Source organism: Oreochromis aureus, linkage group 9 (assembly GCF_013358895.1).
Source record: "Oreochromis aureus strain Israel breed Guangdong linkage group 9, ZZ_aureus, whole genome shotgun sequence".
NCBI lineage: Eukaryota > Metazoa > Chordata > Actinopteri > Cichliformes > Cichlidae > Oreochromis > Oreochromis aureus.
The window spans coordinates 364081-508259 of NC_052950.1; the positions used below are offsets into that span (position 1 = coordinate 364081).

Genomic DNA, 144179 nt, shown 5'->3' on the forward strand with positions numbered 1-144179 from the left:
GAAAAGATGTGCTGTTCAAGACCCTACAGGTTACTTGAACATAAAAGGCAAATTTTTCAGAGAGAACTGGCTGAAATGCTGAAATTGGGGTGATAGAAGACTCAACAGTGCATGGTTTAGCTCCATAGTTCTTGTGGTAAAGAAAGATGGGTCTATACCAGGGATGTCAAACTCCAGTCCTTGAGGGCCAGTGTCCTGAAACTTTTACGGTGTGTTCACACCGAACGCGATAGAGGCGGCCAGAGCGTCAGGGTTACATGTAAAGTCAATGGAAAGAGCGCGATGACACGCAATTACGCATCCGGCGAAAATTCAGAAGCAGATTTGCGTCGCGAAAACGCCAAAACTCGTGAAACGCGCGTCAGTGTAGCGCGTGTGGCGCGTTTGACTCGCGAAAAAAAACCATGCGCGTTAGTTTTTGTGTTGCATTTTGTGCATACGCGTGTTTTGCCTCTACCGCTCGAGTTGGAAAATCTGAACTCCGGCGTCAATTCGCGCCGCTACAACCAATCAGGAGGCTGGTGACGTGGCTCTGACCCTAGGTACTGACGCGTACTGTCCCGCTATTTTCCCACTGATGTACAAATACCTTTCCGCCAACAAGATAATGTGTTTATTCAGAGGACATCTGCAGGAGAAAGTGGAAGAGCCTCAGGGACACATATAATAAGGAGAAGAGGACAGAGAAGGAGAAGAGGAGTGGGTCTGCAGCAGGATCGGGAAGAGATGGAAGTTCTTCGCGGTCATGGGGTTTCTGGACCCCTTCCTCACCCCGCGCGGGAGACTAGCGGCAATATGGTGCGGACTGTGAAGAACTTCCCCCCCGAGGACCAGGGACAGCCCGGAGAGGCAGCAGGGGAGTGTCAGTCAGAAGGACAAGGTTTACAGTGAATTAATGTAGGCAGTTAATTTATGCGTGTTGTCATATAGGAATATATTTTGTTTATTAATAAAACAGTATACAGTGGTCCCGCTGTTCACCCGTCACATTTCGCTGATTTTTGTTATTGCACCGTACAGCTTTCAACAATGCGCATTGCATTCTGCAGCCTGATTGACAAATCTCCTCCGTGTCGTGTCTCCTGCGCTTGCCAAACTTATCATGTTTGGTTTTCATAACCATCACGTCCAATAGAAAAAACAGCACAAAAACACTCATAACTATGACCCTCATTCGGAGATACACACCTGCACCGCGAGGGGAAAAGGCGCACGAAAGTGGCGCGCAGACGGAGAAAAAGCACAGCATAATAAAACTTCCTCCCACATTTCCGGTTCACGCGCGTCAAAATATGCAATTTTGACGCGTGATGGATTTTTCTTGGACACGCGTTGAGGTGCGAATGTGCACGCGTCAAATTAGGGGCGTTTGGGGCGTTTTCGCTCACGTCTATCGCGTTCGGTGTGAACGCACCGTTACATGTCACCCTACTGCAACACACCTGAATAAAATTAGTAGATCATCAGCAAAACTCTATAGAGCTCTACTGCATGTTGAAATGGCAACCCCTAACCCTACCCAAGTAATTTAAATAAATGTAAGTAAATAAAGTAAAAGTATTTGGCAAAATGTACTCCTAAAAGTACTTTAACTGCACCATGTTCATTCACTCTTGAGCTGCTGCAACATGAATCAAATGGCTGAACTGGCACCTCAGCATGCAGTCAAGTTCTATAGAGCCTTGCTAATGACCTACTAATTTTATTCAGGTGTGTTGGAGCAAGGACACATTGAAAAGTTTCAGGACACCGGCCCTCAAGGACTGGAGTTTGACACCCATGGTCTACGTTTCGACTAACGCAAGGTCAATAAGGTGTCACAGTTTGATGCCTACCACATACCCCGGGTCGATCAGCTCCGGGACAGGTTGGGCATGGCTTAGATTCCATTGTCTGGAGAGTCCAAGGAAAAAACAGCCTTGTCCACGCTGTACGGCTTGTACCAATTTATGACTCTTCCGTTCGGCTTGTTCAGAACCCCCGTCAGCAGCACCTCACGGACCAGGCCACTGCTCCACGCACCTAACTTTCCCCTCCCTTTTACTCTGCAGATGCACGCCTCGAACAGAGGGCTGGGGGCCGTTTGGTCCTAGTAGGTAAGGGGGGGGGGGGTTGTCTGCCCAGTTCTATACATCAGCCGCAAACTGACAGAGCGGGAGAGTAAATACAACACATTGGATGAGGAGTGACTGGTGATCTGGTGGGCGGTGGACTCTCTTCATTGTTTCCTCCTGTGACGCTTATTCACCCTCTGCTCAGATCATGCCCCACTGCAGTAGCATAAAGTATGCCAATGCCTGGATCACCCAGTGGTATCTGGCTTTACAGCCCTTTAAATTCAAGGTGGTCCAGAGGCTGGGGGTGCAGATGGCTGTGGCTGATTTCCTCTCCCGCTTGTGGAGGGGACTAGGGGACTAACTAGGGAGCCCACAGCACATCCATGTTTATATCTGTTGTATTATAAATATGTGATGGGGAGGCAGAGATCTAGAGTGCAAATCTGATTGGGGTAAAGCTGGTTCTGTTTTGTAAAGAGATGTCTGCTGTAGTCATTTTCTGACAGTCTTTACTTGTATACCTAAAACCAAGGCAGTAAAAGTGAGACTACATCAAAACACACTATTCAAATATTCATGCAGGTGGGAGAGGCTTTTGAGGTTGTGTATTAGCTGCATAGCAGTGATAGGAAATGTCTTTGAAACACTTTAATAATGAACATAATCATTTAATGACCCAGCGATGGTATATGCAAAGAGAAGAGAATTGGTCCAAGCATTAAACCTTGAGGGACTCCACAATTATTAGCTCCCTTATGAAAATTACACATTTCTGAAGTATTTCCTAAGCACTGTTAAACAGAGTAAGGAGTTTTTCACATAACTTTTGCAAAAATCTTAGTTTTATTTTGGATGCTTACTTGAAGGAAGCCCAATTAGGATAACCACATGTTTTAAGAGCTTCCTTTACATGTGTGTGTTCCTTCTTTTTCCCTTCAGGCTTAGAGGGAACATTTTCTGCCCGGTGTTGTAGGGTCCTAATTACTCCAAGTTTGTGTTCCAGAGGGTGATGGGAGTCAAAGAGGAGGTACTGGTCCGTGTGTGTGGGCTTGCGGTAAACTTCGATGTTGAGGTTGCCATTCTCTTCAATGTGCACGGCGCAGTCCAGGAAAGGGAAACAGTTATGCCTTGTGTGGCTGAGTTTATGCTACTGACAATGGGTCTGAGTGGGACACCTTCTTTGTGGACCTTAGGAAGTCCGTAAATGCAGGGTGTGGCATCCCCTGGGTATAGGCGATGATATGTAAGGCGGTCAATGATTTTGTCCTTTTCAAGGTCTTGCAGGCAAGCTATAACTTTCTTTTTGTAGCTGCTTGTGTGGTCTCGTTTTAAGGCTTCATAGGTATTGTTGTCACTAGGGATGGGTACCGGTGTCCGGTGCCATGACGGCACCGGTTCTGACATAAACGGTAGTAACCAGACCGAAAAGCAGCGCACATTTCGGTGCTTTTGTTTCCCTGAGCCAATTCTAGCCAATCATTTTACGTTTCCGAGGATAGTAGGCGGGGCCAGGTATGTACGTTCTTTTAGAGCAGAGCTACAGATTAAAAATGCCCAAGGCGACGCGATCAAAAGTCTGGCTGTACTTCACAGCAAAAGATGCAAACTCAGCAGCCTGCAACAAGTGCTTTAAGCTGATACTGTGATACTGTCAAAGGAGGTAACACCTCGAATCTGATGAAATACCTGGCGATGCATAGCGTTTTTTTTTTAAAGCCGTGAAATGCGCCGTGTTTGATAGCTTGCTGCGAGACCTCACACCGAGCACATCTACTGCGGGTGTGGTGCCTGTTATCGGACCCGGAGTTAGCAACATCCCCCAAGAACCTGAAGAGGAGAGTCCTGGCCCCTAGCCCTGTCAGTGTAGCAGAAATGATGAGGATGATGATGGCAGCAGCAGCCGTTCTTCGCTGGGCGAGTAGCTTAATGTTGTTCGTGTGTAATTTACGTTGAATAGGCTAACAACGTTATTAAATTAATGCACGTAAGGCAAACTAGCAAACACCGTTGTAGTTACATGTGGCTGTCTTCTTATTTGATAGAGTGGTACCATATATCCCCTATAGCTGCAGAAAAGGCTCACATTGTTATCTTTTTACAAAAAAAACTAAACATGAGAGATTTTTGGACAAAGTTTGTGTTTTCCATTGTTTAAGCACTGGTTCCAACCAAAGGAGGTGTGTTGTATCAACAGAAAAGGCTAACTTGGTTATCATTTTGCAGAAAAAACGAGACTGCTAAAAATAAAAACATAAGAGGTTTTTGGACAAAGTTTGTGTTCTCCATTCTTTAAGCACCGGTTCGAGCACCGTTTAAGCACCGGCACCATTTCAAAAGTACCGGTTTGGGACCGGTATCGGATAAAACCTAAACGATGCCCATCCCTAATTGTGAGGTTAGACGGAGGGACTTTGGCACTGGAGAGGGTGGCTGAAACTTTCATCCTGATTTGCTCTGCTTCTGTTTGTGATAATTTATTGATCTGTACGGTGGTTTCTGTGGCTGTGATGAGGTCTACTATGGGCAACTGTTGCGGCAAAATGGCAAAATTGAGTCCTTTGGCTAATACTTTCTTTTCAATTTCATTGAGATTCCGGTCGGAAATGTTCTTCACCCATTTTTCCTGACTGTCCTCGGGTGTGTGTTCTTCTCTGTGTTGTGTAAGTTCTGACTGAGGAGTGAATGTTTTTGATAGCAAAATTTCGAAGTTCCTGCACTGTCTTTCTTTTCCTTTAGAGTGTTGGGCCCACTGAGCCTTGTCTACAAACTTGCCATGCGTATATGAAGTGGCTGTTTGGTCTCTCCAATGTAGAGGTCTGGGCATTCCTCGCTACACTGCACAGCATACATCAACATTGTCATCCCCTATGTACCTAGTGTATCAGAAAAACTCAGGAGAGTCTTCTCCAAGCACAACATCCCAGTTTACTTCAGACCCAGCAACACACTCAGACACAAACTGGTTCATCCCAAAGACAAAACTCCTAAACACAAACTTAACAATGTAGTGTACGCTGTACAGTGCAGCGAGGAATGCCCAGACCTCTACATCGGAGAGACCAAACAGCCACTTCATAAGCGCATGGCACAACATAGAAGAGCCACCTCCACAGGACAAGACTCAGCAGTTCATCTGCATCTAAAGGACAAAGGTCACTTTTTCGTAGATGCCAATGTTCACATTTTGGACAGAGAGGACAGATGGTTTGAAAGAGGAGTAAAAGAGGCCATCTATGTCCACTGTGAGCGACCATCTTTGAACAGAGGGCGTGGCTTACGACACCAACTGTCTGCCATCTATAATCCAGTTTTGAGATCCTTCCCAGACGCCTTAATGCCCACTCACACCCCAGGCCATCTGACCTCAGGAAATCACATGATAGGGTGGGGCTAGATTTCACAATGAGCTCACCCGAAACCCTGGCTGATTGTGACCCACACCCGCTTTCACACCTTGGCTCATGTGATTAGGTAGAGGATCATTAGGGGGTCCTTTTGTCCCTCTCGGTGGGGAAACTCCCACAGGGCTTAAATCTGGGACTCTCCACCATTTGACCTTAGAACTGAAGAAGCTTCTTGGATGAGAGGTGAAACGTCTTCAAGCAACTTAAAGAAGTCCAGACGGTTTTCTTTCCAAGCTCCGTAGACTACAATGACCTGGATGACTGAGAACCTTCACAGACATGTTCTTGGTATTGTTAATTAAGCCAGAGAATCAGGATGTTCTTGCATCTTTCAGTCGGTTGAGCAAGATTAAAAACTTCTTCATGTTCTCATAAGATAAGATAAGATAAGATAAGATAAGATAAGATAAGATAACCTTTATTAGTCCCACACGTGGGAAATTTGTTTTGTCACAGCAGGAAGTGGACAGTGCAAAAGTTATATAGCAAAATTAGAATACAATAAGAATAGAATAGAATAGAATAGAAATAAGAATACTGTACACAATTGTAAAGAATAGAATAAAATAAAATAAAATACTATATACAGTAGAATAAATAGAATAAAATATACAATAGGATAAAAATAGAATACAAATGCTATATACAACTGAGTAAAAAATACAACTTTTTCAGAAAAAGAGTATTGCACTTAGTGTTATTGCACATGTGTGGATGTGTGTGTTTGATCAGTTGAAGTCTTTGTTGTGGAGTCTGACAGCAGTGGGGAGGAAAGACCTGCGAAGTCTCTCCGTCCCACACCGTGGGTGCCGCAGCCACTGAAGGAGCTGCTCAGTGCTGTCACAGTCTCCTGCATGGGGTGGGAGATGTTGTCCATCAGGGATGACAGCTTAGCCACCATTCTCCTGTCACTCACCACCTCCACTGGGTCCAGAGGGCATCCTAGAACAGAGCTGGCCCTTTGGATCAGCCTGTTCAGTCTCTTCCTGTCCCTGGCAGAGATGCTGCCACCCCAGCAGACCACACCAGTCCAGTCCGGTTTGTTGTTCAGATGAACACCAAGGTACCTGTAGCTGTCCACAGTCTCAGTGTCCATACCTTGGATGTTCAGTGGTTGCAGTGGAGGATGTTTGTGCCTGCGGAAGTCTACCACCAGCTCCTTGGTTTTACTGGCATTGATCTGGAGGTAGTTCAGCTGGCACCAGTCCACAAAGTCCTGAGTCAGTCCTCTGTACTCCTTGTCGTCCCCATCAGTGATGAGGCCGACTATTGCAGAGTCATCAGAGAACTTCTGCAGGAAGCACTGGGTGGAGTTGTGGGAGAAGTCTGCAGTGTAGATGGTGAAGAGGAACGGAGCCAGAACCGTTCCCTGTGGGGCCCCCGTACTGCAGACGACCCTGTCCGACACACAGCCCTGAGTCCTCACATACTGTGGTCGCTCAGTGAGGTAGTCCAGTATCCAGGTAGTCAGGTGATGGTCCACTCCAGAGTTCTCCAGCTTGTCCTTCAGAACCGAGGGAAGAATAGTGTTGAAGGCACTGGAGAAATCGAAGAACATGATTCTCACAGTGCTCCCAGCGGTCTCCAGGTGCGCGAGGGAACGATGTAGGAGATGAATGACGGCATCATCCGCTCCAATGCCAGGCTGGTAGGCAAACTGAAGTGGGTCCAGTGATGAGCTCACCAGGTGCCAAAGCTGAGCCAGGACCAGCCGCTCCAGGGTCTTCATCAGGTGGGATGTTAGAGCCACCGGCCTGTAGCTGTTGAGGTCCTTGGGGCGTGAAGTCTTTGGCACTGGTACAACACAGGAGGTTTTCCAGAGCTGTGGGACTCTCCCCAGCCTCAGGCTCAGGTTGAAGAGGTGCTCCATCACCCCACACAGTTGGTCGCGCGAGGACCTGGCGACCCTCGAGCTGATGCCATCTGGACCCGCTGCCTTCTTGGCTTTAATCCTCCTCAGTTCCCTCCTAACCTGGGTGGTTGAGAGAGACCAGCTGGAGCCTTGTGTTGAGTGTGTATTGGATGCTGTTGTTGGGGGTGGGGAGGAGTGAGCAGGGTGAATAGAGGAGGTGTGAAGTGTCTGAGGTGTCAGAGGTGGAACAGCAGCAGTGGGGGTGGGTGAGTCTGCAGCCGATGTTGGAGACTGCCTCATGGCTGAATCAAATCTGTTGAAGAAATGATTCAGTTCATTTGCCCACCTCACATCCCTCCCAGGCAGAGAGTTCTGATGTTTGTGGCCTGAGATGGTTCTGAGGCCTCTCCAGACTTCACCAACGTTGTTTTACTGAAGCTGGTTCTCCATCTTCTGCCTGTAGCTGTCCTTCCCATTCCTTATCAGTCCCCTCAACTCTCTCTGCACCCCTTTCAACTCCTCTTTGTCTCTGGATTTGAAGGCCCTCCTCTTCTGCTTGAGGACGGCTTTAATTTCTGGGGTAATCCAAGGTTTGTTGTTGGAGAAACACCGTACAGTCCTGGTAGGTACGGTGTTATCCACACAGAAATTAATATAGTCCGTAATGCATGTAGTAAGGCTGTCGATGTCCTCTCCGTGGTCGTCACAGATCACCTCCCACACAGTCGACTCAAAACAATCCTTAAGAGCCTCCTCGCTCTCCTCCGACCATCTCTGTACTGTGCGGGTGGCTGGTGGCTCCCTGCGCACTAAGGGCTCATACACAGGGACAAGGTGCACCAGGTTGTGATCAGATCTGCCCAGGGGAGGGAGAGGTGATGATGTCATGGTCTCCGTGCCTGCCCGGCCGGCCCCACAAGGCTACATTTGCTGTTTCGGTTCTCTCGCTCTCTCTCTCGCTCTCTCTCTCTCTCTGCCTGGGCGGAGCTCACTGTGGGCTCCCGCCCTTGGCCCACACACCTGACAACAATCACCTGTCATCACCGGGAGCACTATTTGAGGCTGGAACACAGATCCTCTCGTCGCTGGATGATTGTACTACTGACGTTAGTGTTCTCACAGCTCCTGTGAACTTGTGCTTTGTGATTTGTGATTAGTATGTGACTTCCCCCCTCTTCTGCTTCAGACCTTCCCTCCCGGACCTGCGACCTCCCTGCCATGTGAACAGTGTTGGGAAGGTTACTTTTAAAATGTATTCCACTACAGAATACTGAATACATGCCCCAAAATGTATTCTGTAACGTATTCCGTTACATTACTCAATGAGAGTAACGTATTCTGAATACTTTGGAATACTTAATATATTATCATGCTGTTTACAACTACATGAATGTCCTATTGCTGTGATTTATTACTGTTACTGAAGGTCCGCGGCTCCGAAACGTAGTAAAGGGACCTCTGGCTAATACGTCGGGTTCGTGTCGGGCTGGTAGCCGAAAACTAGCTTTACTTTGTTGTCTGGGTCAACTTTGCTTGCGGGAGTTGAAAGGCTTCTCCAACGGAACTTATTTTTTCCGGAGGAAAACACGAACACAGTGTACAGTTGAGTCTTAATAGCTTACTTACAGCTGGGCTCGTCAGGCACTCTTCTTGGCTGCTGTGGTTATTATTATATTTACATGCTTCCAGCTCCCGTTTTTGCTCCGTGACAGCTCGGACTTTTCCTTTCTCTCCCTCCCTCGCTCACAGACACATAACGGGTATGGTAGTCCATTCTCCCTGCAGCACGGACTACACTGCCCATCAGGCTACATGCTTTAGAGCTATGCCTGTAGCATTCTGCCTTTAGCTTAGCACAACAACAACAACAAAAAGCGCTCTCTCACCCAGGAAACACGCAGAGAGAGCGCGTCACCCTGTAACCATGGCAACCGTAACGCTGCCGCCTGGAACAACAGAACGTAGCTGTCAAACAAACCCAAACAATCCTGACCCGCGACAATATGAAACAGGGAAGTACCGCCGTGTATTCCATTTATTTCAACAAAGTAACTGTATTCTGAATACCACCTTTTTAAACGGTAACTGTAACGGAATACAGTTACTCATATTTTGTATTCTGAATACGTAACGGCGGTACATGTATTCCGTTACTCCCCAACACTGCATGTGAACGTGTGTGAGTGTGGGCAAGAAGACGCGAGCGAGTGTGAGAGAGCTACCCTGTGATTCCCTGGAGTTTTGGATTCCCTTCACTGTATATATTGTGCACTGGTGCCGTAAATAAACTGTTTTTTGGAGACATCTAACCGCTCTGCGCTTGAGTCCCTACAACCAGATCGTGACAGAATCATCCAGCCAAGAAGATGGATTCAGTAGACCCGGCAGTCTCGACCCCCACCCTCGCCACTTTGGCCGCAATGCTGGAGCGCCATGAGCAAATGTTTGTTCACCTTCGAGCAGAGCTCGCAAACCTCACACAGGCCGTGGCCCAGTTAACACCACTACCGACCGCTCCACCTGTCGCCGCTCCTCCGCCGGAGGCGCCAGCTCCAGCAGTAAGTGCCACACCACCTGCTCCCTCACCTGTTCATTTTGACAGATTTCTTCCTACTCCAAGAGCTTTCACGGGAGAGATTGATAAATGTGCTGGTTTCCTTACTCATTGTGCCCTTCAGTTTCGCCAGCAACCACAAGCTTTTTCTACTGATGGTGCAAAAATTGCTTATATCGTCCAGTTACTCCAGGATCGTGCTCTGACCTGGGCTCAAGCTGTGCTTCAGGCGGAGCCGGACATCACCTTTTCTGACTTTCTTGTTAAGTTTAAAGGTGTGTTTGACAGGAAAGCCACAACTACCACCGCCGGCCAGCGCTTGCTTGCGCTCAAACAAGGTAAACGAAGCATGGCTGATTTTTCTATTGATTTCTCTACCTTGGCCGAACAGACGAAATGGGGGGAAGAGGCCCTTAAGAGTGCATTACTCACTAATGTTAACGAGGAAATAAGGAATGAACTGATACTTCGTGAACTGCCTTCCTCCCTAGATGCGCTTTTGGCTTTGTGTATTCGGGTGGACGACCAGGTGCGCGCACATCGGAGCGCACGTTCGGGGCATGCCCTGCTGGATTTTTGTGGGACCTCTACTGCAGCCCGTGGGCCGCGTGACGCCGACACCTGGGATGAGGAAGAACCCATGCAGCTTGGGCGCTCACGGCTGTCGCCCGCGGATCGCCAGCGCCGCCTTGCCTCCGGTGAATGCGTCTATTGCAGCCGTAAAGGCCACTCTGTCTCCTCCTGCCCTACACTGGCAAAAGGGCGTGCTCACCAGTGATTGTGAGGGTGCTGGTGGGCGATCTGTCGAGTGAAAGCCCTCTCCCCAGACTTCTCTTGCCAGCTAAACTAGGTGTTCGGACTGTTTCTCACTCTCTCTCCGTTCTCATTGACTCTGGGGCTGAGCAGAACTTTATTGACACCTCACTCGCCGCCAAACTAAACATTGCCTTGGAGCCTTTGTCACGCCCTCTCCGCGTTCACGCACTATCAGGCCAGCGCCTGCCCGACATCACTCATGTTTCTGAATTCCTTTCATTATCTCTCTCAGGCAATCACACAGAAAGGATTTGTTTTTTTTTCGTTTAAAGCTCCTCTCACTCCACTGGTTTTGGGTCACCCCTGGCTTGTTCTCCACAACCCACATATTGACTGGGAGAATGGTGCCATACTGGGTTGGAGTGTGAACTGCCACATGAACTGCCTCCGGGCTGCGGCTTCCCCCGTTCCGCTCCCGCCCACAGCCTCGCCGTCAGACGCCCCGGACCTCTCGATGGTTCCGCGGGTTTATCATGATCTGCGGGATGTTTTTAGTAAGGATCGTGCACGGTCCCTTCCCCCGCACCGCCCGATTGTGCCATCGATCTTCTTCCTGGAGCTCCGCTGCCGTCTAGCCGCCTGTACAGTCTCTCCCGGCCTGAGAGGGATGCTATGGAGCGCTACATCACAGAGTCGCTGGCGGCGGGGTTGATTCGCCCCTCCTCTTCCCCTGTCGCGGCTGGGTTTTTTTTCGTGGATAAGAAGGATGGTTCGCTGCGGCCGTGTATTGACTTTCGGGGCCTTAACCAGATCACTATTAAAAACAAGTACCCTTTGCCGTTGCTTTCCTCGGCCTTTGAACTGCTTCAGGGCATGACCATCTTTACCAAGCTGGATCTGCGCAACGCTTACCACCTGGTGCGCATCAGGGAGGGGGATGAGTGGAAGACCGCGTTCAATACGCATCGGGGCCACTTTGAGTATCTCGTGATGCCGTTTGGGCTGACCAACGCCCCCGCAGTGTTTCAGGCGATGGTTAATGATGTCCTTCGTGATTTTGTTAACCGTTGTGTGTTTGTGTACTTAGATGACATCCTGATCTTTTCTAAGACACTCGAGGAGCACCAAGTCCACGTACGGCAGGTCCTGCTACACCTTCTGGAGAACCGGCTCTTTGTGAAGGGGGAGAAGTGCGACTTCCACGTGACTTCAGTGAGTTTTCTGGGCCACATCATCGAGAAGGGGGACTTGCGGACTGATCCGGAGAAGGTGCGGGCTGTAGTGGAATGGCCTACTCCTCCTGATCGCCGCCAAGTGCAACGTTTTTTGGGATTCGCTAACTTTTACAGACGGTTCATTCGCGATTTCAGCAGGATCGCTCTCCCTCTTACTAAACTCACCTCTCCCAAAGTTCCCTTCCAGTGGGATTCTGCCGCTCAGCGAGCCTTCGCCCTGCTCAAGGAGAGATTCACCACTGCACCCATACTCCGGCAACCGGACCTTACACGGCAGTTCGTTGTGGAGGTGGACGCGTCGGACTCCGGGGTGGGGGCAGTTCTGTCTCAACAGACGGACGGTAAGCTGCACCCGTGTGCTTTTTATTCTCGCCGTCTCTCTCCAGCGGAGTGTAACTATGACATCGGGGACCGGGAGCTTCTGGCCGTCAAGCTGGCCCTGGAGGAGTGGAGACATTGGTTGGAGGGAGCAGCACAACCATTCATCGTCTGGACGGATCACAAGAATCTGGAGTACCTGCGCTCGGCTAGACGTCTCAATTCCCGGCAAGCCAGGTGGGCGCTGTTTTTCACTCGTTTTGACTTCACTATCACCTACAGGCCAGGATCACGAAACGTAAAGCCAGACGCCCTGTCCAGGCAATTCTCCATCACAGGGGAGGACTCGGACCCCGAGCCCATCCTCCCGGCCGCCTGCGTGATTGGAGCCATCTCCTGGGAGATCGAGAGGCTCATCCAAGAGGCGCAGGAGACCGAACAGGATCCTGGAACTGGCCCACCTGGTCGCCTCTTCGTTCCTTCAGCCGTCCGCTCTCAGGTTCTCCAGTGGGCTCACACCGCCCGTTTTTCATGCCATCCTGGGGTCCTCCGCACCTTATCGTTCCTCCGACGCTACTTCTGGTGGCCCGCTATGGCTAAGGACGCCAAGGAGTATGTGTCAGCCTGTTCGACCTGCGCCCGGAACAAGCTTTCGAACCGTCCTCCACCGGGTCTTCTGCAGCCTCTCCCTACACCAGCCCGACCATGGTCCCACGTTTCTTTGGACTTTGTCACGGGTCTGCCGCCCTCTGCAGGTAACACCACCATACTTACCATTATTGATCGTTTTTCCAAAGCTGCACACTTCGTCGCCCTCCCAAAGCTCCCCTCTGCCTTGGAGACGGCCCGGCTCCTCACCTCACATGTGTCCCGACTTCACGGGATCCCCGAGGACATCGTCTCGGATAGGGGGCCACAATTCACGTCCCGAGTTTGGAGGGAGTTCTGCTCCGCACTTGGGGCCAAGGTCAGTCTTTCTTCCGGTTTCCATCCGCAGAGTAACGGGCAATCGGAGCGGGCCAACCAGGAGCTGGAAGCTGCCCTCCGCTGTGTCGCTTCGCACAACCAATCAACCTGGAGTGAACAGCTTCCATGGATCGAATACGCCCACAACAGCCACACATCCTCCGCCACTGGCAAATCTGTCGTGCCTGGCGTGCGACTCGGGCTGCCCTACTCCGTACTAAGGAGCGGAACAAGGCCCTCGCTGACCGTCGCCGGACACCAGCCCCTGAGTACGCCATCGGACAACAGGTATGGCTGTCTACCCGTTTTGTGCCGCTACGGACTGAGTCGAAGAAGCTGTCCCCTCAGTTTATTGGCCCTTTTCCCATTGACGCCATTGTGAACCCTGTGTCTGTCCGCCTCAAACTGCCGCGCAACATGCGCATTCACAATGTCTTCCATGTGTCTCAGGTCTAGCCAGTGCTCTCCAGCCCGTTGTGCCCTCCCTCCGGGGCCCCGCCGCCCCCCCGGCTCTTGGATGGTCAGCTGGTTTACAACATCACCCGCATCATGGACTCCCGACGCCGGGGTAGGGGCTTTCAGTACCTGGTTGACTGGGAGGGCTACGGGATAGAGGAACGCTCCTGGGTGCCTCGAGCAGCTGTCCTGGATAAGGCAATGCTCCGGGACTTCCACCGCAGGCACCCAGGTAAGCCTGGTGGGTCGCCGGGGGGCTCCCGTTGAGGGGGGGGTACTGTCATGGTCTCCGTGCCTGCTCGGCCGGCCCCACAAGGCTACATTTGCTGTTTCGGTTCTCTCGCTCTCTCTCTCGCTCTCTCTCTCTCTCTGCCTGGGCGGAGCTCACTGTGGGCTCCCGCCCTTGGCCCACACACCTGACAACAATCACCTGTCATCACCAGGAGCACTATTTGAGGCTGGAACACAGATCCTCTCGTCGCTGGATGATTGTACTACTGACGTTAGTGTTCTCACAGCTCCTGTGAACTTGTGCTTTGTGATTTGTGATTAGTTTGTGACTTCCCCCCTCTTCTGCTTCAGACCTTCCCTCCCGGACCTGCGACCTCCCTGCCATGTGAACGTGTGTGAGTGTGGGCAAGAAGACGCGAGCGAGTGTGAGAGAGCTACCCTGTGATTCCCTGGAGTTTTGGATTCCCTTCACTGTATATATTGTGCACTGGTGCCGTAAATAAACTGTTTTTGGAGACATCTAACCGCTCTGCGCTTGAGTCCCTACAACCAGATCGTGACAGATGAACTGTATGCCTCTTCTGCATTGGCATACAGTAAGTCCAGTGTTTTATTGTCTCTGGTTGGGCAGGTCACATACTGGGTGAAGGTGGGAAGTGTGGAGTCCAGTGAGGCATGATTAGACTTAGACTTAGACTTAGAGCTTTTTATTGTCATTGTGCAGTTTCTTGCACAGTGAAATTGGGTAGCTGGACCACAAAGGTGCTAAAATAAGAAGAAGAGAAACCAATATACAATAAGGCTGAAAAAATAAAAATAAATAAATAAATGAATAACTAGAATAGAATAAAAAGCAGTGTATATGTATACATATGTGAGTGGAACTATATACATGGTGTATGTGTAGGAAACATTGAACAGACTGGGAGCAAAATAATTGCACATGAGCCAAAAATATTGCACAGAACATGGAAAGACTGAGATATTGCACATAGATGATCAACAGCAGTGTCAGGGTGGATGTGTTGGGGAAGTCTTTACACACTCTTAGTTTCCATTAATAGTTCTGACAGCCCACGAGAAGAAGCTGTTCTTTAGTCTGTTGGTTTTGCACCTGATGGATCTGAGCTTTTTTCCAGAGGGCAGGATGTTGAAGAGGTGGTGGTTAGGATGGAGGTGGTCCTTAATAATTGCCCTGGCTCTGGAGAGACATCTTGAGCTGGCAATTAAGTCCAGGGAGGGGAGTGGACAGCCGATCACCTTCTCTGCAGTTCTGATGATCCTCTGTAGTCTCTTCTTGTCAGCTGTTGTGCAACCAGGGTACCACACAGGGATGGCGTGCACCAGCACACTCTCGATAGTGGCACGGTAGAAGGACACTAGGAGTTCAGTCTGCAGCCTGTTCCATCTCAGAACCCTCAAGAAATGGAGGCGCTGCTGGGCTTTCTTTACTAGGGCCGATGTGTTTGTGGACCAGGATAGGTCCTCGGATATGTGGGTGCCGAGGAACTTAAGGAGGACACCCTCCACATAGTCACCTTTATGGAGAGGGGGTGAGGATCAGTCCTTGTTTTGCGGAAGTCCATGACCGCTTCCTTTGTTTTCTTGGTGTTTAGGGTGAGGTTATTGTAGTTACACCATTCTGACAGCCGCTGGACCTCATCCCTGTAGCCGGTGTCATCATCGTTGGTGATGAGCCCCATCAGAGTGGTGTCGTCTGCAAATTTGATGATGATGTTGCAGGGGTGCGTAGGGGTGCAGTCACTGGTGTAGATGGTGTATAATAGTGGACTCAGCACACATCCCTGTGGTGAGCCAGTGCTGAGCGACAGGGTGGATGATTGCTGGTTGCCAACCTTGACTGATTGTGAACGGTCTGAGAGGAAGTTTCTGATCCATGCACATGTGGAGGGGGGGGAAGTCCAAGTTTACCAGCTTGTCTATAAGAATGTCTGGGATGATAGTATTGAAGGCCGAGCTGTAATCAACAAAGAGCATCCTTACTGATGTCCCAGGATTCTCCAGGTGATGCAGAGCGGAGTGGAGAGCAGTGGAAATTGCATCCTCTGTGGACCTATTTGCCTTGTAGGCAAACTGGTGGGGGTCGAAGCTGGGTGGGAGGCAGTCCTTTATGTGTTTTAGGACCAGCTTCTCAAAGCACTTTGCAACCACTGGAGTCAGTGCGATGGGTCTGTAGTCACTGAGGCTACTGATGGTGGTGGACTTGGGGACTGGGACTATTGTTGATGATTTCAGGCAGTGAGGGACAGAGGCATGTGTCAGGGAGAGGTTGAATAGTCTGGTGAACACAGGAGCCAGCTGGTCGGCGCAGGCTTTGAGCACTCTACCAGGTATTCCGTCGGGGCCAGCAGCTTTCCTCTGATTCACTGCTCTGAACACATTGCGGACCTGATGTTGTTGGAGGCTAAATGTGTGGGGGCTGTGCTCAGAGGACGCTGTGGGCAGGGTGCTGTGCATGGTGGGGGTGACTGCAGTTTTCTCGAAGGGGGCAAAAAAGTGGTTAAGTTCCTCCGCTAATGAGATGTCCATATTATCTATATTTGTCCCATTGGCTTTGTAATTGGTGATGTGTTTCAGGCCCTCCCATACCTTCCTGGAGTTGTTATCAGAGAGGTGATCTGATAGCTTGTTTGAATAGTCCAGTTTTGCTGATCTGATGCCTTTTTTAAGGTCTGCTCTTGCTCTGCTGTACATGTCCTGGTCCCCAGATTTGTATGCAGAGTTGCGTGCCTTTAACAGTGCCTGAACCTTGCTTGTCATCCAGGGTTTACGGTTGGGGTAGACCCGGACCCGCTTTTCTGTGGTGACAGTGTCCATGCAGTGTTTGATGTAACCCAGCACTGCGGTTGTGTGAGTCTCTAGGTCCTCCTGTTCAAAGACACTCCACTCTGTGAGAGCAAAACAGTCCTGCAATTGAGCGAGAGCTTCCTCAGAAATGGTGTTAATGGTTCTGATGGTGTGCTTTGTCCTTTTCCTGAGTGGTGTGTATGCCGGGACAAGGAGTATGGAGAGGTGGTCGGACATGCTCAGGTGGGGGAGGGGAACAGATCTGTAGGCTTGCTTAATATTTGAGTAAACATGATCCAAGGTGTTATTTCCTCTCGTAGGGCATTTCACATGTTGTACAAATTTAGGCAGCACAGTTCTTAAGCATGCTCTGTTGAAATCCCCTGCAATGATGTGTACTCCCTCTGGGTATGTCCGTTGCTGTTCGGAGATAATGTCGTGCAGGTATGCAAGGGCTGAGCATCTAGTGGTATGTAGACTGCTGTTATTAGCACTGCAGGCATTTCTCTTTGCAAGTAGAAAGGTCTGCACATGACAGACATTGCCTCTATGTCCGGGGAGCAGACTGTGGTGATGATCTTAGTGTTTGTGCACCAGTTGTTATGTGTGTAAATGCACAAACCTCCTCCTCTGCTTTTCCCCGCTGTAGACTTTCTGTCGCTGCGGTGCATTGTGCGGCCCGCTAGCCGCACGTAGGCATCGGTAATTCCCTCTCATAGCCATGTCTCCGTGATGACCAGGACACAGCAGTCGCGGACGATTGGCTGTGCGGCGAGAAGTAGGTTCAGTTTGTCTATTTTGTTGACGACCGACCGTGCGTTGGTCAGAAAGATGCTCGGGAGCCGTGGTTTGAAAGGCTGCCTCTTTAGCCTGGCTAGCAGGCCCAACCGGCATCCCCGCTTTTGTTTGCATTCCTTCCGCCGCCTGCGTTTCTTGGAAGAGCCGATAACAATCCACGGAGCACCCGGTGTTCTCGCTATCTCCGGGGGGATGTTGTGCACCCTCTGATAATCACTGGTAATGGGGATCTGGCTGTTATATCTGATCTTGCATAATTCCAGATGGTTGTAGGAAAATTTGGCTTCACAATAAGGAAAACAAAAGAAGAAGAAAAGGAGGAGAAACGAAAAAGAAAGGCACCTAAGTGGAGAGCATAGAGCCGCTGCGTCTGTGCACGCCGCCATCTTGTTTTACATTTTACAGCAAGTAAAAGATTAAAGTCCCCTGATATTACGAGAAGGGCTCTCGGAGATTGTGTTTGCAGTCTGCTGACCACAGAGTGGAGAGAGTCACAGGCTGCATCCGCATTGGCCGAGGGGGGGGGGCATACGCTGTTATCACGATAACATGCAAGAATTCCCGGGGCAGATAGTACGGACGCATGCTAACGGCTAACAGCTCAATGTCTCTGCTGCAGAGTTGTTCTTTTACAGTGATGTGCCCGGGGTTACACCATCTGTCATTCACAAACACTGCCAGTCCCCCTCCTTTCCTCTTACCGCTGTCTCTCGTCCTGTCCGCTCACAGCAGCTGGAATCCCGGTAGTGTCACGCTCGTGTCCGGAGTTAGCGATGTTAGCCACGACTCCGTTAGCATCATGATGCTACATTGCCGGTACTCCCTCTGTGACCAGGTTAGCGACGTGAGCTCATCCATCTTATTGGGCAAAGATCTTACGTTTCCAATAATTACAGAAGGAAGAGGTGGTCGATAACGTCTCCTTCTCGGGCGACGGCGCTCCTTCCCAGCACGACACCCCCGTCTTTTCTTCCTCAGCTCGCTGGGAATGTCGAGTCTGTCCGCCGGCAGTACCGCTGCAGGACGCAGCGCTAACAGCTGATCCTTACTGTAAACAAAGGATCCCTGCTCTGGGTCCCCAGACACGGGTGAAAAAAGTAGAAAAAAACTGAGAAAAACGACCAGGACTAGCACAAAACGGTAGAACATGGTTGCAGAGTCTAATTACTAATACGTTAGTTATAAAAAATTACGAGAAGAAAAAGATAAGACAGAAAGAAACTCAGAATGAGCAGAGCTGCTGTAACAGGCTGCCGCACACGGGGAGCGCTGGACGAAAAAAACAAAAAAACCCAAAACCTCATAGTGCACAGGTTGGTAGAAAAAGCCTTGTCCAGGTCCCAGCTCACTGGAACAATCGGTAACCCTTCAGCCTTCAACCCACATAAATCACATAAAGTGACTCAGAGAGAAAATAAAGACAACAAAATCTAGCACTCAGCTGACTCTTGCTCCCCGATTAATGTTGTTACTGTGTGTGTGTCAGAGTTGTTGTCTGTATTTCTCTACATCTAAGTTTGAACAAATAGTAAGTTGTTTTTGTTTTTGGTTCTCTGTAAAGAAGAGAGAGACTCTTTCTCCTTGTTAATCCTCAGCAGTGGGATAGTGTTCCATTTTGTTGGAATGCTGTCTGCAGTTTTCCTAGTTCGGCCTGACAGATAAAGAGAAGTTTAGGACTGGCATCATTTTGTGGCTTTCTCCTTCACAATACAGAATAAAATGGATCACAATACACAACAGGCTCAGCAAAGACTCACTATACAGTGGCATTAAGCCTGACAGCTGCAGTCTTGAGAGCTAATTCTATGGATAATATTTGTATAATATAATGATAAGCTATTCTCATTAAATTATGTGAGACTAAGCACATAGACATACATTTAAAAAAAAAAATTGTACATGACACAACCAGCATATTGGCACAGATAACTAAAATGACGGACACCAGATAATGACACTTTAAGTAATTAATAAAAACAGTTACATAATTTATTTAAAAATTGTTTAGCATCTTAAATTGGATCTTTTAACATCCGTGGTGACATAACAGACATGCAATGTTCTGTCAGCTGATTTGTACTATGGTCACATGATCTTAGTGAACAGAACAACAGTGACTGTAATGTTAATTCTGGTGATAAAGAGTAAAGTAACACGACCAGGATTTAGCTGATTAAGGTGAAATAACAGAAGAAGCTGCCACCACAATATAGTATAATAATTTCCTATAATTATTACACAAAGAGGGGCTTAGGGCTTTGCTAAAGGGCACCTCAGCAGTGATGCAGAAGAGCTGAGCAGAGAGTATTGCCTGGTGTGAGATTGCAGCAGAGAAAGGAGACGGGTATGAATTTGAATACAAACACCAGTTAATATGTAACTGTGTTAAACAGGGGTTTGCTGCCAAAACAACGATCACCACATCGGCTCACTTACTGACATTTTTCCTGGAGTCTATGTTTCTCTCTAGTCATGGTTTGTCTTTGACAAGAAGCCTGGCCATCCTCTGTTCAGTTTGTGACTTTTACATTGCTCTCTCATCATTTAACCTGCACTCCTCCACAAGTTGTCTCTCGAACGCCCTTTCATGTCTTTTGTGTTTTGTTTTTTGATTGTCGTTCAGGTTTGTCCAGTATGTGATGGTTACATGTTAATGATCCTCATCAGGGTGCCAATGAACAGTGATGGTAATAAAACATTAGCTCTATTTCCACAGCTAGATGCTGGAGTCCCCCTGGAGCCCATCAAGGCCCACAACTTCTCCCACAGCACCCCCATCGGCCTTGACTGCTTGGGCAGGAGGAGACAAATCTCTTATTTCTGTAAGTACCGATTCTGGTTCTGCTGGGTTTAGATTCTGGTGTCTTATCATGGCAGCGTTTTTGACTGAGTGTTCGAACCTGTGCAGCTTTGGTCATCAGATCATGTCTCTGTCCACAAAATGTCTATTTATTTCATAATGGGGTGCCTGTCTGAGTGTTTCTGAACTCTGCCAACAGAGACTAATGAGGAATGACTAAGCTTACTTTCTAAATGTACCTGGTTTCTGTTCTTCAGCTTAATTTTAATTTCACAGGGACTTACTGTTATGTAAAGAGGCACTGATGCCAATAATTACAAACACACAAGGCCTCGTACATATTTTCATAATCTCTTTCTAATTATGTTTTTCATCTATCATCTTCCTGAACAGTTGTTTTCCTACAGTTGCCACCATAACTAGGACAATGCAAAATGTAGGAGTAAGAAAACAAAGTTCAGTTGACTTCCATCTGCAGTCTAGTGACTGATTACAACACGCCCACCACACACCGAAAATGATAGTTCTGCCTAAAATCAGCTGGTTTAAGTCAAATTTAAATTTTAGCATTTTTATAGAAAAACAAACCATCAAGACTGAGTTTAAAAACTTTACAAAAGGCAGAACCCAATGGTGATGAATAGTTACCAAAGTTGTATCCCTACCTCTCAGCCGACAGATTGCTATATGTTTGAAAGTGCATCAGCTCAGTCTCAGCATGTCAGGACCTAGAACCAGAACTCTGTGGAAAGTATTTGTCAGAAAAGGAAATACTGAATTTTCCTTAATGGCATTAGAAAGGGATAAAACAAATGAGAACATATTAGTCAAGACTGAAACTTTATTTCATTTTAAGAGTTCAATACATATGGAATCAGCAACAGTAAATTTCTTGAATATCAGCAGTTAAAATCCAACACACAGAAAAAAATGTAATCCCAGTCAGCTGAACTTAAAAACCCTACATGTTAAAGAGAATGTTTTAATCTTTGTACCCCAAACCTTTATCAAAACTGTTGTCAAAAACTGATGACTCAACAAATGTCTTCATCCACGCAGAACCTCAAACAAGCAACAATTTACACAGTACATAAGTAAAAACACTATAGAGGGCAAAGGATGATCCAAATGACGGGCAGGGATAGCTCAGAGGTAGAGTGGTGGCCCCATGTTTGGAAAGTCGGGGGTTCGAATCCACTGAATGGCTATCCTGAGGTACCCCTGAGCAAGGTACCGTCCCAAAACACTGCTCCCCGGGCGCCCAATGGCTGCCCACTGCTTCACTGAGTGAATGGGAGGAAATTCCCCACGGGGATCAATAAAGTACACATTATTATTATAAATGGGCATTACACAGTCAAACATGTGCACCCACTGTGTAACTCTGCTGAGGTAGAGCTGCTGTGCTGTATGGTCTTGTATGCTGTTCAGAGGTTCTGGTAGAGGATATGTGAGGACCTGTTCAGCTACCAGTGGATGTGACCCAGCCTCAGCCAGACTGTGCATTTAACTCAAGTAAGTGGATCACCTCTTTAATCACTCGCAGTTCCTACTGTTTCTCTCTAAGAAAACTAACCTCATAGATTGGACATTTAAAATGTATTGTTTAATACAGGAATTTATTTCTAGATGACAATAGTGGAGATAATGTCTGTCTCCTCAAATAATGAATAAATGAATCAATCAGTTCTATTAGTGGGTGTGGTCAGCTGTATGCCTGGCACTTCTGTCATGTATGTGTTTTCGATCTAGTTGTTGTTGTTGGGGGCTGGGTGGGTGGTGTGTGGTCTGGGTCCTTGTGGTGGTGGATGCTGTCCTTGGGCTGACTGGCTAGCTTCTTGGGCAGGGCTTCAGGTGTGGGGCCCTGGTGCCTGGGGTCTCCTGGTGGAGCCCCTGTCTATGGTGGTACTCCAGGCCATTGTCATTGTGGGCCGTGGGTCCATGTTTTTTCTTACGGTGCGTTCACACCGAACGCGATAGACGCGAGTGAAAACGCCCCAAACACCCCTAATTTGACGCGTGCACATTCGCACCTCAACGCGTGTCCAAGAAAAATCCATCACGCGTCAAAATTGCATATTTTGACGCGCGTGAACCGGAAATGTGGGAGGAATGTGGGAGGAAGTTTTATTATGCTGTGCTTTTTCTCCGTCTGCGCGCCACTTTCGTGCGCCTTTTCCCCTCGCGGTGCAGGTGTGTATCTCCGAATGAGGGTCATAGTTATGAGTGTTTTTGTGCTGTTTTTTCTATTGGACGTGATGGTTATGAAAACCAAACATGATAAGTTTGGCAAGCGCAGGAGACACGACACGGAGGAGATTTGTCAATCAGGCTGCAGAATGCAATGCGCATTGTTGAAAGCTGTACGGTGCAATAACAAAAATCAGCGAAATGTGACGGATGAACAGCGGGACCACTGTATACTGTTTTATTAATAAACAAAATATATTCCTATATGACAACACGCATAAATTAACTGCCTACATTAATTCACTGTAAACCTTGTCCTTCTGACTGACACTCCCCTGCTGCCTCTCCGGGCTGTCCCTGGTCCTCGGGGGGGAAGTTCTTCACGGTCCGCACCATATTGCCGCTAGTCTCCCGCGGGGTGAGGAAGGGGTCCAGAAACCCCATGACCGCGAAGAACTTCCATCTCTTCCCCGATCCTGCTGCAGACCCACTCCTCTTCTCCTTCTCTGTCCTCTTCTCCTTATTATATGTGTCCCTGAGGCTCTTCCACTTTCTCCTGCAGATGTCCTCTGAATAAACACATTATCTTGTTGGCGGAAAGGTATTTGTACATCAGTGGGAAAATAGCGGGACAGTACGCGTCAGTACCTAGGGTCAGAGCCACGTCACCAGCCTCCTGATTGGTTGTAGCGGCGCGAATTGACGCCGGAGTTCAGATTTTCCAACTCGAGCGGTAGAGGCGAAACACGCGTATGCACAAGATGCAACACAAAAACTAACGCGCATGGTTTTTTTTCGCGAGTCAAACGCGCCACACGCGCTACACTGACGCGCGTTTCACGAGTTTTGGCGTTTTCGCGACGCAAATCTGCTTCTGAATTTTCGCCGGACGCGCAATCGCGTGTCATCGCGCTCTTTCCATTGACTTTACATGTAAACCTGACGCTCTGGCCGCCTCTATCGCGTTCGGTGTGAACGCACCGTAACGGTGCAGCAGTTGACCATGGATGGCACTTCTCTGTGTGCTAGTATGCTTTTATTACATTTTCTCCTTTATATTACACATGGAGTGTAAAAAGAAACACTACTAATAGAAATTAATAATCAGGTAAAAGAAACACATGAAGAAGAGGCGTCTATAGAGCATTTATAGAGCTCATGTTTGGCCTGACATCACATTCTGCTGGACAGGACAGGCTGAAACAAACCAAATGTAAACTTCACTGTGCTCCTCAGAGATAGTGCCTCCCTCTGTCCTTACTGGGACTCTTATCAGCATTGGTCCTTCACTGCTGTCTGTCATTAACAGCTCACTGAGGTAAGGTTGGATTCCATCCTATTTTAAAAATGCTGAGGAACAAACCAAACTAAAGAAGCTTTATTGACAATTATCGATCTATTATGAAATATCCATTGGTTAGCAGATTGTTAGAAAAATAATAAAATCATCACTCAACAAATTACAGATTTTATATGCTTTTCAGTCTCGCTTTCAAAAGCAGTACTCATGTGAGGCTGCCATTGAAGGTCTATACTGATCTTTGATGCACAGCAGTGGTGAATCTAGAAAACTTTACATGTGGGAGGCAAAGGAAGGGCGAGAGGTCTAGGCAGGGGGGCACATGCTCTGCAGTGAAGTTTGCAAATCCCTGATATGTAAATATCCACAAAAACACTTTATTGTAGGTGTGTTCCACCAGGTTCAGTCTTGGGTCCACTCTTATTTTCTCTGTACATGCTGAGCCTTTCAGTCTGTAGACAGCCCACACTGCAGCTACATTTGGTTTGCTCTGTGGAAAAGCAGCTCCAACTGTGTTCTTTAAAGAGGCTTACAATTATTATTATTATTATTAATTTAACTGTTTATTTTATTGAATCTTATTGTCTTTATATTGTCTTTTATGACATTGTATATACTTATTTACTCTTTTTGTGTATACCACTTTGTTGCTGTTTGTCTGTGAAAAGATTCAACTCTAATTACCTTCTTACTTCTTTAATATGCATTTCATTATCTCCTAAAGAAAATTAGTGGGCTTTTAAAATCCATATATTTACTTATTCCAGATATATGAACAGTATGTCATGTTCCTCTCCAGCATTTATACTAATCTATATAACATGATGCCTTCCTTTTTTGTTTTTCTACAGAGAAGCATCCACACTTGCTCAGAGTATGTGTGAGCAATACTCTGAGCAATGTCAAAGTAATGTTTGACATTGCTGTGTAGTTTAATATCAGCCCTTTTCACTCCCATGTCATTGTCTTTTATCCCTGTCACTGATACATTTGAATTGTTTACACAGGCTGTTGGGTCAAAGCACTGAACTCTGAGATGGCAGGAAACTGGACCAGGTACCACATACAGGTGCCATCCAGTGATGTCTGATTTTACTTTGTCTTTGGTAGTTAGTTTGAAATGTGTCAACGTAGGGTTGGTAATCATTCATGTACATATGAGGATACAACAGAATCATTCAGGTCATTCTGAAATGACAGGTTTTTTATAAGTCAGAGTTCAGACTCTTACTCGACTCAAGGAATCTCACAAATGAATGTTTTATTTTATTTATCGCTGAATTTGAAGCTGCAGTTAATTCCATTAGCTGAATTAACTGCAGCTTCAATTAAAATAAATATTATCATCTAAAGTTTGGTTTGATCTTTCGAAAAATCTGTCCATGTTGTTTTTTTTCTAACGGTGCTCAAAAGGTCACAGTTTGAGTTTGATCTCTTTAAAGTGAACTTTTGGGTCAAATTGTTTAAAAAAAAATCCCAAAACAAATGATGTTCACATGCATGAACAGTTGCTGTGCCCTCACTGCAGGAGCTTGGGCTAGACTGTCACCCAGCCCACTCTCTCTTCCATTTAAACTGACAGTTTTCTGCCCAGTTGGACATCACTGGGGTTTTGGTGCAAATATGCTCTAAACAGGCGGATTATTTACATTTCTGCTCACTCGGGAAGTTTGTTCAGGGAACTTTAAATGCAGTATCAATCAGAGATGGGCAGTAACATGTTACAAGAAACGCGTTACTGTAATCCGATTACTTTTTTCAAGTAACGAGTAAAGTAAGGGATTACTATTGCAAAAACGGTAATTAGATTACTGTTACTTTCCCGTAAGCACGCTGCGTTACTGCATTACTAAAACCGTGATTTTTTTGCGAGAGTGTCTCATGACAGTGACGTAAGCGAGTGCGACGTTCGTGGCAACAGCTGTGTGCAGATCAACAATGGATAATATATCGAGTGCGGAGAGAGTATGAGCGTGCAGCGTTTAAAGCGTGGAAGTACTGACCTTACTTTGAGTCTGATTCCGTAAACAGTGACAAAAACATTAGTGTCCACTGTTCACTGCGTGGGAAGAAAACTTCTTTTTACAGCGAAAAAACCCCTAAGCTTCCGAGCAAGCACCGAGTGCGCTGCCAGGGAATGGAAAATTCACAGACAAACTTGTGGATTCTTCCACTGACCGCTGCGGCACCTGCACCAGGGCAAACCTCCGCCTGCTATACAGGTGAAAATAGAGCAACAGGACCGCTGAGTCTTTGATTTTATTTATTTTCTGCTGTGTTTCACTTGCATCTATTTGAAAGACTGAGTGTAAACACAAAAACATATTTTATTTTATGTGCTGGAATAGAATAGAATAGAATAGAATAGAATAGAATAGAATTCAACTTTATTGTCATTGCACATGTCACAGGTACAGGGCAACGAAATGCAGTTTGCATCCATCCAGAAAGTGCTTTAGTCGTGATATAGATATATTACAATATAAATTAGCAATAATAGAGATGTGTAAGTATATTACAGAAATGGGTCTATTATGGTATGTTATAATGTACACAGTGTGAAGTATGTTATGAATATGCTATAACTATAAGTATGTACAGGCTGTAGTGAGTACAAGCTATGTACAGACTATGAACAGGATATAAATATGAAATAAAAACTATACAGAAATCTGAGATATACAGTTATACAGAAATGTGAACTATGCAAGTTATAAACAGTTGTAGGATTAAAATTATCGTATGTACAGAATGATTATTTACACAGAACTGTACAGTAGTGGTAAAGTGCTAGTGGTTGTGGGTGTGTGTATGTTCAGTCCATGAGTTTAACGTGGGTCAGATGTCAGGAGGCAGAGTTCAGGAGTCTGACAGCTGTGGGGAAGAAGCTGTTCCGGTACCTGGTGGTCTTAGTCCGGAGGCTCCTGTAGCGCCTCCCAGAGGGCAGGAGGGTGAAGAGTCCATGTGATGGGTGACTGGGGTCTCTGATGATTTTCCCAGCCCTTTTCAGACACCGCTTCCTGTAGATGTCCTTTATGGCAGGAAGTGGTGCTCGGCGATGCGCTGGGCAGTTTTCACGACCCTCTGCAACGCCTTCCGGTCCGAGGCAGAACAGTTCCCGTACCAGACTGTTATACAGTTGGTCAGGATGCTCTCGATGGTGCAGCGATAGAAGTTCACCAGGATGTCTGAGGACAGGTGGTTCTTCCTCAGAGTCCTCAAGAAGAAGAGGCGCTGGTGAGCCTTCTTGACCAGCTTGGAGCAGTTGGTCGTCCAGGTGAGATCCTCGGAGATGTGGACTCCCAGGAACTTGAAGCTGCTCACACGCTCCACAGCCGTCCCCTTAATGTGGATGGGTGGATGTGGGTCAGCATTCCTCCTGTAGTCCACGATGAGCTCCTTAGTCTTCTTCTGCAGAAAATAGGTTTAAATGTTATACAGTTTTCTTCCAGTCAGAGAATGTTGCATATAATTTAATTTTTTCTTGATGCATAAAGTTAAAAGATTAAAACTAATAAATCAAGTTTTAAAAAGAGACTTTTCCATTTGATTACATTTTGTATGATGGATTATGCAGAAAAAGTAGAATTGGGCTGAAAGATCTATCGCTTTATCACCTATTCAGGATGTAAATCGTGTTTTTAAAAAGTAACTAAGTAACTAGGTAATTAATTACTTTTGAAAATAACTAATCAGTAAAGTAACGGGATTACTTTTTGGGGGAAGTAATCAGTAATTAGTTTCTGATTACTTTTTTCAAGTAACTTGACCAACACTGGTATCAATAGACACTACAGTTGCAAATGATAAGACACTGAGCCCTTTCAGTCTACTATGGAGACTAATGCTTTAGTATTGATATATGAAATACTTGGTAATTACTGCATATATCTAGTAGTTATTTCGTATGTTGCACTTCCTTTTAGGTGTAAGTAGAAAGCGTGTCTTTGCAGTTTTCAGTCCTTGCATACAGCAGGACCGAACAGTTCTGACCCGTTCAGTCAGGGTCCATATGTTTCACACCTCTGAAATAACCCTCTATATTAAACAGCATCATGTGTATACTATGCCTTATTTACAATAGTAGGAAACCCAGTTGGCTTAAAAAAATCATTCCTGAAAACCAACAGAATATAGAGTGTGTGCATGTGCATGTTTCTCCTTTATCGTATGTTTTAGAGAGCAGGGGAATATAAACTAAAGACTGAGGGAGGGAAACCTTAATGGATTCTGCACCATTAGTGAGCCATCCAGGCTATCTGTGGCAGGCAAATGACACGATCGAGCTGCAGAAACCCCCCTGCAGGACCCCTACTGATGTGAGCCTGGAAACAGAGTGAGCGATAGGGGGAGAGGGAGATGACTGTGTGATTTAATGTAAGGAAGCGAAGCAGCGTTCAAATTGATAAAGAGAGCAAGAGAAGCAGGAACAGAAAGAGAGGAGACAACCGCTGTATGACTGGGGAACAGAGAATCAAAGGGTGGAGTGGAGCGCTGCTACGGCTCTTCTATTCTGTGCATGGGAGGAGAAAGCGGGAAGTTGACAGCTGAAGCTTACCTCAGCAAATACCGCAGCAGATACCAGCCAAAAGGCTACCTCCTCCTCCTCCTCATCCTCCTCCTCCATTGTGCTGTCCGCTTGCTGGGAGAATAAACCATCTGCTCAGCTGCTTCTCTTCATTTTCTTCATTTTCTCTTAGTTCCACTCCCCTTTTACATTTCCCTCCACCCCTTGTTGTTGGGTTTCCACACAGGGATGCGGACTCAGCAGGGCTCGGAGGGGGGCGTGCCGCTGCCAGGGGGCAGTTGTGGTAGTAGCGGCAGTGGCAGCTCTGGGCTGTCACCGGGGTCTGAATCAGACGGCGGGAGCCCAACAGGCAGAGGGGTGGACGGCATGGTGGACGGAGGTCTTGGAGTGGGTGTATGCATGGGTGGAGGTGGAGGTGGAGGAGGAGGAGGCAGCTTGGGCGGCACTTTGAGGGGGGTCCTGTCTCGCTATTGGAGTTTGGAAAGTCTGCACTCCACCACAGGTAAGTGGTAGTGTGTTATTCCGGATTGGATGGGACTGGATACGCTTTGCGTGAGTGCATGTTGTTCCAGCTGTTCAGCTGACACCCACTGACAGTGACGGTGCAGTACTGATATATTTGGGTGGGCCGGCTGCCGGACGCTTTAGTCATGCAGAGAGAGCCAGAAAATGCCAGTAGCTCTGTCTCCTGCTGTGCCCTTTCTTATGGTCTGAAATGTGTGTCCTTGTCTGCCACACAAAGGATCTTAGCTCTGGAAAATGCTTGTTGCACTTAATGCTGCACTGAACTCTCTGGCCTCGGCTGGGATCACTGGAATTGTCTGTCTAAATCACCACTGGTGACATTTGTTTGAAAAGTCCCATATGATGAGACAGGAAGAATGGTTTAACTTTTATGCACACACATTTATCTTTGAGAAATATGAATATTTAACAAAACATAGTTGATTCAAACTGTCAAGGTTCTAATCTGATGTGAGAAATACAATTACAGCTTTAACCTTAGTATACACACTGTGTTTTACTGAAACAAAAGAGTCTCTGATAATAAACCAGGTGTTATCTGTTTTGGTATGTTCAGTATTCTTTGAGGCGACTAAAAATAGTTCAAGACATGTTTAGTAGCCTAAGCATGATTAAAAATATTGACAGTGTTATTAAAGCTTTAGCCCAAAAGTCAGACATGTTTGTTTTTGCATGCACCCGTGTTCCCTGTCATCAGCAGTGTGCGCTCATGCACTTTGTACTGTTGTTAAATGGGGAAAAAGTGTGAAGAGCTAAAAATGAGCTGCTTATGCTGTGGCATGTAGCCGGGCTCTCCCTCTTCAAAATGGCATCGCATTAGTTGTTGTGACTCCCAGATGTTGTCATTGCAGCTTTGTTTTTCCGGCTGTGTGCTTGTGCATGTGTGTATTTGTGTGTATGGCCCAGTTGTTGCTCATGTTGTTCTGGCCTAAATCTGTAAACACAGTGACATTATGGTACACGTCTTCATTATAAGAAAAAAGCCAGCGATGTTTGTGAACTCGCCCTAGACCACCTGGGAAACACCACCAGGTGTTTTAGGCTTTGCTCTAGCTTGGGCAGTGGAGCAGGTTATCTACAAATCAGAAGGTTTGTGGTTTGATCCCTGGCAGCTCCCAGTCTCTAATATCCTAAGATACAAACTGGAGTGGCTCTCTGATGCATCCGTTGGAGTATGAATGTGGGTGAATGTTAGAAGAGAAAAGCATAGAAAGAAAGTGCTTGTATGAATGAGGCAAGCTCTATAAAGGGTTAGGGTTTGAGTGCTCAGGTAGAGCAGAAAGGAGATAATCCGGGGTAATTTAGGAAGAATTTATTGTTACATTTGGGCTTGTTGGTTGACGACTGAATTATTTTTCTTGAAGTATCATGAAGAAATTCAAGAGCTACACAGTATAGAACAAAAGATTTCAAAGACTTTAAAAACCAAACCTGGAGGCACCTTTAACCCTCACGTTGAGTTCATTTGGTGTTAAACAATTTTAAAAAACAACCATCCCATTAAGACTCACCATAAAAAACTATAATATTAGATACATTATCACTACTTGTTGTGTTAGATCTTTGTATCAACTTATGTTCTTGTAAACTTTACAATTTTTGAGCTTCTGTATGTCTCATTAATCTGAGACTTTTGGATTATTTTGACTCTAAGAAGGATCAGTTGAAACACAGTAAACTGGTCATCAGAGAAAACTGTGGCTGAAAGTTTGCATGAATATTTGTTTTGAAACCATTTAAAGTTTTTATAGAGTCACATAAAGCAACACCAGCGTTACTTTTACACCTATTTTACACCAAAGAGCTGACCTGATTGGCTACCTCCTGGACTTTTTTTGGGGGGGAGGTAACAACGGTAAAAACAATAACAATAATAATATTTATATTTATAACAAGGTGCAATAATAATTAATGTGCAATAATAACGGTGTGCAATACACATAACACTTATTCTTCATTTTTTATTACTAAGTTAAGTTACTGTGTTGTGTTGTTTGTGTTGCGTTGTGTTGTATGTAGAGCCGACGTAGGAGAGTTTTCCAATTTCATTGTACTATTGTACTATGTTTGACTGTGCAATGACAATAAAGAGTTATCTTATCTTATCTTATCTTATTTGTGTAAAGAGTAAATTATCCCGAAACCATACTTGCTTCTGACACAGCTTGTGACTTAGGCTACGTTCACACTGCAGGCCAAAGCGCATCAAATCTGATTTTTTTGACCCTGTGCGACCCGTATCCGATCACGGTGTGACAGTGTGAACGGCACAAATCCGATATTTTCAAATCCGATCTGGGTCACTTTCGTATGTGGTACTGAATCCGATACATATCCGATGTTTTAGAAAGCGACTGCTGTGTTAACGGTCATGTCGCATTAAATCCGTCTTTTACGTCACTGACACAAGACAGACGCCAATTATCAGCGCCGGAGAAGCGCCCGGGCGGCATTGTGAACGCTTCCTGGCCATCCCGTGTAGATGATGTGAGTGAAGTTGGCCCCCCCACCGTCTTCAAATCCAACAAAAGTGGTATCAAACGTTTGTGCTGGTTTGTGCTGAAAAATTTTCGTTTGTGCTGCTATCATTTTAAAGATATTAATAAAAATTTCTAGAGGTCATCAGAGGTCAACCAGCCCCCCCACATTAATTAAATCAAACAAAATGGGTGTCAATCAACTGTGCTACGTTTGTGCTGGTTTGTGCTGCAAAAATTGTTGTTTGTGCTGCCTCTGTTTTAAAGATATTAATGAAAATGTAAAGGTCAAAAGGTCAACCAGCCCCCCCACATTACCCAAATCAAACAAAATTGATGTCAAACGTTTGTGCTACGTTTGTGCTGCAAAAATTTTCGTTTGTGCTGCTATCATTTTAAAGATATTAATAAAAATTTCTAGGGATGCAACGATACCAATTTTTTCAAACCGATCCGATACCGATACTTGGATCTGAGTACTTGCCGATACCGAGTACAAAATCCGATACTTCTACCACACACAAGTTAAACTTAACCAGTAGTAAAGAAACTACCCCAGACAACTCTTTAACACAAACGAAACGTTTACTGAACGTAAGGGCAGAGACAAATACTGTACAACACATCCCTTTTTTAAACTCAAATGATATTCCAATTCCTTAACCAAATGAAATACACTGTATAAATGAAATAATTCCCTTTGAAATTATATTAAACAACCCAACTTATGTTATCACCTTTTGGTAAGTGACTCACTAATATACACTCCAAAACACGTTATATAAATCCACTAAACATACAATATTCACACATGGGCCCCACACACACTCACATTCACACTTGTTGCAGGCCTGTTTGTTGCTCACGCCGGACGATGGAGAAAATCCTCTTCTCCCCAGTAAGAGCGCAAAGTCTGACTTACAGTTCCGTTGCTCGGTAGGTCGCCGTTCACCAGTCCCACACTAAATCCACTCCCCTGCGGACCCGATGCTGTCTCTGCTACAGCGCGTTAGCCAGTCACTGTCCAGCTCTCCGACAGTCCATAGCAGCTGCCTCCGTGGCGCAGCCAAGCAGTCCGGGCTAGCCTTTAGCCTCGGCGGTCATGGCTGGAAACACAGTTTTCCACGGACGGTGGTGCGACCGTTGAAACAAAAAGTCACTTCACCCACACTCTGTTGTGAAGCTCTCACACAGTTAGCTTTCTAGTCATACACTCTTTTGTGCAAGTTAACCTCAGTAAAACTAGCCGAGTCTCTCACTTTGGTTCAGCTAACCTCGTGCATCTCTCCATGCAAGGTCCCGTTTTATGCTACCTTCACGGGCCTCCAGAAAATTAGAACTCTGAAAATATTTTAACTCCTTCAGAGTTACATACCATAAAATAATACTTTTATGATTAACGTAACACTTTGATTGCTCTAATTACCTGTATTTACCTTGCGACATATTACAGGGCAAATTATATTCAGGGTAGAGTTACATCACATAACATCAACTGTGAACACCTTATGTTACCGTGGCGTTTAAGTCCATGGGAATTATGAGTATCGGTTCATGGTATCGGTTAACTTTTACGAGTACGAGTACGCACACATTTTACAGTATCGGCACCGATACCCGATACCAGTATCGGTATCGGTGCATCCCTAAAAATTTCTACAGGTCATCAAAGGTCAACCAGCCCCCCCACATTAATGGAATCAAACAAAATTGATGTCAAACGTTTGTGCTGGTTTGTGCTGCAAAAATTTTTGTTTGTGCTGCTATCATTTTAAAAATATTAATAAAATAACGTCTTGATGCGTGCTTAATCATCCAGGTAAGTAAATCCCAAAAGGTTGATTCTGTTCATCTGGACATTTTCAGTTGGAGAAACGTTTCGTCACTCATCCAGGTGACTTCTTCAGTCTCAGCTGACTGCAGGTTTCCCAGATCTTATAAACACATGTGAGTGAAGTTGGCCCCCCTACCTTCTTCAAATCGAACAAAATTGATGTCAAACATTTGTCCTGCAAATTATTTTGTTTGTGCAGATTATGTTTCCCTAATCTTATAAACAGTACTTGTACAGTGAGAGAGATGTTACATCTGTCTTCACTTGCATCCCAGTCATAGAAGCGTTGGAGGTAGTTCATAAGAGATTACAGGATCACCCCAACCTCAGCAACAGGACTGCTCTCAGCACTGATCAGTTGTGTTTGCTTTTGGAACTGTGTCTTAATTCCACCTATTCTGCACAAGGGTCAGTACTACAGGCAGAAACCTAGGTGTGCCATGGGTTCCCACAGGCCCCTGGTCAAAGTCACCAAACCAGTTCGTAAGCAGGTACAGGTGTGGCCAGAAGGGTCCTCAGAGGCACTGCAAGACTGCTTTTCCACCACAGGCTGCCACACACGACAACACCACAGACTTTCAGGAATATACAGAAACTGTCATTGCCTACATCCCAAAATGCATCGATGATGTCACAGAGACCAGGTGTCACAGGTTGCTTAGAGGATCCACTCGCAGGACTCCTGAGTAGCGTTTAAACAGAGACGGTTTATTTACAGATCTTCACCAAGTGTATGTACAGACAGTGCGGGGTTAGTGCTATATACAAGACGTGAGGGGCAGGGGTCCAGGGCTCCAGGGAAAACGGGGAAATCACGCACGCGCTCAGTTCAACCTCTCTCTTCTCCGCTAGCGACCAGTCACTCCTTCCACACTCCACATGGGGAAACACGGGGACGGGGACGGGGAATCTAGGAACAAAGAAACACTCGTTAAGTCTCTGAGACGGAGGCGCAGGAAACTTGAGCTAGACGTGTACTGACTAGAGCCTTCACAACAATCCAGCGTTGAACAGCTGATCTCCTCCTTCTAATATACCAGCTGGTCTGATGAGGCCCAGGTGTTCCCAATCCAGGAAGGCGTGGACCGAGGGCGTGAAGCCGCCATGAGTTCCGCAAAACAGGGAGAGAAGGAGAGGGGGGAGAGGGAAGAAGAGAAGAGAAGGAGGGCTAGGAGTGGAGAGATTCTGATCAGCACCTTGCCAATCCTGCAGGTCGTGACACCAGGACTATCACTGTCCGGGCCAATCAGAAACCATGGCTCACAGGTCAGGTTTAAATGCTCCTAAGGTTGAAAAATGCAAGCCTTCAGAGCCGGGAATTAGGTGAGCCTAAGAACAGCAAGGGCAAACCTGTCACGTGGCATCAGCTACAGCAAAGCTTCAGCGACAGCAGAGATACTTGGAGGCAGTGGCAAGGAATACAAACCATCACAGACTACAAGCCCACTCTGCAGACCGTGGTGACACAATCCCCAGACAGTGTGTGGAGATCCCTTGCCAAAATCAGTACACGCAAAGCTCCAGGTCCTGATAACATCCTTGGACGAGCACTGACGGACTATGCTGTGGAACTCACAAATGTTTTCACAGACATCTTTAACACATCACTAGGGTCAGGCCGCTGTTCCCACATGCCTCAAAGCCTCCACCATCATTACTGTGCCCAAGAAGTCATCTACCTCCTGCTTTAAGGACTACCGTCCTGTCAAACTCACCTTCATCATTATGAAGTGCTTTGAACAGTTAGTCATGCGTCAAATCAAATTATCGCTTTCCCCCAATCTGGATCCATTTGAGTTCGCATACCGGTCAAAACACTCAACCGATGATGGAATTTCAACTGCCCCTTACTCAACCCTCACACATCTGAACACTAGAGACTCATATGTCAGAGTGCTGTTCATAGACTTCAGTTCAGCATCATCATTCCCCAGCAACTCATTCACAAACTGGATCTGCTGGGGATCAGCACCTTGCTGTATAACTGGCTGCCAGATTTCTTGACAGGAAGACAGCAGATAGTACGCCGACAGCAACACCTCCAGCCCAAGAACACTGAATACGGGGCCCCCAAGGATGTGTGTTGAGCCCCTTCTCTTCACTCTGCTGACCCACGATGAGATCTACTACAGGGGTGAAGTTAACCATCTGGCAGAGTGGTACAGCAACAACAACCTGTCCCTGAATGTGGAGAAGACCAACAGTGACTCTACTTCCTCTGCAAACTGAGAAGCAAAAGAGATTCAACCCCCATTATGAGCACCTTCTACAGAGGCACAGTTGAGAGTATCCTCACCAGCTGCATCACTGTGTGGTATGACTCCTGCACTGGGTTCTGCAGGAAAAAATAACAACGGGTAGTGAGAGCAGCTGCACCTGCCTCATCTGGAAGGTCCTCTCCATTACAGGTGACTCCACTCATCCCTTCAGCAGCGTCTTCAGTTTGCTGCCATCAGGAAGGATACTGAAGAGCCTCCGGGCCAGAACACACAGATTGAGAGACAGCTTCATCCATCGGGCTGTCAGGATGCTGACCGTCTCTGAATCGAGAAGGGGGGCCTAAGGGTACATCTTTCGCCATCTTACAATGCTGTGATTGCAGCCATTCCCCACTTTCTGTGAATGGTACTCATGGCCATTCGAGAATCTGTGTCTTTGATTAGTAGTCGTTGATCAATGGTCATAAGAATTTGCATACTAACAATCATGGAACTAACCCCCCAGCCCATTGTTCATTCAGTGGTGCTAGTTTCCTTCACTATGCAAATGTACTGTTTATAAGATCTGGGAAACCTGCAGTCAGCTGAGACTGAAGAAGTCACTTGGATGAGTGACGAAACGTTTCTCCAACTGAAAATGTCCAGATGAACAGAATCAACCTTTTGGGATTTACTTACCTGGATGATTAAGCACGCATCAAGACGTTATTTTATTAAAATTTTTAAAATGATAGCAGCACAAACAAAAATTTTAGCAGCACAAACGTAGCACAAACGTTTGACATCAATTTTGTTTGATTTGGGTAATGTGGGGGGGCTGGTTGACCTTTTGACCTTTACATTTTCATTAATATCTTTAAAACAGAGGCAGCACAAACAACAATTTTTGCAGCACAAACCAGCACAAACGTAGCACAGTTGATTGACACCCATTTTGTTTGATTTAATTAATGTGGGGGGGCTGGTTGACCTCTGATGACCTCTAGAAATTTTTATTAATATCTTTAAAATGATAGCAGCACAAACGAAAATTTTAGCAGCACAAACCAGCACAAACGTTTGGTACCACTTTTGTTGGATTTGAAGAAGGTGGGGGGGCCAACTTCACTCACATGTGTAGATGTTAGTGAAACTGTTGGGAAGACAACGTGAACATTTTCTTTGTACTGTATAATCTGACACTATCCTTTGAAGCACCGCCTCTCTAAAACAGCAATAAGGATCATTATTAGGCCATATGTAAATAACACAATAACTTTATAACTTAAAGCAAAATTGGGAAACGTAAAGTCCGAAGTCTTTATATTAAGGGCCATCAGTCAAACAATACTGTTTGCTCTGGGTCTAAACAGAGCGCGTTGTGTGTGACATCTTCTTTTGCGCATGCGGGCCGCTTTGAGCGTTCACACTAGAGCGCGTTTGCTGTCACATTTTATTTGTAGTGTGAACAAGCAGACAAAAAAAATTGGATTTGATCAAAAAATTGGAATTGAGCATTAAGACCTGCAGTGTGAACGTAGCCTAAGAGCATAGGAGATGAAGGAACTGTCCCTTGAGACCTCCAGTCAGTCTCCAGAACCACAAACCTCTCTTGGTTCTTTCACCAACACTACCTTTGGGTTTTCCAGTATAAACCTGCATGTTCCAAGCATAACATGTCCTGGCATCACATGTTGCAAAACCTTTATGGCATATTTACACTGCTTGCTTGGCATATGCTGTTTGAAAGGGCAGTGTCCACTAAAGCAACCAGGCCGAACCAACCGAACTTCTCTGATCACTGCCATTTTGTCTTGCTGACCCCGACCCAGTCTTCTATCATAGCTGTCAAAGCAAATCACCTGTAACAACATGTACATTTTCTGGAGTGACACGATGGCCTGAAAAATAATCTGACTGGACTCTGCATCCCATAAACTGCTGGTAGAGTCATTTCTGGATCTGTACTCACCACTCAAATCAAACGACTCATGCATGCTTTGGTGCCTTTCTGACTTACCTCCTTCCAATTGTCTTTGTAAAGCTGTTTCCCCTTCAAGTTGGTCAAGTTTACCAAAATGGCTTTGAGTGAGGACTCAGTCCAGAACAGTTCAATGCAGGATGTGATGATCCAGGATACGGCATATTTTGTAGGTCCTGTGGTCATCCTGATGACAGTTTCAGCTGTAAGCCTAACGTGATTCTCAGGTTCCCATTCTTTGACTTGAATGTGAGATCAGCCTTAGCATGGCCATCTTCTTCATCGATGGATTCATCCTCATCAATCGGGTCAGATTATATTCCATGTCAACTTCAGCTTCTGATACTTCCTCATCTAATCCATCCTCATTGTCAGTTTTCTGCTCTCTCTCCTCTTCACAAGTGTGCTGATCAAATATGGAGTAAAGAGCCTCACTTAGTGTATACTGACCTGCCATGATGTTCCCACACAGTGTATGTGAGCAAGGCCTCCTAAAAGCATCATACAGCAAAGCTATGAGAAAAGTTCAATGCTGACACCATGTTGCAACTATGTGTGAGAGCTGCCAACACAGGAGGTGTTCCTGTGGAGGAGAGGCTCTACTGGGCACAGATTCCTGTAGCGGTTGCCAGAGAAACCAAAGTGTTTGTATGTGTAAATATGAGCGTGCACATGCATGCATGCGTGCTTGCGTTTGCCCGTATGACCATCTGAAAGATAGGGATGGACCTGAACTCTGTTATTTACACTAATTATTGTCTCATTGTCTTTCTCTTTTTTACTGTACATTGTATGAACATAAAACAGGTAAAGCTGTGCATAGACAGAAACAAGAAAGAAGGCAACTGGAAAAGATGAAAATAAAAGACAAAAACACAAAGAACAAAGCCAAAACATGTATATGTGTGTTGCATGTCATGCTGTGTGGCTATGAGGATAATAACGACAGGAATAACACTATCACCATTACTATTACTATTACTACTACTAACATTTAATTCAATTCAATTTTCAATTCAATTTTATTTATACAGCACCAAATCACAACAACAGTCGCCTCAAGCTGCTTTATATTGTAAGGTAGACCCTACAATAATACATACAGAGCAAAACCCGACCATCAATGACCGCCTGTGAGCAAGCACTTTGGCGACAGTGGGAAGGAAGAACTCTCTTTTAACAGGAAGTTGAGATGGTATCTGACAAGGATGCCTCCTGGGCTCCTCTGGATGAGGTGTTCCAGACATGTCCCACCAGGGTAGATCCAGGACATGCTGGAGCAATTATATCTGTCGGCTGGCCTGGGAACACCTTGGTGTTCCCCCGGACAAGCTGGAGGAGGTGGCTGCCCCCGTGACCCGGCCCCCGAACAAGCAGAATAGGATGGATGGATTTATATTAAATGTTGATGAATGTAAAACATGGGGGGGTAATTTATGGCCAGGTCAGTGGTGATTCTGTTTTGTTCTGTTCTACATCACTTAGAGCTGCTTTGGGTTGCCCCAGGACCCTAAGGAGGGACCTGTTTATTAGGGAAGGAGGACTCTGATCTAGTTGATTGTTGATGAATCTACATTGGTGACCTGGCTTACCTTCCACTTGGTCCTGGATGTGGTCTAGGTCTAACCCACACAGATACTGAGAAATCAGCAAGAGGAAAAAGAAAGAAGAAAAAAGGGAGAAAGGAAAGTTGAGTTGATTTGAGTTGATTTTGTCCTGTATTTACCTGGGTGAAATGTATAGTGTTTTTATCCAATGGATGACTGACCGTCCAAAACCCAGTCTGTGTAGGTTGAAGTGTCCAGTTAACTTTATCAAAAACCTTTTTTCTGCATCTAATGCTAGTATGATTATTATGGTATGGTGTTTAGCGGTAAGTTATGAAGTTGATTAATCTGTCAGCAGCATTTCTGGTTTAGATGAAACTGGTTTGATCTGGATGGATTCATGTTTTCTTTTTTAGTAGCTAGGGCTTTAGGGATTATTTTATGTCTGTGTTTATTAATAAGGGGGAGCGATATGTTGGATAGTTTTTAGTAGGAGAGTCTTAATATCTCTAGGTATTATTTGTGTCATTACTCTGTGGGATCATGGCAACAGGATTTGGCAGAAGTGTTTATAAAATTCTCCTGGAAATCCATTGTGATTTGTTATTTGGCATTTTAAAGTGCTTTATGGAGTTCATCCATAGTAATAGGTTCATTTAACATGTCTGCTTGCTTTTTGGAAAGTCTGGGTCAATCTAAGTTTTCACTGAAAGTTTTCTATTTTGAGTTGTGGTCATAAGAGTATAGCTGGCTATCAAAGTTTTTAAATATATTAATAATATTGAGAGGGTTTTGAAAAATTCAGTTCAGTAAGTATGACTGAGTGGATTGTTGTAAGGGACTTACTGAGGACAGAGAAAGTGATGCGTGAGAGAGATTGATAGAAAAATAAGTCTCTGGATGGTAACTGGACTGATATAATGCTTTTCTACTCTCCCAGAGTACTCAAAGAGCTCTATACAACATGCCACATTCACCCAGTCACACACATTCTCACAAGCACGTTCGCTATGTTTAGCGCTGTCTAACTACATTCACACTCTGATGGATGCATCGGAGAGCAACTTGGGATTAGTTTCTTGCCCAAGGATACTTGACATGCAGACTGAAGGAGCCAGGAGTTGAACCACCAACCTTCCGATCAGTAGGTGACCTGCTCTACCTCCTGAGCTACAGCCACCCCACTGAAGGGTTGTTTTTCCTCCAGCTGTCATTAAGACTATAATGAAGTATTGTTTTATTATATTTGTGGAACGCCAAATTCTTAAGCTACCAGGTTAGTGTGACTGGTCGAGTGTGGGATTGATAACTGTTTTGAAATCTCCGGCAATGATGATGTTTGTTGAATTCCACTCTAATGAAAATAGGTTGTAAGAGAAAGATGGGTCATTATTGTTGGGGCCATACATTGTGATTAGTGTGAATGCTTTATTTTCCTAACCTTCCACCTGGATCAATATGAGACATATTATGGACAGAGGTAATATGTTTATTCATAAGTATACATACTCCTAGCTGTTTACTACTGTATGAATTGAACTTATTTATTTAAAAGGGACAGTGCATATTAATGAACATATATCAATGTAAATATGCCAGATTTAGCCAAAAGGCTACGTATGGCTATGTTGAAGAATATATTTTGTACTTTCAGACTTTGGATTTGTGATTGTGTTAACTGAGTGTCTTGTAAGACACAGCATTTAGTTTGATTCGCTGGGTGATTATTTTGGCTCTTTTCACCTGGGTCCTGATGCCAGGTTGGTTCATCATTACTTGTTAAGTTTTATATTGTCATGTATTTTAAAAGGAGACGTGTGACTGAACAGATGTGTGTGAGAGCATAGATGTGATTGAGTGTGTGTCTGAGACATGACCAGACAGACATACAAACACATGTAAAGGACATGAAAACAAAAAAACAAAAGAATAAGGTGACTGCAGAGTTCATATGGGATGGGTTAATTATGATGGTTGGGTAGAAAAGTCACAGCGTAATGTTGGAGAGACAGTACAGCTGTCCTTCATTGTATCATTCATTCACTGTGATATTTGCACCTTCATTGTCCTGTCTGTGTTTTTTCATAATGGAGGATTTATTTCCAGATGAAACTGATCGTGAGTTCTCAGTTCTCAGTTCCTTCGATGAGTTGTTAATGTTTGTAATGTTCAGATTTAGCGATGATGGGTCGAGGTGTTTATCTGGACAGGATTCTAGATGATGAAAAGTGATCGGATTCACGGTGTCTGGTGGAAGTTTAAGTTGCGATCAGGGCCTCAGGATTGTCTGGGGAATTTTCTGGAATCCCACAGAAAGTCAGATTTTTGCTCATGCTTCTTGTTTCTATAGTTTCAGTATAGTTTCTTTTAGGGGTGGAGCCGAACCAGAATACGGTATTCGGAAAGGCACGAATGTCTGTTTTTTTTACGAATACTTATTTCGAACAAATACTTTAAAAAATATTTTTATTTGGGAACAAGAAAAACTTTATATAAAAAAGCTGAGTTTCCTTATGAGACCGCAGTGCATGACTGGATGAGTGAGTGAAGTGTGAAAGCAACAGAGAGGCTCGGCTGAGCGGAAAAGGACTGAACTGCATCACTATTTTTGTTGAATAGGTTTTTTTGTACCTTAACTAGTTTTATTTTGTTGTATTTATCCGCGCCACCTTACAGGCCGGTCCGTAAAAATAATGTCGGACATAAACCGGTCCGTGGCGCAAAAAAGGTTGGGGACCGCAGAATTAGACAATAGGCTGTTGACAGAGTAACGTTAAAGTTCGATTTAAAAGGATATTGTTTTATCCTTTTAAATCGAACTTTGTGTACTTGTTTCGAATTGTATGGACTTGTGGGAGTTATATGGTACATATAAGTTACTCTGTCTTTTGCAGACAGCAAGATGTAGACTATAGGCTAGTTAACCTTAGCATAGCTTCCTGTCACTCATTAACGTAGCTGAAACTCCCCACATGGATTTGGGCAACCAAATAGAAAAGAGTGAGTCTCTTGGTCCTCCACCAGCCAGAACAACTTGATCAAGTTCTGTGTGGAAGCATTTTACAGTCAGTGCTGCAGATAAACCCAAAGTGATATGTAATGTGTGCCAAAGTCAAATCAGCAGAGGGAGATATATCAAACATCTTAAAGCATCCTCTCCTGGTACTGTCTGCCAACCCCCCCACAAGCACCAATTCATCATCACAGCCTTGTTCTGCCCCTGCAAGTCAGTTTCACTGTCTGTTCAGCGTCCTCCAACAAGGACGGGTGGTGGGGTTAATATTATTCACAATGGTATTTTATTAGTTGGTTTAACCATGGATGAGTCGATGGCTGTTGTTATTTTCTTTTCAATGATGTTCCTTGTTACATGTTCATTGCTGGATTTATGCAAAGATATCAGCTAATACTGCATATCCATAATTATTATGATGGATATAATTAAAGAATACTTGCACTATAACATTGATTAGAAGTGTAATGCAAAAAACTGGATTTTTATGCCCATTTTGAATTTTACTCGAATACAAATACAAATACAAATACCGGCTGCTTTGCACATCTCTAGTTTCTTTCATTGTTTTGTTTTTATGATGCTTTTATGATGGTTTGGAGGGAGTTATTCGACTGTTCAAGTTTATCAGTGTACTTGAAATTCAAACCATTTATTTCCTATGACTGGTCACTTTTGACTGAGAGCATCAGGAGCGTGCAAATGCTGAATAAAACACAAGATTGTGTGCAAATTAATACCATTTATTTTCTCTGTTGAAATCATCTTTGTGGACAAAGTTATGAAATCTTAGGTCAGTTTGATGAAAGTACTTACATTTTTCAGAAATAACATTTTTTAAATGGTCAGATTTGACGGGAACACAACACGAGCTAGACTAAAGTATGACTGAAGTATGTTACTCCCACAGAGTGGCGTTCAGGTGGAGAGGAAATTGAGTCTTACTAATTTAGAAGACAATTTAGCCTGGAGAAATAGTTTGCTGCTTTATAGAAAAAAAAGAAAAAAAAAACTCTCTGTGAAGCCAGACAATTTCCTAATATTCTCACTGATTGAAGAAAATAAGAACAACCCCAGGTTTCTCTTCAGCACTGTAGCCAGGCTGACAAACAGTCAGAGCTCTACTGAGCCAACAATCCCTTTAGTGTTAGCTAGTAATGACTTCATGAACTTCTTCACAAATAACACTTTAAACATTAGAGAAAAAATTACTCAAAATCATCACGTTACATCACAGATGTAATATTATCTACAGCTACTTTTAGTACCATCGATGTTAAGTTAGACTCTTTTTCTCCAATTGATCTTTCTGAGTTAACTTCAATAATTACTTCCTCCAAACCATCAACGTGTCTTTTAGACCCCATTCCTACAAAACTGCTCAAAGAAGTCCTGCCATTAATTAATTCTTCGATCTTAAATATGATCAACCTATCTCTAATAATCGGCTATGTACCACAGGCCTTCAAGCTGGCTGTAGTTAAACCTTTACTTAAAAAGCATCTCTAGACCCAGCTGTCTTAGCTAATTATAGGCCAATCTCCAACCTTCCTTTCATATCAAACATCCTTGAAAGAGTAGTTGTCAAACAGCTAACAGATCATCTGCAGAGGAAAGGCTTATTTGAAGAGTTTCAGTCAGGTTTCAGAGCTCATCACAGCACAGAAACAGCTTTAGTGAAGGTTACAAATGATCTTCTTATGGCCTCTGACAGTGGACTCATCTCTGTGCTTGTCCTGCTAGACCTCAGTGCTGCGTTCGATACTGTTGACCATAATATCCTATTAGAGCGATTAGAACATGCTGTAGGTATTACAGGTACTGCACTGCAGTGGTTTGTATCATATCTATCTAATAGACTCCAATTTGTTCATGTAAATGGAGAGTCCTCTTCAGACACTAAGGTCAATTATGGTGTTCCACAGGGTTCAGTGCTAGGACCAATTCTGTTTACATTATACATGCTTCCCTTAGGCAGCATCATTAGAAGACATAGCATAAATTTTCACTGCTATGCAGATGACACCCAGCTCTATCTATCCATGAAGCCAGGTAAGAGTCATTTTTGACCTGGATATGTCCTTCAATGCACATGTTAAACAAACATATAAGACTTTCTTCTACTTAAGTAATATCTCTAAAATGAAAAATAGCCTTTCAAACAGTGATGCTAAAAAAATGGTACATGTATGTATTACTTCTAGGCTGGAATACTGTAAGTCATTATAATCAGAATGCCCGAAAAACTCCCTGAAAAGACTTCAGTTGATTGCTTTCGCAAATTGCTGCAGCAAGACACTAGAAAGAGAGAGCATATTTCAGGAGAAATTGGCTCCTCCTTCTTGGCTGCCTGTTAAATCCAGAATAGAATTGATTCTGGACAGCCTTCCAGTTTGGATTAAGGAGACAGACACCCTTACTACTTTTGAAATTAGGATTAAAACATTTCTTTGTGATAAAGTATATAGTTAGATCAGGTGACTCTGGATCCTCCCTCAGCTAAGCTTCATGTGGATTGGATGATGATTATACGCTACTGTGAATTCCTATTGCCAGTATTTGGCCCCATAAGTGTGACCTAATATTTGCACATAGATGTCTCCAGACTCATGCTGGACACATCTATCCATCTAAGTTTGGTGGGCTGCCACGACTACGTCTTTTGATGAAAACTCAAAAGCTCTAGGAGGAGTTCGTTCCTGAAATTGGTGAAAAATGCTGCCAAAATTACACATTAAATTCAAAATGACTGACTTCCTGTTGGATTTAGGATATGACTGACATAGACAATGTATCTTTGAGTTACAGCAATTTAGTCTTTAATGGCGAAATATTGAAAGTTGTCTCTAGGGTAATGCCCTTTGGCGAAAACTCACCGTTGAGGGCTTTGTATGTGAATAGAGGGATTTTGAAGTGATATTTCTCCCTGGGTACGTGAGAATTATAATCGCTCTTCCTAGTTTGTATTAATACTCTTGCTGTGGTGTTTCAGATCAACTGGATGCTTTTCATGGATCAACTTTTAGGACAAAATGTCAGTAAGGAAATACAATATCCCAGCTTAGAAGTAAAGCAAAGATCAGTTATTCAACATCAGTCAACTTTAACATGATTAACATGTGCAAATTAAAGCAGCAACTTCTAGAGATTTATTGGCATTGAATTCATGGTCAAAAATGACTCAGAGCTTCCTTGGAGGCCAAAGTAATGCTATCCACAGACCAAAGGATGATTTAGCTCATAGTAAGTGTTTATACTAGAGTTGCTAGAAAGGACTGAGGACAGAGCTCTATGCCCCCAGTTTCTTTATGGGCTTTGTATTGTTGAAAGGGCCATGCACAAAGTGCTGACACAAAATTAAACCTTTGTGACTCTTTAAATCCCAAATTAGAATTTATACTGCAGTTTTGAGATTTTTTTCCACTTGTGTCAAGGGTCCTCCAAACCAGAGACACAAAGCCCTGACCTAAACCTTACTTTTCATACCTGGTTGGAATATATTCTGATGCCTAACTCTAAACCACTTTTACCAATCTGACCTGTTTTCTTCTTGTACGTACCCTGTGCTTTACTACCCCAATGAAAATAAAATCTCTTAAAATGCCAGAACAGAGGTTGTGTGCAAACAAGTCTTTGTCCGATCTTTGCACTCATTCTCTTCTTTTGTGTCCCTGTGAATTAAAGTAATGCCAGGTGGCAACAGTATGGCACACTGTAGCATCCAAGCACACACTGGCAACTGTTCTCATCCATGAGCAAGTGAGGGGAAGGGGAAAGGATGTCTAAAAGCATCCATCACAAAAATGGGAGGCATGGTGCTTTCTGGGAAATAGGTCAACATTAAAACAGCCATTTAGCCTGAGGTCTTTTTGTGCACTACTTATTCTGAAGTTACTTATCTTAGAGAATGATGAGGGGACAGTGGACACAAAGAGATAAATGCATCAGTCTTCTTAGTTTTGTTCATTTGTTACCTATTCTGTTATTACTTCAGATGGTCGGGGCGACCAAACTCACATTTACATTACAGTAGAATGTGATATAGATAATGTAAACAGCATATATTCAGTAGCTATTTTAACCGAGTCTTACTTTTCTCCATGAGATCTGGTTGAGCCCATTTAGTTGCTGATTAAATGAATCAGTCTCTCCAAAAGTACGTGTCTGCTATGGCTAATTACCATTAATGTAGTTATAGCTATAGTATAGCTTTAGCATAGCTATATAAACTTAAGTTGTCTGCTATTTAATATGTTATTTTTAACTGGTACAGTCAAAGACACGAAAGTGTTTTTTATGACATGCCATATTCAGTTGCTTGCTTTTCATTTTACACGTTTAATCATGTAATAGGTGTAGGATTTACAAGGTGTTCTGTGACTCTGCTCATTAAAAAAAATAACAGATTTTCACTTTCAAAATCTTCTCTTTGGGTAGGTCTGTATGTCTGCACAGCTGGTATTTTTAGTTTTTAGTTCTGCCCAATTGTAAATAGATACACTTTATGTGTTTTCCTCCATTGTGTCCAACTGTTGGACACAAACTGAAAACTATTCTTCTTTTGAGTCACAAACAATTAAGGTGGGCTCTATGAACATCTTTTATTGTGTTTTAGTCTATCGCCCTCCTGGCCCTGCTACTGAGTTCTTAAAGGATTTTGTGGACTTCTTATCTTCTATTATCAAGCTGGAGAAAGTTTTAATTTTGGGATTTTAACATTCATATTGATGATGCCTCATCTAACTCTGCAGCTGAACTTTTATCTATATCTGAGTCTTTTAACTTTGTCCAACATGTTTCTGGTCCAACCCATTCAAAAGGCCATATCTTGGACCTTGTCTTTTCCTTGGGCCTCAACATTGGCAGTGTGTTTGCTGAGGATGTACATCTGAGTGATCATAACTGTATCTTTGTTGGACTCAGTTTTAGCTCTAAACAAACGCCTGTGAAGTTAAAAACTCATAGACGCATAATAACTGAGACTACTGCTGAGAGGTTCTCCATTATATTTGACAGTTCTTTACTTTTTACTGGAAATAATGTAAATACTCTCTTTCAGTCCTTTTAATAGGGAATGCACATCCATCTTGGATCAAGTGGCACCTATTAAAACTTAAGGAGAATATGCCGCAAAACGGAACGACTATGGAAGAAAACCAAACTTGAAGTACACAGGCTCCATCTTCAAAATCTCATGCTCTCCTTAAATAACACGGTGAAAACTGTTAGATCTGAAGATTTTTCTAGACTCATAATCAAAAACAAGAGAAATCCCAAGTTTCTTTTTGACAAAGTCAGTGCTATTTGCTGTGTCCCAAAACGTCGGCTGCATCCTTCGGAGGACCCGGCCTTCACGGGTTCACGTGGGCGCGGCCCTTCAAGACCGAGAAGGCCGGAAGTGCGAGGCTTGTGAAATGGGACGGTCTAGCCTTCACATTTGCGTCACCAGCTGTTCCCGCCCTTACCACTTCTCCCCGCCCTTACCGCTTTCTCCCCCTCGGTGAAATAATGGATATCATTGAACCTACCCGATGGATTAATAATCTAATAATCTAATAACTTTGATCTCAGGCAAACCGATTTACTCCGGAACAAATAAAACACCGAAAAAGGAAAACAATTACATTTTTAAGTTATCCGAGTGACTTATATATCATGTTTAACCTGAGTAGTGAAAAAGCGGGGGTCTGAAAACGATGAAGCCGGGAGTCCGCTGCTCTCGCCGGCTGTGTGACCATTGAATCCCCCGGTTTGCTATCGAGCTGGTGGGTAACAGACGTCTCAGAAAACCTTGGCACACTTTTGCAAATATGTGATGTCTTGATAAACCAAGCTGATATTTGAAGTTTACACAGCTACTTTCTCGCCTGAAAATATGTTAAACGTTTATTTTGTGACCCAGAAAGATTAATAAGACTAATTTTAAAACTTAGTAGCGGCCGCCATTGTTGGCAGCTGAAATTTGGCTGGACCGCGCTATGAATTCTGGGATATGGTGGGCCACGAAGGACACACCCAACCCATCCTTCAAATTCGGGGAAATGAAGGACGCATTTGTCGGCCGCATTTGAAGGAGTCGACAAATTGGGACAGCCTTCGTCGCCTGGCTGTGACGTAATCGGCCTTCAAATGCGGCCTCCGGAGGATGCAGCCGACGTTTTGGGACACAGCTATTGTCTCCCCAGATGTGGTACCTTTATATGGACACTCTAAAGTAGATAGTAATAAACTCCTCCGATTTTTTGTTGACAAGATTAAAGAAATCAATGCTAAAATTTCCCCAAAGCTTTCTTGTTCTCCGAGTCAGGCACTCCCTTTGCACTCCTGGTCGACTTTTACAGCTGTAACATATGATGAAATAGCAGCCCTGGTGGACAAAATGAAGCCATCCTCAAGCCCCTCAGATTTTATCCTTTTCATCAATGCTTTTGACATCATTGGTCCTTGGGTTGTGAACCTTTTTAATGTTTCTCTTCAGACTGGGGTGTTCCCCAGCTTTTTTAAACATGCCATTGTGGAACCAAGGCTCAAAAAACCCAACCTGGACCCAACACTACTTCAAAATTTAAGACCTATCTCCAAACTCCCATTTATGTCAAAACTCCTTGAGAAGGCAGTAGCTGTCCACCTCACGGCATACTTGGAGAAATATAACATCTATGACCGTTTCCAATCTGGGTTCCGTAAAGTGCATTCCACTGAGACAGCACTACTGAAAGTTACCAATGATATTATGATGTCAGCAGACTCCGGAGAATACACAGTCCTAGTCTTGTTAGACCTTACCTCAGCCTTTGATACAGTCAACCATACCATCCTGATAAACAGACTGAGAGACCTGGTTGGGATGTCTGGCTCTGTTCTAGACTGGTTTTCATCTTATATATCTGAAAGGAGTTTTAGTGTCTGCAAACCAGATCATGTTGGAATCTACAGAGTTGTTGTGTGGAGTTCCTCAGGGCTCTGTGCTGGGACCTATTCTGTTTTTAATATACATCCTTCCTTTAAGCCAGATAATACAGCAGTTTCCTGAAGTATCTTATCATCTTTTTGCTGACGATATTCAGCTATATTATTCTTTTAAGCCTGCTGAAGCTCATAAGCTCTCCAATCTGATTGACTGTTTAACCAACATTAAACAATGGTTGAACAATAATTGCTTACAGCTAAACCCGGCCAAAACAGAAACTTTAATTATTGCATGAGACAGTGCAATACCTGATATTAAACAGCGACTGGGTGACTTCGGTTCTTCACAGAAACATAACCTTAGAAACCTGGGTGTTATTTTTGATGAAGCTTTTTCTTTGGAGGGACATTTAAATCAGATACTAAGAACCTGCTTTTTTCACTTGAGGAACATTTCTAAACTTAGATCCATCGTGTCAACAAGTGAGCTCGAGATGATAATACATGCTTTTATCGCTACAAGACTCGACTACTGTAACAGCCTGTTTACTTGTCTAAACATGAAAGGGCTAGCTCGTCTACAGGTTGTTCAAAACTCTGCAGCAAGGCTACTGACCCGCTCGAACAAGGGAGCTCATATGACCCCTGTTTTAAAGTCGCTGCACTGGCTACCAATCAGATTCAGGTTCCATTTTAAAATTCTAGTTTTAACTTTTAGAGCATTACAGGGACAGGCCCCCCCCATATTGCCGATTTGATTCATACATATACCTCCACTCGTAACCTGAGGTCATCAAGCCAAAACCTTTTAGTGGTCCCCCACACTCGTTTTAAAACCCGAGGGGACCAATCTTTCCAAGCTGTTGCACCCAGACTGTGGAATGCACTTCCCCCATTTCTACGGTGTTTGGACTCAGTGGAGACCTTCAAAAAGCAGCTAAAGACATTTTTATTTCAAAAAGACCGGGGTTTTTATCATGTATTTATGACTGTATTGTGTTTTTACCTTGTAAAGCATTTTGTGACACATGTCTGTGAAAGGTGCTATATAAATAAACTTTACTTACTTACTTACTTACACAACCCCATAAAACTTACAAAAAAGTGAGAAGGATGCTCCTGGTCACACTCCTGAACTAATGTGTCACTGACATAAGCTGACTGCTGTCTGTTTTGTGTGGTAGTGTGTGTTCTTGGGTCAAAAACACAAATGTTTATATTCATGTGATCAGAGCAGGACTTTTGCAGAGTGATAAAAAAATAGCCAAGCTTTAAAAAGGATGTATTCAATGAATTCATTTTTACTTTTTCACTTTTATGAAGGTTAAAACACTAAAATTCAAACCACTGTATTTGATTTGAGAGAAGTGAGCCAATGAGTCAGTAAGCCTGACTTTCCAAGCATCTCTGGCAGGAGGGTCCCCTATCCCCCACAAGACATGCAATATCTGCTCTGGTTTCCAGGCCGGCTGAGGCTCTGCTGGTCCCTGCACCAGTTCCAGCTCCTCGGGTGGAGACAGCAGTTGCCCAGCCTTTGCCGGTGCCTGTTCCAGCTCCCATGGTCAGAGCAGCTGTGACCCAGACTTCTTATACACTCCTCCTCGCATGGGAGTGGCTGGTGTCCGGTCTGCTCTGCCACCCATGCTGGTCCCTGAGGTGAGGCCCACCAAGACACAGTCGACCTCCGCACCTATACCTACTCCTCGGCACCAGAGGATTTCTGTGCACGTTTACGCTGCCATCGACCGCCTGCCAAGCCGCCTGAGGGTTGTTGTTGTCCACGTCCAGTGCGGCCTGCTCGTCCATGTCCAGCACACTGTTGCTGGCCACTTTCCAGGCTGTCAGCTGAGGAACTTATCCATTGGGTGGCTGTAGCTCAGGTGGCAGAGCAGGTCAGCCACTAATCAGAAGGTCGGTGGTTTGATCCCAGGCTGCCTCCTGGCTGCATGCCAAATATCCTTGGGCAAGATACTAACCCCATGTTTGCCTACTGGTGGTGGTCAGAGGGCCCGGTGGCGCCAGTGTCCGGCAGCCTCGCCTCTGTCAGTGCGCCCCAGGACAGCTGTGGCTACAATGTAGCTTGCCATCGCCAGTGTGTGAATGTGTGTGTGAATGGGTGAATGACTGAATGTAGTGTAAAGCGCTTTGGGGTCCTTAGGGACTGAGTAAAGCGCTATACAAATACAGGCCATTTACCATTTACCATCATGGGTGGCCACCTGAACAGTGTAATCGCTTACTCTTTCCACATGGCCAACCTCCGGACCTCTTTAGTTATGGACTCTTGTGCTGCCAACATTCGGGTCGGTCCCCTGAACTGTGTTCTTGGGACTCTGTTTTGTTTCCTGTTTTTCTTTGTTCAGTGTGTTTAGTTTTACTCTTCCCCTGTGATGTCGTTATGTTCATTTGTGTCAGCTGTTTCCCTGTGTGTTTCTACTTCCCCTGATCACCTCCTGTGTGTATTTAATCTGTTTGTTTTCATACATTCCTTGTTAGGTCATCTGTTGTTTCTTGCCATGTTTCCAGGTTTCATGTCCAGGTTTGTTTAGGTTCATGTCAGGGTTCTTCATGTTGTTTTTTAGTTCTCCCAGTTTAGGTTAATATTTAGTTTTGCATCAGTTTGCCTTGCCTGTTGTTTGCACCTTTTTTAAATCAGCCTTATTAAACGGCTAGCCTTTTGTTAATATCAAGTTTTGTTCTACGTTCTTTTGTGTATGCATTTGGGTCTACTATTCACAATTCACACAGTCCGAGTACAGTCTGATACCAACTGTATACAGTCATACAGTCGGTACCTATCAGCTGCCTCTGAAGTCCCACAGGCTACCCAGGCCCGATAGGACTCCTGGTGGCTCCCTTTACCTCTGGTGTCCACCATTTGGTTCGGGGGTTACCATCACGACAGGCACCAACCACCTTGCAGCCGCAGCTCAATGCAGTGGCTTTGACAAGGAGGTGCTGAACATGGTCTATTCAGACTCAATGTCCCCATTCTGAATGCTGTTGAAGCTCTGCTGGAGGTGGGCATTGAAGAACTCGCGGACCGGTGCATTCTCAGTGTACCCTCACTGTACGTTTAGGTGCACCAGGTCTGTACAGTATCCTCTCCCACCACCTGATCCAACTCACCACCATGTGGTGATCAGTTGACAGCTCAACCCCTCTCTTCAATCATGTGTCCAGAACATATGGTCCCAGATCTGATGACTGAGGCCTAGAGTGTCCTTATGGACACCTTCATATTCAAACATGGTGTTCCTTATAGACAAGTTGTGGTTTGCCCAGAAGTCCAGTAACAGAACAACGCTTGGGTTCAGATCTGGGAAGCCGTTCCTCCAAGTCACGCCCCTCCAAGTCTCACTGTCGTTGCCCAGGTGAGCGTTGAAGTCTCCCAGTAGGACAACAGAGTCCCCAGGTGGAGCACCCTCAAGCACCCCACCCAGTGACTCCAAGAAGGCCGGGTACTCTGAACAGTCACCCACTTATACCTCCAGGATAAGTGGGTGAAGATAGGGACTTCACCAAACTAGAAGAGGATGTTCTAGCAAAATGCTAAACTAGCCAAATCTCCACAACAGCTGCCCATTGTGGACCGTAGTAGATCACAACTGCAGCCTCTCTCCAGTGTAGAAATACTTCCTTCCAACCTCACCATTTAGGAAAGGAGGCTATCACATCCTTGAATGAAGACCAAAGCATGACCATACTACCAGCTGTCAAAGGTGGTACACCATTCTTCTCAACTCAACCTATTATCACGCCTCAGTGGGCCTACTCAGAAGTTTATCTACCTGAATGTTAGATGTGCTGGTACTTGTATAGTGTTTTTCTAATCTGAGCACTCAAAACACTTTATTATTAGCCTCATTCACCCATTCACGTGCACCTTCATATAAGTGCCTGTGTTTTCAATGCCTAAGTGCTTTTGACGTAACATTCACGTACTTGCACTCCAATTAATGCAGTGGGGGCAACTCAGGATTGAGTATCTTGCCCAAGGATACTCTGACATGTAGAGTAGAGGAGCTAGGAATCGACCACCTTCTCTACCTCCTGAGCCACACCCACCCAATGAAGGGATCATAGGCTCTGTAATGAACCAGTAAACTGTGTCTGGGTCCCATCATATGGTTCTAAACTGCAGCATATTGCAGTTTTTTATTTAATAAAAAATAGCTAATGTCACAGGTCCATCAGTAATGTGTGTCTGATTTATTTCTCCATATATTTTTTTTAGTACTGTTGTTTGATGTAAAGGTTGCATGACACCACCTGGTCTAGTTGTTGGACAACTAACACTCAAGTGGCTTTTAGTGGTCTTCTGCTATGTGGATTTCGCTTTTGGTTGCAATCTGCACAGTCATACAGACAGATTCCACCTCACAGACACACCACCATCAACTATCAATATACTGTCACTCACCTCTCCATGTCTTCAACTCAGCTAGAAAATTATCCGATTGGACAGTGTGATCTTCAGTAGAGAAAAAGAGTCCTAGTGTTCCCTTCACTAGACCCAATGATTTTTGCATGATATTCAGATTTAGAGCATCCTTATACTGGCACATGTGTTCTGTTAAATATTCTTATGAACAACAGGACCAGTCTTTGTATAAAGACCTTCCAGGCAGCAACCTTTAGTTTTAAGTTGAGGCAGTTCTGGGGTGAACCAGAGTTCAGTCTTCTGTATACTTTTGCTCCTTTTTTGGGGTGAAGCCTTCTGTGTAGTAAAACACCATTTCATCAGGAAAAGATATATGGTCTCTTGGGAGACTGTGAACTACGTGGGAAAAGGCAATTATGTCAATGCGCTTAATGTTGCAACATGAACAAAAAGAGTTTGACTTAAAAAGATTAAACTGACATTAAAAAATACCAGTTTATGGTCAGATATTGTTAAGAGATTTTTTAGGATTTTGGGATTTTTATTATGTTATGCTTAAAAGTACACAAGATATATAGAGGTCACTCACTCTACATCCACAGTACTGAATTCAAACTCTATTTATACAATTGTAGTGAGCAAAACCAGCATCTCCATGCGCGTCACCGCTCCTCATTAGCTTGGTAGTGTCCACATATTTAATTCAGTTTCTCATTAGTTGTTAGTATAGGTTTGCTCTTCATCCCAACAAAGTCTCATCTAAGATGACAGGTTTACAAGCAGGTCAAGTGTCTCTATGCACCTGATTAGTGTAGTTATTTCCTTATTTTCTTCATCTCATATATCATTGTACTGAGTTTGAGCAAACCTTAAGCTTGACTCAGACTACTTTTAACAATCTTCCACCTCACATCATCACTGACTGAGGTGCCTCTTCCTATTAATAGTATGTCATTATTAATGTTATCATTGTATTGTTTTTCCTTTTTTATAACAGCAATAGTATATTACAATACACTACTTCACTACTTTACTACTAATATACAATAGTATATTAGTTTATATTTTATTATGTATCCATCACGGGTCTGTGTGAATCTGCAGCTTCACACCTTCCCAAGCTGGAGACATTTTCCTTGGCTGAACAATGACACAGCCGTAATATACCTTATGCATCTCTCTTTTTATTTGATATATCTTTTTTGTGAATTATCTGGTTTCATGCATTCTATTCATTCTAGGCACGGTCATCATGCCAACTATGTTTCATTGTTAATACCAGTTTACAGGTTGTTAACCTTCCTATTATCTCCTATTATCATGCTTATCACTAGATAAGCTCTGCTTTAATTTAAGTTAACCTTAATTTAACCTTTTGTTTATTCCACTTCATTCCTCTTTCCATGCTTTAAAATATTACAACTCTTGTGTACGCTTTGTTTTCTTTTTAGCTTCCTTTTCAGTATTTATTTCTGCTTGGAGGGTTTCTTATAATTTAGTTAATGCATTTTCCTTCCCACGTGGGACATTTAGGTTTTCTTTGGATTTCTCCATCTATATGCACTAATTTGTCCGGCACCTGGACATTTTTTTTTCTAACCACTGCTCGTCAGCAGTGAGTTACCCATTTTAATCCTCTTAATTTTAATGATTTACAACTACACAACTGCGGCACCTTCTCTGGCACGAGAATCGAGAGAGGTAGTTGACAGGGCCTTCTACTTTCAAGCTATTCTTGAAAGCGGTGTCAACACGACCTGTTTCTCTGTTTTCACCAGTACTTGGATAGCCAACAGCAAACAAAACAGTGGAATAGTTCAGCCTCCTTATTGTGCTGTAAAATCAACTTATTCCACCAACAAAAATAAAACAACGACAATACCTTTTCAACGCGTACTACGTTTTATGGACCAGGTTTATCTAAAAATGCTTCCAGCCCTTTTTCAGGCGAGCCTTTACTTTCAGGAATGCTACCAGCCCCTCTGGGCGAGCCTAGACGTTTTACGCGAGGTGTCTGAGTGTTAATATTCACCTGGGTGCTGATTCACTGCCGGTCTCTCAGGTTTACCTCATCGACCCCCACCGCCGTGGACCACTTATAAGAACGCCGGCCAGAACCCGAATGTTACGTCTCTGGACTTTATATCCTCTACCTGGAGAGGAGCTGTCGACAGACTTCAGCGTGGGCTTCTCACGACGTCAGGACTCGATGAGGTTTTCCTGTGGGGTCACACAAAAATGCTGTGTCCCATCCGGCTCGAAGGACCAAGAAATGTCAGGAGTTTTCCTGTATTGCAACTCAGGTCGGAATAAAACGCTCAGACAGGTTTAACGTGTACACGGTCGAGACTCAGGGAGACTCGCCCTGTGCAATAAAAAGCAAGAGTCTTTATTCAGAGAGCACATACAGGAAGAGAGAAAATAGAACTGCAGGCTTCCTGTGTAACTTCCCCATTTAGGAGTCTGCACAGAGTTGCAGAGTTTAAGCTGAATACTGAAAAGAGCAAACACATTTAGATAATGAAACGTACTTTTAAGCATAACATAATAAAAATCCCAAAATCCTAAAAAATCTCTTAACAGATATGGAACACGAAATCCCTCCTAGGAGTTTTAGTGAGACTGTCTGTATGTAAAGTCAACCAGCAAAATAACATTTAAAACCAGAAGAAACTCATTGGAGGAACTCAGAAAATGAATTTGAAAGGTCATTATTTAGCTTGGGCAGGCAATACATTGTACCATATATAGCAAAAGTTGGCCCATTGATTTGTAAAACGATGGACTCAAGTAACGCATACAGAAGAATAGTTTTATATGATTCTTTCCATTTCTTGTTGTAAACTACCACATGACTGCGACCATGTCCAAATGCGTGGGGCTGATCGGTGTAAAAACCAGGGGTCGGCAACCTGTGGCTCCAGAGCCGCATGCTTATACTGCGGCTCTGCGTGGTTTGGGAAAATAAATTAATAAAAAATAAAATAAATAAATAAAAGTATTTAGCTAAAGTGTGTTTTATTTGTGTTTAGTTCTTTTTTAACTTGTAGTTCTAAATTGGAAGATTATTGTGATATTGAAATATAAAAATAAAATTATATTTTATTATTTTTCGTCGCTCAAAATAAGCGTCACACTCGCGGAAGCCGGTGTACCTGCCAAACGCCGTGCATTTATCGAGACTTTCAACCCCAGATAGGCCAATTATGGATCTTCGGATCCACATTATGTTAGCAGCTGTTCTCCACCGTGAACTATGTTAAAGACAAACACCGTTCACGCCTCACAGACGACAGCTTACAGTCCTGCGTAAAGATGAAACTGACTTCGTACAGCCCCGGTCTGCAGACGCTGTGCGCAGAGGTTCAGGAGCAGAAGTCCCATTGTAAACATATCACTGCAGACCCGACGATGTTTGCATGAACATGCTTTTCAGCATCTCTTTATTGACCACTTTTCACACACGGTTGCTGTACGCATACAGCCGGCTGTAGCTTTTCAGCTCACAGCCCGACAACACAACAGTAGAGAGAGCACAGACTTTAAGGCAGCGAGGCGCAATTGCGGGTGCCACCAGGTGTGTCCGACTCCCATGCAGCGGCACTGCAGACCACGCCCCGCCACACACATTAACCAGGTAAAATAAATATTTATGCAGAATTTTGCAAATATTTATTTTTCATTTTTTTAGTAGCATAGTGATTTTTTTCCAATTATTTTTTAAAATTCAGGTCAAGGCTCCGCTACGTTCCAAAAGCCCAAAGGCGACATAAGGGTGGCGGCTCACAACAGTTTTTCTTTGCTACATGGATCATTTAAGTTCAGCTTTTAAATTCATTTAAGAGACCTTCAACTGAGTGTCTTTCCTTTTTGTCATATTTCTTTAAGAGTTCAAAATGTGTTAATTACATAAATAAAATGTAATTTTCTCTGTAGCACTTCATAAGCAACACACTTTAGTTGTTCACACAAAGCATAAAGGTAAAAAACAATATATACAGTGTTATCTTAATTTTAGATGTCAAAAAATATTTGTGGCTCCCAGTGTTTTCTTTTGCATGGAAACCGGGTTCAAGTGGCTCTTTGGGTGTTAAAGGTTGCAGACCCCTGGTGTAAACTAACCAAGGAGGAACAGTTTGATTTAGCTACGCCATGTCAATGGGTTGCTGTCAAGTCTCAGTCAAACAAAGAAAATCAAACTTAATGACTGGCCAGGAGATCACACAGTAGAAACCCTTATTGGTGAGAGGATTGACATTAAATAACCTGAAGGAGAGTTTCTTTATCCCAATTGTGGCATCAGCCGACCAGGTAGGGTCAGCCGAGACACTTGTTAACATTCTAACCAGATCTATGTGGGGATCAAAGGAAAATAGACCAGAATTATTGTATTGGATTATGATCATGATAGGTGAAGTTCCATCGAGATCCTCAGTGAGTGTATTTCTGACTGGGATGACATAAAATATCCAAGTGATTATGCAGTGCTGATGATGGTTCAGAAGAATGAAGCTGAAGAAGCTTGGCTGTTGTGTACTGGGTGGAAGATGGCAACCAGTGCCAGCAAACTCCACGGGAATGCTCTGCCAGTTTGCATCATTAGATTGTAGAAGTTTCCAGTTGCTGAAGGTATGGTGACAGCAACAGAATAAAAATGCAATAAAAACCATCAGAAATCTGATGGCAATTGATGATGTATAGAAACTATTCTCAAATATATGAAAAGACACTTAAGTAATACAATATTAGAATTAAAATAAGTCCACAGAAAACAGTGGCAGGCGGTAGCACCAGGGTTCATTCAACCAAATTATGCACCTGTGTCATCACAGTCACCCCTCAGTTAGCTTAACTGCCACTGTTAGTGGTACCAACTGAGGCACCACCACTCAGCTGGTATTTGGGCTGCCTGCTGAGTGCTAATTCTTTACAGCTTTTCTTGTACAGTGTTTGTGGTTTTGTATGAGTGCCAAACTTAAGCAAACAGAAATCTCATGGATGTCCCTGTCACCAGCAGTCCACAGCATGACCAGAATGAGGCATGTCCCATTTACCTGGGTATCGTCCACACTAGGAGAGCATTGACTGTGCCTGAAGCCTGTGCATTTTGTCGTCAGCTCCAGCACAAGACCCTAGAAAGATGGGTGACATTTGTGGAGAAATTGCTGGGAAACATAGCTGTAGTGCAGCATGACGATTTCCTTTCTAAGTGTAGGAACTTGGGTTTGTCTGAATCCGAAGGTAAGTTGATGTACCTGCATCTGACTGGGCTGACCATATGAAGTAGGTTGATGGGTTAGAAGAGGGTGAGCTAGAACTAAGCAAGCATGCTAGCCAGCTTCAGCTGAACTAGACAATCACCAGGATGATGATGATGTGCTGGACATCCACGGTTTCTCGTGAGAATGAGCTGTAGAGCCTGTCATTGACTCAGGGTGCCACTGCCGCCGCACCAACCAGCCAAGACACCATGTTCGTTGTTCTGCTGTGCAGCAGAGGAGCTGCAGGTGGACTGGTTTTCTTCTGAGTCAGTTCAGAAAAAGTCAAGGTCGAAAGCCTTCTTGGGTCAGCTGTAGCTCAGGAGGTAGAGCAGATCATCAAGCTTGGTGACTCCATCCCTGGCTGTTCCGGTCTGCATGCCAAATTTCCTTGGGTAAAATACTCTCCCCAAGTTGCTCTGTAATGCATCCATCGGAGTATGAATGCATGTAAATGTTAGTTAGAAAGCACTTGCACAGAAAAAGCTGAGAAAAAAAAGTGCAGATGTGAATGTGTGAATGAGGCAAGTTGTGTAAAGTGCTTTGAGTGCTCAGAATGAGTGCATTATATAGTCTGTAACTCCCTACGTTAGCAGATTTTTGTCCCTAAGCTAACCAAAGTCTGTGGAGCAAACCAAAGTCAACCCTCATCACTGTGCCTGGCTATAGACATTGAATCTTGAGGTATTTAAATGATCTACTGATGTGTGAGTGTGTCAGTCACATTCAGTTTAATATCAGTGGTTTGTGTCCTTGCACATTATACACTTTCTACTGTTTATGTATGGCAGAAAGCACAAAGCCAGCAAACAGCTCAGCCTGGCACTTCCTTGTACATACTGCACCTCCCCCCTTCCATCCTTTGTCTCTCCCTTTTATCCTGCCACTCCGCTTTACTTCAGTTGGTCAAAGCATGGAAGTCTTTGTCAGAGTTTTGTTTCCCTTCATTTATGTGAAACAGCAAGGCACTGTGTAGACTTTGTTCTGTAAAGTTTATTACATTGTTATTTATTTTTTTCTTCACAGGGAACTTAATGTAGCCTGGTGTCCCCTTATTTAACTGTTATTCTCAAGGTTTTCTTGTCTCTTAACTTTCACTAGCTATTTAGACCTAAGATTAGGACCACAGTTAGGGCTAGGTTCACATGTGCCCCCAGTAGTGAATTTCTACCTGTAAAGCACATAAAGAAAAATATCATAACAGAATAAATGTAAGGTTGAAATGTATGTAAGGTACTTGTTTTTGATCTGCTAAAATATATACTAATGTAAGTCTATAACATACTTATGTGTAGACCCTGTTTTGTTCTTGTACAGCAGGTAACTAAATATTGAACACGTCACCAGTTTTCCAGTAAATACACTTGTATTTATTGTATTGCCTTGGGATTTTGTGCTGCATAATCGACTAGAGCTAAAATAAACTGATATTCCTGTGCACTCCGCTAAAATGGCCTGATAAAGTCCACGCTGATGCGCTCCAACGAGGCCTCCATTAAAGGTAGTGGTCACAAAGACACTTTTGGAATTGCCAGTTGGTTCACCAGTTTCACTCTGTCCATGCGGGTCAGGTGCAGTGTCTGTAGCTACAGCAGAGACAGTGTTAGTAGAGACAGCGGCCATTGCTCTGCCATCCAGGGCAGTGACCTGGAGCCTCCTACTTGGGGCCCCAGCAGCTCCCTCGGCTGAGCCATAAGATGGTCCTCTGCCAGTGTTACCACAGTGCCTAAACTGGCGTGCTGGTGACAGTGGTGCCAGCTGGAAGGCCACATATATTTGGACACTGACAGAAGTTTTTTTTTTACCTGTTTGCTGAAACATATTGCAATTGTAGTTATATAATGCATAGAAACTGCATTAGATGCTCTGATTATACAATGCATTGAATATGCATTTCTACTGCTTTGAAGTACGCAAAGTAACTCCCTGAAATCAGCATTTTCATGCCAGCAACCTTAAACCTAAAAACAGAAAGCCATACCACTTATGTTTTATATCCACAATGTAAATACTATAGTTATACTAGGTTATTATTATAAAAATATCATAATATCTAGATAGTTAATAATCATAAAAAGGAAAAAAGTGATGTAAAAAAAGTGTTTTTCCCCTTCCCGATTTCCTATTTTTTGTGTTTGTTACACTTAAATGTTTCAGATCATCAAAATAAATGTAAATATTAGGCAAAAATAACACAAGTAAACACAAAATGCAATTTCTAAATGAGGGTGTTTAGAACCTGGTGTCCACATATGTGGACATCATATTTTGGGTTGTCTAGACCAAAATACAAAGTTTTGCTCTACAAGGGCCTGATATCCACTTATGAAAGCATTATACTGCCACTCTTCTATCAAAATTTAAAACAAATGTCCTCATATGTGGATCTCATTTTTCTCAGAAACAAAAATCAGGTAAAAAAAAAAAAAAAATCTTTGTTTTTACATTCAATCAGCGCAAAGAGCAAAGAGAAATTAAAAATGCATGCCACGAGAGAGTCCAAACCTACATGGCCCTGCGTAAAAAAGTGTCCACCCTTAGCAGCAACAGCTGCTTTCAAGAGTTTGCGATAACTGGCAGTGAGTCTTTTACAGCGCTGGGGAGGAATTTTGGCCGACTCTTCTTTGCAAAATCATTGTAATTCAGCACCATTGGAGCGTTTTTGAGCATGAACTGCTTTTTTCAACATTTCAATCAAAGTCAGAACTTTGACTAGGCCACTCCAAAGTCTTCATTTTCTTTTTCTTAAGCCATTCAGATGTGTTTGGATCATTGTCCTGCTGCAGAACCCAATTACGCTTCATCTCGAGGTCGTGAACAGAAAGCCGGACATTCTCCTTCAGTAAGTTTAGGAAGACAGCAGGGTTCCATTTACTACACTCATCCAGGTCTTTAGGCAGCAAAACCACCACCATATTTTACTGTTACTGTGCTGTTCTTTTTCAGAAATGTTGTGTTATTTTTTGCCACATGTAAAGGGACTCAAACCTTCCAAAAATTCAGCTTTTGTCTGGTCAGTCCACAGAATATTTTCACAAGAGTCTTGGGGATCATCAGGATGTTTTTTGGAAAATGTGAAACAAGCCATTGTGTTCTTTCCTTGTCAGCAGCGGTTTTCTCCTTGAACTCTCCCATCGATGCCACTTTTGCCCAGTCCTGTTCTTATTGGTGAATTATGAACTTATGACCTGAGACATGTGAAGCCTTCTGTTCTATAATGTTGTTTTTTCTTTTGTGACCTCTTGTACTCTTGGAGGAATTTTGGTAGGACGGTCACTCCTGGAAAACTTCACTATTTCAAAATTTTCTCCATTTGTGGATAATGGCTTCCACCACAGTTTCCTGGCGTGCCAAAACCTTAGAAATAGTTTTGTAACCTTTTCCAGACTGGCAGATATCAGTGACTTTGTTTCTTAGGTGTTTCTGTAGATCGTGGCATGATGTGTTACATTTTGAGATCTCTTAGCCTGCTTCACTTTGTCAGACAGGTTCTATTTAAGTGATTCAGCAGGTCTGCTTCAGGTCTGCTACGGCCTGAGTGTGTTTAGTATAAGTGAACTTTTCCACTTCAAAAAAATGTGTTTAATCACAGTTATTCAATTCAATTTTATTTATACAGCACCAAATCATAACAACAGTCGCCTCAAGGCGCTTTATATTGCACCTTAGACCCTACAATAATACACACAGAGAAAACCCCAACAATCATATGACCCCCTATGAGCAAGCACTTTGGCGACAGTGGGAAGGAAAAACTCCCTTTTAACAGGAAGAAACCTCCGGCAGAACCAGGCTCAGGGAGGGGCGGGGCCATCTGCTGCGACCGGTTGGGGAGAGAGAAGGAAAACAGGATAAAGACATGCTGTGGAAGAGAGACAGAGATTAATAACAGATATGATTCAATGCAGAGAGGTCTGTTAACACATAGTGAGTGAGAAAGGTGACTGGAAAGGAAAAACTCAATGCATCATGGGAATCCCCGGCAGCCTACGTCTATTGTGTCTGTCTCCCGAATCCAAACTGGAAGCTGGTTCCACAGAAGAGGGGCCTGAAAACTGAAGGCTCTGCCTCCCATTCTACTTTTAAATACTCTAGGAACAACAAGTAGGCCTGCAGTGTGAGAGCGAAGTGCTCTAATAGGGTGATATGGTACTACAAGGTCATTAAGATAAGATGGGGCCTGATTATTTAAGACCTTGTATGTGAGGAGCAGGATTTTGAATTCTGGATTTAACAGGAAGCCAATGAAGGCCCACATTTAACTATCAGGCAGTCTAAGTCCCTGGAGCAGTAGCTTGTTGTCGTCACTGACTTAGTACAACGTTTTTTATTGCTAGACACACAGACAGCCCCGCTTACTCTTACCAGAGCCAGTTTTGTCATGGTGTGATACTGTGTAGCCTTCTAACCTATTTGCAGAGGTAGAGTAACGCTTAATAAAAACCAGTCATTTTACCATCTGCCAGAACAGAAGACAGGAGCATAGTCTCTGTAATGAGGATACAGGTGTCCCTGACAATGTTACATGTGCTGCCCGTAGTCTCAGATCATCCACTGAAGGGATGAGGCGTTGGTGAGAAAAGTAGTTTTGATACCAACCTTTCTTTGGTATTATCTCCCATCCATCCATCCATTCGCTTCCGCTTATTCTTTTCAGGGTCGCAGGGGGCGCTGGAGCCTATCCCAGATGTCATAGGGTGAGAGGCGGGGTACACCCTGGACAGGTCGCCAGTCTGTCGCAGGGCCATGGTATTATCTCTTCCTCAGTAATTGTCTCAATAAGAGATCCTGGTTGGCTGACATTTTTTTCTGTCTCAAGACCACACTGATAATGTTTACGACATTTCCTCAAGAACAGGCCACATGTCCACTGTTACTGGCTGTTTTGTTGGTGTTATACCAAGCTTGTGCACTGCATGGCCACATGTGTTGTTTTTATGATCACATTTATATTTATCATCAATGTCTGTTTTCACCACAAACAGGAAAATGTTGGGTATAGGGTGCGGTGGAGGTAGATGATATGTTGTGATAAAGAAAATATTGTGGTCATTTTATCACCCAGCACTAGTTTCAGATGTAATGTTTACAGTTATTTTAGGTTTGAGATTTTGTAACAGTAATGATGGATTATTTTCTACCTCCCTGAAAAGGCTGTCATGCCTCTCTATGGCCTCTGTCAGGCAGTAAGGCCATAGAGAGGGCCGACTGTCTTGTACAGCTACAATGTAGCAGATGTGGAGGTTACACAGGACACCAAAGCCTGTAATGTCCACTAGTGTCTGTACAATTAATCAGTGAATTGCTTATTACATTATTATTACATTACTACATAGCTTAATTATTTATTATTGCAGTTGTAATTATCTGTAAATATCAGCAGCATGACTATTACACAGGTTAAAAACATATACTTAGAAACTATTTCAACAACCGTCAAACTAACCACAAGCTAAAACAGCAAACAATTAAAGAGAAGGTAAACAGATTCTGCAAAAAGATGTAAAACAAAGTACGGGGCCCCCGTTCACCCGACGGCACGCATATGGACATGCTGTCGGACGCTGAAAGCAGACATGTTATAGATTCTGCCAAAAATATATGGCACTTTATTTTAAACAATTCAAGTGATTAATAAGGTCAGTAAACACTGCTGTAGGAGAGACCCACGAAACTTTGGCACTGTGCATAAAACTACTGGTGATTCTCGCCATGTATGAGTTCCAAATAAATTACCAATTAAAGTGATCCCTGTTTACTCAAGAAGTCTGGTGCTTAGTATATCACCTTTTTAATACTCTGGTTCAAAAGTTTTGCATTGTGAAAGAGACACTCCAAATGCAACAACAGGTGGGCCGATGTGTCCTGCCAGTAAGTGTCCAACCTGCAGCATTTAGTTAGTTACATAGTTATAACAGGTAGGTGAGAACAAACAGTCATTAGTGTTCATCCTGGTCTTAATGAGCGACTATACAAACAGATACATGTTTTATATATTTTCTTTATTGTTTCTTGTTATTGTTCAGTCAAAGCATCATCATCATCATCATCATCATTATTATATGTCCCCTCATTGTGAATATAGGGAATAAACCACGCAGGAACCGTCTGAACCCTGACAAACAACAAATAAAAAAACACTTTAATAACACAATTTGTTAAATATGTTGCATGTCTTAACAGCAGTTTTACTACAGTTTACTTGTATTTTAACACATGCAAACTGTATTCCAGGAATCATTGACAGAAAATAAAAAAAATAAAAAAAATCATCTTTGTGTTTTCCCAAACTTTATGACGAATCAAGGGTTTTAGCTTTTCTCTTTTTCCTGCTTGTTGTTCAGCTGCCATTTTACATTTGCATAGTTTCACCTCTTAACCATGTAAAATAACACACAAGCAGAGTATGTTACTAAAACTGGTGTTAAGACATTGCAAACTTTATGACAGCATGTTGAATTTCTAACAGAGTGTAACTTCAAATTATGCAGAAGTCATTTCTACTTCATGGAATAATCTGACAAACCAGAACATGTCTGTTTGATTAGAGCTGTTTCTCTGAGTGAGTGGGCCCAAATAAACCAAAGAGCCGTGATCATGAAAACTCTGACATCCAAACATCAGTCTTTTTTATCCTGGTGTAACTCTGAGAGCAAGCGATGGTTTCAGCAGAAGGAACAAAAACTGAAAACCAAATCGGAAAACCTTAAACTTATGGAATTCAACCCTGTACCAAAATTCCAAGGACAACACCCCAGCTCCCACAAAACTCAGCCCACACAGCTGATAAGTTACGCACCCATGCACATCCATCAAGTTAACACTGCTCTCAACCTGAGTGCGCAGCTGGCAGAGGAAATAAACAGCTTCTTTGCCCGCTTTGAAACACCACAACAGCAACACTCATCTGCCTCAGCCCTGCTCCCATCCTCATCCTCACCTGGTTCCTGCACCGCTCCACTCACTGTAACGGAGCACGATGTCAGACGTGTGCTCCTAGCAGTGAACCCCAGGAAGGCGGCCGGTCCAGACGGAGTACCTGGCAGGGTACTAAGAGCATGTGCCCACCAGCTCACCCTCATCTTCACCAGACTCTTCAACCTCTCACTGGATCAGGCAGCCATCCCATCCTGTCTAAAATCAGCCACAATCATCCCAGTGCCGAAGAAGTCTCCCATCTGGTAATATGACATTGCTCGACTTTGTGTTGAAATGCTGAGAGCTGGAAGCACAGTTTGGATCCAAACAGTTTACAGTGTGTAAGAAAGTCTTGCTGCTATAGCTGTTTTAAAATAGGGATAAAGTGGGTGAGGAGGGAACAGTGGGCTAGGTCAGGGGTCAGTGCAGAGGAAGGTGATGAAGGTCTAGTGAGTAGTCTCATAAGAATGTTGTAAAAACCAGTGGCAACTGGAAAGGCTCCAGTACAAGCAGCAGATCACTGAGACACACACACGCCAAGGTAAAAGGTTTATTTACAGAGGAAAAGGAATGAAACAATACTGGGTCAGGAAAGCGAGCTGACTCGAGCATCTATGGAGAGAGAAAGGTGACTGTCACATGTTTAGGGTATGGAAGGTGGTGGCTGAGCCAGCGCAGACCAGCAGGGGGGCTACAACCAGCTAAGACTGGTTTAGGTAAGGGTGGTGAGATGAGGAGGCACATTGGTGAAGAAGGTGGTGGTCTGGACTGAGGACCGCCTGAAGGGCCGGTCAGTGAGCTGAAACAGACAAGATGACCTCCAATGAACACTTTTACTACTAAATAGTAGAGATGGACCGATCCGATATTACGTATCGGTATCGGTCCGATACTGACCTAAATTACTGGATCGGATATCGGCGAGAAATAAAAAATGTAATCCGATCCATTAAATATCAAAAAAACACCTCACAAAACTTGCGACACGGCGTAACTCGGCTCATAACCGTAGCAGTCGGAGCAGTGTGCGTCACGTGATTGAGCGGCTGTGTGTATTTGTAGCCTCGCTACCAAACCAGCATTTCATCTCCGAGGAAGTTATCCCAGAGAGAAGTAAAGCAAGTGTGTAAGTTCATCTCTGAATGTTTGTAAAGCGTTCCCACATTAAGCTTAACAACCGATATATGGAGCGACTGCCTCTCTCTCTCCCTCTCCTGCTGCTACTTCAATCATGAAACTGATCAATGATCAGCTGATCGGCTTTTCTGTCGCGAGTCCGTCTCTCTTCTTTGTTTTTGGTCCACTTTGCACCAGAAAGAGGAAACCAGCGGCTGAACAACAGCAGCACGTTTAAGCTTGATAAGCTGGTGTTAGAATGTATTTAATATTACTTTCTACACCAGGATCCTTTTCTACGTAGCTGACAGCTGGTAACTGTGCAGGGGCGGATCTAGCAAAGTGTAGCCAGGGGGGCCGATAGGGCATGAACAGGGAAAAGGGGGCACAAAGACATACTTTTCTTTCTTATTCTCATTTAAAATGTCTAGCTTTTAATAAATAATTATCTGAATCTTACACCCAAAGTTTTAATCTGATGTAAAATGTATAGAAGTCCATTACTGTATATAGTAACTATTAAGTCTAATATACCCTAGTAAGCTATAGTACTTTTTCCTTTGGGAAGGTACCATCTGTGCAGTCTGCAATTCTGTTGAAGAAAGATGTTGAATCTATTTAATTATTCTTGAAAAATAATTTATTTCTGTGCATTTTTTTCACCTTGCATCAAATTAAAGTTGATTACATCGATTAAGCATCATGAGGTGGAGGGTGGGGGTGGTTCCTATTTTTTTTTTTTTTGCTGGGAGTTTGCAACCCTATTAGTTAGGTTGCTTAATATTTCTGCTAAGTACTCTTTTAAAATACCAGAATAGGGAGGATGGAGCAGGTTTAAGTTTATTAGATTGATCAGTGTTGCTGAACTATGAAATATTTTGGGTGCAGTGTGTTTTTTACATACAGGTATAACAGAATAGCTTTAGTGTTGTTGTTTATTTAAACTTGAGTATGAACTTATACAAAATGCAGCAAGATATTAAAAAACAGTTTTATTGATTAAAAAACACAATATCGGATTCATATCGGTATCGGCAGATATCCAAATTTATGATATCGGTATCGGTATCGGACATAAAAAAGTGGTATCGTGCCATCTCTACTAAATAGTACAGGTAGTAAGAGAGATAGTTTCAGTCCAGGTAAAGTCTGCTGAAGTGAAAGAAGTACTCTATGGTCTCCTTCTTCTTCTCATTCAATGATAATCTTTGGGGTAAAGAGGTGATCAGATTAACAGGTGGTTTTCTGTCACGACAATCCCAAATCATTTATCATTTCCTTGGAATCTTTAAATCAATGACTATAAAACTTCCAGCAGTTATTCCTGACATACACATTCCCAAATCTCCTCTCTCTCTATATATATTGTATGTATGTATATATATACACACATATATATATATATATATATATATATATATATATATATACACATATATATACACATATATATATATGTAAATAAAGGTACATGAAAATGCTTTCTTAATCACTTATTTATACTTTATAAATTTGACAATGAATGTTTTATATATGATTGTTTTTAATCCAGAATAAAGAATTATTTTTCCCAGGGCGTATCTGAGCTTATGACTTCCAGGCCATGCTCTGCACAAATGTTCCTGTATATTATGCCAGCAACCTGGCTATAGCATTCTATGCACTGCCTGCTAGCATCTTGCACCCTACTGTTATGTACAGTAGAGGCATCAGAGGTATCCTTATATGGATAAGTGGCAGAGAATGGATGGATGGTGAGTGTATTACTTTAAAAAAGCCCTTCCCTTCCAGTTGACTTAGCATTGCAAAGCAATATTTTGTCCCTCCTTTCTCTCCCTCCATGCTTCTGTTAGTCAGACTGCAGGAGCTCTGTGCACATAAAGGCCAGCTAATACCTGGAGCTCTCTTGTCTCTCTACTGCATCACCGGTCAGGGTGTCCTACACTGCCCCCATCAGAGCAACACCTGCAATGTCTCTTCTTGATGTTGGCAGTGATAGTGGTGTTGCATTATGTAGCGTTACATAATGTGTATGATGCTGCTGTAATCCTAATAGAGAAGTAGTTTGGTGTGCTTTGCCTTGTACCATAGATAAGTGTGTGTCAGTGTCAGTAAGAAACAAAGGTACCAAAGAAAATCACATTTTAATAACTAAATTCTGTAATGACTTTTCCCCCACTTTGACTGAGGTGTGTGTGTGTGTGTGTGTGTGTGTGTGTGTGTGTGTGTGTGTGTTTGGACGGGTGGGGGGTAGAGCGTCTTTCTTTATGGCCATCTCTCCCTGTCTCCACAGTGACTTGTCACCAAGGAGACAGAGCTGTTGGCAAGGCAACCAAGGGTGACGCCTATGATGAGGTGTGACAGCATAAGTATTTTTAGCTCGTCAGCTAGGTGTTCACAAAGGATGGATGGGAGGTAGAATAATGAAAAAGAAAGACAACAGCTGGTTCAAATAAGAGCTAAATGCTGTGTGTGTCATGGTCAGTGGATTGGTTCTTATGTAGTGCTTTGTTACTCTACCTGAGCACTCAAGGTGCTGATGTCACAGACCAGAATGACCACCAATAGTCATAGTAGGCTGTGGTTAAAGAGGACTAAATGGACCGAGTAAAGTACTTACAATACATGGGTGAGGCCACAGTACGTGACTATGAGCAGGTATATATTCACTCTTTTCATTTCACTTTCTTTAATAGTACTTTGAAGATTTAGATGAACAAAATGCAGCTTAAAACAGTCATGTGATGTTAACACCTGATATTTATTTAAACCCACACACAGCACTACAGATATAGATCAGACTTGTTTTGATTTTATTTTTAAAGCTGATGTGGTAGTTTATTTAGTTTATTTAGTTAATCTAGTTTAACCCTTTTTCAATTATTCAAAATATCACCAAAAAATTACAAAAGAAATCAAATCTGTGCATGAATGTTTAAAATCCCCAATTCTTTAGTTTCCAGTGATAAAGAATGAAAAAGAGACTTTTGCTGTTATTAAACTGCTGTTCTTGAAGAGGACATGAAACACTTTACAGGCTTATTTACATCACAGAGTCCTGCTCTCAGAAACTGGACATGGATGTAACTTTGTGTGTGGATTTAAGAAATCAAGTTTTTAGAATATTTTAGTGCCATCCTGTGCCAGTGCAGAACTTTCAATCAGCGGGTTGGTTGGTTGGTAGCAGTAAGTAGATTTACAAGCAGTAACTCAGTGGAACATAAGGACAGTGAAACAAAAAATCGGTTTAAGGGGATCACATTTGCTGTCCCAGGATGCAACAGTGATGTTTTATGTTAAGGAATCACGTTTTTAAAAAAGGAACTCTGAGAAAGAGACGACAGACTTTTTATTTTGACTGACTGGTTTTCTTCATATTAGAAGTGAGGAATGAAGGTGAAGCCCATATGTAAGTGAAGAAGAGTGTGAGGTGGAGATTTTTAAACATTTTCCTGCTAACACTTGATGTCAGGGTTTCAGTAAGTAAGGCAGGTATGTTCGTGTTGTGATGTAGTACCCTGTTATGCTGTGAACTGTTTGGGGAAAGAGAGAATGATTAGCGGATGAAATATCCCTGGTTGCATCTTGTGAACAACTACTTTGCCAGCTGATTGTGCAGCCGGCAGCCGGCGTGTGTTGGACTTACTGAATATTCTGTCTCGTGCGTGCGTGGCTCTACACGAATTGACAGACAGCTAAACATATGCAGTAGGCAATGAAAGCGTTGAATGATGACTCAGACATGGAAGTAAAGTAAAGGGCTGTTTACATTTTTGTCTTCACTAGTGGACATTCTTCCAGGGCCTTTCCAGAATCTGTGGAAAGACACAGCTTGCCCTTCTCACAGGTGGATGCTGAAGGATTAAACAGAGAGACTAGTGGTACACCTCACTGTGCAATTCCCAATACTAAAATGGCTTCCTGTATTACCCTGCTCATGTGACCCTAAACATCCAATAGGAAGGAATTCAAGCAAAGCCACAGTCACCTGACCGCAGTTTCCAAGCTGACCACTAGGAGATGCTAAAATACTTAACTCTCACATAACATTACACTGGGCTGCTTAACCTATGAAATGTCTGCCTGTCATCTGTGCATTACTTTAATCCCAGGCATCTGTACAGTATTTTATATTTTAGTGTTTCGAAAACTGGCATAAAAATACAAAGATATACTTGATTATAAATCTAATGCAATCAAATTACAAACACCTGTGAAGATATCTGTTTCTTTTTCTTTCTTTTCCTGACTCAGCTACAGTCGCTCCTGATGGCACATTAGAAAAGTCAGGGTTTGGGGATGACCTGAGCAGTGAAGAGGACCTCCTCTATGATGAATTTCGAGGATCTGGACATCGTTATGGACACCCAGGAGGAGGCGGAGGAGAGCAACTCGCTATCAATGAGGTAAGCAACATGGGACTGTAATCTCTAGCACCATGTTGTGACCACCAAGGTCAGAAGAATTATATATGTACTCTCAATTGATCCGTGTGAAAGATAGATGTCCTTGACCAAATGTAGGGTGTGGATGATACCAAACTAAAAACAAAAAGAGTTCATTCTCGGCAGAGGACTACAGTGTGACATAAACCTGACCCTGGAGTAGTAAGAGTCATGTCAGCAGGGGGATAGCCTGCCAAGTCAGAGAGTGTTAGGAAAAAGAAAATGCTTAAGTTTCTTTTCATGTGTTGAATGTTAGGGTCTATAAAAGTTATGAATTTGACCAACTTGGAGGGAAAACAGATGTAAAAAGATATTTGACATAAAAGCTTACATGAGTCCTGATTTTGAGTTGTGTAGACACATCCACAAATAAAGTTTTTCAGGTCACCATTTCACTCCAGAAATTCTACATGTGGCTGTGGGTGATTGCTTTGACAACTGTGATAAAAAACCAGGGTGTAAGTGAACCAGGATGTTATATTTATCTAATACAGCATTTCACTCAGTCAACCCAGCAAAAAGCCAAAATCTACTAATTGATGAAAAATCTACACACGCGTCTTTTAGCCTCTTGTAGCATAACTAAGCTCTCTAAACTCTGTAAGCTGTTTCTTCATGGTTATGGGTTTAATCCTATACATTATCATACATGCCAACCCTCCCGATTTTTCCGGGAGAACGGGTTACCCCAAAATCTCCCAGAGCCACCATTCTCCCAAATTTCCACCCGGGCAACAAAAATGAAACAAAAATGAAAAACCATATGCCAGAATTCTTTCGCTCCTCAGGTTAAACATGATATATAAGTCACTTAGATAACCTAAAAATGTTATTGTTTGACTTTTTTCAGTGTTTTATTTGTTCCTGAGTAAATCGGTTTGGCTGAGATTAAAGTTATTAGATTAGATTAAATAAAACTTTATTAATCCCTCGGGAGGGTTCCTTCCGGGGTTTTCACACAGCTGAATAAACGTCAAACAGAAAACTGATTAAACAAAAGTGTGAGATGGTCGAGAATTTACGCCAGCGTCCTGTTATATTTTAGATAGCAAGGAGCAGACGGCCGAGTTTCACTCCACCGAGACAGCGGTGACGTAATTCTGAAGGCTAGATCGTCACAGTCACTCACTTCCGGCCTACCCGGCTTTCTGAGGACCTGGCCCAATTAGACCACAAAGGCCGGGTCCTCAGGTGGATGCAGCCTTTGAATCTGGACAGCCCAGCCATAACGGTGACATTCAACTTACTTTAAATAAATAATTTTAAATAAATAAACACTGTAAATGGCCTCGCTAGAAGTCTGACTAGCTATCCAAACAGCTAAACATGAACCCAGGAACTCCAGACAATAGATGAGATCTTATGAAGTTTACTGGTTCTTTCATTTTGTGAAACTGTAACAATAAAGCACATGTGGAAATGTACATTACTCATCTGTACTGTTAACAACAACATACAGCCTTAAACCAATGACCTAACAATGCATTTGAGAAGCTAGCATGACGATTAGCACCACTAATTAGCATATGAACTGGCGATCTCATTTACATATGAATAGCACATTGAAAACTTGTTAACTGTGATCCATCACACATAAAGACAACACTTGGAGTGTCTCGTCGCTTTTTACCATTAAATACTTACAGACAATGCTTTAACAAACACCCAAAAGAAGGACATGAATGTGGTGCGGCCATCTTGAAACAGCATAGCAAGAAAACATCCACTTCCTGTTTAACTCTTCTTCTACTGTCATAAAATATCAACTTAAAGGGGCCACAGGGTGGCACATTTCACTAACATCTGAAACATGGAATTAATTAAGCAGTAACATAACACTCCCCGCCTGGGATTATAACAATCCCACATTAAATTGTCAGTCACTAAACTTTTCGGGGGACAGCAGCAAAACTACTTCTGTTACAGGACGAGAGAAAGTCTTCTTATTGCCTGAGTGAGAAGTAGTTACTTCGACTTTCCTGACAAGTCCATCTTTCCCTGGGAAAGTCTTGGTTATGATGCACATGGGCCAATCGCTCCTCTTCACCTGAATATCTTTGAGCAGAACGATGTCCCCTTCCTTGAGACTTTGTTTCTTGTCCTGCCATTTGTGTCGCAACTGAAGAGTATGAAGGTATTCCCGTCTCCATTTGGACCAGAACATGTCAGCGAGACTTTGTACTCTTTTCCATTGTTCTTTCAGAAGTATCCCCTTTCCAAAATCACCAGGGGGTGGCGTTGCTGAGTCTGGTTTCATCGTGAGTAGCATTGATGGCGTGAGGATGAGAGGTGACTCAGGATCAGTGGACACAGGAATCAGAGGGCAAGCATTTATGATGGCGCAGACTTCTGCCATGAATGTTGACAATAGTTCATGTGTTAGTAGTGCTCTTTTGCAGTCCTGTAACATAGAATCAAGGATACGCCTGGCAATCCCAATCATTCACTCCCAGGCACCGCCCATATGGGATGCATGTGGTGGGTTGAAGATCCATGAACTGTTTTGTTTGCTTAAGTAGCCTTCGACATCCTTGACCGACATGTTTGATCTGTCCATTTTCAGTTCACGAGAGGCGCCGATAAAGTTCGTACCGCAATCCGATCTTAGTTGTCTTGCCGGGCCTCTGATTGCAAAAAGCCGCCTTAAAGCATTTATGAAGCTGTCTGTGCTCATTGATTCGATCAACTCGATATGGACTGCTCTTGTTGACAGACATGACAACATCACAGCCCACCTTTTAGAGCTAGCTTGTCCTCCTCTCGTGCGCCGTGTTACACTGTCCCATGGCCCGAACACGTCTACACCTACATATGTGAAGGGGGGTGCAACTCGCATTCGTTCAGATGGTAAGTTTCCCATTTGCTGACATTCTGCTTTTCCTCTCAATTTCTTGCATGTGACACACTTAAAAAGCGCTGAACTGATAGCCCTTTTGGCCCCTACCATCCAGAACCCTGCAGCTCTAATGGCACCTTCTGTGAAATGTCTTCCTTGGTGTTTCACAGTCTCGTGATAGTGCCGTATTAAGAGCATTCCCAAGTGGTGTCGGGCAGGGATGATGAGAGGGTTAGTGGTGTCGATGCCCAGTTCAGATTGTATGATCCGGCCCCCAACTCTTAAGAGTCCATTACTGTCTAAAATCGGAGGCAGTTTCCAGAGACTGCTTGAGGAGGAAATCTTGATTCCTTCCTGAATACACTTTATTTCCCTTTTGTAGCACTCACTCTGAACACTCTTTATGATGCAAACCTTTGCATTTTCCAATTCTTCCACCGTGGGTTGACAGAGATGCCAACCACGACAGCTGGATGCTTGGTTGGATTGACCAAAGGAACGAGCAATGTGGATCAAGCGGGCAACTGCTCTGAGGAGAGGACTGTAGTTGGAAAACTTCTCAAAATGAGGTGAACTTACTGTTGACTTTGTGGCTTGTGTCAGATTTGTTGCCACCAGCGGACGTATTTCCATATCAAGGGCGGGATCCACAAGGTCAAACGTGACCGGAGATTGTGGCTGTGCAGACGGTTTGAGGAGAAAGGCCGGCCCTTTAAACCATGTTGTGCTGCTCAGTTGCGCTGCTGCAACAGAGCGGGACCCATAATCTGCTGGGTTGAGTTCGGATGGAACATGTTTCCACTGGTTGGAGCATGTTGATTGGAGGATGCGTTGGACCCTGTTATGCATGTACACATAAAATCTTCGTGACTGATTGTGGATGTAGCCTAGCACGACTTTACTGTCAGTGTAGTACTCAATGTCGTCAAAAGTGATGTCTATTTCCGCTACTATCAGCTCCGCAACTTCAACTGCAAGCACTGCAGCACGTAACTCTAGCCTTGGAATTGTGAGGCCGGCTTGAGGAGCTAGCTTTGTTTTCCCAAACACAAAGCCGATTTCTGTTTCGTTTGAAGTAGACAGTTTGATGTAAGCGACAGCTGCAATGGCTTTCACGGATGCATCGGCAAATACACAAAGTTTTTTGGTTTGAGCGCCAGATGTAGAGAGGGAAGTGTAGGGGCGTGGTATTTGGAGACCTTCTAAATCTCGAAGTGAGTCCTTCCAAATGCTCCACTCTGCTTTCATGTTGTCTGGGAGTGCTGCATCCCAGTCATCCGTCAAGCTGGCAAGTTCTCTGAGAATCAGCCTGCCTTGAATTGTGATTGGAGCGAGAAACCCTAGGGGGTCGTAGAGACTATTAACAGTAGAGAGGACACCTCTACGCGTGAAGGCCTTTTGCTCGTTTTCAACTTTGAATGTGAAAGTGTCCGTGTTAACATTCCACAGCAGCCCTAAACTGCGTTGCACTGGCAAGTCTTGAGCACACAGGTCCAAGTTTCCAATATTTTTTGCCCTGTCTTCTGGTGGAAAAGCCTCTAGGACCGTAGGTTGGTTGGAGATGACTTTGTGTAGTCTGAGATTTGAGGAAGCAAGAGCCTGTTGAGCTTGTTGGAGAACTTGTATAGCCTTTTCTTCAGTAGAAAATGACTTGAGAGCGTCATCGACATAGAAATCTCGCTCAATGAATGTCCGCACCTCACTCCCAAAATCTGGCTCACCAGTCGCTGCTGCTTTCTTCAACCCATATATGGCGACAGAAGGGGAGGGACTGTTCCCAAAAATGTGCACCCGCATGCGATACTCTATAACTTCAGATGACATGTCGTTATCTTTGTACCACAAGAAGCGGAGAAAGTCTCTGTGGCTCTCTTTGACAACAAAACAGTGGAACGTGTTCAATGTCCGCCGTTATGGCCACCTGCTCCTTTCTGAATCTTATGAGCACCCCAACAAGACTGTTGTTGAGGTCGGGGCCTGTTAGCAACACGTCGTTGAGAGAGACTCCTTCATATGGGGCGCTTGAGTCGAATACGACCCTAATTTTGGCAGGTTTCTTCGGATGGTAAACTCCAAACAAAGGGAGGTACCAGCATTCCTGGTTCTGACTGAGAGCTGGTGCCACTTCAGCATGTCCTCTGGTAAGCATGTTCTCCATAAACTCCAGAAAGTGTGTTTTCATTTCAGGTCGTTTTTCAAGAGTGTGCCAGAGTGACATAAGGCGATCGTAGGCCAGTTGTCTGTTATTCGGGAGCCGTTGTCGTGGCGATCGGAAGGGCAGAGGACCAACCCAGCTATTGTCACTGCCCTGATAGAACTCTGAGTCCATTATTTGGAGAAACTGCATATCCTCAACTGATGGTGCAAGTCTGTGATCATCCACTGTGCGTGTGAAAACCTGCTGACCAATGCTGTCCACATTACATCCTGATACATGAATGCTTGAGGGGCTGTGACTATGCTCAGGAGCTTTTGTGAATGTCTCTTTAACAGTTATTTGACTGCTGCATGGCTGAAAATGGCTTGCACAGCCATTCTCCAGTATGAAAGTCTTATAACCGTTCACGTGTGGGGGTCTGTGCACTCCATCAAGACAGACATCACCTACCACAACCCAACCCATGTCGAGTCTCTGAGCAAATGGGGCGTCGTCTGGGCCATTGATTTGCTCCCGGACTTTGTGGACTCGAAGCATGTCTCGTCCCAGCAGTAGTAGTATGTCGGCGTTTGGGTCTAATGGTGGGATCAAGTTAGCAATCTGTCGTAGATGGGCGTGGTGATGGGCAGCTTCTGGAGTCGGTATCTCAGAGCGATTATCTGGAATGTCGTTACATTCGAGGAGTGTTGGTAGAGGAAGACTTGCTTTTCCATTCACTGACTCTACTATAAAGCCGGAAGCACTTCTTCCTGATACTCCTGTGAGTCCGGCACACGTCTTTAACATGTACGGGCGACTCTCTCCTTGGATCTGAAAAACATCAAAGAACTGGGAACGTGCCAACGATCGATTGCTCTGATCGTCCAAGATTGCATACATTTTCTTTGTTTGCTCTCTGTGTCCAGCAGGATATACATTCACTAGTGTGATTTTTGAACATTCTCTGGCGCTCACTCCTTCTCCACACACCTCAGTACACCGAGACGTGACTTCTTGGGTGTCTGCTTTGTCACTCTCCCCACCTTGCTGTGGGGAAGGCGGCGATTTAGACTCCCGTGGTGCTGGACCTGGGTGGAGGGCAGAAATGTGATTCTTGCTGTCGCACTCAGTGCACGTGATTTCTGATTCACAGTTCTTGGCTAGATGGTCAGTAGATGAGCAGCAGCGAAAGCAGACGTTTAACTTTTTGAGAATCTGTTTGCGCTCTTCCAAGGGTTTCTCTCTGAACCCTCTGCACCTTTTCAGGGGATGAGGCTTGTTGTGAATTGGGCACTGTTTATTTGGATTCACAGCACATTTGGATTTTTCTGCATCTGCCTTGTCCTGTACTTGAGTTTTGTGAACAGATATGGGCTCTTTGGGGAACCTTTCATGCATGTGTCTTCGTTCTGTTGTTATGGGTTGGTTAGGGCTGCGAACGCTGAAGCTAGGGTCAGTTCGTGTTCTGGCTTCAGTGCGAATGAAGTTGACCAACACAGTAAAGGGGGGAAAGCTGACGCCATAATCATGCTTGTACTTTGAGCCAATATTCATCCACTTTTCTTGTAGATTGTACGGCAATTTTTCAACTATCGCTTGGATCCCTCTTGATGTGTCTAAGTAGGACAAGCCAGGTAAGTAACCATCCAGCTTAGCTGCCTCTAGCTCTAACATTAGGTCAGCAAGATCACGGAGTTTATAAGGCTCTTTAAGTGTGATTTTAGGGAAGCTGTCGACCTTTTGAAAGAGAGCTTGCTCTACAGCTTCTGGGGAGCCATATACTTCTTCAAGTCTGTCCCAAGTCATAGCTAAACCAACTTCAGGGCATCTGATATTGACAGCTCTCATTTGTTTGGCTGAATCTTTACCAAGGTAGCGCACCAGCAAATCCAGCTCTTCTCCTGGTGAAAGGTCTAACCCTGCAATTGCGGTTTTGAAAGATGATTTCCATGTCCAGTAATTCATGGGTTGGTCATCAAAGCTGGTAAGGCCTGTAGTAATGAGCTGGCTGCGGGCTAGATATTTGGCAAGGTCGTAAGTCGGTTGGCTCGGGGCATGTTCACTGTGAGCACAATTGGATTTATATGGTGTCTGAACAAGAGGGGTAAACTCTTTGTAGCTGGTGGATAGGGGCTTGTACAGTTCATTATGAGTAGCAGCACAGTTTGTTTTCTCTTCCGCTTTTACAGCGATTTCTTGAAATCGCTGTAAAAGCCCCAGTTTTTACTGGGGCTGTTGATTCTGCCACATTGTTAGCTGTTTGTTCCAAAACGTACTGCGCAGTGCGTTTTTCTTTGTTCTCAGATAGGGATGGCCCATAAGCTACACTGCGTGTTTCGAAGCCTAATTCAAGTAGACCAGCTTCTAAAGAATTAGCTTCTGCTATGGCAGCCTCCTTCTCTTGTTCTGCTCTCAGTGCGTCGAGAGTAGCTTGTAAGCGTGCTTGCTCAACTTTAATTTCTATTTCTCTCTTTGCATATGAGGCTCTTGCTTGAGCAGCTTCAGCCGTCGCTTTTGCTCTGAGCAGTTCAATGCTAGCTGACGAGCCTGCTTTTGATGGTGGTTTGTGGGAACGGACTGACTCTGTCCCGGTTTTGGAGGATTTACTTTCAGACATTTTGGATTTGTTGTATTTTGATTGCGTCCGTCCGTATATTTTACTTAGCTTTATAGGATGGTCGTAGCTCCACGCGGTGGCTTCTGTAGCTTTGATGTTTGCCGTGGTGCTGTCTTTTCACTGTAAATGGCCTCGCTAGAAGTCTGACTAGCTATCCAAACAGCTAAACATGAACCCAGGAACTCCAGACAATAGATGAGATCTTATGAAGTTTACTGGTTCTTTCATTTTGTGAAACTGTAACAATAAAGCACATGTGGAAATGTACATTACTCATCTGTACTGTTAACAACAACATACAGCCTTAAACCAATGACCTAACAATGCATTTGAGAAGCTAGCATGACGATTAGGACCGCTAATTAGCATATGAACTGGCGATCTCATTTACATATGAATAGCACATTGAAAACTTAGAATAGAATAGAATAGAATTCAACTTTATTGTCATTGCACATGCACAGGTACGGGGCAACGAAATGCAGTTTGCATCCATCCAGAAGTGCTTTAGTGATATAGATATATTACAATATATATTAGCAATAATATAGATATGGAAGTATATTACAGAAATTAACTTGTTAACTGTGATCCATCACACATAAAGACAACACTTGGAGTGTCTCGTCGCTTTTTACCATTAAATACTTACAGACAATGCTTTAACAAACACCCAAAAGAAGGACATGAATGTGGTGCGGCCATCTTGAAACAGCATAGCAAGAAAACATCCACTTCCTGTTTAACTCTTCTTCTACTGTCATAAAATATCAACTTAAAGGGGCCACAGGGTGGCACATTTCACTAACATCTGAAACATGGAATTAATTAAGCAGTAACATAACAAACACTGTAAAATTCACATTTTTTGTATATATGTATGTATATGTATACCCCTGCCCCCAACCTTTTGAATGTCTCCCTAATTCTGAGGTCTCAAGGTTGGCAAGTATGTACATTATACAGGGAGTGCAGAATTATTAGGCAAGTTGTATTTTTGAGGAATAATTTTATTATTGAACAACAACCATGTTCTCAATGAACCCAAAAAACTCATTAATATCAAAGCTGAATGTTTTTGGAAGCAGTTTTTAGTTTGTTTTTAGTTTTAGCTATTTTAGGGGGATATCTGTGTGTGCAGGTGACTATTACTGTGCATAATTATTAGGCAACTTAACAAAAACAAATATATACCCATTTCAATTATTTATTTTTACCAGTGAAACCAATATAACATCTCCACATTCACAAATATACATTTCTGACATTCAAAACCAAACAAAACAAATCAGCGACCAATATAGCCACCTTTCTTTGCAAGGACGCTCAAAAGCCTGCCATCCATGGATTCTGTCAGTGTTTTGATCTGTTCACCATCAACATTGCGTGCAGCAGCAACCACAGCCTCCCAGACACTGTTCAGAGAGGTGTACTGTTTTCCCTCCTTGTAAATCTCACATTTGATGATGGACCACAGGTTCTCAATGGGGTTCAGATCAGGTGAACAAGGAGGCCATGTCATTAGTTTTTCTTCTTTTATACCCTTTCTTGCCAGCCACGCTGTGGAGTACTTGGACGCGTGTGATGGAGCATTGTCCTGCATGAAAATCATGTTTTTCTTGAAGGATGCAGACTTCTTCCTGTACCACTGCTTGAGGAAGGTGTCTTCCAGAAACTGGCAGTAGGACTGGGAGTTGAGCTTGACTCCATCCTCAACCCGAAAAGGCCCCACAAGCTCATCTTTGATGATACCAGCCCAAACCAGTACTCCACCTCCACCTTGCTGGCGTCTGAGTCGGACTGGAGCTCTCTGCCCTTTACCAATCCAGCCACGGGCCCATCCATCTGGCCCATCAAGACTCACTCTCATTTCATCAGTCCATAAAACCTTAGAAAAATCAGTCTTGAGATATTTCTTGGCCCAGTCTTGACGTTTCAGCTTGTGTGTCTTGTTCAGTGGTGGTCGTCTTTCAGCCTTTCTTACCTTGGCCATGTCTCTGAGTATTGCACACCTTGTGCTTTTGGGCACTCCAGTGATGTTGCAGCTCTGAAATATGGCCAAACTGGTGGCAAGTGGCATCTTGGCAGCTGCACGCTTGACTTTTCTCAGTTCATGGGCAGTTATTTTGCGCCTTGGTTTTTCCACACGCTTCTTGCGACCCTGTTGACTATTTTGAATGAAACGCTTGATTGTTCGATGATCACGCTTCAGAAGCTTTGCAATTTTAAGACTGCTGCATCCCTCTGCAAGATATCTCACTATTTTTGACTTTTCTGAGCCTGTCAAGTCCTTCTTTTGACCCATTTTGCCAAAGGAAAGGAAGTTGCCTAATAATTATGCACACCTGATATAGGGTGTTGATGTCATTAGACCACACCCCTTCTCATTACAGAGATGCACATCACCGAATATGCTTAATTGGTAGTAGGCTTTCGAGCCTAGACAGCTTGGAGTAAGACAACATGCATGATGAGGTTGATGTGGACAAAATACTCATTTGCCTAATAATTCTGCACTCCCTGTACAAGGTCCTTTTGTTGTATATCATGCTTTCAGTTCCCTGGCTGTTTCAGTTGATTGCTTATTAAACCCTTTTGTGTTCCCCTTCTATTCCTTGTTTATTTGTCATATTCTGTCTCTCCATCAAGTACACATGTGATCAGTTTGTCATTTTGTTACTTCCTGTTTTATTTTGCTGGTCTTTAGTCTAAGTGTGTGTATACATCATCTCAATCTTCTCTTGTTCTTTGTCCCATTCTTCCTTCTAGCTGTGTTCCTCTTAGTCATTTGGGGTTTTTGCTCCTAACTGCTATATTTGTTCTCCTAAACCTGCACTTTGGGTCCAGTTTTTGTCTGCCACACAGTAAACCTTCACAGGCACTGCTTCCCATTCATGTATACCATCAATACATGAACTTGTTTTTCATTATTACTCTGAGACAGGATATTTCAAATTTTAGCGATATTGCACAAAAGCAAGACAGCAGTCCTACTTATTTGTTTAATATGTGCATTCAAGGACATATCCTGATCCAAGGTTCCTCACAGTGTTACTGGAGGCCAAGGTAATCCCATCTAGAGCAAGTATCTGGTTAGGCGTCATGTTTATAAGATTTTCAGGGCCGAGTACAATAACCTCAGTTTGATCTGAATTAAGAAGCAGAAAGTTAGCGGCCATCCAGGTCTTTATGTCTTTAAGACATTCCTGCAGTTTAACTAATTGGTGTGTGTTACCTGGCTTCATGGACAGATAGAGCTGCGTGTCATCTGCATAGCAGTGAAAATGTATGCTATGTCTTCTAATGATGCTGCCTAAGGGAAGCATGTAATGTAAATAAAATTGTTTGTGGAATAGAACCCAGAGGAACCATTGGGGACCATCAAGGTGTTTTCTGGCAAAAGTGAGCTGAGTCTTTATGTTCTTTTTGGTCAGGAGTGTTTATTTTTCCTTGGAAGTCGTACATGGATGCCATTTTTGTCCAGCCTGTTTCTTATTGTTGAAAGACGAGCAGTGACAGGTCTACAGTTTAAATGTTGTTCTTTTGTAGCCTCCTGGATGAGTCATTGATATGCACTTGATAGGCCAGCCCCTCATGTGGTTCACCACTGTTCCAAGTTTTCTCCATTTGTGGATAATCACTGTGGTTCTCTGAAGTCCCAGAGCCTCAGGAATACCTTTGTAACCATTTCCAGAGTGATAGATATCAATGACTTTGATTCTCTAAATTGTGGCATGATGTGTTGATGTTGCAGCCAAATTCACGTTGTCGGACAGGTACTATTGAAGTGGTGTCTTGATTTAACAGATGTGACAGTAACTAGCCATGGGTGTGGGTAGTAAAATTGAGCTCAGCTATCCAAAAACTCTTGTTAATCATAGTTAATACATGATTTATAAAGGGGCAATTACATTTTCAGCTGAGTGCCAGAATACAATAGTGTTTTTCTCTTGATAAATGAAATCATTGTTCAAAAACTGCATTTTGTATTTATTTGCATTGTCTTTCTCTAATATTAAAGTTTGTTTTTTGCATGTTTATCACACTTACGTGTTTCAGATCATTAAATAAAGAAATCAGAAGGGGGGAAACAATTTTTCACAGTACTGTATATCAAATTTCAAGTTGGTCTTTACAACAATATGCAGCACCTACTTGGCATTTCATCCATTTGTTTTTAAAGTGCTCAGCATGAATGATCCCAAACCACTGCTGACACCCATGGCCATTAAATACATGGCTTTGAGCAGTCTGTTGTTCACATCTGAGTGTATCTTGTTTTTGTGTTGTATGTGAACTAACAAACGCCTAAACGGTGTTTAGACACGCCCTCTACCACAGAATGACTAATGTTGATTTGGACATGATGTAGAATCCAGTTTCACATGTATGCTGTTTAGCTAGTTATAGTGAGCTGGCTAACCATCCCTACTCTTTATTATTGCTGCAGGAACCAATTGTTAATTACACTGCCTTGTTGTGTTCCATTACATAATATTATGAAAGAATGGAGAATGAATACCACGATGTGACTTGAACACCCTGCTCTTGACCCCAGTTCTCTCATGACTGTTTTTTCTCCTTGCTGAAACCGGACCTAGATGAAAGCACTGCAATGGATTAGGCATTCAGGAGCAAGATAAAAACATCCCATCATTAGGAACTGTGTGCAGAATCCATCCTGCATCCTCCCCATCTGCAAACTGTTGTTAGAGGCAATCAAGAAAGTCTGGGAATATTTCATTTTTTGTTACGTTGACTTACTGACAATGAAAATACATGAAAAAATATCCATAGTAGTAATGGATGTGTAAGGTTGATTGATAGTTCAGTGATGCTAATGATACTAAATGTGACAGGTGAGACCTGAGACTGGGACCTGCCCCTGGTATTCGGGGCTGGTTTTTGTCCCTTTTTCTAAGCACTGGTGCAGACAATTAGTCATTCTCTCGAGTGAACCTGGAGCTGTGTGAGGGCCTGGTCCAAGCTGTGCTATTTGCCACTTTTAACTTTTTATGACAGCTTGACGTGGGTCCCATAGCCTTCTGTTAGAGCGGTAGGAAACCCAAAAATTGTCCGCTTGGGTTTTGGTGATTTGGCGGAAGGTTAAAGTTATATGTGCCTTTGTAGGAGGAAAACATTGTTTTATTCCTGCGGAGAAACGTGTAGTGGACTCTGCCACCACTTGCCAATACTTATAATTAGTTTGTGACTCGAACTTGTGAACAGGTAACTGAACAATACATATGAAGCCAGGTGGGAGGGATATTCCTGCTGTGGTCGACTGTTCAGTGTAAGTGATGTCCTGTTTTCATTTACATTTGCCTGGGTGGATTTCTGGCTGCAGGGCCGAGGTCCTGATGCACCAGTGTTTATTTTAATGTGTTTTAGACTGGTGTAACTCGACAGTGAAGAGCTGAAGCTTATTGTGACGGCTGCGGCTGTCGATGTTGTTCTGTTTGTTTGTTTTATTTCACTGTATCAGTAGGCACCAGTGCAGGTATTGATTGTATTTTAGAGTGGTTTACTTTTTTATATCGTTGCAGACAGTGAAGGCGCTGCATGGAAACTGATTTTTTTTTTCTTTCCACTTTTGCGTGCACCGCAGTGAGCTTGAGTGAGACGGCACTCAAGATTTTTCTTTTTATGTTTTGCCCAGTTGGTGTTAAGTGTGAGTTGCCGTCTCTTTTAACGTGTGTCAAACGTTGATTAGCTTTTCACAGGTTCCCCGCAGCGCTTATCCTGCCTCCCACATACACTTTTAATTTTAATTTATAGTTTTAAACGTATTTAATAAAGTAAAGCTTTTAATTGTTTTTAGGTGCTACCGTTACATGTTTAATCTTAGTCTGTATGAACATTAACTCCTTGAGAACTGACTGTATGCCTACAGCTCCATCCTATTGAAATGGCTACCTCCCATGGGTCACATAAATATAATAAGTCGCAGCTCCTATGCCTGATAGATGGGATTAGTAGAGGAGAGTGTGAAAAACAGAAATTAGGAAGAAATGTGTAGAGGAGATCGGCGTTATTGAGTGGAAGCTCTGGTCCCACTCCTGAACTCTGTCTTCAATATAAACCAGGCATTTTTGTTTCAGGAAATTTGGGAAAGCAACTATAGAGTAAAAGATTTGGTTTTCAGTAGGGGTGCCATTGGTGCCCAGTACCACAAACACTGAATCATTGTGAAAGAAATGTTGTCATCTTAATAGTGATTATTCTAATAATTCTTCTGATCACATTTCATACAGGTCCTTTAACTCGTGTTGCTTTGCTATTATATCTATTACTGCAGGATTCAACATGATGCCCTGTACATGTGCACACACACGCACCAGTTCTCTCCTGATCAGTCTTCACTATACCCCCTCCTCCATCCTTTTCTGCCAAATACCCTGCCCCCCTCTTTGCTGCCCTCCAATGGGTTGCAATGTGCTTGCCTCAACTACTGTGGTATCTAGGATATGCTGACACACTCTGCATTCTGATTGGCTGCCACCCTATGCAAGGGTGGGCACAATATAAAAGGGAAGGGAAGGAAGGGGAGAATAAAGGAAACAAGGTTGATCCTAGTAGTTAGATAGATGGCTGAGGTAGCACAGCTCCAGGCAGAGCACTGAGCACCATTTTAGAAGGAGCTCTTAATGGAGAGAAAAGATGAGCACAGATACAACAAGCCAGCGCCAAATGGCAAATTGTTTTGAGAGGTAGAAAAAAATGAGTTTATGTAGGCTATAGAAAAGAACGCTCTGGAAAACAAGCGGACAGACGGAAAAAAGGACGAGCCATGATCACGTATCGGAGAGGTGCAGCAACCCACTGGCTGTCTTTCATCCTGATATCCTGACTAAAAGAAAGAAGAGCCAAAAGGAAAAAAGACAGAACTGGTGGATACAAAGAAGACAGAGAGAGGAGGAGGGGAGGTGCTTTTTCCTCAAAGAAAAGAAAGGGAGTAAAAGAGGAGGAGGAGGAGGAGGGGGGGAGGGGGGGGGGGGTCCATACTCAGCACGTAATACACAGATATCTTCCCAAAGCTTTACACAGACGCTGACACAGGTAGGCACCCAGCCTCCACAGGCAGGCCGGGGCAACGCTGGCAAATTAGCAAAGTGGCAGGAAAAACAGAGGAGGACACCGCTGGAGCTGAGCGGAGGAAGAAAGCAGCCCGAGAGGATACTGACATCGATAGTCGAGAAGGAGGACGAGGCGACGCGGTGTGGTGTGGAGGCTTGGTGTTGAGGGAGAGAAGACGGGGGAGGGGAGGTGGTGCTGAGGAGGAAGAGGAAGAAGCTAGGGAACTGATGGCTCGTGGCAGTGGTTCAGGGAGGTGGAGCAGGCAGAGGATGGGATTCTTTAACACTATGCTGCGCTGCAACCTCCCCCCAGAGACCCAGAAGGTGGTGGTGTTCCTCATCATGATGTTGCTGATAATCATCAATGTAGTTCTCATGTTCCTACTGGCCTTCCAGTAGAGCACACACAGACCAACACTCTCTGTCATACACACAAACTAAGACACAAACTAAGACTCCTAGATGGAGAAGGAGACCAGGTGAAGTGACAAACAGAAGAACAGAAGAGCGCTGAGTGTTGTTTGGACTGATGGGCTTCCAGCATGGCAGCAGCAGAACACAGGTACAACCAGGAGGAGGGCAAAGGGGATGGATGTGTGTTTGATAGACGTATACAAAGCCTGTTGGCCACTAGCTATAGAGAAACACGATGGTTACACTAATAATCATCAGTGCAGACAGTTTCTGTGACTCCAGTCTCCACCAAAATCCAACAATGGATTTGAGATTGTTTTGCTGGGAGGAAACTTGTGTTATTCTCTGTTTTACCTTTTTTTTTTTTTTTTTAGCAAAGTCTATAAAAACTTTGTCTTTTGACATTTTTTGTTTTTTTTGCAAAAAAGTTGTTAACGTTGTTAATATTGTGTTAACAGTAAACCAAAAGAGAATCAGTGAGAAACATTTATGATGTTATTGTGCTGAACTGATAAAGTAGATTCTGCAGACACACACTTGAAGCTGTAGAAGGGCCTCGTGCCATCAGGGAGCATAACTGTGTAGGACTTTGATCAGAAAAGTATCACACTGTTCATTTCATGTATTACCTCAGTATTTACTGATGAATTCATGGTTTTGGTAAGGAGTCTAACATCTTCTTAAGTACTTATTTATCAATGGCTGCTTTATGATTGACAGGTTGCCACAGTAACATAGTGTCCTCAAATTCCAGGTCAGACCTATCCTTCACTGGTTTCATTAGCCAAGATGGTGACATTAAAATGCACCCCCAGACCCCAAACATACTCACAAATGATCTTCTCAGAAATCACGTTGATGAGGACAGAGACAGTTAATTCCCTACATTCATTACTATGAGAACGTTACTCAAAGCCTGCAGGAGACTCCTGAATCAAAGTAAAACATGGTCTTATAAAGTAAAAGCGATCTAATGATTTAATCCACCATCATAAATGAAAATAAGTGGATGGACATTAGATCACCAAGGTAATACAAAATGAAATAAGAAGATTTAAGTGGCTCTTTTTACTTCTTATGTTCAGTGAGTACTTTGAGTGAGTTCTATTCTAAGTGTTTAAAAACAGGTTAAATGATACACAGTTAACATTCTCAGATAATTTAATAGTTGTAGCTTATGTCTTAATTGTTTTCTTTTAAGTTTGAATTTTTTTCGTATACTTTTTTAGAACAGAAATTGTTGAATAGAGTCAGGTTCAAAAGACGAGTATTTATTGGTAAATAAATAAAATCCAAATTTATATTTCCAGCATTCTGTTTACCAAGTGGAAAGATATCAGCTAAACAGCTTAAATCGGGGATGTGAATAGACCCAGCTCGGCACCCTTGAAAAACCCAGAACTGACCCAGCCCTGTAGTATGAGGCCAAAGCAGAACAGCCATCATAGCTCTCCCCAAGCACCAGTAAACCAGCACACTTGCAGTCTTTAATGCCTCTCTGCAGCTTCTCTCCTTCTTTTATCCAAAACCCTACTATGTGTCTCGCCCCTCCCTGAGCCTGGTTCTGCTGGAGGTTCTTTCCTGTTAAAAGGGAGTTCTTCCTTCCCACTGTCGCCAAAGTGCTTGCTCATAGGGGGTCATATGGGGTTAGTTTTAAATGATTTGAAGGCTTGATGCTTAGCCTTGTCAACCCTAACTGGAAAACAGAAAAATAGTTTTATTTGTTGTTATTTATCATCAGCCTGTCCTTACTCAGAGTTTAGTGATTAACTCATCAATTACTCAGCTCAAATGAAATAATTATTGTGGGTGAGTTGAACATCCATATTGATACTGAAAATGACAGACTCAACACAGCATGAGCCAGTTGACTCTAATAAGAGATTAGCTATTATTAGAGTCAACTGGCTCATCTCAAAATGTAAAAGAACCCACCCACCACTTTAATCAACTCTAGATCTTTTTTCTGACTAATGACATAGAAACTGAACATTGAAATGTATTCACCTAAATCACTCTTTTGTCTGATCATTTCTGATTGTTTAAATTTACAACAATGATTTGCAGAGTACTGGAGAATACACCTCATCACACCACTGAAAGTGCTGTAACGAAGTTTAAGGATATAATTCCTCAACCTTATCTTCTCCAGTGCCATGTTCCAACACGGGAGAGCAGCTACCTTAACTCTACTGCCACAGAACCTGATTATCCTGTTAGTAGTTTTACATCTTCACTGTGTACGGCTCTTGATCCTGTGGCTACTCTAAAAAAGAAAGCCACAAATCAGAAGTACTAGACTCTCTGGTATATAACTGTTAAATGTAAAGATAATGTCATGGCCAGGGTATTTTTCTGTTTGTTTTTAGTTGTGTGATGGAGCTGTTGTTTCCTTCTTGGGAGTGGGTCTGCCTTGAGGTGGAGTCGTGTAGTTATTGGATCTTCAAAACTCAAATGAAAATAATTTTTGCTTTGTTGTCGAACGCATTTTATTTAGTCTGGATTAATCTTTTCGCCTTCTGATCACCAACCCCTTGTTGAGTGGGTGGTATTTAATCAGAATCAGAATCAGAATCGGAAAGACTTTATTTATCCCCAAGGGGCAATTAACATACAACAGAGCAGCAATATGTTGAAGATAATTCAATTCAATTCAATTTTATTTATATAGCGCCAAATCACAACAGTCGCCTCAAGGCGCTTTATAGGACAGGGCATAAACAGGCAATAAGAATGAGATAATAAATACACAGAGTATACAGTATATACACAAATTACACAGTTTTGAAATTAAAGTGACTGAAAAGTGAATAAATAACTGTAAGTGAATAAAGTGTTGGTAGTATAAGAAGAGTGTAGTTTATGTTTATGGGTGTGGGAAATGTGGGTGTGCTGACTCCAAGGGAGTTGGGTTTCCTAGGGAGATATAGCCGTTGGTGGCACCTCCTGAGAATCTCCTCTGTGTTGGCAGAGAATTTCAGGAGGTTGTCAAAGATGGTTCCCAGGTATTTGTACTCCTCAACTACCTCCACTGGCTTCCCATGGATGGTGGTGGTGACTGAAGCAGCCAGATCCCTCTGCCTACTGGAGAAGGTCACCACCATCTCTTTGGTTTTGCTCACGTTCAATTCAAGTTTGGAGCTGTCACACCACTCTACAAACTCCTGCAGAGTGGGCCCGTGGTGTTGTGAGGGGCCTGACAACAGTGACAGGAGAACTGTGTCGTCAGCATATTTAACCAGGTGACAGTTGGGCTGTGTGGATCTGCAGTCATCAGTGTAGAGGATGGAGAGCAGGGGGGAGAGCACACAGCCCTGGGGGGAGCCAGTGGAGGTGGAACGGAGACCGGAGAGAGAGTTGTTGACCCGAACTTTCTGAGTCCTGTTGGTCAAAAAGTCCAATATCCACAGGATTAAGAATTGGGGTAAAGTGATAAGGACAAACTTGCCAATGAGGAAAGACTAGGTCTTTAGATAAGCTAGCTGATTTGGCTGTTTGAATCTTTTCCCAGTTGCATTAGAGGAATGGTAGCATTGGTTGGAGGGTACAGAACAGCCTTTCTGTCACGGCGAGTGAGAAGAGCCGTGTAGAGATAATGAAGTAGGATCCAAATGCAGGCACTTTGTAAAGGTGAGAAGGTGGTTTATTGAAATACACGGCACAAGGAAAACATGGCAAACGGAGACTAAACTATACTGGAAACAACTAAACTACGGAGGAGGAACCTGAACACGAACATGAAAGACGGCAAGCAGAGGTGGATGACGGTAGACAGCAGGGAGACACACAGATGACGCAGGGTGGATACACAGACGGACCAGCAACTACAAAGACAGAGGACGCGACTTAAATACACACAGAGAAACACAGGGAGATTACACACAGGTGGGGAACACAGCTGGGAATAATCAACAAGACGAGACAGAGGTAAAACTGAACACACTCACATGAGACGCAGACCTCACAATAAAACAAGAAACAAGAACACTACACCAAGACGCAGACCTGACACTGAGAGACAGAGAATGACACATGGAACTAAACCCACACAAAACATGAGAACACAAATCCTAAATATAAATAAACAGAAACATGGAACGCTAATAACAATAATCATCATCACCATCATCACAAAATGAGAAAACAATCCAAAACACCAAGATAACTGAAACACAAAGTGCCAGAGAAACATAAAGAACAATCCATGATGCAAAAGTAAACCAAAACATAATAAACTCAAAATACTGGGTCCAACGGACCCAGAACCGTGACACTTTCCTCATTTGGACAGATCACCAAAAATGTATCATTTCTTCAAAAAAAAGAAATATTGACCCAGGGCCTGAAATGTTAAACCTGACTCCCTCAGATGCCAGGTTGCACCCGAGCAATCAGCACCCACAACAATTCTTCCTCCATCTTGTGTCGTAGTGGGAATGTTGATTTGAGAAATAATGGACCAGGTAAAGTGAGTTTAGCTTAGATGGCATAATTCTGGCATGGGTCTGACCAATCGCACCTTTGTTCCATCAGCTGTTAGCTACTTAGTTGGGTTGAGTATGCGCACAACATGTTCACCTCCTTTGCCATGGGCTATCACCGTTTGTGGCATCTTTAGGTTATCGTCCACCTTTTCTTCTTCTTCTCGCAGTCCCATCAATTCATCACCACATGCGCCACTGCAGTCACATTTTGGCGTCAAACTGCACTGCGGAGGTCTGCCAAACAAAACCTCTGCTTGGCTGATCAGCATAGGACCCTGCCTCTGTCCTATGCAGTCGGTCTGGTTGTCGTCAAAGGACAGGATTTGAAATTGTGCACATTATCAACCTGTCTGCAGTCCGCTTAAAGCTACCAGCAGCTATGAAAATCCATCCCTCGTTCCATGTCTCCCAGATTAAGACCATTTCTTCCAGCGTACTGTGACTCCTACCAAGTCCCCTCACCTCACCCAGTTGGTGGACAATGTCCCAATTCTTTTCCATTCACAAGATTCTGGACGTCTGGCAGTGGGGTGCGGGTCTTCAGTTTCTGGAGGACTGGGAGGGCTATGGCCTGGAAAAGATTTTGGATTCCCCAGTCTTTCATTATGGATCCTTTCCTTTTATAGACCTTTATAGGGCTCATCCACGCAAACCAGGTAGGCCGCCTGGGGGCAACCATTGGGGTTGAGGGGTACTATCATGGCCAGGGTATTTTTAGGTTGTTTTTGTTATGTGTTGGAGATGTTGTTTCCTTCTAAAGAGTGGAGTTGTGGAGTGAGATTCTTCCCCTCATACCTAATCAGCATCCCCTCATTGAGCGGGTGGTATTTAATCATTTCCAGATTGTCTTCACCCACTCAGTGGTAATCAGGTTTTCCTGTTAGTGAGTTTAGTCTATGCTTCGTTCAGTAGTATTCTGTCACCTCTTCATTCCAGCTTGCCAGATGTCAGCTGATTTCTTGTCATCCTGTCCACAATCTCCAGCTCATCTTCAGATTGTGACCTCCAGCTGCAACCACCTACCCACTCTACACCATAACTTTCGTGTTCCCCGAAATGTTAACATTGGACCGTCCCCAGTTCTAGAAACCCCTAGGGGAAAAACACACAGCCCAAACACAAGTTTTCTCCACCCTCCACCCTCTCTACTTTTAGACTTAAAACTTTCCATGTTGATAAAGCGTATAATTAGGGCTCTATCAGATGACCCTGACTCCTCCTTTAGTTATGCTACAATAATTCTAGGGTTGCTGGGGCCTGCCCATGATGCACTGAGCGGTTCTTCTTCACTCACCCCCTGGTTGTAGCAGGATGATTATGTTAGTTTAAATGAATCAACACTCCCGAGTCATTCTAACTACCAGAAACCTCGAAGCACAGGCCGAGGGGGCGGTGTGGCAGCGATTTTCACACCAGCCTCTTAATCAACCAAAGACCCAGACAGACTTTTAATTCATTTGAAAGCCTGATGCTTAACCTTGTCCAACCCAGCTGTAAAACTCAGAAACCAGTCTTGTGATCATCTATTGTCCACCTGGGCCTTACACAGAGTTTCTCTCTGATTTCTCAGACTTTTTTCTGATTTAGTGCTCAGCTCAGATAAAATAATTATTGTGGGTGATTTTAACATCCATGTAGATGTATCTGTGACGGTTCTCAGTCATTGTAGTTTAAGGAGCTAGGAAAGAAAAGCGTCTGAAGTTTCGTGAAGATGTTTCACCTCTCATCCGAGAAGCTTCTTCAGTTTTAAGAGCAACTGGTGGAGAGTCCCAGATTTTAAGCCCTATGGGATTGTCTCCAAAGAGGGGATGCTAAAAATGACAGCCTCAACACAGCATTTAATCTGTTATTAGTTATTAATCTCTCTTAAAATGTAAAAGAATCCACCCACTACTTTAATCACACTCTGGAGAATACTGTTCAAACACACTAAGGTCAACTATGGAGTTCCACAGGGTTCAGTGCTAGGACCAATTCTGTTTACATTATACATGCTTCCCTTAGGCAGCATCATTAGAAGACATAGCATAAATTTTCACTGCTAAGCAGATGACACGCAGCTCTATCTGTCCATGAAGCCAGGTAACACACACCAATTAGTGAAACTGCAGGAATGTCTTAAAGACATAAAGACCTGGATGGCCGCTAACTTTCTGCTTCTTAATTCAGATAAAACTGAGGTTATTGTACTCGGCCCTGAAGATCTTAGAAATATGGTATCTAAGCAGATTCTTACTCTGGATGGCATTACCTTGGCCTCCAGTAATGCTGTGAGGAACCTTGGAGTCATTTTTGACCAGGACATGTCCTTCAATGCACATATTAAACAAATATGTCGCCTTGAGGCGACTTTTGTTGTGATTTGGCGCTATATAAATAAAATTGAATTGAATTGAATTGAATATGTAAGACTGCTTTCTTGCATTTGTGCAACATCTCTAAAATTAGAAATATCCTGTCTCAGAGTGACGCTGAAAAAGGAGTTCATGCATTTATTACTTCCAGGCTGGACTACTGTAATTCATTATTATCAGGAAGTCCTAAAAACTCACTGAAAAGTCTTCAGTTAATCCAAAATGCTGCAGCAAGAGTCCTGACAGGGACTAGAAAGAGAGAGCAGATTTCTCCTGTTTTGGCTTCCCTTCATTGGCTTCCTGTTAAATCCAGAATTGAATTCAAAATCCTGCTCCTCACATACAAGGTGTTAAATAATCAGGCCCCATCTTATCTTAATGACCTTGTAGTACCATATCACCCTATTAGAGCACTTCGCTCTCACACTGCAGGCTTACGATCGTGGCTCAAGAGTTGGGAGTTCGCCTTGTAATCGGAAGGTTGCCGGTTCGAGCCCCGGCTTGGACAGTCTCGGTCGTTGTGTCCTTGGGCAAGACGCTTCACCCGTTGCCTACTGGTGGTGGTCAGAGGGCCCGGTGGCGCCAGTGTCCGGCAGCCTCGCCTCTGTCAGTGCGCCCCAGGGTGGCTGTGGCTACAACGTAGCTTGCCATCACCAGTGTGTGAATGTGTGCGTGAATGGGTGAATGACTGGATATGTAAAGCGCTTTGGGGTCCTTAGGGACTATTAAAGTGCTATACAAATACAGGCCATTTACCATTTACTTGTTGTTCTGTAAAAATGTGTAAAACTACAGAAATGTATCTTTTTTCAAAATATATTTTATTTTTGCTTTTACAACTGAACACAACATACTTATACAGATTCAATTGTAAACAATTACTACAGTTAGCGTATGTGGACTTGTAAGCATGAAGAAAAATATATAAATGAAAAAAAATAAATGAGGAGGTAAAAAAAAATTAGAGAGAAAAAAACCAACCAAACAAAAAATCCCCCCATAACAATAATAAATAAATAAGCAATTAAATAAAATGGGGAGGAGCCCGCAGAGGGGGAGGTATAAAATTAAGATCAATTAATTTTTAAGAATTTTAGAAATGGCTGCCAAATCGTGCAAAAACGCGCCCGTTTCCCTTTCCTGTCAAATCTTATCTGTTCCACCCTGGCCACAGACACCATCTTGTTAAGCCACCTCTTAAAACACGGGGCCAAAGGAGACCGCCACTGTAAAAGAATGAGTTTCTTTACACATACACATTGTGATTATCTGTTTTTGTGAGCAGGAGAAGGATTCAGTTGAGGCAGAAGATCCAAGTATAGCCAGTGTGCCATCAAGTGGTACTTTTTTCCTAAATTGGTTTGAAAACCACATAAAAATCTGGCACCAAAAAGCATTCAAGACTGCGGAGTGCCAAAATAGATGTGCAAGGGAACCTTCATCAGCGTTACATCTATCACATAGGGGGGATACAGATTTATAAATCCGGTTAAGTTTGAGTTTAGAAAAATGTCGTCTGTGAATGACTTTAAACTGGATTAATTTGTATCTGGCGTTTATTGAGCCTTTCTGAATGCTGGACAAACAGTTTGACCACTGGTCCTCAGACAGAGGGACACCGAGGTCTTCAGCCCATGTATTCCTGATTCAATCGGAATCTGCTGAAATTGTAAAGCACTTAACCAACTGGGATATCAGCTGTTTAGAGTTTGCTTTCAGAATTGTTTCAAGGTAAGTATGACTTAGTGGTTTCAGTGGAAAGTCTGAAAGGTTTCGTTGAACGAAATTCCTTATTTGAAGATAACGGAAAAAATGTGATTGAGGTAACTGAAATTTTCGTTGGAGTTGAAGGAAAGAAGCAAATTTGTCATCTATATATAAGTCCTCAATATGTTTCAACCCCTTTTCCCCCCAATCGAAAAACACCCTGTCCATTTTTCCTGGTTTAAACAAATGGTTGTGTGTTATTGGCATTCTTACTGAGAGGTCAGGTAGTTTAAGAGATTTCCTGATTTGACTTAATATCTTTAGAGAGTGTTTAACAACAAAATTACCATCGATCCATTTATTAAAAGAACTGGTGTTAGGAAACAATAAGGCCAGCAATGAGGTTTCAGTTACTGTTGCTGACTCTACCTGAAGCCAGAGCGGAAGATTATCATAACAGTAGTCGATAGGCGGACCCCACTGCCAATGTAATAGAGCTCTTGAATTTGCAGCCCAATATTAGTGTCTAAACACAGGGAGACCCAACCCCCCACAGGAAGTACTTTTTTGAAGATGAGCTTTGGATATCCGAGGGGGTTTTCCTGCCCAGATAAATGAGAGAATCAATGAATCAAGCTGCTTAAAAAATTTAAGTGGCAAGTAAATAGGGAGGTTTTGAACAAGATATAGAAATCGTGGCAGAGAAACCATTCTAACTGCATTTATTCGACCAATCAAAGACAAAGGGAGCAGTTTCCATTTTCTAATATCCTATTTGAGCTTGTCCAGCATTTCCAAAACGTTCAGTTTATAAAGGAGTTTTGATTTTTTAGAAATCTTAAGGCCAAGATAGGTAAAGGATATAGTCACTAATTTAAATGGGAGTGAGCTGAGAAACTTTGGGCATAAATTATCTGTTATCGGCATGAATTCAGATTTGTCCCAATTAATCATATATCCTGATAATTTCCCAAAGTGTTTAATGCAGTTTAAAAGGTTAGGAAAAAAATTTTTTGGTTCGGAAAGAAAGATCAATGAATCATCTGCATACATATTAACAAGACTTTCGGCATTCCCAACTTTAACTGTATACCTGGATGGTTTCTTATGTTAATAGCAAGGGGCTCCAAAGCTATATCAAAAAGAAGAGGTAAGAGGGGATCCCCCTGTCTCACTCCGCGTTGTAACTGAAAGGGGGAGGATTTATCTGCATTAGTGAGAATGCAAGACACCGGACACAGATAAATCATCTTAACCCAATCCATGAAACATTCCCCGAAACCAAATCGTTTAAGGGTCTCAAATATATAAGACCATTCAATCTGATCAAATGCTTTTTGGGCATCAAGAGAGAGCACAGCTATTTTTGCCTCTTTTTCATAACTTGAATAAATTGTATTTAGTAATAAACAAACGTTATTAAATGACCATCTACCAGGAATAAATCCTGTTTGGTTGGGGTGTATAATTGTTGAAATATGTTTTTTTTAATTTTGTAGCTAAAACTTTGGTTATGATTTTATGATCACAATTTAAATGAGCAATGGGTCTGTAATTTGCTGGGTCACCTTCCAGTTCTTTATCCCGGTAAAAGTGGACTCGTGCAATAATTGATCTTGGTGCCGCACCTGCTGCCGGTGGAGGTCTCAGCGATCGATGTGCTCGGTCGATGATAACTGGAGACTTGAAATGATCCTCCCCGAGAAGCTTAGGGATCAAATCTTGGATAAATTCAACCGGTCTGGGTCCCTCCGCTTTCTCAGGAATGCCGATAATCATAATATTGTTTCGGTGCGAGCGGCCCTCCGGGTCGTCCACTTTTAATCTCAATGCTTTATTCTTGCTCTCCAAGTTGGAAACCACTTTTCCAGACGGGGCAGGTGATTTTCCTGATCTAGAGCCTGCTCTTCCATAGATTTCACTTTCTCCAGCAGCTCTCTTTGAGATTCCTGAACTGTTTGAAGAGTATGCTCCAAATTGTCAAACCTTTCGTTTATGTGACGGAGGATTTTATTGGAGATCTTCTCCCATATTAGTGTCAGCTCTTCAGTATCGCTGTCATCTCTGTCTTTGGGGGAGCCAACGCTAACAGTAGGGTTAGCTGCGGCGCTAGCAACGTTAGCCGAAGTCATAGTTCGTGGTGGAAAGTTGATCTGTTTACCAGATTTTCTGGGCATCTTTCGTTGTATTCGGTGTAGACTTAATAGCTGGCTTGTTGCGAAGAAAAAAATGAATTAAGAGACCGTTAGGATAAGCTTTTGAGTTTGGCACGGAGGAGCGTCAGGAAACTCGTCTGTTCCATGTGCTGCTCCGGAAGTCAATTAAATTGATTTATATCTAAATCAATTTAATTACTTTGAATTACCTTCAATTAATTGCTTTTAATTGCTTTCATCTAGTATAAATTGCTTATGGTAAAGTCTTTATCAGTAAGTTAAGCTGTAATGCTTGTAAAAATTCAATTAAAAGCTCAAAATTCATGTCCTCTTTTGCATTTTCCAGTGCCATCCAATGTGCCGGATTTGGGTATTTGCCAGGCCAATTCTGTGCCCTGTGCCTTATGTTTGACACCCCTTGTTTGATCTTTTTCCAGTGACAATGGAACTTTGTAACTGTTCCATACAGGCACATTACTGTCAGAGCAGAAGTGTGGGTAGGATTTTGTGTGTGTCTGTGTGTGTGCAAACACACATACATCTGTGTTATGTTGAAGTCAGAATCAGTTTATTACAGTTCTGATGTTTAATGGGCCAGTGTGGAAACGACTTAAAAATCACATTGACTGGCTATTGTCAGTCAGCTTCTGGCATCATTTTCCATCAGCACAAACCTAATTAAGAGATGTATTTTTATGTATTATAAATGTTATATTTTATTAACATTCAGATGAGGTCCTGCTGTGTCATTAAAATCAAAATCAAAAGACAAATGAGCAGAGAGGCGGGATGCTCAGCTGATACATCAGGATTTATGTTGTGTCTGCAGAAATGTGAGGCTGAGCAAAATTATGCATGGTCTTTGTAAGCCTGAAGCCATGATGGCACAATGAACCTGGTGGAGCATACAAGGCACCGTGATGATCACCTCAGAGTATTCCTCAGTAACACTGCTCCCATCTCTTCCTCTGTTTCTTCTTCTTTCACAATGTATTTCCTTCTAAGTTTACTTCAATTTTAGCTTCTCAGTGATTTTTCATTCTGTGGACTCTGTCAAAACACAAAATGATAGCACACACAGCCGTTAATGGCAGGCTTTAATCTTGGTGGCTCCTGGGTTGTTCCTGAACATACTACCAAATTGTTCTCGTCTCAGGTTAACAGTTCTGGTCTTCTTCGAAGTCTTGGCAAAGCAGTAACACATCTGTATAACTTGTGCTTACATACAGTTTGAGCTGTTGATCCTGTTATGGTATTTGGTACTATATAAATAAAACTGAGCTGACACTGAATCCTGGATTCTGCAGCTGTTTAGAAATGGCCCATTAATTCTGGCCGTTCCAAAGCCTTGACTTTAATCCTTTTGAAAATTTGTAGACTGTGCTTAAAGCCAGGGCCATACCAGGAAACCAATGAATTTAAGTGAACTCTAGCACTTATGCTAAGAAGAGTGGACAAATATACAGACAGACTTATGCCTGAATGTTGTTGATGGCTATCTAAAGCCCCTGGTTGAGGTGCACCTTGCTAAGAGATATTTCACCAGATATTAGTGGGGCTGTATGTAGACTTCTGACCCTGTGTGAATTAGAAAAAAATCAAAAAAATATTAAAACTTTTGTTTTTTTAAGTCATTATATGAAATTCAGCTGTGCAGAGTGTCGTGGAAGCGTGCGGACTCAATTGCAGAAAGCTGTGAGATGGAGGTGTCCGTAAAGATGAGTGTTAATTACATGAGTGCCTAAAGTAAATCTGATTCCATAAACAGGAAACTGAAAAAGTACATGGAAAAATACAAACCCTAGGAACACCAAGAATAAGAGATTATTTTAAAAAAAAGAAAGAAAGAAAAACTACAATCAAAAAAGCTCAAACTCACTGAGTAAACAGACCCAGGATATAGTAAAGATGTGTACAATCATTTCACCCTAATAAAAGGAACAGTTAAAAGAAATCAAAGCCCAAAATTACCACCATATCCATGCCAATGAAGAGTGTATTCAAGCTTTAGACCACGCCTGTACCTGGGTAGAGGGCTGAAAGAGTTCTTACATTAATCTTGTGTACCATGACTCTATAGAGATCGACAGACCACATGACTTTCGTGCACTGCATTGTGGGTACGAGTGGCAACAAAATCAAAACACTGCATCAAGCGCTAGCATTTCCAGCACCGGTAATCATTAATTCTGCGGTTTTAATCTCTACTTGCATTTTATTTGCCCCAAAAACAGTTATGTACAAAACGACGGAGAACACGGCAGGTCCATACAAAGACAGACGTGACGAAAAGGAAAAAAAAAAAAAGTACAAGGAAAAAATCAAAGGAGTGAAAGGGTCAGACCCGTACGAGCATACAGAGTGGAGTAAGGACGTCAGCGTGCTGCCCAACTTTCATCACGCACATATTTATTATTATATGGTCCTAAGTGTGAGTGCAGACACTCACATGATGTTTATTAACTTCAGATCCCTGCAACAAGCCCAGGTCCAGTTTACTTTGGTGATTTGGACTATTCCATTTCACAGCTGTTGTTACATTTTTTTCCTTTATCTCCTGTACAGGCAAACGCATCTATTTGTCGTTTCAGGTTGTAGTATTACACAACATTTTCAGATCTAATAGAAATAACATGAGTGTTTCATAATTCATTCAATTTATTGTCTTTATTTATAACTGGCATTATTGTTTCATTCTATTATAGAATCTTACAGGAAAGAGGCAAAATTGTAAAAATCCATCATGCTTTATTAGCTGCTTCGGTAAAAACCAAATCAACAATGCAACAAAAACCAAAAACAACAATGCAAAACAACATACTGGAAAACAGTTATTCATCACTTGATTGCTTCAATACAACCCTTGGGCACATATATGCGGGACGTTTCGTGGCTGTTTTGGTCTTGCTCTCTCTCTTAACCGATCAAATCTGGCTGTGGTAGCAGCTTTAAACTCGGTCTGACCCAGGCTGATAGAGGTGCCCAGTCTGGATCGCATTCCTGCATTTTGTAGGCTGGTTTTCCTACAAAACACAACAAACATTAGCCCGCAAAGCCACAGTGAACAAAGCAGCATAGCGCAACGAATTCAATTCAAATCAATATAAGACTTATTTGTAACCTACATCAACAATTATGTTATGATAAATTACGTAATAACTACAACAGAAGACTTACCTTTGTGGAAATGCTTGGAGCAGACTAACATGTGAGCTGGAGTGTTCTGGGACGTTATATTTGGTCTTCGAATGGCTGCAATCCAGGCCATCCGTCGGCTCTTTGTTACTTCGGAAACGTGGCTTGAACAATTTTTCTTCCACGACGTAATCCGATAAAAAACAATCTCTTTACCCGTCGGCTTCCCGTGGCTGTCATGCGACCGGCTATTGCAGATAATAATACAACAGCTTCTTGCCATTCTTTGTGTTTCTTTTTATCGCTGTGTGACTGTTTTCATGTGAAAGCCTGCGTGCGCTAGTACCGCTTGCCACGCGTTCCCAGAATCCTTTGCGGTTTTACCCCGGAATGACATCACATTTTCAATCTCTATTGCAGTCACAATTAGAAGTTGATTGTAATGTGATCACAGTCCCTCCTGTTGTTGTTTCTCTGCAGCTCATCAGTGATGGCAGTGTGGTGTATGCAGAGGGGCTCTGGGACCATGTTACCATGGATGACCAGGAGTTAGGTTTCAAGGCTGGTGATGTCATTGAAGTAGTGGATGCAACTAACAAGGAGTGGTGGTGGGGTCGCATCATGGACAGTGAGGGCTGGTTCCCTGCCAGCTTTGTACGGGTGAGAAACTCTGTTCTGACTGTCCTCTGGTGCATGTTCAATCATCCAGGTAAGGATATACAGGATATATATCAAAAGACATCAAACTGCTATTAAACTTTGGCAACTGTGAAGAAAAAGATGACATTGAAAGACAGAGTCATTATTTGAGCCACTTAGAGTTCATTGCATACTTTTAACACTGCCTGTATTCTCCAGTTGCGTGTCAACCAGGATGAACCCATGGACGAGTATCTGGCCCACCTAGAGGAGGCTCAGGCTGGAGAAGAGGACCGGGCAAGTCTGGGCCTGTTGCTGGGACCTGGTTTACCCTGCAAAGAGCAGATGAGAACAAATGTCATCAATGAGATCATGAGCACAGAGAGAGACTACATCAAGCACCTGAAAGACATCTGTGAGGTTTGCATTGAAATTGATTGGTGTTTTACTTGGGACAAATCTGTTCACTTTTTCTACTTAACTCTCTTGTATGTCTCTGATATACCTGCCAACCCTCTAAATGTCAGTCTAAAATTCTCCCATATTTTAATTGACCATCTCGTTTTGCCATTTTTCTCATCCCATCATTTGCTTGACGAGCTCAAACTTTATTGTGAATAACTGTATTACACCTGTTCTGAGTGTCGACACACAAGCAGTCCACACACTCCCCACAGTATTTAACCTGCAACCTGATTCAAGTCTAGGTGTATGATAATATATACACAGGTTACATCATTCATTTTCTTTACCTCTTGTACAAGCTCCAGCACCTGAGTGTCACTGAGCTTAGCCCAGCTGTTAATGCATAAGAGGCCTGAGGATTGCTCACAGGGCTGACAAATAAGGACAAACTGTCATTTACATTCACATTAATATCTATGAAATTTAGATATTAAGAGTAAATCATGTCTTTGGACTGTGGGCAGAGTGCAGACCAGCACAGGGACTTGCTGAATGAATTACAATCCCCTCTTAGCTTTTGTCGTTGCCCTCTTTTTTGTAAGAGCAAGACTTTAAAACATACAATATTTTGTAAAAAAAAAAAAGACAAACAATGCTTCTTTATTAAAGTGTACAACAAGCCAGAGTCACGTTTTCAACAAATGTGTCATCTTCCAGGTCAGAACTTTAATGTAAGAATTCTGTTCAGTTCATTTTTATTTATACATCACCAAAGACTCACTCGCCTCAAGACCCTTTACAATGTGCAACAGAGAGCCTACAATAATTCAGAAAAAGCCCCAACAATCAAGCACTTGGCAACAGTGGGAAGGTAAAACTCCCTTTTAAAAGGAAGAAACCTCCCTCATGGAGGGGGCGGCCATCTTTGGCTACCACTTTGGTGTGAGGAGAGGGAGACAGGACCAAAGACACCCTGTGGAAGAGAAACAAAGATTAATACTCCAAGAATGCAAAATTCCACCAAGGCACTCACTCCCTGGGCAGTATTTACTTTGGCTTTGTATACATTTATGAATTTTCTGGTTCTTTCTTTTAATAATTGCCAGAATTTTGTTTTTTGATTTTTTGAAAATGGAGGGTTAAATTCATTTACATTATTAGTTTTAATTTGTATCATGTTTGATTAAAATTGAATTTCAGGTTTTCAGCACTTATCCCCATATACCAGTTTCATTGCCTAAATCCTGCCAATACAAACAAAGGCAATAGAAGTTTTTTTTTAAATACAAAAATACATTTTTGAAAAGTTTGACCTCATTTGATCTCCAGGATAATATTAAATTGTATAGAAGACATTTTCAAAATGTGATGACACCAGCATCAGTTCAGTTTCAATTCAGTTTTATTTATATACAGGGAGTGCAGAATTATTAGGCAAATGAGTATTTTGTCCACATCATCCTCTTCATGCATGTTGTCTTACTCCAAGCTGTATAGGCTCGAAAGCCTACTACCAATTAAGCATATTAGGTGATGTGCATCTCTGTAATGAGAAGGGGTGTGGTCTAATGACATCAACACCCTATATCAGGTGTGCATAATTATTAGGCAACTTCCTTTCCTTTGGCAAAATGGGTCAAAAGAAGGACTTGACAGGCTCAGAAAAGTCAAAAATAGTGAGATATCTTGCAGAGGGATGCAGCAGTCTTAAAATTGCAAAGCTTCTGAAGCGTGATCATCGAACAATCAAGCGTTTCATTCAAAATAGTCAACAGGGTCGCAAGAAGCGTGTGGAAAAACCAAGGCGCAAAATAACTGCCCATGAACTGAGAAAAGTCAAGCGTGCAGCTGCCAAGATGCCACTTGCCACCAGTTTGGCCATATTTCAGAGCTGCAACATCACTGGAGTGCCCAAAAGCACAAGGTGTGCAATACTCAGAGACACGGCCAAGGTAAGAAAGGCTGAAAAGACGACCACCACTGAACAAGACACACAAGCTGAAACGTCAAGACTGGGCCAAGAAATATCTCAAGACTGATTTTTCTAAGGTTTTATGGACTGATGAAATGAGAGTGAGTCTTGATGGGCCAGATGGATGGGCCCGTGGCTGGATTGGTAAAGGGCAGAGAGCTCCAGTCCGACTCAGACGCCAGCAAGGTGGAGGTGGAGTACTGGTTTGGGCTGGTATCATCAAAGATGAGCTTGTGGGGCCTTTTCGGGTTGAGGATGGAGTCAAGCTCAACTCCCAGTCCTACTGCCAGTTTCTGGAAGACACCTTCTTCAAGCAGTGGTACAGGAAGAAGTCTGCATCCTTCTTCAAGAAAAACATGATTTTCATGCAGGACAATGCTCCATCACACGCGTCCAAGTACTCCACAGCGTGGCTGGCAAGAAAGGGTATAAAAGAAGAAAAACTAATGACATGGCCTCCTTGTTCACCTGATCTGAACCCCATTGAGAACCTGTGGTCCATCATCAAATGTGAGATTTACAAGGAGGAAAACAGTACACCTCTCTGAACAGTGTCTGGGAGGCTGTGGTTGCTGCTGCACGCAATGTTGATGGTGAACAGATCCAAACACTGACAGAATCCATGGATGGCAGGCTTTTGAGTGTCCTTGCAAAGAAAGGTGGCTATATTGGTCGCTGATTAGTTTTTGTTTTGTTTTGAATGTCAGAAATGTATATTTGTGAATGTGGAGATGTTATATTGGTTTCACTGGTAAAAATAAATAATTGAAATGGGTATATATTTGTTTTTGTTAAGTTGCCTAATAATTATGCACAGTAATAGTCACCTGCACACACAGATATCCCCTAAAATAGCTAAAACTAAAACAAACTAAAAACTACTTCCAAAAACATTCAGCTTTGATATTAATGAATTTTTTGGGTTCATTGAGAACATGGTTGTTGTTCAATAATAAAATTATTCCTCAAAAATACAACTTGCCTAATAATTCTGCACTCCCTGTAGTGCCAAATCACAACAACAGTTGTCTCACTTCCCACATCACTGGTATCCAGTGAATTACACTACGTTCTTCTTTTAGAAGGGTTCAGTTTTTGATTAGCAAAACATTCACCAATGGTTATGTTTTGTCTCAACAGTTTAATTTCACATAGCAGTAGTTTTTGCATATACACTTTTATAACAAGTTTTAAAAACCGGTTTTCCAGTTCTCACACACATCTGCACTTACACAAAGAACATTTTAAATCTAAATGTTGGCAAGTATAGTCGTAAACTTCATAAACTTCATTCTTATCACTACTGAAATGATAATACTCTGGCCCATTTTAATTTGGGGGCGGTGAGCATGTGCATGATGAGAACCCATATAAGCCCCAAGTGGCTGCAACCAACAGCAAAGACCAAGCTGCAGTGGACAGCAGCATGCTGAGCAAAAGAACACATTGGACGTTCTCCACCAGTGCCCAAGGCACCCCAACACGATCCTGTCAGTGATTCTAAGTCCCTTTATTTGCACCCCCAAACCTGACCTGCATGTAGGAAAAAGAACTTTGGAAAGCTGTCCTCCAGCATCAGGAAATCTGGGCCTGAACTCTGAGATACTCTGAAATGTACAAATGACCAAATTCAAAACAAGTGGAAAAATGAGAGAGAACAGTTAGTCTGTGAACACACTGTGCTCTGCGTATGTTTGAAATCTAAAATCAGCAGGTTTTCCTCCTGTCTCTGTCCCTCAGGGTTACATCAAACAGTGCCGCAAAAGGACAGACATGTTCACTGAAGAGCAGCTTCGTACCATCTTTGGGAATATCGAAGAGATCTACCGATTCCAAAGGAAGTTCCTCAAAGGTCTCGAGCAGAAGTTCAACAAGGAGCAGCCACATCTGAGTGAGATTGGTTGCTGCTTCCTTGAACATGTAAGCTGAATCAAAAAACAACAACAGCAAAAAATCTTTAACTGGTTTTCTTAAAACCTTTAGAAAACCAGTTAACCCCCCCCCCCCACACACACACTTCTGCTTTAAAAGTCCTTCTTCTCAGTTGTTCCATTTCATTCAGTTGTCCACTTATATTACACCTACATTATTTTGCCCGATTAATTGAAAATGCTTTATGATATTTCATGACAGGTCTGAGAGGTGTTTTCGGTCACATATTAAACAGTCTTCCCACACCATTCTCTCACCTCTAGCCCTATTTGTTGTTGTCTGTGTTCAGCAAACAGATTTCCAGATCTATTCAGAGTATTGCAACAACCACCCCAATGCCTGCATCCAACTCTCCAAGTTGATGAAGGTCAACAAGTATGTATTCTTCTTTGAGGCTTGCCGACTGCTTCAGAAGATGATTGACATATCTTTGGATGGTTTTTTGCTGACTCCAGTTCAGAAGATCTGCAAGTACCCGCTGCAGCTGGCAGAACTGCTCAAATATACCAACCCTCAGCACAGGTGACTGTAAGCTCTTTGACAAACTGTCAGAATTTAAGTGTTCCCGAGCTAGCGAGGGTCCAGTTGGCTCTTTTCAATGACATAAACTTGTTCAGTAGACGAATCCAAAAATCTATGCAGACAGTCACATGCTGTTCTGTGTCAGGCCACCAACAAAGCATTTCCTCCAAATGAAAGCGGTAAAATAGCTTAGTGATGACTTTTACTTGATTTCAACAGTTGTCCGTGTGCACATGTGAGTATAACAGAATAACAGAAACACAAGTTGGGAGACATTTCAGAATTTAAGATTTCCTAAAGAATTAACCAGTGTATCACATGGTCAGATGCAATTATCTATTGAGTTTTAATTTGGATTATTTTGGATTTCATCTTCATTCTTAAGAGTGATGCAGCATTAAATCTTAATGAGATATTCAGACATACACAGATTGAGGGGAAAAAAGAGCCTTTGCCTTAAACTTTAATTCAGATCAGCTTATTTAAGTTTGTATTGCAAGGTAAATTTCATGAATTTCAAACAATGATCACCTACAGCAAGAAGGAAGAACTCTCTTTTAACAGACCTCTTAAATATTCAAACCTCTGGCTGAACCAGGCTAAAGGAGGGGCAGGCATCTGCCATGAGGGGAAAGAGAGGACAAGGGAGAACATGTAGAGACAAGGGGTCACGGAAACTTCCAGAAAAAGAAAATATTATATTAGTATGAGATGGGAATTGAGGGAGTAGAGAAAAAAAGCTTAAACTAATCTGTGGTACCATGGATGACAAATAGGTGGTGGAGTGCTTAACACCATCATCTCACAACAAGCAGCTTAATGGTTTGAACACTGGCTGGAGCCTTTCTGTGTGGAGAAAGACCTGCATGGGTTTCCTGCAGGTGTTCCAGTTTCTTTCTAGTCCAATTTCATGCATGTTAGGTTAATGGCGATTCTAAATTGTCCATAGATGGCAGATACACAAAAGTGCCCAATAAACAGAATACAAGCTGTTTTATAAAGCCTGAAAAAATGTCCATAAAACAAAACACAAATCTAATGAGGAAAATGTGAAAGTTAAAAAGGTAAGCTAGCAACTAAGGCACAGGAAACTGAGAAGAAGCATTCAGGAACAAACTAGGGTGAGAGAAACTGATGCACTGACAAAGAATAGGGGAATACAGCAAAGAGAAATACACAGTAGGGTGATGGGCAGAACACCTGGAAAACACAGGTCAACTAAATGAGAATAATCACAAATCACTCCGACACTCCTCTCCACTCTCAGCTCCGACTTCGCTATATCACGAAGGAAGAGAGCGAGAGCTCATTAACTAAACTCCACGCACCTATCCCACCAGCCTCCTCGGCACTGCCCCTTGAGCTCACTGCACCACCCCTCCTCTGCAGCTGAGCCAGGGACCACACCTCCGCTGGAAATACAAAAGCCAAAAGTATCACTAGAATCCCAAATACAGAAGACAGAACTCAGGCCAACACCCCAGGGTCCATGACAGAGAATCTTCAAGATGGAATTGTCAGGCAGGAGGAAGAAAGGTTCATAGATGTAGTGAAGGAAGACATGCAGAGGATTAGTGTGACAGATGAGGATGTATGAACTGAGATGGAGGTGAACAAACTACTGTGGCAGCCCCTAGGGCAGGGGTGGGAAACTCCAGGCCTGGAGGGCCGGTGTCCTGCAGGTTTTAGATGTGTCCTTGATCCAACACAGCTGATTTAAATGGCTAAATGACCTCCACAACATGTCTTGTAGTCAGTGATGGGAATAACGGCGTTACAAGTAACGGCGTTACTTTTTTCAGTAACGAGTAATCTAACTAATTACTATTCCTATCGTTACAACGCCGTTACAGTTACTAACAAGGAAACGCGGTCCGTTACTATTTTTCATCAAATAGACGGTTGAAGCTGTGTTCAGCTTACCGCATCTTATATCAGCTGCACAGAAGTAGCTGTAAGTAATCTGGACGCTACAGCTTTAAGCAGCTGCGCGCTCCCGCGGACGGTAATCACGATCACTGTCTAGCACAACACCTGGAGCTCAGGGGGCAAAACAATCGCATGAGTGCTGCTGTTTGACTGAGGAAGAATAAAGTAGTCGTGGTAAGTCAATCACATGACCACTTAAAGACAAAGCAACAAGGTGCCAGTTTTTAAATTGTGTTGATAGGCCACGTAAAACCAGAGTCATGATAAACAAGATATACGCGGCGTTTTTTCCTCAATAGTTTCGTCACGTTTACTGTCTAAGGACAGCGCAGCGAGACCTCTCTGCTTATGAGCAAAAAATACCCAACAAAAAAACAGAGGACGTTTTAGGAGTGACGGCGAGAATGAGAGCGAGAGAGAGAGAGAGAGCAGAAAAAGAGAGAGAGCGAGTTTTGAGATGTGAGATTTGTGACGTTTAGCGTGTTTGGAGTGTGTAGTTAATGTGTCGTCTTGTGTAGTTAGTGTGTAGTGTTGTGGATAGTTTTGTGTTGTGTGTCAGAACAATGAGGCGACTGCTGTCTCCAGGTAGAAACAGCAGTGATACACCTGCTGCTGTCAGACCTGCAGGTATCAGGCTGTGATGTTCTCCTTTATAGTGGACAGAAATGATGTTTTTGGAGTGGCACAAATAATTTGTGTGGCATCTTATTGAAGAACAGCTGATTGTTCTGTAAATAGTTTGAAATGGTTATTTAAAAAAAGGGTAAAAGGTAAATGGCTGCAAATAACTTTGTTGTTTGCAAAACTTGTGCATAGGATTTTAAAATTGACAAATTATATTTGCTTTTAAAGTTATGATTCATTAAACATGTTTGTAGTTGTTACAGTAAAAAATATAACTTTTTCTACTCTGATTTTAAGTTTTTGTCTGATTTTAGATCAATTGTGTTAATACAGTATGTCAAAATGAAAACAACTGTAAATTCAGACACGTGAGGTTGTGCTGAAAAGGATGATACCAAACAAGGCAAATAAATAGTTTTTAAAGGTGAAATGTGGAGGGAAAATCAAAAGTAGTTAAAAATGGCCAATTAAACCCTGGACCCCAGGGGGTTAAACATTTTTTTAAAGTAACGCAATAGTTACTTTTCAAGTAATGAATTACTTTTAGAATATTGTAACTATAACTAATTACTTTTTCAAAGTAACTTGCCCAACACTGCTTGTAGTTCTTCAGAGGCCTGGTAATGAACTAATCATCTGATTCAGGTGTGTTGACCCAGGGTGAGATCTAAAACCTGCAGGACACCGGCCCTCGAGGCCTGGAGTTGTCCACCCCTGCCCTAGAGGGAGGAGTGCCCAAAAGAAAGTCTAAAGCACTCTGCAGCATCAGTATGACTAGAAAAGCACAATATAAATGCTAGTGCATCACCTTAAATGTACTAAAAACATGCAAATACACTGTTTCATTATAGCTGGTCATTGTATTTTGTCAGTATTTATTTAAATTGACTGATTTATTTTTGCCTTTACTGTTCATTCTTTGCACAGTGCAATGAGTGAACAGTAAAGCAAGTGAAGAAAGAGTGTGTGAGAATGACATTCAGGTAATGGGCTGCAGCAGAACCAATCCAAGGCTCTGCAGTTAAGCGCCAGGCAGTTCTGATGACCTATGGCAACGCCCTCCAGTAAACCCCCAAAACTACATGTAGAGACTGTGTCTGCTCCCATACCAGCAAAATCCAAACCAAAATCAGCAAACAACCATCCATTCCTTCGTCCATCCATCCATCCATCCACCCATCTGTTCATCTGTTCATCCATCCATCCATCCATCCAAGAAATAATGAAGTCCATTAAGATGTGACTATTAAATATTAGGTCAAAGTCCATGTTAGTAAATGAGTTAAAAATTGATCAACATATTGATTTTATACTACCTCATAGAAACTTAAAGGTGGATGAATATGTGAGTTTAACAGAATCAAACATTCCTTCGTCATCGAGGACTGGCTGCAACCTTTCACTCAACTTTATCAACCAGTCAAAGACTTAAGGGTTTCAAATTAACTAAAACTCTATTTATCCTTGTCCACTCTGACTGGAAAAGACAAAAAAACAGTTTTAGTTGTTATCCATCATCCTCAGTGTGTTTATCTGATTTCTCTGACTTTTTTGTCAGGCTTAGTGCCCAGTAAAATAATTGTTGTAAGTCCATCCATTTATATGTTGAAATGACACTGCCTTTAACTTAATTTAAACACGTAACTCATAAGTTGGAGAGGATATTGTGTTTTTGGAAGACCTTCTTTGGACCTGGAATATCCGTTGTTTGCTTTACATAGCAATACTGTAGTTTAGGATCCCTGGGTCTGTTTCATCATATGTTTTGTGTTTGTTGGACTTTTGAATCAATATTGTGTTGTGTTTTGAGAAAAGTATTCTGGATTTATCTGGATTTATACGTGCCTTTGATGTTCCCCTGTGCTTCCTGGGTTATTGTCTATATTTCTAGTTCTTAGTTCTTGTTCATTCCCAGTTCCCTTTCGTGTTGTCTTAGTCTCTCACCCTCACTCTCACTCTCTCTGTGTCGTTTTTCCTCTTTTATTTTGTCAGCCCCTCGTCTTGTGTGTGTTATATTCAGTTTTGCTTCCCCTATCACGTCTTTTTGTTTCAGCTGTGTTCCCATGTGTTTCCACTTCCCCTGACCACCCTCCTGTGTATTTTTGGTGTCAGTCCCCCTTTGTCCCTTGTCAGAGTGTCCTGTTATGTTCCAGTTTCTGTAGTGACGTTCCAAGTTTAGTTTTTCATTAGTTCCTGTTCACACTTGGACTTTTGCCTTTGTTTTGCACCTGTTCCATCGGTTCAGTAAAGGGCTCGCTTATGTTAAAACCTCCGCCTGCCTCCATGTCCTCATCACACACAATCCGACACTCTGAAGGAAAAGTGTTCTGTAAAGCTGGGACATCTTACTATTTGTCAATGATAGAGGAAAGCAGCTTTCTGTTTAACACTGTTTCCAGGCTGACAAAGAGTCAGAGCTCTGCTGAATGAAGTCTTCCTTTAGACTTTTTTTTTAATAGTAAAGACTAGTAATGATTATTATTTTTCTAACAATTAGAGTAAAACTATTCACACCCTTTCCACGGACGTACCAGTAAATACAACAGCTTTAATAACTGCTTACGTTGACTTTCTCTAACACATAAACATGTCTTTTAGAACCCATTCCTACAAGACTGCTCTAAGTCTTATCATTAAGTGATAGCCCAACTGAGATTTTTTGTTTTTGGCCTAAAGAATCTTAAAAACATTATGCCTAACCAGATACTGGACTTACCTTGGCCTCTAGCAGCCCTTTGAGGAACCTGTGTCATTTTTTAATCAGGCCATGTCCTTGACTGTACACATAACTACTTTTATTTATTTGTGCAATATAACTAGAACATTCTGTCTTAGAATGCTGAAAAGCCAGTTCATGCATTTATTACTTCTAGTGTTAACTACTGAAAATCCATTGTTATCTCCCTGAAAAGCCTTCAGCTGATACAGAAGGCTGGAGGGGCTAAGAAGATAAACCATATTTCTCCCACATTCTCCCCATGGGCTCTCTGTTAATTCCCAAATTTAATTCCCTTCTCCTTACATACAAAATGTTGAATAATCATCTTATCTTAAAGACCTCATAATACCATACTATTATAATTGAGAGTTGGGAGGAATGGGATATCACTAGCTCACAGTCTGGGTTTAGGAGACAGACACTATTTGTACTTTTAGATTAGGCCTAAAACTTTCCTTTTTATAAAGCGTATAGGTAGGGCTGGATCACGTGACACTGAGTCACCCCTTAGATATGCTGAAAAAGGTTTAGGCTGCTGGGGGGGTTCCCATGATTCACTGACCATTTCTTCTTCATTCACTTCTTTTCACTCTCTGTGTGTTTATACACAGCTGATTCATTCATGAATGAATGAATGATTCATTCAATCATTAGTAACTATGACTCTGTGTCTCTCTGCTCTTTTCTCTATCCCCTCACTCCCGAGCTGGTCACGGCAGATGGCTGGCCCTCCCCTCAGCCTGGTTCCACCTGAGGTTTTTCCCATTCAAAGGGAGTTTCTCCTTCCCACTGTTGAAAAATGCTTGCTCATGGGGGCTCATCTGATTGTTGAGATTTTCTTTCTAATATCGTAGGGTCTTTATCACCCTAGTACAAAGGGCCTTGAGGTGACTTTTGTGTGAATTGGCACTTTATAAATGAAATTCAATTGAATGGAAATAAAATGGTGCTTTTGTTAAAGATATTTTGTAAAGTGAGGCACAGAAGGTTTACAGTTACTGATAAAATGTCATCTTTATTCTTCACTCTAAGGTGACCTCTGATAAATTAGTCTTTTCCGACAGAAAACCAACTAACAGACACGCCATGCATCTTTTTAGTGTGTGGAGTTTTGTTTTTTTGTTTTTTCAACAGGAAGCCCCATTTTCTGACAGGTTGTCTGAAAACACACTATACTGTAACTGTAAAATGTAACACGACGCCCTGTTCAATAACTCAGTGACTGCTTTAACAGTCGTTTAATAATGGAGTTCTGTGGCATGGCGGATGCATTAGTGACTCACAGAAAATATAAAGAGTGTGTTATGGAATCACAAAAATACATACTTTATAATCCAAATGCATGTCACTCTCTAAACTTTAGAGACTACAAAGATGTGGACGCAGCTTTGAATGCCATGAAGAATGTTGCCAGGCTTATAAATGAGAGAAAACGGCGCCTTGAGAACATCGACAAGATCGCTCAGTGGCAGAGCTCTATAGAGGACTTTGAGGTGTGTAATGAAGCATATTTTTTCTAACATTTCTCCAACACTTCTGACCACTTACTATTAACTGCAGCATGTCTGAGTAGCACCTAATAGCTGTATGTGTGCTTTAAACCTTGCAGGGTGAAGATGTCCTCAGCAGAAGCTCTGAGCTCATCTTTTCGGGAGAGCTGACAAAGCTATCCCTGCCTCAGGCTAAGAGTCAACAGAGAATGTTTTTCCTTTTTGACCATCAGATGGTGTACTGCAAAAAGGTGCCCTTTTTTTCTACAGTGGATGTCATTTTGTGAGGTGCTGATAAAAGCATGTGGCAAGAATCACCCTAAGAGGCAGGAGAATGGGGCATCAGCGTATATATGTACAAAAGAAAAGGTTATTCATGGTTGTGTATCAGGTGTTATTTATATAGCGCCAAATCACAACAACAGTCACCTCAAGGTGTCTGTGTAAAGTAATACTAATGTGTCAAGCTAATAGGCTTAATTTGTATTCTAAATACAAATAAATTACTATAATTTACTATAATACTACACTGTATTCCACAAGAAGAAGACAGTTTAGTCAGTGGAAGAAGAAAAATGGTGGTTTGTATATACTGAGATGGATCATTAACTGAATTGTCAAGGTTTGTTTGGTGCAGGACTCAATCGCAGGACTCCAAAACTAGTGAAAAGATTTTTAAAGGGGCATATATACATATGCACAGTGAATAATGGGAAGAGGGGTTCCAGGGAATCCAAGGGAGGAGGGGCAGGTCCAGGGCAGGCACACGTTCACAGTCCTCTTCACACTGTCCATGATTCAAACACCTCCAATCCAATCCTCATAAGTCCACTCATGCTCACTCACATCCACTCGGGTTCAAAGGGCAGGAAAGGCAGGCTGGGGGTCTGGGAAGTCTGTACACGGAGGAGAGAAGGTTGTTAGGAGAGAACACTAGTAAGGAATAGAGGACTGGACAGGTATGGTTTCAACTACGAAACATGAAAGACATTGTATATGCGCTGTAATAGAGACTGGGTTGACGATGAAAGGCTCAAAGACGTTAGGTGCCAGTTTCTTTGATTCGGTGCAGACCAGGACGAACCTTGTGAAGAGCCATACCTTTTGTCCAGGCATGTAGGTAGGTGCAGGTGTCCTCCGACGATCAGACAGCCCTTGGTTTTGTTCCTTGGTTCTAAGGAGGGTGGGCCGAGTAGCTCGCCAGACACGCCAACATCTGCGGAGGTGATGTTGCACAGATGGAACGAGATGCTCTCCTTCCTCAGTCGGGAGAAGAGGCAGCTGGTACCCGAGCGAAGCCTCGAAGGGAGAGACTCCAATGGTGGAGGAGGTGTGGCTGTTGTGAGCATAATCAAGCCAGGTGTGAGCTCCAGGTGTTTTGGTTAGTCGAAGCTACACACCTAATTGCCGTCTCCAGTTCCTGATTCAGCCTGTCTGTCTGACCATTGGTTTGGGGGTGATAACCTGATGAGAGACTGACCTGGGCACCAATGGCTGAGCAGAATTTCTTCCATACCTTTGACGTGAACTGAGGTTCATGGTTGGAGACGACATCTGAGGGGATTCCATGCAGGTGGAACACGTGATCTGTCAGTAGCTGGGCCATCAATAATAGACAGATTTACCATGTTTCATGCTGAAGGTGGGAGGCCTGTCATGAAGTCGAGGGTGATGTGTCAAGACGGCCTGGGTTTGGTAGCAGTCGGAGCAGCCCCTCCGGAGGAGAGGTCAGTGATGTATTTTCAGGCTTTTACATACTCTCGGGCATCTCGAGCTAAAGTGGGCCACCAGAACAGGCACCCCGGGAATGACATGGTGCATTGGATTCCAGGATGATGCGAGAATCATGCCCATTGGCGCACACGGCCTGCATGGATGAAGGGACATAGAGCCGGTCCGGGGGTCCTGTCCCAGGATCAGGTTCGGCACGGTGCAGCTGCCACACCACTGACTCAATTTCCAAGGGGAGTCCTCCTATTACACAACCCCCAGGAAGGACCGGTGTTTCCTCTTGCGTCTCCTCAGAAGATGAAAACTGGTGTGATAAAGCATCTGGCTTGACGTTTCAGGACCCGGGCTAGTAGGTAATTGAGAAACTGAACCGTGTGATAAAGAGTGCCCACCTGGCTTGGCGCGCGTTAAGCCGTTTTGCTGACTGGAGGTAGGCGAGGTTCTTGTGGTCTGTCCACACAGTGAAAGGCTGTGCTGTTCCCTCAAGCCAATGCTGCCACTCCTCTAGCACCAGCTTGATGGCCAGTAGCTCACCGTCGCCAACGTTGTAATTTTGTTCTGTGGGAGAAAGAAGGTGAGAGAAGTAAGTATATGGATGGAGTTTACCTTCAGTCTTTTGACTGAGGTATCCACCTCCACGATGAAAGGTCGGGTGAGATCCAGCTGGGTGAGAATGGGTGCCAAAGCGAAAGGCTGCTTCACGTGAGCAAAAACCTCCTGGGCTGCCTGCTCCCACTAAAACAGGACCTTAGGAGAGGTGAGGTAAGTGAGAGGTGAGACAATTTTACTGAAGTTGCGAATGAAGCGACGGTAAAAAAGCTTCAACAAACAGACGGTTCTCCAGCAGCCTCTGCAACACTAGTTTTACATGCCATTCATGCTCTGCCACTAACCTGGAGAAGATGAAGATATAATCTAGGTAGACAAAAATAAAGTGGTTGATGAAGTCTCTGAGAATGTCATTAACGAGGGCCTGGAAGACTGCCGGAGCATTTGTTAATCCAAACGGCATGACGAGATACTCAAAATGCACCAAATGAGTGTTGAAGGCCGTCTTCCACTCGTTCCCCTCCCTTATGCCAAAGAAATGGTACAAATTCCGGAGGTCCATTTTACTGTCATTCCTTGGAGAAGCTCAAACGCAGAAGTCAACAAAGGCAACAGGTATTTGTTTTTAACAGTTATTGTGTTCAAACCCCAATAATTAATGCAAGGTCTGAGAGACTTGTCTTTCTTTTTCACGAAGAAAAATCCTGCCCCTAAGAGAGAGGACAAAATTATCCCAGCAGCAAGTGAGTTGGTAATGTATTCTTCCATGGCCTCCCTTTCTGGCTGGGAGAGGTTTTAGAGTCGGCTGGTTGGCAATGGTGCCCAAGTAGCAAGTCAATAGCACAATCATTATTCACAATCATTATCCTTATTAAATACCTCAGCCACTTCATGATAAACCGAAGGAACAGCAGCTAGGTTCGGAGGTGTCAGCAGAGGTGATGCTGGAAAGACAACAGACGGAGTGGCAGATCTTAGGCATGTTATGTGGCATTCCTCCCTCCATCAAGAAATACAGCCGTTTCTCCAGTCAATGAGTGGGTTGTGTTGTAACAGCCAGGGATAGCCAAGAACCAGAGGGGTTAGTGGAGCCTTGAAAACAAACAAACTGATTAACCCTGAATGATTCCCGACAAAGTCATTGTTACCGGTTCAGTAATGTGGGTGACATCTGATAAACGCTGACCATTCAGGGAGGAGGTTCGTAGAGCATGATGCAGCTGCTCAACAGTTAAGCCTAGTTTCTTAGCAAAGGAAAAGTCAGTAAAACTCTGTTCAGTGCCGGAGTCAATTAATGGAGTGAGTGAGTGGAGGCGTGAGTGGTTAGCTTAGCTGGTAACACTAGATTAGGAGGGGAGTGTGAGATATTTATTTCGCCCACCAGTACCCCTGCTCTCAGGCTCTGCTCTGAATATTAGGCAGTATTATTTAAAAGCATAGCATACATTTTCATTGCTATGCAAGATGATACCCAGGTTTATCTACCCGTGAAACCAGATGGCACACACAAATTTGTTCAACTGTAGGAATGTCCTAAAGACATAAAGGCCTGGATGACCTCTAATTATCTCTTTCTGAATTCAGATTAAGCTGAAGTTTTTATATTCTGCCCTAAAAATCATAGAAATGTGGTGCCATGATCCTCCAGTCCTCCTATACTGGCTCACTCAGCAGCAGAGACCTTCAAATGGATCTCAGAGCATTACTGAAAGAGAGATTGCTGAGGAAAGAAAATACTGTGGTGGAGCCAAGGGCCTTGTTAACTGGAAATCCCTTTGCTTTGCTTCTGACTTTGTCTTGAAAACTTTTCTCCTGAGTCCTGTGTATTGACTTTAATCTGCATCACGTGTTTAACCTGATTCGTATCCTGGTTACTGGAGGCCAAGGTAATGCCATCCAGATTATATCCTGTAATGCACATAAGCAAATAGTATGGACTGCTTTCTTACATTTGCACAGCAGTAAATTACTCCTCATATCAAAGTCTTGAATAATCAGGCCCCATCTCATCTTAAATACCAAATTTTACCATATATCACCCCAAATGAACACTTTGTTTCCTATTGTACCCTCGGAGCCACAAGGAGCCACAAGTCTGAAAGCAGAGCTTTTAGCTGTCAGGTCCCTCTCCTGTATTAACCAGCACCCAGTTTGGATTCAGGAGGTGGACACGCTTTGTACTTTGTACTTTTCTGTTTTTTTATAAAGCTTTGTTTCGGGTCACTTGATCCAGGCTACTGATAAGGCTCTCCATGCTGCCATGAACATTTCTTTTTCACTCCCCTGTTTATACAGCATTTTGCATTCAGTCATGCTGTGCATGCTGTGGAAGTGAACCAGTCTCCCTCCTGTGACTCCTAACAGGTCACAGCAATTGGCTGCTCCTTCCTGAGCCTGATTCTGTCAGAGGTTTCTTCCTGTTAAAAGGGAGTTTGTCCTTCCTGCTGTTACCAAGTGGTTGCTCATAGGGGGTTTTCGGGTTTTCTCTCGGGGGTGTTGAGAACCGTTGAGGTGACACAGTGCTAAACAAAAAAACAAAAAAAAAACAAAAGAAACCTTTTGGCTTTTGTTTACTTTTCCTTGTTTTCTTGTTCAAAACAAATCCTTCTTTAAATCTGCTGTCCATTATTTTTGCAGGACCTCCTGCGCCGAGACATGCTTTACTACAAGGGCCGGATTGACATGGACCACATGGAGGTAATAGATCTGGAGGATGGTAAGGAGAAAGACTTCAACATCAGTGTGAAAAATGCTCTGAAACTGCGTTCGCTGGCTGGTGATGAAGTCCACCTCCTGTGTGCTAAGAAGCCTGAGCAGAAAGAGCGCTGGCTCCGAGCCTTCACTGATGAGAGGAGGCAGGTCCAGCAAGACCGCGAGACAGGTCAGACATGTGCTCAGTTCATATATAACATTTGGATTATAATAACGGTGACAATCCAAGTTTGTTGTAGCACTGTCGTGGCACATGCATTAAACACATACAGACTCTGTAAACTTTCACAGAATTCTGATTTTTAAATTCATTTTGTCAAGGACATTTTCAGTCAGCTGATTTGAATGCGGTCGGTGTGATGTCCTTACAAATAAAGCTTTGGTGTTTCTTTTCTTTTTGTCAGGGTTCACTCTCACAGAGGTCCAAAAGAAACAGGCCATGTTGAATGCTGGCAAAAGCCATCCAGCTGGGAAACCCAAAGGTATGCACCAATGAATTTATCGTAGAGTAACTTGGGGTTCAATATCTTGCCCAAGGATACTGTGCAGACTGGAGATGGGAGCAGCCAGGGATTACACACATTATAGAAATGTCTGACAGTACACACTTTGTGATCTGCTGCCATGTGCATATGTCAACAGATTATGTGATTATCTAAAAGTTTTCCTGTTTCACCTGTTTGGCTCTTTGTAGAAGTCTCCCTGTCATTCTTAGCAGCTCACCTGGCTTAGTTTACACTGAACTTTTACCGAGTTAGTATGATCTAAACAACTAATGCAATCTCAGACCCTCATAATGAAACCCTTCCTTGTTTCCTAATGCACATCAAACAGCGGTGTCCAGACCTTACTATGACTTCCTCCTGAGGCAGAAACACCCCTCTCTCCCCACTGCTTTGCCCCAGCAGCAGGTCTTTATGCTGGCTGAGCCCAAGCGCAAGACCTCCACCTTCTGGCACAACATCGGCAGACTGACGCCCTTCAAGAAGTAAAAACTGTAAGGGAAAAAAGCCTTGGAGAAAAGGAACAGAGAAGGAGAAAGAGTCTCTGTTCATGCCTGAATAGTCTGTTTTTAACCCTGCCTCTCTTTAATTCCTACACATAATATCCTCTAATTACTGATTTAATGTATAGATATGAATTGAATATGTTATCTTTTGAAAGCACTTTATATGTTGGTTAACAATCAGACATGGGAATGGTCCTCTAGAGACAATCAGTCAGATAGGTAGAGTAAACTCTTGGTTCACTTAATAATAGACCTTGAATCAAGCACTAATTGGTACTAAAACTACTATTGTACTACTACAGTACTAGTACTGTACAGCTGCAGGTGAGCGAGGGACTCCTGACTGTGCTGTCTCTGTGAAGACGTTGCCTGTCAACAAAACCTTGTTTATTTTCACTCTTCTGTTGCTTCATGATTTGACAGATGCCAAGTGTTTGTAGTGCCAGATGATCTGTTTTTATATTTGTTCCTTGTCTGCTTATGAAGCAAGAACGTTTCTTGTGCGTTTCCATGTACAGAAATATAATTTCAGCTATGTTTTGTTTCGTGATTATGATCCACCAGGATTTGGTTTTGTACTTCTCTGGTGTAATGTGCAAACTCTTGACAAATATCAAACACAGCCCAAATAAGAATCAGCTCAGCACATGTTCTCGGCTGTTCTGGCTCCACGGTCTGAACCTCGACGACTCCTGATACCTGCCGTGTCAATGAAAGTACGCAACTCGCTCGATTTTGTTTTTCTTTCTGTTCTTTGTTGAAGTGCCATTTGAAGTGTGTCATGGATGCTTTACAATGACATGCATGGATGTGCTTAAAAGAAATACTGTGAGGAATATTTTTTTATCACTGAAGAGCCCTGCTATATTTAACCTGATAGCTGGTTAAAGCTGGTTTCATTGTGCAGCCATGCTGACAGCATCTCTCTCTGTCTCACACACACACATTCTTTTATCTACCTGTATTTCTGATATTCACTATTCCTGCTCTGTGTATCTGATCTCCAGTATAATCTCATGTCAGATCAGTGCACCCCGGCGATATTGCTCTGTAAGTGCATTTAGTGAAATGTACTCCTTACTCCTTTCTGTTCAAATATTAAACGTTCCTAAAATGACATGTCGCTTTAACTTGGGGTGATTTTTACTTTGTTTCATGCCACTCTTTCTGGAGTTTCATTTCTTTAACGACCATGTGTATGCTAACATGGAGTACAAGCTAAGATTTTCATTTTATATATTAAAAAAACCTGCTGAAACTATGTTCAGTATCAAGTCTGTATTACTTTGCTTTTCATACCATTCAAAGGAAGATTGCCTTGAAAAGTGATACAGTTCACACTTCATCGTGGTTACACTGCACTACTTATATTACAAAGGTTGTGGGAAGCATAGACTATATAAATGAGAAAACAGTCACACACACAGTTTCACTGACTCCACATTATTTACATTCAGAATGTGATGGTGGCATCATGGGCACTATCATACTGTTTGTTTGTTTGTTTTTAATAAGAATTGACATTTATTTATTGCTTGAAAGCTAACACTAGCAAGCGCAGTTAGCAGGCTGCATCAATAAACTGTGAAGGTGCAACTTATAGATGCTTAGTAAAAAGCTAATAAATGACTAATAGCACTTCACATTGCCTTTCCCCCCTCTCCTGGAGGTCATCTTTTGGTGTTAAGTAATGTAATAGTGTATTATTGTAGGGTTTTTGCCTTATAATATACACTGTAAAATCTAATTAGTTCACAGAACTCAAAAAAACTATGCAAACTCGTTGCCTCAAAAAAATTGAGTAAAGTTTTACTTAAGATGACCAAGTTAGGGCAACTTACTCATTTTGAGTACACTGTACAGCCTTGTTAGTTCCCAGAACTCAAAAAAATTATGCAAACTCGTTGCCTCAAAAAAACTAAGTAAAGCTTACTTAGGATGACTGTTAGGACAACTTATACATTGCAAGTCTGCAGTATTAAGAATAACTTGATATTTCTGACTGTACAATACTAATTGTTTACCTACTGACAAACATTTCAAGTTCAACTAAATGAAAAAACAATTGGTGGTAACCTGAATATGATTAAAAATAATTAACAACACTTTTTGTAATGATGTTAAAATCAGCCCAACTTTTATTTTCAAATGGAACAAAGTATAACAGCCAACATACTGGACACTGTTCTGCTGAACAACAAACAATTATATTGCCATCACTGTTATAATCTTACAATGAAACAAAGTCTCAGATTTAATTATTCTGAAAATAAGTTTAAGCCTACCACAAGTTTGTTTTGTACTTACATTACTTATATAATCAAAATAAAATATTTATTGTTCTGTCACAAGTGCAGTCTCTAATTTAAACAACACATTTGTTTTCCATTCCAACACATGAGCTGGAATGTTGTATTATTTGAAGGATGGCTTGTTTCCAGTCCAGGCATTACTGCCTGAATGACTGTCATGGATCGAGGTGATCCAAATGTAGGTGCAGAAGAAAGTCTTTAACTTCCCTTAAGTACAGTGGCAGTGGATGTGGGTTGGAGATGCAATGAGCTTGAACCTGCAGGCGACCATCTTCACTGACCACACCATCTGTGACGGAGGACTCGTCTCTCCTGTTGTCCTGCAAGCAAACAATCAGATTTTTTGGAACATGAACTTAATTGCTTTCTTAAAACATTTTTTCTGCATTTGGTATAGAACAGACTCCAATTTAGACGATCTCAGGCTCCCTCCCCACCGGAGAGGTGACATTCAATGTCCCACTTGTCAGTCTGGATAGCCCTGACCACCACGCAACACACAATAATGTCATGAAAGCATCATTTTAAAAAGGGCTATGCAAACATGGCCAATAACTTTCATTCTAATGATGTGCAAAATGATTTTGGGCACAAAACAAATTTTGCTGTTAGAAAACTTGCAGACTTCACTATATACAGTGTAGACCCTCTAAACTAAGTTTGGGGGATGTGATCTTTCAAGAAATGCAGACCAAACTGTTGCTGTTTGTTTACTTACACAACATGTCTTGTAGAATTAACTGTGGTCACCAGCAACAGCATAGTGCAGTCATATCTCAAGTCTAATAACAGAAGACAGGAAAAGATCAGTAAAGAAACAACTTCCCCAAACCAAAGCACAAATAAAACAATAAGTAAAACAGGCTGATCTAAAGTATGATTAAAGGCTAGGCTAATACTAACTAGCTAGCAAGATTATAAACCTGGTGCTAAACTATGAGAAGCCACAAAATCAGTTTGAATAAGAGTAAACATTTACTCACCAAGTCAGTGTATCAGGTAAGATAAGATAAGATAAGATAAGAATAACTTTATTTATCCCAAGGGAAATTCTTTTGTCATATACATGCTCAAAGCAGCAGGAGAAACAGAGGAACAGATGAATAAGACATACAATATATACAATAAGAATAGTAGGATACAGTAATATACAGTAGGATAGTGCAAAATATAGTATCAAATAACTCTAATGAAGTAACAATAGGGCTTTGGAGTTGACGTCACCCCGCAATGCATTGTGGGAGCGTGGCACCATTTTCGGGGTCTACGAACGACTACAAGAAAAATGCTTAAAAGCAGCTCAAAAGAGAATGGACTGTATAGAAACCGATTGCGTTCAGAGGTGAAGCGGCGGTACTTGCAGAAAATCGCGTGCATTGGAAATGTGGACCCGTATGAAACACGGCCGTGGAGTAGAAACCCTGAAGACCAACCGCTATGGACGTAGCCGGACATATTTTCGTACCTTGTCTGTGGAATCAGCGCGTACAAGTCGTCATTCAAACAAAGGTAAGTCAGCTCGAGTACTGCGTGTGAAATGCGTTTGATTTCCCTGCAAACACTCAGATTAGTGCAGCATAAATTCATTCATGAGGGGGAAATTACAGTGAGAACATGTGGAGGCTGTTAGAGGGATAACATAGTGAGTTCAGTGCACTGATGTGACATTGTCCTGAAGGATTTAGTTATTCTTTATGGTTAAAGAAATTGCAATAATATATTCATATTTATTATAAATAATTCTAATTATACATCTTGCTTCAATATTTGTATCTTGTGTCACTAAAAATACATCTTTAGTTTTTGTACATTGATTAATGACCTGCAGAATCTCCTTATCATATTAAGTGATTCATAATTGTCACTTTATGCTTTCTCCATCTCTAAAGTGATGACATCCTTGCATTACATACTTTAGGTTCATTTTCTGCAGGCAGGTTTCTGAGAGAGAACAGGCAGATTTAGAATACAACATGCAGCGTTCTATAGATGGATGCATAAAAAAAATGAAAAATTACATGTATGTGCTAACTTTCTAAACACTGTCACATTTATGATAAAGTAGATAAAACACATTTATGTCGGCCTTGGCTCATAGTTCTTGTCTTTAAATTAACTTTGTCTGTGTGTGTTTCAGGTGCTGCACTCTCAAAGACTGAATGAACAGCATTGCAGCCATGGGTCACTGTGAGCATCACAGGGAAGGTCGAAGCCGCCCACTGCACCTGTATGGCCGGAGTCTCGGAGACCTGCATCCATGTCGCTGCTCTTCTGTTTAATGTAGAAGCAACTGTGCGGATCTGTGGCACGAGGACTGTTACAGATGAACCTGCATACTGGGTTTTGCTGGGTAATGTGACCAAGATACAACCAGAGGTTGGCCATAAGATAGACTTCTCCTCTTCAGCTGCCCAAAAAAAGGCTCTTGATCAAAACATAAGCAGACCATCCGTAGTGAAAGGTAAAAGGAGCCGTCCTCAAAAAAGAAAAATCCCACCTGCTACTGTGGAGGAGTTGTCACTGCTATAATGCCACAATGTTTTATCTAGGGGTCCAGATTTATGCCTGTAGTGCACTGCCATGTAAATAATTTGCATTTACTGAATATGTACTGACTGAGTCCCACTGTTCAAAAATTGAATAAAGAAACAAACTAATTTTTGCCTCTTTTTTAAATTAAAACCACTTTATAGAACATCACATCAGTTACAATGTAGAATCCATGTCATTTATAGTTTATAAAAGACAAAATGTTTACACAAAATCATGACAGTGTTTACATGATATCACCCACTACTTTACTGTATCTTTTGAAAAAAAAAATACCACTATTTATACAGCAAAAGACTTAAGAATATTTAACAGGAGCAAGTTTCATTTTCCCTGGTTTTACTACCACACTGTTCACCAAACGCAGCAAACCTTCACCATCTTATCCAGAAGGGTCACCTCTTCACCCTCACATGGAAGAAGTAATCTGATTGGCATGGTGGTATGTTTGAAGCAGGTCCGTTATGTAGCGCTGGAACCCAGTCACGATGTGTTTCATCCATTTCATAGGCTGGTTTGCTGCAATAATGCCAAATAGTTAGCAACTCTATAAATAGAAGATACTTCTGCAAAATCACTCAGTAGGATGTTTGTTCTAATTTGGTATGACCTCAGAACGCATCGAAAATAAAACTAATAGGCTATAAAGAGTGATATGAACATATTTAGAACTTACCGGAATGAAACTGTCTGGAGCACCAACAGATATCTGGAGATGGAAGAGAACTGGATATCAGCTCGTCTCACAGCTGCTATCCAGGCTAGACGCCTTCGTTTGGTAACATCGATACATGAGCTGCCTCATGTTGCTTCCAGGTTGGGAAAGAATGAAAAGACAAACCCTTTTCAAGCTTATTCTCTTGCCAGTCGTGCGATCGAACATTGGAGCGGACCACACAGCCTTCGCTCCCTTTCCGCTTGCGCTTTGTTTCAAGAGCTTTAGACCCCCAAAATGGCGGATCGAGCAAAAATCCTTTCCACGCCCACCCCCGTGACATCACGCTCCAAAGCCCTATATAACTATATCCTGGAGAATAAATAACTGAACTATCAGTGCAGGCGATTCTAGAAGGTGACATAGTATTGTGCAATTAAATAAAGGGAGTAGCAGCATATGATGGGGAGATGAAACAAATATTCAATAAGTACTGTTGGGTGATATTGCACGGTCTGAAAGGGAACAGAATAACATTGGTAATAGTCTCAGGAAAATCACCTACAGAGTGAGGAAGAGTTAAACAGTCTTATTGCCACCGGTACAAAGGATTTACTGTGGCGGTCAGTTCTGCATTTTGGGGCCGATGAGTCTTTTGCTGCGTTTGCTCTGATGGTCCATCATGGGGGCGTACATGGGGTGGGAGGGGTTGTCCATGATAGAAAGAAGCTTTTTTATCATTCTCCTCTCAGACACCTCCTCCAGGTTCTCCAGTCTGACGCCCAGGACAGAACCAGCGTTTTTAATCAGTTTGTTCAGCCTGTTGGCATCAGCTGTCTTCACCCCACTTCCCCAGCACACAGCTGCAAAGAACACGACGCTCTCCAACACCAAGTGATAGAACATGGTCAGCATTTTCCTACCAACATTGAAGGACCTGAGCCGCCTCAGTAGGAAAAGCCGACTCTGCCCTTTTTTGAAGACAGCATTGGTGTTCTTGGTCCAGTCCAGTTTACAGTCCAAGTGTACCCCCAGGTACCGGTAGTCCTCAATGATCTCCACATCTCCAGCGGCAGCTCTTCAGTCGGACATGCTGTGGTCGACTTGTTAAATAGTCCGTAATCCAACCTACCAGTGGGGCGTCCACCTGCATTTCTATGAGCTTATTCCCCAGCAGTGATGGTCTGATCGTGTTAAAAGCACTAGAGAAATCAAAGAACATGACCCTCACAGTGCTCCCAACAATGTCCAGATGAGAATAAGCCTGGTCCAGCAGGTAGATGATGGCATCCTCCATGCCAATACGAGATTGATAAGCAAACTGCAGGGGGTCCAGCCAAGGCTCCACCAGCAGACGCAGATGTTTCAGGATGAGTCTCTCCAGCGTCTTCATGACATGTGAGGTCAGAGCCACTGGCCTGTAGTCACCGGGGGTCGACGGGTTGATCTTTTTAGGGACAGGAACCAGGCAGGATGTCTTCCAGAGTGATGGGACTCTCTGCATTTCCAGGCTCATGTTGAAGATACGTTGTAGAACTCCAGACAGCTGGGCACCTGAGGGTCCTGGGACTGACACCATCAGGGCCAGCAGCTTTACTGGAGTGGAGTCTGCCCAATTCCCTTTTGATGTCATCTGCTGAGAGGGACAGGGTGAGACAGTCTGAGGGGGCAGGAGAGGGGGGAGGCGAAAGGAGAAGATGGGAAGAGCTGGGTGTGGAGACAGGAGACGCAGGGCAGTCGAACCTATTGAAGTGTAGATTTAGGTTGTTAGCACTTTCGACGTCCCCATCCATCCCAACACCTCTCTTTTGTCTCAGGCCAGTGATGGCCCGCATTCCATTCCACACCTCCCTGGTGTTGTTTTCCTGCAGTTTGTTTTCCAGCCTCCTTCTGTAGGACTCTTTACCCTCTGCAATCTTGGCTTTCAGCTCCTTCTGCACCAGTTTCAGCTGATCTCTGTCACCGTTTCTGAAAGCTCTTTTTTTCTTGTTCAGAGTTGCTTTGATGTCTTTGGTAACTCAGGGCTTAGTGTTGGGGAAGCACAGAATGGTTTTTTTGGGGAACCACAGTGTCCACACAGAAGTTGATATAATCTGTTACACAGCCTGTCAGATTGTCAATATTGTCCTGATGAGAATCACAAAGAACATCCCAGTCAGTTGACTCGAAGCATCTCTGCAGAGTCTCTTCCGACTCCCTTGTCCATGTTGTAACAGTTTTTATGGCTGCAGGTTGTCTCTGGATGGCAGGTCTGTAAAGGGGCTGGAGGTAGACCAGGTTGTGATCAGCCCTGCCCAGAGGAGGGAGAGGGCTGGAGGTGTATGCCTCAGTAGCATTGGCATAAAACAGGTCCAGTGTTTTATTGTCATTCGTTTTGCAGTCCACATACTGCTTGAATGTAGGCACAACAGTGGAGAGATTCGTGTGGTTAAAATCACCCGTTATAGCCACAAACGCGGAGGGGCTACGATTTAGTAGGTCCGCTGTCGCAGAGCTGATGACGTCATAAGCCAGCGCCGCGTTAGCGTCGGCGGCGATGTAAACAATGACGATTATGGTGAGGGAAAACTCTCGGGTAAATAATAATAATAATAACCAACTGCTAACAGTAGAATGTGTTTATTACACACAGCCATCCTCACCTTAACGTGACTGGGGGAACACCAGTGGTTGTTAACATAAAGAGCGAGTTCTCCTCCCCTCTTCTTCTCGCTGCTGACCGGGTCCCTGTCTGTTCTCACACACATAAATCCGTTTATATCCACCACCTGGTCCGGGATGTTTTTATGCAGCCATGTCTCCGTGAAACACATAACACTGCATTCTCGGAAAACTTTCTCTGATCTGATCCACAGCAATGACAACAATAATCTCTTGAGCTGAATCTTCTCCAGGTTTGCTCAACATATTCCAGAAAAAAATGCTGGCACCATGAACATCCGGACTGATCTGTGCTAGGGAGGAGGACGGTAGTGACTGAGAAGCAAAATTTCCAGCTTTCTTAGTTTTTCTAAGTTAATACAACTCAAATAAATTGAGTTGATCAGTGTTTTTGCATAAAAAGTACTGGTAACTTACTTTGATAAAATTTGAGTTCAGCCTACTTAATATTTTGAATTAAACACAATATTAGATTTTACAGTGTACAGCACCTTGAGGCAACTGTTGTTGCAATATTGGACCATATAAATAAAACTGAATTGAAAGTTTCTAATATGTATTCCTGATCAGCTGCTCTGGTCCTTTGGTTTTGAGTTCCTACAGTGACAGCACTAGTACAGATTTTATTGTAGCGTCCCTCCGACAGAAGACAGAGACGATTGGTATTCCGGTTACCGGTGTTTATTAAGAACAGTAACACAGGCTACTGTGGGCCGTAGCCAACGCCAAAAGAACAAGGAAAAAACGTGCTCTCCAGAATGAAAACAAAACCCCCAACTCCTGCTCCTTTTTCCCGCACACACCCACAAAAACTGTCACAGGTTTCCTCCCCGCAGACGGCTCCAACGAGCCTGCATGGTCGGGGGAAGCGATTCCAATAGCCATGGCAGGCTGGAAAAGAGCCGTTGTAGCCGGCTTTCAACGGCGCGGCGAAGGTCTTTCGGAGGGTTTTCCAGCCACAGCCCGAGGAGAATCTCCACATTGTAGATGATGTCGTCCCGGAGCTCCTTGGACGGGTTTAATGCTGCTGGGTCCATGGTGGCTGGTTCGTACTGTCACGGGTTGCCGGGGCAAGCCGTGTGTGAGTTATTAAGGACCCAAGATGTGGCAGCTCTGATGCAAGTGAGTTTATTCCACAGCTGGTGCTACAGACAGAAATGGCGAGGGTGAGCATGAAAACTAAGCAAAAACCTAAACTGGGAAAACTAACAGAAACAAAACAGTAACAGAGATGCAGGGAGACACAGGGAAATACACAGAATGACCGAGGGAAATAACACAGACGAACCAGCAACTACTATGACAGAAGACACGACTTAAATACACTCAGAGAAACACAGGGAGATTACACACAGGTGGGGGACACTGCTGGGAGTGATTAACGTGACGAGACAAGGGAGGCAAACTGAAAACACTCACATGAGATGCAGACCTTCACAATAAAACAGGAAACAAGAAATCACTACACAAAGAGGCAGACTAGATACAGAACTAAACCCTAAACCAGAATCACAAATAATAATAATAACTAAAGCACCAGAGAACAAAATGATCATTCAAAAATAAACCAAAACATTAGAACTCAAAATACTGGGTCGAACCGACCCAGAACCGTGACAAAAACATTCTCTAACACCCACCCCCAAAACACTCTCAGCCAACCACACACATGCTCTCCTCCAGACTCTCTGTCATTGGTAGCTGTTCTGATTGACAGGCCAAACGGCCTCTAAACTACTACACATTCAAGGACACTCAGTAGATCACCATACTGCCGGTGTGGTCCAACTATGCCATAAGTGAGTGGCAATTCTGAACACAAAACACTGATAACACAACAGTCAACTAACTTATAACCCAGTTTGTTACACTACCCCGACCCCTCAAACTACCTCTGTCACGAGGGCGGATAAAGTCTCTCAGGTGGCCTGGTGGTCTATAGTGCCTCCTTGGGCGAAGGCCCCTGGAAGGAGGTGGGGAAGGGGTCACATCCGAAGCGGCCACAGGTCCAGGGCTCACAGGGCTCACAGTAGGGGGAGTCACAATGGTGGTGGAAGAGTCTGTAGGGGTGGAGTCCATGTCTGTCCGTGGCCCACCCTGTTGTCCCAGTAAAGTGGCCACACCCAAATAGGTGGCCTGTCTGTGCCGGTGCAGGGTGACCCTCCGTCCCCTTGGGGGTAGTTGTACCCTGTACACCACTTGCCCAAGGCATTCCAGAAGCTTACAGGGTCCAACCCAGTCACTGTCCAGCTTGTGGCATCTGCCCTTTTTCCTCTGGGGGTTGTACACCCAGACCAGTTCCCCGACGTCAAAATGTCAGCCTCAGGAATTGACGTTGTTATTACTCTTCTGCCGCACCCCCACACTTATCAGTTTCCTCCTAGCAAAGTCATGAGCAGACTCCATGCGATCCTGGAGCTTCCTCGCATAATCAGGACCTGGTTGATCCTCATCAGCATCGGGGGGTCAGCCCATCATCATCTCCGCTGGAATCTGGAGGAGAACCATGAGGATCCCGACACAGTGTCAAGGGTCTCATCTATACGCGGTAGAGGATATGGGTCCTTCTTTGTCACCTTATTCAAAGGCCGGAAATCTACGCAGAGCCACCAGTCATCCTTCACTTTCTTTGGAACCATAACAATCGGGGAGACCAGGGGCTGGTGGATTCAATTAGTGTAATTAGTCCAGCACATTGCATCTCTTGCAGAGCCCTGTGCGCTGCAGTCTGTCTGGCCAGGGGGCGACGTCTAGGCCTCATCCGAATGGGCTGTGCATCTCCAGTATCAATGTCATGTTCAATGAGGTCAGTCTAGCCCATATCATCCTCTGAAAAGGAGAAGCAGTCCTTGAAGTCCAGCAGCAGCTGCCAGAGCAAGCCCTGCTCGCTAGCAGTCAGTCCATCGCAGTTCTCCTCCCACACCCCCCTCACAGGTGAAACTCTCCCGTCCTTATCCAGCAGTTCCTTGGGGGAAAGCGGAGGGCACGAAGCAGCATAGGGTGCAGTTGAGGCCGGTGTAAGTGGGTCCTTGGGGGCGGCCGGGCCATCAGTCAGATCGGAGGAGTTGGCTGCCAGCTCAGAAAGAGCGTGGGCTCTAGGGTGATCAGGTTGAGGTGGCCGCCTCAACATTTGAACAACATACCCGTCAGGGAACGAGAGTGTATTCTCCCCCCCATATCAATAATGCAGTCCAGTGCCACGAGTATATCCAACCCCAGTATACAGTCTTCCAGGTTTGCAACCCATACCGAGCAGCGGACGAACTTCCTCCCCACACTCAGGGTGACTAGCAATTCCCCTAGCATAGGGGCCCGCTCTCCCATGACAGTCTGCAGCTTCACCATGGTAGGAAGGATGCATTCCCCCCTTCCCACCACCTCGTTCTTAAAACTATCACTGAAGACCCGGTATCCACCAGGGCGGAGCAGCATAGTCCATTCACAACTAATGGGGCATACCATTAGTTGACTTGCCAACCCAAGTCCTGCCCAACAAAACAAGTCGCTCCACCTGTCCATCCACAGCTCCACAGGGGCACTGTGCACCCCCGTGGTCCCTGAGCTGGGTTGTTCCTCCAGGAACAGGAGGTCGGGACACAGCCCCAGGGCCCTGCGTCGTCGTTATGTGGACCCCATGTCGTTTCCCTGATCCCTGCAGGTGTGGGGATAGTCTTGGGCTAGGTGGCCAGCAGACCCTCGGCCCCCTTCTTGGCCTTTGTCCCCACGCAGCGTGACAGCTCTCATCAATCGGGTCAATCCCTCTGCCCATGCTGGTTCAGCGGCACCCGGTGCAGTTCCACCCGCAGCCCCCGTCTGCAGTGGCCCAGTTGGCTCAGTCAGCTAGCAGCCCCAGCACACAGTAACTTACTCTCTGTAGCCAGCTCCTGGGCCTCCTGAAGGGACTTAGGATGAGCTAACAGTGTCTGGATCCGCAGCTCATCTAAAAGCAGGGCCTGGAGGAAGTGGTCTCGAGCTAATTCGCCCTGGAAGGTGGGGGGCATGGGGGCATAGGTGCGGTGGACCAGCCCCTCACTGTCATTAACCAGGTCCCTAATGGACCCCTCCTGGTCATCGGCAGCGGCTCCACAGTTCGGAGCGCAGTAGGCTCGGAGCAGTGCAAGAACTGAACCGCCTCTTCAGAGCCCCGACCAAAACATCATAATCCCCCCCACCCTCTGGGCTCAAAAGCAGTAAGCTAGACAGGGCATTGCCAGTAAGGCACATAGCTAGCTGCAGGGATTTCTCTTCAGCAGACCACCCACCAGCCCTGGCCAACAGTTCAAATTGTGCCAAAATTTCAGTTCGGTTTGGTAAAGATAGCCAAGGTTCTCTGCCTCCCTACCTGGAAGCAATACCATCGTGCCGGCATCCCCTACCACCGCCACCAGATATGCAGAAGCAACGCAAGAGACGGGGTACCCGTGGAGGTCGCCTTGTTAAGCTGAGAATCCGGATTTAGAATAGAATAGAATAGAATAGAATAGAATAGAATTCAACTTTATTCTCATTGCACATGTACAAGTACAAGGCAACGAAATGCAGTTTGCATCCATCCAGAAGTGCTTTAGCCATAATATAGATATATTACAAAATATATATTAGCAATAATATAGATATGCAGATATATTACAGAAATGGGTCTGTTATGGGTATGAAGGTATGTTATGTAACTATAAGTATGTACAGGCTGTAGTGAGTACAAGCTATGTACAGGATATGAACAGGATATAAATATGAAAACTATACAGAAATATGAAATAAAAAAAGCTATACAGAAACATGAACTATGCAAGTTATAAACAGTTGTAAACAGTTGTAGAATTATAATTATCATATTGTACAGAATGATTGTTTATACAGAATTATACAGTAGTGCAGTTAAGATAAATGAAATATGTGGATAATTTCTGCAGAGGCTATATAACGTGCTAGTGATTGTGAGTGGTGGTTCAGTCCATGTTATTATTGTGTGTATGAGGGTACAGTTGTCCATTTGTTTGTTTTTGTCCATTGTGTGTGTGTAGGTGGTTGTTTATTACCTTCCTCACGATCTTCACTCCGTTCGTCAATCTTTTCCATGACTCGTGGTACCATCGCATGCTCTGGACCTTGTGGATTCCTGGTTGGTTCCCGTTGTCGGCTCTATAGGGAGTAGCCCTCTTAAATCCTTCCCTCTTCAGCATCTGCATTGGAGGGGAATGGACCGATCAAACCTTCGACAGGTGGATCTGATTGTCACTGCTGCAGAGGTCTCCAAACCAGCTCCCCTCAGGTTGGGTTTAATAAATGCGAGATCGGTGGCAAATAAGACCTTCATTTTGTTTTGTTTTTTTGTTTTTGTTTTTTGTTTTTTTATTCATATTTTAAATGGACAGAAACATTAACAAATATACAACAGGAATAATCATACTGTCAGTTCTCTGTCCGTTTCTTAACAACAACCAACAAATAAAGACTAACAATAACTAAAGACAAACAAACAAACAAACAAACAAAAACAAAACAATAACAAAACAACAACAAAACAACAACAAAAAAAACAAAACAAAACAAAAAAGAACAAAAACAAAACAAAAAAAAACTCCAGGAGAAACAAAAAGATAAACCGCCTCCTGGGAAACATCAACAAAAACAAAATCAATGGGGGCTAAACCCCCGGGTGCCAAAAAACATAAGACATAACCTTGACCACTGATAACATTAGACAATTTCTTCCCTCTGCTGACTTTCAAAGTAAAAGAACAACAACCAGAATACCAACGACACATGAAAACACCCCAAAAAAAAAAAAACAAAAACAAAAAAAACACTTATCACAATATCTAAGAGACATTGTCGATATACAACAAAAAAGGACCCCAAACCTGCTCAAAAATATCTTCTCTCCCTTAATTCTGTACATAACCCGTTCATATGATGCCATCTTAGACATTTGTTCAGTCCATTCCTGAGAGAACAGGGGCTGGATGACTTCCAGTGCCTCAGTATTATCCTGCATCCTGTTATGAAAGCCAGACGCATCCACAGTCTCTGTTTTTTTGAAAGAATACTGTTGTCAGGTAACAGGCCCAGGACACATACAGCTGGGGATTTAGAGAGATTAAGTTTAAAAATATCATTCACCAAGTTAATGATCCCGTCCCACAAATAATCATTTTTCCGACATGTGTACAACATATGAACTAGAGTCCCGGCTTCCTCCTGACATTTCCAACAGGTGTCATTATCCACAAGCTTCAGCCTGACTAATTTACTGGGAGTCCAGTAATTTCTGTGAAGCAACTTGTACTGGATAAGTTGAGACTGTGTTTCAGGTGAGCAAACATACCATGATGAAACCAGCTGCTTCCAAGTGTCCTCTAAAATCTGGATACCCAGATCCTTCTCCCAACACTGCCTCAATCCCCCCAAATTGGGAGAGTGCGCCTCTCTGAACATCCCATAGAATTTGGATGCCCTGATTCTATTAATGCCAGGAGCTGCAAACATCTCCTGAATACTAGATGGAGGGTCTGGGTTATTATTCAAAATGGTTTTAATACAGTGTCTTATTTGAAAAAACCTCCAAATTTCCCTTGGATCCAGATTAAATTCTCGTCTGATTTCTGCAAAAGATTTCATGCCAGTCTGCCCAAATAAATCCGCCACCTGATTGATACCTGTCCTAGCCCAAGCCTCCCACCTGACTGGTTTCTTACCAATTAATATTTTCTTATTATGCCAGATAGAGGCTCTAGAGGTTAGATAAGGGCTAACGTTGATATATTGGTGAGCTCTAGACCAGGTCTCTTGCATGAAAGCCAATACAGGATCTTTAAACGGTACTGGTCTTCCCTTCTGAGTGAGGAAGGCCTCTAAAGACGAAGGAGCCACAAGACTTTCCTCAATCGCAACCCATGAAGGCTTCTCCGTAAGGGAATTGTATATCTTAACTAGAAAGCGAAAATTTCAGAAGAAATTTTATGTGTGCCTATGCCGCTGCTATTCAGTGTAGTTTGCCATTCATACAGCTACAGAGAGCAAAACTCAGAAGAGCACCCATTCTCCACCATGAACTATGGTAAAAACAAACACCGCTCACGCTTCACAGATAACAGCTTACAGTTTTGTGTAAAGATGAAGTTACTTTGTACAGCGCCGATTTGCAGACGCTGTGCACACAGGTTCATGAGCAGAAGTCCCATTGTACCACGGCAGATCCGACAATGTTTGCATGAACACGCTTTGAAGCATTACGTTATGGACCACTTTTCACACATGGTTGCGGTACCCAAACAGCCGGCTGTAGCTTTTCAACTCACAGCCCGACACACACCCAAAAAACAGCCGAGAGAGCACAGACTACGCCCGAGAGGCGTGATTGCAGGTGCCGCTCAGGTGGGTCCACCTCCCCTGCAGCGGCACTGCAGACCACGCCCCGCCACACACATCAAACACGTAAAATAAATATTTATGCACTTTTGCATTCACTTTTTGTTTTTGTTATTTTTACACAGTGTTCTGAATGATTAACAATGGTCTACAGCCAATCTTGTGTATTATTATACAAACTGTGGTTGTAAGATGCAGATAACTATTTAATAAAAAGCTAAATATTTTATATGAGAGCAAGAAAGAAAAGTATATCTTTGTGTCCCCTTTCCTGTTAATGCCCTACCTGGCCCCTGGCAAAAGCTTTGCTAGATCCGCCCCTGCACAGTTACCAGCTGTCAGCTACACAAAAAAGGAGCTTGGTGTTTACAGGAGTGCAGAATTATTAGGCAAATGAGTATTTTGTCCACATCATCCTCTTCATGCATGTTGTCTTACTCCAAGCTGTATAGGCTCGAAAGCCTACTACCAATTAAGCATATTAGGTGATGTGCATCTCTGTAATGAGAAGGGTGTGGTCTAATGACATCAACACCCTATATCAGGTGTGCATAATTATTAGGCAACTTCCTTTCCTTTGGCAAAATGGGTCAAAAGAAGGACTTGACAGGCTCAGAAAAGTCAAAAATAGTGAGATATCTTGCAGAGGGATGCAGCAGTCTTAAAATTGCAAAGCTTCTGAAGCGTGATCATCGAACAATCAAGCGTTTCATTCAAAATAGTCAACAGGGTCGCAAGAAGCGTGTGGAAAAACCAAGGCGCAAAATAACTGCCCATGAACTGAGAAAAGTCAAGCGTGCAGCTGCCAAGATGCCACTTGCCACCAGTTTGGCCATATTTCAGAGCTGCAACATCACTGGAGTGCCCAAAAGCACAAGGTGTGCAATACTCAGAGACATGGCCAAGGTAAGAAAGGCTGAAAGACGACCACCACTGAACAAGACACACAAGCTGAAACGTCAAGACTGGGCCAAGAAATATCTCAAGACTGATTTTTCTAAGGTTTTATGGACTGATGAAACGAGAGGGAGTCTTGATGGGCCAGATGGATGGGCCCGTGGCTGGATTGGTAAAGGGCAGAGAGCTCCAGTCCCACTCAGACGCCAGCAAGGTGGAGGTGGAGTACTGGTTTGGGCTGGTATCATCAAAGGTGAGCTTGTGGGGCCTTTTCGGGTTGAGGATGGCATGAAGCTAAACTCCCAGTCCTACTGCCAGTTTCTGGAAGACACCTTCTTCAAGCAGTGGTACAGGAAGAAGTCTGCATCCTTCAAGAAAAACATGATTTTCATGCAGGACAATGCTCCATCACACGCGTCCAAGTACTCCACAGCGTGGCTGGCAAGAAAGGGTTTAAAAGAAGAAAAACTAATGACATGGCCTCCTTGTTCACCTGATCTGAACCCCATTAAGAACCTGTGGTCCATCATCAAATGTGAGATTTACAAGGAGGGAAAACAGTACACCTCTCTGAACAGTGTCTGGGAGGCTGTGGTTGCTGCTGCACTAATGTTGATGGTGAACAGATCAAAACACTGACAGAATCCATGGATGGCAGGCTTTTGAGCGTCCTTGCAAAGAAAGGTGGCTATATTGGTCGCTGATTTGTTTTTGTTTGGTTTTGAATGTCAGAAATGTATATTTGTGAATGTGGAGATGTTATATTGGTTTCACTGGTAAAATAAATAATTGAAATGGGTATATATTTGTTTTTTGTTAAGTTGCCTAATAATTATGCACAGTAATAGTCACCTGCACACACAGATATCCCCTAAAATAGCTAAAACTAAAAACAAACTAAAACTACTTCGAAAACATTCAGCTTTGATATTAATGTGTTTTTGGGTTCATTGAGAACATGGTTGTTGTTCAATAATAAAATTATTCCTCAAAAATACAACTTGCCTAATAATTCTGCACTCCCTGTATGAGAGTAAGAAAGAAAAGTATATCTTTGTGTCCACCTTTCTCTGTTAATGCCCTACCTGGCCCCTGGCAAAAGCTTTGCTAGATCCGCCCCTGCACAGTTACCAGCTGTCAGCTAAATAAAAAAAGGAGCTTGGTGTTTATTTCTCTCAGAAACAGTTCATAACTTCCTTCAACTCATTCATGTCACCTAAAAAAAGGTAAACCTGTTTCTCCATCACCAGTTCAGCTCTGATGATTCAGTAAGGTCATCTCCTGGTTTCGACCAGCCGCTTCTACAGCTGTGGCTCCAGCAAACATCAGCTGATACTAGAAATTAAAATCAAATGAATTCTAACAACAGCTGATCAAGCTTAAACGTGCTGCTGTTGTTTAGCGCGATAAACAAACAAGAGAGAAAAGCCGATCATTGATCAGTTTCATGACTGAAGTTTGAACAGGCGAGAGAATGACAGGGAGGCTGTCATAAAGTTCAACATCAGTAACTTAGCGCACACAGCTGTATAGAAACTCCATCGTGCTAGCTACCACGCAGTACGAGTTATTATAACTGATTGTAAAAAGTCAGCACAACGAAAATAAACTACACCTAAACTCGGAAATTTAGGCGGAAGATGGAGAATAATAATAATAATAATAATAATAATAAGAATAATAAATCCGACGAATAGTAATATGTGTGCCTCTTGGCATAGGCACACATAACTAACTGAGAGAGGGAGAAAGCATAGTGATACCAAACCATCTTGGACAATGCCAACCCGCCATTATCTTTTGGAGCATATAATTTGGACCGATTAAAAGATGGCTTTTTGCCTGCCCACACAAAACCCTTCACACATGTATTATAAAGCTTTAACAAATTATGTGGGACTGCTATCGGTAACATGTGAAGAAGGTACTGAAGTTTAGGGGCAATAATCATCTTCACCAAATTAATTCTGCCCAAAAGGGACAGATTTATTTTAGCCCAATTCTGCAACAGCGGACGAATGTTTTCAATCACTGGGGAGATATTTACTTGCATTATGTTGTCTAAACCAGGGGTCAGTTTAATCCCCAAGTAAGTCAAACCCTCGGGCATCCACTTGAACTGCCATGAGCTCCTCGTAACTGGAGGACACAATTTAGAAATGGGCATAACTTCCGGGACTTAGACCAATTTATGGTGTAGCCAGAGATTACAGAAAAGGAATCAATAATTGAGGAAATTGCAGGAACGGCCTGTTCTGGGTTACTTGAGATCAGTAAAATGTCATCTGCATACAAAAAAATTTTATGTTCTTCTTGACCCATATCCACCCCTCTAATTTGCTTACATTCACGTAATGCAATAGCCAAAGGCTCCAGAAACAGGGCGAAAATGAGTGGTGATAAGGGTGAGCCTTGTCTAGTACCCCGACTTAACGAAAAGGAGGGTGACATTATCCCATTGGTAGTAACTGTAGCCATTGGATCTGTGTATACCACCTGGATCCACTGCCTAAAAATGGGACCAAAACCGAATCTCTTCAACGTATAAAACAGAAAGGGGTACTCAACTTTATCGAAGGCCTTCTCTGCGTCTAAGGAAAATGCGACGACAGGGTCTAAATTAGTCCTGCTCTTCCAGAATATGTGCAATAACCTACGTAAATTATCTGCAGAACATCTATTTTTCACAAAACCGACCTGATCCCTATGAACCAAACAAGGAAGAACTTTCTCAAGCCTAAAAGCTAGTATCTTGGAAATAATCTTTTCAGTCCACATTAATTAATGAAATTGGTGGTAATTCCCACAATACTGTGGGTCTTTCCCTTTTTATGTAATAACGTGATCACTGCCGATCGCATACTAAATGGTAGTCTCCCTCTTTGAAATGCATCTTGATATACCGACAGTAGTCTTGGAGCTAATTCACCCACAAACACCTTATAAAAATCTGATGGAAATCCATCATTGCCTGGAGATTTGCCCAAACTAAGACTGCCAATTGCCTGCTTAACTTCAATTAGTGTAATCTTACCTTCTAATACAGTTCTTTGGTCTTCAGACAGGCTGGGAATTTTAATAGAAGAAAAGAAATCTGACAGCCTCTGTTCCTCCACCAATCCATTGGAGGTGTAAAGCTCCTGATAAAATTTAGTAAAGGCGTCATTAATTTCTTTTTTACTGGTGGTCAACTTATTATTATTACTAGGAACAAAAATAGATGGTATAAGGTTGCTAGATTTTATCTGCTTAACCCTGTGTGCCAACATTTTACCTGTTCTTTCCCCTTGTTCAAAATACTTTTGATTTAAACAAAACATTGCATATTCCGCTTTTTCTCCAGAATATCATTCATCTCAAATTTAAATTTAATTAATTTATTCCATAGTTCCCTCTCTGGGTGCAGCGTGTGTTGTTTTTCAAGCTCCTTGATGTCCTGTTCCAGCTTCATCAGCTTGTCCCTCTCAGCTTTTTTAATCAAGGAGCAATATTGGATAAGGCGCCCCCTCAAGTAGGCCTTAAAAGCATCCCAGGTCATTCCAACATCGTCAATAGAGCCCTCATTGTGCAACCAAAACTCCTTTATCATTTCCCTTATACATTCACAGTGACCTTTATTCTTCAATAATGAGTTATTCAGACGCCACCTAGGTGACGGTTTAATATTATCATTACCAGAAAAGAACAAGGTCAATGGGAGCATGATCCGTTATAGCAATATTACCAATAGAGGACCCAATAGTTTGACTCACCAGAGAGCGAGACACCAAGAAATAGTCTATCCTGGAGTAGGTTGAGTGAGGATGCGAAAAAAAAGTATAGTCTCTTTCTTGAGGATGAAGAAGTCTCCATATATCTACCAGGCTCAGTTCCTCTGACATCACGTCCACCGCCGCATTTACTGGGTCCTTATTTAATCCAGTACGGGAGGATTTGTCCAACAATACATCCCTGACCCGGTTAAAATCTCCCCAATTACAATATTTGTATTACCTATAGTCCGCACAATGTTACAGACTTCATGAAAAAACTGTGGCTGAGGAGAATTGGGAGCATATATGCTGACTAATGTCATTTTCCGCCCCTGTAAACATGCATCCAAAACCACCCATCTACCCTCCTGATCTGTATAATGCTTAAAAACCTGAAAATCCAGGTTTCTTCTGATCAATATGACCACCCCTCTTTTTCTAGCAGAAAATGCACTAAAATAAACTTGAGCCACCCAATCTCTTTTAAGTTTTAATGATTCCGCCTCATCGAGATGGGTCTCCTGAATCAGGGCTATGTCTGTGTTTTTTCTGCTTCAGGTATGTAAGGATTTTCTTCCTTTTAATAACATTATGACAACCTGCTATATTCCACGACACTATTTTACATAACTCCATAACACCACACGAGCCAAGTCATTGTACAGATTTATCCAGAAGAAAATCCCATATACCCATATAACAAATCTTAAAGCCAGTTACATGAAACAACCCAGTGGTCCAAAAAATAGGTCTATACAGTACAACTGGCACCATAACATCAAAAGAACAACAAAACAAAACCCAATTAAGAAAAAGAAGAAAAAAAAAAAAAAAAAAGAAGAAAGAGAGAGAAAAAAACCCCAAAATCGTTGGACCGTAGCACTCAAAATTCCCATAATGGCGTCCCCCTCACACTCCCCCCTCCCCAGGGTCGGAAGGTGTAACGAAACCCCGATCCAGGAATAAACCACAGAAATAAACTGACCCTTAACTTAGAAATCCTCTTAGTCTACATCACCCGGAATGTTAGCGAATCCAGGCCGCTCAGAAAGTGCTTAGCCTCTGCTGGGTTGGAAAACTGATGAAGCTGGTTATCCACTGTAAAAGTCATAACAGCCGGGAAGCGAAGGAATAGACAATATTGCGCTGTTGCAGCAGGCGGCGTACCTCGTCAAACTTTCGGCGTTTTTCTTGTACCTCCTGCGCATAATCCTGGAAAAAACGGACTCTCATGCCTTTCCAAATGATCTGCTTTTTTTTCTGGCGGCCGCCAGTACGGACATCTTAGCTTTATCCCGTAGGGAAGCGAACTATGATGTGTCTCGGTCTGGAATCCGCAGCTGGTATCGGAGGTGCTGGCCCCACCGATGAATTCTGTCTATTTCGTAGTAATCTCCCATCTCAATGTCCAGAGCCTCAGACAACAGATTCTTCGCACAGTCCTCCAGATTACGGCCTTCAGTTCCTTCTCGAATACCCGATATTCTAATATTCTGGCGCCGTGAGAAACCCTCGGCGCCGTTATTTTTCCTGCAGCCGCTGGTTCTGTATCTTCAAGTTCTTACTTATTGAGCTAGCTTTAGCCTCTTCGTCCTCCAACCGAGAGATTCTTGTCTCCGTTTCGTCCACTCTCACACCTAGGCTATTCACAGCTTCCTTGAGAGACTCAATTCCACCTTTCACCGCCGTCATGTCTTGCGCTACCTGCTCAAGCAGAGATCTTATAGAAGTCAGCTCGGCCGCCACACCATCTTGGGAGGAGCACCTAGCATCCGCACCATCAGGTGCCTCCGCCATAGTAGTTAGCGAAGTAGCCTGAGTGTTGTGTGTTTTCCCTCGCGGCATAGTCGGGTCGTTACGTGTAAAGTAATGACTCTTCTGACTCCTTCCACAGAATTTGCCAGGGCAGACCCAAAGTAAGACAAATGACCGGCTCTAACTTATTTTTAACAAAATTTAGAGGGAGTGGAGAGCGCAACTCCAACCTATGCTGCCATCTTGGGCTGGCGTACCACTTCATTTTGAAGGATTTCTTTTCTTCTCATGCATTGGATTTCCTCTGTTTGACTGAAACCTGGACTTCACCCAGTGAGTTAAGCGCCTTTTCTGAACTACTGCCCGCTGGCTGTGCTTAGGGGACCTCCCCCCAGCAGTGGGGAGGTCTTTCCTCCCCACTGCTGTCAGACTCCACAACAAAGACTTTAACTGATCAAACACACACATCCACACATGTGCAATAACACTAATGTGCAATAATCTTTTCTGGCATCATTGTATTTTTACTCAGTTGTATATAGCATTTGTATTCTATTTTTATCTTATTGTATATTTTATTCTATTTTATTCTACTGTATATAGTATTTTATTTTATTCTATTCTGTACAGTTGTGTACTGTATTTATTCTTATTTTATTTTATTCTAATTTTTGCTTCATAACTTTTGCACTGTCCACTTCCTGCTGTGACAAAACAAATTTCCCACGTGTGGGACTAATAAAGGTTATCTTATCTTATCTTATCTTATTTTAGTGCTCCGAGAGCTTCTGGTCGTGGCGGGGGGTTAGCTGTTGTTTTTAAAGCACACTTTGAGTTTAAGCAACTATCCTCATGGACACGCCACAACAGCTTTGAACTTTGTTTGTGTGAACTGGGCTACTCGCCTTCATTGCTGTGTGCAATAGTTTATCAGCCTCCTAAATATAACAAGGAGTTTTTATCTGAGTTTTTGGAGTTTCTCACTGACTGTACATCCCGGTATGACCAGATCCTGCTGCTCAATGATTTTAATATACACGTCTGTTGCCCAGGGAAGCCCCTGGCTAAGGAACTCTTTTAATCTTGTTCAATCTGTTAAAGGTGCCATCCAGTCCAATGGTCACCCATTGGACTGGATGTTATCATATGAGTTATCTGTCTGTAACTTACATGTCGAGGATGCTGTATTCCCTGACCATATGCCCATTTTATTTGACGTTGTTCCTCTTAGTCCTGTTGTTAAACAGGCTGCACCTATGCCAGAGGGTTTTTTAAATAAAAGAAAACCAAACCAATTTCCTTCCAAGCCAAATACTAGAAAATATGATTAAGCATATCTTGCCTTTGGCTTCACCTGCACAAGTGCCAAGGTAGGTCTCCCTGGCAGATAGTTTCACCTGCGTCGGGAGCAGCGCTGGGCTCTCCAAATCAAGGACAAACAGTATCCCACATTCTGGATTTTTAGTTCACAAACACTTCTTGTAATAACGAACTACTCCTGACATTTTGGAGATGTTAGCGCTTTATTCAGTAAAGTTACAGCGGGATACAAATACTGTCAGGCTGATCCTGCCACGATTTGGTCCCCCTGTCCAAATCACAGACAATCACGATTGCATACCATAGTGAAAAATGTATTGATAGTGAGGGGTCTGAAAAATGCTTTTGCCATGATGTAATCTGTAATTTCCACAAAGTATGCTGATCAGTGTAATTTTCAAATGATTGAACTGTAGTAGAGACGAGCAAACATATTGGTAGATCTGAGAAGAGAGAACTTTTGTTATGAAAATGATTTTAATCTTTTACACATGATTGCATTTGAGCTTGTTAAAGAGCTGTGGCTCCTGGTCAAGTGAAGGTCAGAAACTCTTGGCAGGCGTTAAGGATCAGCCAATACACGGTGAGGAGGACAGGAGCTCTGAAAGGAATGGCAACACACCTGCTTACATGCCATACGCCTGGAGTGATTTTTTTATCTTTTATTACTTATATCCTTTAGAGTTAAGATTTAAGTTTTTATCATTTACACCTTATATTCTTTTGAGTAAGTTTTAAGTTTCAGTTATGTTCAGTTTGAGTAAGTTTCCTTCATGGTTTGAGTGTGACATTTAGCCTAGAAATCACACAGAGTTCAGCTGTGTATGTGCACAGGCCTTATGTCTGGCTAAGACGAGAGGTGTGAGGTGAGCTGGCGTGCAGACGAGGTCATGACACATACATAGCCTACACAGCAGGCACCCACACACACACACACACACACACACACACACACACCATAATAGATCTATTTTGGTAGGTAAGAAGTGAAGATGTGTTTTGCTGCAATTGCAAATTGTGCCGGCAGATTGTCAGATGCTTACAGGAAGTACACCTGATCTACGGGAGATAAGGAGGCGACGTGGGGGGCGACACCGGGATGGAGAGAGAGGAGACGACTGCTCTCTAAAACTATGTTAAAGTTAGCAGGAACATTTTGTGGTTTAGACTGACGTAAGCTGTATTTTGTCTGTTTTTGCAAAAGAGGGGGGCTTTGTTGTTGTACCCATATAAAACCTTTGTCTAATCATTGTGAGTTCAGTTCGATTGCTGACTTTGCCCAGCTTCGGACTCCACGCGTGTTATCAATAAATCTTTGCTTTGATCACATCTTCTGGACCAGAGTTGTTATTTGCTTGTGAGCCCTCCGTACTCCTTTTCTCCAACTTTTGAACCTTAACATTTGGGGGCTCGTTCCGGTGGTTGGAGAAAGGAGAAGACCAGGGAGGCGCTGGACAGGGTCCGAGGTGGTCAGGCGGACAGACGGAAATCAGTTGTGGAAGTGAGGGGACATTCGCCGGCGAATTAAAAAAGGTAAGACACTACCTGTTGAAGTGAATTTCCAAAAAGTGTCAGATTGAATACGACAAAATTAGAAAGTCTACTCACTGAAAGTTACTGATGAATGTCTGTTTTGATTTGATTCTGATTGTAATCTCATGAGTATACTGGTTGAAATAAGGATAATGAAAGTAGTAAAGTACAGTACTGAGAGAATTAAAAGCGGTCGGAGCTGCTAATTTAGTGTGGTAGGGAATTTGGTCATTTTGTGGGTTGGAGCCCCTATGTCCATAAGGATAGGTCTGCCTGATTCTTACTCCTGCTTGGGAGTGTAGATTGTGGGTTCAAATTATTGTAAATTTTTCTAGAACGACAGCGGCGTCTGTTAAGAAGCGCATTTTCTCCTTGGTAACGCTTGCGCTAGGGCAGGACGCTGACCCTAGACCTACCACTGAGTAGGGATAGTACCGTCGACAGCGGGGGAGAAGTTGGGAAACTCCGAAATTGCTAGGGGTTCAAGTCCCCTATTTTTGCGCTTATTTGGCTACCTGTAAATTAACTTAGGACTAGACATGTGGACGGAACGGTCGGAGCCGGTCTGGTGAATTGGGCACAAAAAGTCTGAGACTTATCGGTTGGAGCCGTTATGTTATATTTATCGAAATTTATAGGAACTAAGAGGCCTAAAAAATCTGTGCAGTTGTAAAAATAAGGACGTCTCTGTAATATAATAATATAATAATAAGAAATCCTCGGCTGAAGGGAGTCTCTGTATCAGAAGCACTGCCTGCTGACTTCTATTTTTAGATGGTGTGTGTTCATGTATGAGGAGCGGTGACGCTCATAGTGACTATCGCTTTCGGTTTCGAGTGGATTGAATGTGTAACTATTGTTTGAAAAATTTTGCTAAAATGTCTGTAACTAAGAGGTTGGTTTTGCATATTACGAGAGGATAAATAGAGTTGAATTAATTGTGGTGAATGTGTGATCAGTGACCGAGCTTAAGGGTCACCGTTTAAGTGTGTGAGTGCGTGATGAGTTTGACTGAGGGAGAGAATGCTGCAGCTCTGTGAGTTATTTTCAGATAACCTGTGTCTATGTAAATGAAGCGGCTGCTACCGTGAGTGCACGAAGGGGTTTGAACAGTTGTTTAATAAAGAACGTGGCTGCGAAATCCCTAGAGTTTTGGGGAGTTTATAGAAATTGTTACGTATTGCTGAATGCGTGTATTTAAGATGCTGGTTTTGTTTATTACCATTGTGTGAGTAAAGTTTTAATTTTTGACATGAGTGTATGACTGTTTTGCTGAGTTTTGAGATAGAATATATGAACTGTGATTTGATTTATCTTAAGATAAAAAGGATGTTTGTTTCTGGATCTTGTCAGATTGAATATTCAC

At 43.0% G+C, this 144179-nt stretch overlaps 2 protein-coding genes across 3 annotated transcripts; one reads left to right on the forward strand and one right to left on the reverse strand.

The window, feature by feature from the left end:
* Window positions 1–27856: 27856 nt before the first annotated feature.
* Window positions 27857–119263, forward strand: arhgef4 (Rho guanine nucleotide exchange factor (GEF) 4). Of its 2 annotated transcripts, XM_031739596.2 has the most exons (11): window positions 27857–28755; window positions 70668–70819; window positions 100255–100434; window positions 100633–100833; window positions 104531–104710; window positions 105012–105244; window positions 111880–112009; window positions 112126–112257; window positions 116924–117167; window positions 117403–117480; window positions 117833–119263. In XM_031739596.2, exons 1-11 carry the CDS (start codon window positions 28482–28484, stop codon window positions 117988–117990), a joined length of 1962 nt encoding a protein of 653 aa, XP_031595456.1. In that variant the 5' UTR covers window positions 27857–28481; the 3' UTR covers window positions 117991–119263. The 2 variants fall into 2 exon arrangements, with proteins under 2 accessions (XP_031595456.1, XP_031595458.1); XM_031739598.2 differs by lacking the exons at window positions 27857–28755; window positions 70668–70819 and adding an exon at window positions 85473–86086.
* Window positions 119264–128997: 9734 nt separating this feature from the next.
* Window positions 128998–136305, reverse strand: LOC120442039. The gene is made up of 6 exons (XM_039617770.1): window positions 136185–136305; window positions 132086–133117; window positions 130054–130308; window positions 129732–129837; window positions 129435–129630; window positions 128998–129150 (listed from the first exon to the last, which is right to left on the reverse strand). The coding sequence occupies exons 1-6, from the start codon at window positions 136222–136224 to the stop codon at window positions 128998–129000; spliced, it is 1782 nt and encodes a 593-aa protein (XP_039473704.1). The 5' UTR covers window positions 136225–136305.
* Window positions 136306–144179: the final 7874 nt, after the last annotated feature.

Bases quoted from the DNA above. Each gene is read 5' to 3' on its own strand.
- arhgef4 (XM_031739596.2), top strand. From the start codon at position 28,482: ATGCGGACTCAGCAGGGCTCGGAGGGGGGCGTGCCGCTGCCAGGGGGC. The intron at 100,834-104,530 runs GTTTGCATTGAA...TCTGTCCCTCAG, and splicing joins ACCTGAAAGACATCTGTGAG to GGTTACATCAAACAGTGCCG. The intron at 104,711-105,011 runs GTAAGCTGAATC...GTCTGTGTTCAG, and splicing joins GTTGCTGCTTCCTTGAACAT to CAAACAGATTTCCAGATCTA.
- LOC120442039 (XM_039617770.1), bottom strand. From the start codon at position 136,224: ATGGTTTGGTATCACTATGCTTTCTCCCTCTCTCAGTTAG. The intron at 129,838-130,053 runs GTAAGTTACTGT...CCACACCTGCAG, and splicing joins CCAGGAGCTGGCTACAGAGA to GGATCAGGGAAACGACATGG. The intron at 129,151-129,434 runs GTATGGGTTGCA...CTTTCCCCCAAG, and splicing joins GGAAGTTCGTCCGCTGCTCG to GAACTGCTGGATAAGGACGG.